General features: G+C 36.6%; 1 long non-coding RNA gene across 1 annotated transcript; it reads left to right on the top strand.

The window, feature by feature from the left end:
* The first annotated feature begins 56,246 nt into the window (after positions 1-56,246).
* Positions 56,247-112,866, top strand: LOC143268018 (uncharacterized). The gene is made up of 5 exons (XR_013043607.1): positions 56,247-56,357; positions 93,362-93,517; positions 102,231-102,338; positions 107,184-107,263; positions 112,835-112,866. It is a non-coding gene; the product is annotated as an uncharacterized LOC143268018 (long non-coding RNA).
* The last annotated feature ends 31,313 nt before the right edge of the window (positions 112,867-144,179 follow it).

Here is a 144,179-nt window from a genome sequence, read left to right as displayed (position 1 = left end):
TTCAACTGCTGTAAGGAAGGATTCATAAAGTAAATAATCATCTCTGGAATCTGCGAGCTCCTAAATCGCGAGTTCCTGGTCATATTTACAGTGCCAAGTGAGCTTTTTTTGTATGGCAGGCTTTCAATTTAGTCAGAATGTGGTTGCTTACCCCTCTAACACTGTACCACTAATGCAACCATGGGCCATGTTTGCTATGCCAGTTGTTACTGTCGTTCACAGGATTCCTATCTGAGTAAAACTGTCAATGACTATTTCATATGCTACTATGATGCCTGTTCATCTATTTGTCCTATTACAGTGTTAGCTCCACAAGAATATGGATGATTCCAACAGTTTTTTGAAACTTCACCAGTAGGATATCTCTATATTAATTTCTATCATTCTTATTAGAATAAAGAAGGTTTGTTTTATAAAGATAATGGAATTACTTATACTTTTTCCCCCCAGATTTTATAGTGAATATTGTTATACCAGAAAACCTGGTACTGGGTAATTTATATACAGCGAAATTTATTTCTCACAATTTCGGATATTGGGTATTCTCAGATACAAGGGCGACAGGATTGGCTTCTTATGAGTGTTTTTTTGTTTCAAAGATGGAATTTTGTTGCTACCTCTTTTGGAAGTGTGAGGCACACTGGACCTAATGTGGCAGATGGAACATAAGAAGAGAAATCTATGCCTTATGCTTTTTAAAATCATTATTACCAAATTACTAATTACACCTATGAAGAGTTTGCCACTGCTATTCAGTCACCTCCTTAATGTTACCACTTCTCAGTACTGTAGTCATCACTGTGTTTTAAGAAATGAATGTCGTAAGACACTTTAGCACACAACCCAGTAATTATTTCATTATTAGAATACAGTTTGACCAGTAAACTTCTCACGGAGTTCATGATAGGAATTACCCATCTTCATATTTACTTTTATGATTACACTAGTGAAAATACATGAAGAACACAAAAATCTAACATAAGACTTAAATGATGAACTACAACTATCATGGTTATTAACAAACCTACATGAAAGTAGAGTTCACAATAGCACCATAATTATTAAGTTGTGACTAGGAAACTGAATATCATAGGGAGATATTCTGAAAACAGTGTAAAATAGAACAATGCTTGGGGGTGGATGGTGACAGGAACTTTAGGGATCAGGTTGGGGGATGGGTGAAAGAGATGACTGGAAAGCAGGGGCTTTTCAGGGTCAGGCAGAAACTTGATGAAATGGAGTTCCATTTTCTACAAATCTACAAGAGTGACTCCTACAGCTAGGACTCCTAGCAATAGTGGAGAAGCAGCCTGAATTGGCCATCTCTTGTGATCGGATTGGTGACTACAGCAATTATCATCAGAAAGCCTTCATCCAGTAACTGATGGAAACAGATGAAAAGACCCACAGTCAAACATTAGGTCAAGCTCAGAGAATCATGCTGAAGAGAGGGGGGAAGAATTGTAGGAGCCAAGGACATAACAAGAAAACACAAAGAAACAACTAACCTGACTAAAAGGAACTCACAGTCTGAACCAACCACCAGGGAGCCTGCACGGGACTGACCTAAGACTTCTACATATATGTGACAGATGTGTAGTTGATCTATTTATGGGACTCCTAACAATGGTAACCTGTCCTGTCCCTACTGCTTTGGTTGGCTCTTGGGAACTTATTCTTCATACTTCATATTAGGCCCTGCCCAGCCTAAATATAAAGAGAGGTGCTTAGTCTTACTGCAACTTGATATGTCATGCTTTGTTGATACTCATGGGAGGCCTGTCATTTTCTGAACAGAAACAGAAAAAGAGAGGATGGGGGGATGAGAGGAATGGGAGGAGACGAGGGAGGGGAAACTGTGGTTGGGATGTAAAATAAATTAATTAATTAATAACATGGAAATCTGGAAATTTACTCAGCGTTGGGTAGGAAATTGAAGATGGCAACCAGGGATCCATTTGTTGTTTGGGAAGATTTCTGCCATTTGTCCATTTCTGTGTCATTTGGATAGCACAGCCAGTGTTCAATAAAGGCACCAGCTAAAATGACCATCATGGCTGGACAAACTGATTCCCTATGCAGGAATAACCTGCCCATGAGCTGACTGAGAGTCTGTTATCTTAGTTCCCATACTATTTCCCTGGAATCTGAAGTTCATAGTTATATATGTTTTCTTCTCAAGAATGACTGTATCATTTCTTCATTGATAGGCACATTACTAGAACTGATGAACCAAAATGACACTGGGAGGCTGATTACTGTCAAAATGAGGTTCTTTATTTAGAGAACACGAAGTACGGAACCGGGGTGGTGCCTCTGAGCCTGTACTGGAAGATTGATGACACAACTCATGTGATTGGGATGGACCAGCTCTTCATTTTGCCAAGCTCAGCTGATTATTCAGCTATAAGTCTTTATTTCCAAGTAAGACATGCTCTTACAGGCTTCTAGGGAATCAGGGAAGTCCTCAGAAGTGGATGGGAATGTCCTTCTGTAAATATCACTCAGCTGAAGAAGAAAATTTCTCTGCAAGTTTATTTTCACCTTGAAAACATTTAGCTCTATTATTTTTCAATACCAACCATGTTTGATTATAGGAAAGTAATTTATGACCATAAAATGTCGCAGTCCAGAAAATTATTAAATATGTTAAAGAAAATGTAAGAATTGTTCCTGGCTGATGTGTATCATAGCTCAAAGTAAAGTGTTTAGCCACTAATTTCTGAAGTGCCAATATAAAGATAACCTCGCCAAATATATTTAGTTTCACACATGAAGAGGAAAACTATAAATCAAGAAGTACTTGGTATGAATTAAGGATTGGTAAAGAAATGCAAAAATACCTTTTCCTTATGATATTAAGCTATATGTAGTGATAATTGGTCAGTCATTAGAAGTAATGATGACACACAAAGTAACTTTTCTATAAACATTTTGAGAAAAATCTTAGGATTTTAATTGGGATTGAAACCTCAGTAACTTACACAGCTGAAATTTATTCTCTTGAAATTCTGAAATTCAGGCTGGACATCAAAAATTAACATCACTAAAGCAGATATCATGGAATATGGCAGGTTGGGTGTTCTGGGAAGGCTTTTTTCCCTTTGTTTCTCTGATTCCTGATGAATGCTGATATTTTTGGCTTGTGGCCTCATCAGTCATCTCTGCCCCAGTGTTTTTATTCCATCTCCACTTTTGGATGTCTTTCTTCCTTCTCATATGGATACCTGTGATTGTCATGAAGGCCTGTCTAGATAGTCCTGGGTGATCTTCACCAAGAGGAAGAACATCAAGACATTAAATTTCATTGCATGTGCAGTGACTTTTATCTGTGTTTTTCCATATAAGGTGACATTCACAAGTTCATTGCATTTTTTGTTTTTAATCTACTTAACACTGATTAACTCATTTTTATATAGATTCACTTATACATTAAGCACATGTTCAATAGGCACCCACAACATGACAGGTGCTATTCTGAAACTGAGCTTCTAACAGAAAACTAAGGAGACAAAGACTTTACATTTTCTAACTTTATATTCTAATGCAGAAACTAGTATGCATTTTATTCTTTCAACTGCCAAATAATACGTATTTTATAAGTACTGAACTCAGCTTTTGTTGCATGAAGTCAGTCTTTACCCCACAAAGAACTGAAGTGAATGGTAGTGATTGTATTCCCACAAAAAAAAAAAAAACTAAATGAAAACAGGATTTAGGGTAGATACGGATCATGGGCTGCAATTGGTTGACCCTTGTTCTGGACAGAGGATACAGGGGGGATGTGAAAGGCAAATAGAGACCATGTCAGATGGTGATGGTTATGTGGGTATAAATGAAGCACATTTGCAATAGCAGTGGGCTGTCCTGCTGACTTCTATAACAGACAACCCACAATATTCTAGTGGCTTCAAAGATATCCTTCAGTGTTTGCAGGAAGTTCAAAAATGAAGTTCTGATCAATGAGAAGTCTTCCTGTGTTTGCTGGAGAACCCATCCTCTTGTTCTATTATCTGCTCTTATAGGCACTTGAGAGTCCTTTGTGTCCTGTTGGTGGGTGAGGAAAGGGATTGGAAAGCACATAGTTGTCAGTAGATCCACTTGGTAGGTTTGGTCAGTTCTACTGACTTCATATACTTCTTCATACCCATAACTCTGTTGCCTGACCTCATCTAGCAGAGAAAAATCATAGAATGTTGTTTATTTGGGTGTCCAGAAATATAAGGATTGTATTGGAGCCTAGTCAGTGATTTGATTCAGAGGGCCTGGTTGCAGAAAATCTGTATGTAGAGCATTGCTGGCTTTCCCAAGTTAAACTGGAGCTGATGCAGCAGGTTTGCCTGCACACACCTCAGGGTAGTTGTCAATAAACCTAAACACCAAATCAGAAACTTACAACACCAAGAGAGTCCTTAGTCCAATGTTTATACCTTCACTGTGTTCTTCTGGGGTATGGACTTTGTAGGTGATAATGTTCCAATGTCAAAAGGATGGACAGTCAGATTAATTTTTGGCCTGAGTTGTGGCCATGTAGGGAAGAGAGATACTTTGAAGCCAAAGGCTTAAAACAGATCACACAGGTTATGTTCAGTGTTATTTCAGTGCAGTATCATAGGTGGTGATATTTAAATCAAGCTTCTTACCCTTTTCCCTAACTTGCAATAATTCTGCATATTTACAGAGTCTCATGCAGTAATGTCACACCCACAAGCAATGTGTAATGATCAAATCAGTGTAAGAAATATCTCATTCCCATTATCATTTACTTGTGTTTGAAGCCTTTAAGCTCCTTTATCACAGTTCCTTGTGAAATATAAAGAAACCACCATGGACTATAACCATGCCACTATGCTCTGAGTGCTTGTCTTTAGGAAGTCTTGTTTTCTTCTCAATGAAAATTGCAGCCTAGAATTATATCAGATGATTACAATGACTCATTAAAGACACCTGGCTCAAAGGCCTCCAGGTAGACTCATTCACATCTATGCTGGTGGCTCAGGGGTGGGAGAAAGACACCAATGGGGCAGCCTGGGTCTTCATGGTCCAGCCTGTCTGAAGCATTCACAGGCTCTCAAGATGCCACGTGGCACAGTCAGGTGAAAGACAACTAAGGCACAGCCTGAGATCTCATTGTCCAGCCTGCCTTAAGCATCCAAGGCCCATCTAATGCCATGCAGCACAGGCAGGTGAAAGACACCCATGGGGCATCCTGAGTCCTCATGGTCCCACCCGTCTGAAGCATACAGAGACCCATCTGATGCCATGTGGCTAAAGAGGGTGAAAGGTACCATGGGGAAGCTTGAGTCCTTGTGGTCCAGCCTACCTGAAGAATACACAGGCCAATCTGATGCTATGAGGCTCAGGAGGGCAAAAGAGCCAGACACTGATGGCACACACCTTTAATCCCAGTACTTAGGAAGCACACATGCCTTTAATGGCTGGGTGGAGAAAGGTATATAAGGTATGAGGAGACAGGAACTAGAAGCCTTTTTCAGCTGAGGAAGCTCATTTGGCTAGAGGCCTATTGGCTATGGCTTTTCAGGCTGAGGAATCCTAGAGGTAAGACATGGCAGTAACTTGTTCCTTTGTCTCTCTGATCTTTCAGCATTTACCCAAATATCTGGTACGATATTTGTTTATTAAAAGACCCTTTTAGTATTCATACAACATGCATTCATTAATCCAATTCCAGCTTTTGCCACACCGGTTTTGAATATCTCTATAAAAAATATTGTTTAGGAACACCTTGACTACAATCCTTTTTCAGATGACCTTGCTTACCATAATTAAAACATCTGACACTTTGATTTCTCTTCAAATGTCTGGAAATCACTTCTCCTATCAAAGTAGCATAAAATATCAGATGTATTTCTGATCAACTCATCTGTTGGTGCTGATCTTGCCTTTAAAGGCCTAATCCCTTTTTTGCATTCTGAATTAGCATTTTCTAAAGCCAAAGTTTCAATTAATATTTGTCTGACTCTTGAATCTGATAGAATTCTATTTACAGCTGAAGTCAATCTTTGCAAAAGAAAGTCAGTGAAGGCTTCTTTTGGGCCTTGTATAATTTTAATAAATGACTCAGATCTCATTTCCAATTCTTAAACATCATCCCAAGCACTCAAAGCTGCTAAATGACATAAGGCCAAGGTATGACTGTGAAAATCAATCTGCCTTTGCAATTCAGCATAATGGTCCTCACCTAGAAACTGATCTTGGGAAATAACAATACCTCTAGCCCTATTTTGTTGTTTAATGGCCCTCACTTCTTCTTTCAACCATGTTCTCCATTGTAACTTAGGACCAGCTTCCAATACTGCTATTGCCAAATCTTTCCAGTTTGGGCAGGTAATTCTGAGGTACTCATGAATTTAATGCCTGCTTCACCTAGGGTATATGTATACCATATGACATGACCCCTTCCTCAAATCTAGTATTCCTATAGCATTCCATTTACCTTCTTTATAACCTTGGAGGTTATATGTAGTTCTTGTATAATAACTGGATAAACTAAGGTTGGTTTTATAACAACCTCGGCCTGCTCCTCTTCAGTTTTATTATGTGGTGGTGCAGTAGGATTTTGTCTAAATTCTTCTGTGTCTGAGCATTTTTCTTATTTTCATTTATAAGGCTTTCTAAATCTTGTGTCTTATCAGGACACTTTTCATATTTGGCACCAAAATGTACTATAGCTATTAAGGATAAAATATGAATTATCAGATTGATAGTACTTATAATCAGTATTATGTCAATCTCAATTAAGTCATTTATCTTTTCATTTTCTGCTCCTATTTTCAAGCCACTAAAGTAGCACTATATAGGGTGCTAACACCCTGTGTTATGATATTTCCCATCCTTAATGTGGGAAAGATTTTCCTTTTTAATATTATTCAACCCTCTCCTTGAGGACTTCCCAGGTGTCTTACTAAATCTGATGTCTTCTCAGTTTGACTGCTGCTGGCATGATTTCTCTGTCAATGTGGTTGTGCCATGTGTGGAGTGCCAACTGTATTTAACTAAGACTCTATTATTCTGTTTTTATCAATAAAGGCTAGCAAGCCATATGCTGGGGTGGAAGCCTGCTAGCTCAGAGAGGCAGAGAAAGCACCCAGATGCTTCCTCCTTCCCAGAAAGCAGGGCCTTACTGATCTGGGTGGCCTGTGCTACCAGCTGGGCTGTGGTGACATCTAGGCTTGAGCTGCTGCTGAGGGCATGTCTAGGTCCTTGTTCCTGCTGCAGTTGAGGTCTGTGATGATGTCCATGGCTCAAGTTATCATGGGGGGTAATAGGAACCATGCCTGTTGAAATCCAAGGGCCATGCTGAACCTCTCCCACCTTACTGGCCCTGGGATAGCTGGCCCTCTCCCTTGCTGGGGTCTATCATGAGAGCTGGCCCCAACCCGCCACGGGAGAGCTGACCCCCAACCCCTACACTTGGGAGAGATGGCCCCATCTGTCACCACAGATGTGGGAGTCCTTGCTCCAAAAGTATGGGCCTAGGAGAGCTGACTCTACCCCTTACCTGAGGGGGGCAGTCCCAGTGGCCTGGACCTACCAGCTCAGCTACCACCCAGACCCCTATCCTGAGCCTTGGATTTGCCCACCCTAACGTCTACCCCTTCTAGACCTACTGGAGTGTATGAAAGGACTGGTCCTACAGAACAATACCTGCAGGCTCTCCATGACTTCGGACAACAGTAGGATATCTAAGAGGAGTTTTGGTTATGGTGTGCCAGACATTGAACCCAACCAGTGACTCGTTGTAATGAACATTTTGTGAATAGTCTGACTGAACAAAAATGTATACTGCATGACACGCTGAAGCTTTTGATACTGCTAGGATGAATGAAGAGGTGTTGGAAAGACAGGGGAGTGAGGTGGGGTTTTGTGTTTGTTTCTTTGTTTTGTTTTTAATTAATTTTGGGGGGATGCTGCAGGAATGAGGGATGGATATGGATGGACTGAGAGATGAGTGGGATTGGGGTGAATTATAGATGTGGAATTCCCAAAGAATTAATAAAGAATTATGTTAAAAATTAAGATAAAATAAAAAGCATTTATGACTCTTCTCTGTCATTGTGGAGATAGGGATATCTGTTCATCTTAAGGCTCTGTTAAAGTTTATTTTTGCATAATATATGACTAATATTGTTATACATTATTATCAAGAGAGCACTTTTGTGACTATATTGAATGATACTTCTTTTATTGAGACAAACATAAATAGTCTTTCTAACAACTTCCAGAAACACCAGAACTTTATCATTACATAAAACTAAGGCTAAAAGAAAGCTACTCTTTAAAATTTCTAAGATGCTTCAACTTGTATTGGGATCCCTACCATTTCCCTTCTAAATGATGTATTTTGTCAAACTGACATCAAGCATATGAAGAGAGTTAACTGTGAAAGCTGACAATGCCCACCTGACTCAAATGGCTTAGACTCCCTGTAATGAATACACAGCCCCTAGTGAGATATGCAGCCTGACTGATGTTGTACAAATGCATGAGAGAGATGTATTCTTTACTGTGTCCTTCTCCCTTGCCACATCTCCCTCATTCACTTTAATTAAAGGATTAGTGGAGAGTTCTGGAAGCCATGGAGGAAGTTCCTTCTCCTCTGGGTTCAGGTAGCAGGATTACTGAAAGAACTACTTGGACAGAACACAGATGTCATCTTATCCTTTATGTGGATTTTTTCCTGACCTGTGCCATCTGAAGTGGTGAATTAGTAACATAATATTACGTGATGAGAGTGAACTCTTATCTAATGCTTTGTGATTGGTAAAATGTTAGTTGTTTTTGTTTGTGCTACTTTTTGTTATTTTTGCATTTAGTGTTAATTTCTTGATTGCAACTAAATTTATACTTTGGATTTTCTAAGTCAGAGAGGGCTAGAATTCTTCAATGAACTCCTAAGATATGTAATATTCTCCATCAATCCCTTGTTTCTGCAAACCAATCTACTAATGATTGAAAATTATTTTATAGGTTAAATGTTAATCTTAATTTACAACGTGATTGGATTAAGAAGTCCCTGTACCAATAAAACACAACTCTGGGGTATCTGCAAAGGCATTTAGAGACAATCACATCTGACCTCATGAAATGGGTTAATCTTTTGGTATGGTAATAATATAATAACATTTGGGACTAAGTGAGAGGTAGCATATGAAGCCTAGTTGGAGGAAGTAAAACTGGGTGAAAAGCCACACTGACCCAGACCTCTTCCTGTATTCCTTTCTGTGGTGTTCTTCTTTCCCGGATGTCTCTGCCTTACCACACTTCCCCTACTATGAGCAACTGAACCCTCTGAAGACTGTGAACTCAAATGAACTTTTCCTTTTTTTAAGTTCTGTATAGCAGTTTTTCTGTCACAGTAGAAAAAAAGTAATGTTAACAGTGGCTAGGATGGGGTGTTTTGAGAATATTGGCCTCTTACTAAAGAAATTGAAATAAACCTCCTACAGATTTATAAAAACTGTAGGGAACTCTATTTAAAACAAAACAACAGAAAAAAATCAAATACACTGAAAGTCTGCAGCAGTCCATATGTGTTAAAATACCCTAGAACCTTGATATTTATCAAGGAATTCCTTTTAGGGTTTGCTCTAGAGTTCAAGACAAGGAAGGCTTTGGTTACTGCAAGTGTACTCTGGATGTTTCTATATTTTTATTGGCAGGTTTATATCACACAACATTTTGCTTACCAAGAATGCCTAGTTCCATAATACATTTGAATTTAATTACATGCACACCCAATTATGATAGGCATGCAATGGAAAGTAGTGGATTCTTCCTAAAAATTCAATGGGGACAGTTTTTACTTTACCGTGCATGTGCCTAAAACTAGTTTGGGCTGTATCAGCTCTCCCATTCTTTGTACCAGTTACTTTGAGAATATACTTGGGCATAAAGTCAAATTTTGATTTGCTTTCAAAGGATATGAAACCTGTTCCATTGTTCAGAGCAAGATGTTTGTATCCAAACATCTTGAGGTTGTAAGGTTTCTAGGTGCCTTAATCAAAGACAGTATGTATGCATAATAAATTCAGGTAAAGGGACTGGTATACCAAATTCATTATTAGAATAGGGGGTAGGCATAATACAAATAAAATATGGTTACTAATATATTCCATATGCTTGTCTGTCTCAATAACTGATACTGAAAAATTTGTAACAAGAATGACATTGTTACTAGGAATAAATTTGGTCACATAGCTAATAAGTCATTGGAATTAATTTGTGGGAGGATTTGAAAAAGTTTGGATAAGGGGCTTGGAGAAAGTCTAGAATATTGTGCTATTATTAGAATCATCTATAACCATATGCATCACATACTTATCTTATGAGTCATATAACTCTAATCATATTTTATTTTGGACCTCTTCCTGGTCTTTGTAATGTAGCTCTTGCCTTGTCTAGCCTGAGTTTAATTGTCCTGGCTTATTTTCTGCCTGGTTTTCATGTGTCTAAATTGGAACTCTGCCTTATCTCCCCTAAGCCACTTCTAATGTCTCTGTGGTGATGTTCACTGGCCATCAGATACTCAAATGCAGGACTTTATTTTTACCCCACAAAGTTTTTTTAGCAGTGTTCTCTTTTCCTGTTGACATAAGTTTCTTCCTTGAAACTTGTTTACTAATAATGGATATTTTGTCTCTATTATTATTTTTAGATGTTTATCTTTTCCACTCAATTTTCCAACTCACAGCATTTCCCCCTAAAATGATAACCATGAAATCATTGCTTTTAAATCTGTCATTAAATCCTAGCTGAACCAATATATGAAAAGAAGTAAACATATGGCAAAAAATTGCATATAGCCTCTTGGTTATGTTTATTACTATATATCCAAGTGATCAAAGAGTCTATGAAAATGTATTGGAGAAATTATTTTGGCCACTCCACGTAGTTAGAAGGATATTTATTTAATGGCATAACTCACAAATTAAGTGAAAGGTAGGTTGCAGGGTCTGGGAAAGGTGTGTCGCAATCCATCGGTGTTCTCTGGAGCTCTGTTCAATCCACCTCCAACGTTCAGCGTCCTGGCACAGAGAGAGCGCACAGAGAGAGAGTATCTGACAGACCATTTTCAGAAGCAGGAATTCTGAAAGACCATCTTACTCTGTCTTGGCAGAGTACAGTGGTCACTTTCCTTGTGTCCCGCTTGTCCAGAAAGGACAGCATTGCATTTGTACTGTCAGCCATCAAGGCAAGGGCAGTTCTTTGCCCAGTAGGCCATTTTGTGCCAAGAAGACAGACTTCCAAATGGAAATGTCTTAGAAGCCTAACATTCTCTCAGATCAAATTGGTGCAGCCAGGAGCAATTGTGTCTCACGTCAAGAGAATTCTAAGTTATTTAAATGCCATATTCTCTAGGTATATGAAGTGTTTGAAGATTACCTATCTATCTGAAATATATCTATGTATACCTAGAAGACTTAACTAACATGGCTACAAATGATTATCATAGATGACTAATTATTAATCTATTTTTAATTATCCATTACAATTTTAAATGAGTTAAACATAATACCTCAAACAAGAATATATATATATATATAGAGAGAGAGAGAGAGTATAACAAAATTAACTTCAAGTTTGTATCAATAAACTAAAATTTATACCAATGTGAAACATTTTAAACATAAACTAAAATCTATACCAATGTTTTACATTTTAAAAAAGTTGTTTTTTAAAAGTAGGTTCATTAATCTACCCTTTTATCTTATCATCTCTATATCCTCCTATATATCTATATCATATCCCCTTTTGTTTTTTAGAAAGAGATCACATTTATAATAAGCTGTTTTAAATAAAAATATTGGTTTTTCTCTGTTCCACACCAGAGGGCTCTTCTGATTTGGGACACAAGAATCTCTTAACCATTTTTTTAAAGCAATATGTCTGGGTTTAGAGGGGGAGTGAGTCAATTCCACCTCTAAAGCCAGCTTGGTATATTTGGGAATTTGGGCATAGCATCTCTTACTACTTCCTGCTGGAGGGGGGCACTGTATCTTATGGGGATGCAAAGAAAATTTTAGGCCTATGGGGTAGTCTTTGAGGCTGTATTGTGGGAGCCAGTTGCCTTGAAACCGTTCTGGATGTTGGATCATCTGGGCCAAAGGTCATCAAAGACCTTTCAGGGGGTCTTGACTGGTCAAACCTGATGTATCTTAATCTGGAACAAATCCATAGCCTTTGGCTTTCTGTGGAAACAAAAGCAGAACCTCTTTTCCAAAGTAACATATCCTTATATCCAAATTTTGAAGTCAAGGTACCTTTAAAATTTACATTTTGGCATAACTGGTCAGCTTTTACAATCAAATGTTTTTCTTTAGTTAGGAATATCAAAGACAACATAATCCAGATTTTCTGTGTGATAGCCATCTTTATGTGGCTTATTACCTTTACTGTTTTTTTTTAAACAATTTATTTTTAGATACTATTTGTTTATATAATGGTATATTTTTTTGTCTTTTAAGCCTACATACATTTTTACATGTATTATAAACTATTTCATGTGAATCAGTCTTATTGACTGTAGCCTTCTAAGCCTGAAACAGTGCTATGGCTGCTGGCTCCACCCACTTCAGCTTTTCAACATGGCAGTGGTACGTTTTCTCCAGCTCTGGGAGTCATCAAGTCTCATAAATAGTAGGTCTACGCTTTTATCAAAGCAGCGTGTAGCCCAGAAACCTCTTTTTTTTTCTTTCTTTCTTTCTTTTTTTTTTTTTTTTTTAACACTAGTAAAGACTAAATCTATCACACAGCGTAATGTGCCACTGGCAGACACCTCATTACCGCCATACTGCTGGTCAAACGCACACGCCAGGAACCCGCCAGTGTTCAAACCCGCGTTTTGCGGTGTCTAGCTGCTCCTATGAGACAAGAAGCAGGAACCTGGTTTTGGCTATGTTTAGAATTGGTTATTAAACATTCTAAGGTTTAAGGTGGAAACTCGAGCCGTTGGGCGCCATTTAGGAAAACTCTAGCTACAAAAATGTATCATTATTATTGCTAGAAACTTGTGACTGGATACATTTTTGTCTGTTACGTTTCTTTATTTTTTGAAACTGAGTCAAAAGGATAAAATCAACGGGGCTTCTGTACTGATATTTCAGACAGGGGTTGTATGGAGGACTTGAGTGAAAGCAATAACTGCAGTTGGAAAATGGTATTCTACAATGTACTCCATTGCTTTCTTTTGTTAAAGTTCCATTCATTCCACTTTTTATCAATCCGTAAACTAGTCATGCTTATTTCATCTTCCTCTCACAAGACTCAAATGCCATGTCAACGAGCAACCAAACCACTTCTCCAGTAAAACAAACCACAGCCTGGGCTATGGAGAGCCTGTGTCTACCAGTGTAAGTCATGAGTCTTAGCCAGCTGTTGATGAAGACTGGGTAGGGACCTGATGATCCTGGATGCATTCAAGAACATTAGTTCAGAAACATTGAAGTTCTCTACTAGGATCCAAATCCAAACCCTGCATTACCTTTCCTTCTGAGGTTTGGTTGCTTCTAGGAAATAACACATCACCCCTCCCTCCTGCCAGACATTGTCCCAGGACCCTAAAAGATCAGTGTTCATTAGTATGTGGGTTTCATTTCTTATTCTTCAACATACCATAAAATGTTCAGATGAATGTGGCAAGGTCCTATACTCATCAGTAATATTGCTTCTACTACTATTTCCAGGGTCAAGGGCACCAGGATTTGCTTCCCAAAGATTCAAGAAAACTAATTTTTATTTTTGTTAGATGTATTTTTCCTGGAGAGTTTTAAAAATTTTATTTTTTTTGTGTGTATGTGCACACATATATGTGTATGTTTTATATGCATGAGGGCACACATGTGGAGGTCAGAGGACTGGAAAAGTCAGCTTTCTTCTTCTACCATTACACATGCTCAGGAGATCAAATTTGGGTCATCAGATGAATAAATAACAACAGAGCCGCATAAAGGAGCTCACTCACCTACTGTGCTCACTGAAGAGAAGAAGGCTTCAGTGGTTTTTTATTTTTCTTAAAGAAGAGTGGAGGCACCATAACATCCATGGGGAAATTGGACATCAGGAATTTATTAGCCTTTACCTGAGATTACAATCTGGCCTCTCGTTTAGAAAACATTCCCCTATTCCCTAATTCTAAGTATTTGCCTCTGAAATTCAAACTTTTAATTGCTTAGTAATAAAATACAATGTTACCTTCCAAATCTGCAAATTTGTAGTTCATCATTATATTCTTGAATTACTGATCCAATCAGACCCTGTAGTACTACTCATCAAGTTGTGTGAGGATAGACAGAGTTCCCCATCATGTGCAGAATAAGCATACTTCTTCATAGTCTGCCATTCTCTAAAATCCTGTACTGGGAAGGGTTCATTCTCTGTCAAGTTGCATGATAAAATACAATAATATTCATAGATATATTACCATAGTAATCATTTGAAATTATTTTGATTTATAAAATAGGATGTCCTTATGTGTTCCCAGGTGTGTTGGTTATTTTTGGGTATCAACTTGGCTAAGCTATGATAGCTTTGTTTTGGTTAAAGATTTAGACATGGCATAAAGATGAGTTTTAGATGAGATTAGATTTAAATCAAAGGACTTTGAGTGAAGCAGATGCCTGCCATTTCCAGCCATGTGAGTGAATCCCAGGCAACTTATTGGCAGCCTTAAGAGAAAAATAGTGGCTTTCCTTATGCAGAAGGTAATTTTCCAGCAGCTTGCTTTTATACTCAAACTATAGCACTGACTTTTGTGTTTCCAGTCCTTCACTTTGTCTTACTATTCCCTAAATGCATGTGAACTAATTTTCAGCTTCTCTCTCTCTCTCTCTCTCTCTCTCTCTCTCTCTCTCTCTCTCTCTCTCTCTCTCTCTCTCTCTCCTCCCTCCCTCCTCTTCTTTGCATATATATACTATAAAATTAATCTGTCTAATATATATTTACTCTTTTTATGAAGAATAACTCAGAGTAACATACTAGTCACTGTTATCAATCCTATAAATATTAAGGATATCGAAGAGTGCTTGAAGCCAAAATTATCCCTCTGTCTGTGTTAGTTCATTTCTCATTGGAGTACACAGCTTTATAAATTATGGGAGAGAAGGACATTCTAATCCCTTTCTACTCATTAACAGCTTAGCGTGAATTAATTTGTCATAACACTTTGGTTCAAGACATTGGCCAGGAAGAATGGCTTCGTTAGCTTCAGTGGCTGGAAAGTTGGGTATACCAGCACGGGGAGTGAAAAACAAGAGCTTATGAGTGAAGGATCCAGGTAGTTGGTGAGGGATGGGTAGAAAACAACGTAATTCCTTAAAATGGTCCAGGAATATGTATTAGGGAATGAGATGGGAAGTGGACTTGAGGAAAACTCACATGAGATTTTGCCTGAAGCATCCCATAGTATAGAACATATTATGATGCCTCTATTAAAGTTTGGCATTTGTTAGCTTGGGTTTAAACATATTTATTAGAATTTCTGTGTACAGCTGTATTTGTGTAATCCCTCCAAAAAAGGTTTGGGTCTTAAGTAAAATTTCCTTGTGATATCAGTATGAAAGTGTTAAAAGCAAAACTGAAGAGGATATTTACACTGTGGGTGACAGGGATAAAGTGATATCATTTTATTTGTTCTTAAGCAGTAGACAGATGTCTCTTTAAAGGGCATGTGTTTCAGAGATGGCGAAGAGGGAGACAGTACAGGCTAAATGATACCACAAGTTGTTCAATATTTTTCTTTATTGTTTGATTTTTTTTTTTTGTTTTTTGAGAAATAGCCTGTTGCATGGAATAGCCTTGAACTTGCGGCATTCTTCCTGCCTCAAACTCCAACTGATATCGCATTTATAAGCCATCATGGCTAGAAAACTTAATTGTTTTTCTTTAATAATGCATTTCTATAATATGCTTGTATTTTATGATGTGAAAGTGTCTCATTGACATAGTGTAAAAATTTTAGTTTCCTTGGTAAGTGAGTAACTGCTTGTAGTGCTCTTTAATAGATTCTTGAGAACTTATTCAGAAGAGATAAAACATTCTTTGGTGAATGAAAACTCCTAGATATGATATAGAAATAAATATTATTCATTCATTGTATTCATTCCCATCTCAACTAAGACCCATGTAGAAAAGATCAAAGTGAATCTAGTATACTAATTTCCTTACATTCTGTCTAGACAATCTGATACCAATATCAATTTATCTATTCACTATAAAATAAAAGCCCAGGTGACTTTGGTAGCCATGATATTTATAGCCAAATAAATTTAATGACTAAACCCTCCAAAGTTTGTATTTATGAATCCTGTTAAGATAAGAATTCACCTTGGACATTATATCATATAGATTATGAGTAATATTTATTAGGACCAATATTCACCTAATAAATATCTTTTCATCTAGGTATTTTCAGATATCAGTCTCATGCTGATTACTATATGGCTGTTGAACATCTCAGAAGTCAGAGTCTGCAGGGGAGTGGAAGATGATGGTTTGGGAAATGAAGGAAGCGGTTCTGGTTCTTCTGGGGGTGTTTGCTGAGTCCCCAGAGCAGTCTTGGAGGATGCAGACAAACTCTCTGAGCTTTGCCTCACTCTCTAGGCTCCAAGTCCTTACTGGACATTTATTTTTCATTGGAGTAAATCTGCAGAAGACATTTGCCCTTTAAACAAAAGTGACAAAATGAGATTGTTTTATTTCCTCAGAAAGGCTGAACCATGTTCTCTTTAGAGAACGTGTGCTATAGGGGCCTTGAAGTAAAGGACATTTTGGTCTAGCTGGTATCACAGAGTCTATTAACTTCTCAAAAATCACAGTGCTATCTATCCACGTCATAACTGCACAAATATATTTATTGATTTTTTTCTTAGCATTTATGTTTCCTACATGATCTCTGCTTATATCTAATCATTAGCAACAAGAATAGCAAAGAAACTCCTCCAGCGTATTAATATAAACTTCAATGGAAATTAGTGCAGCTCACAGTGGATTAATGTTGTTTACACAGAAAGATGTTGCCCTGACATGATTTATCCTCAACACTAATTTTGTAAAATGAATAGATCTAGCAAATGTGTAACATGTGCTAACTAAGTTACCATTTTAGGGCAATATTTGCACATGGCTAAACAAACAGATCTTTGCAGCACATAATGAGTGTTTGCCTTCCCCAGCACTTTCCTCTCAGATTTGGATCACTGTCCCATCATTAAGCAGGCTTCCTTCTCAAAGGGTAGAGAGGGTTGTTGGCTTAGAGCCACTTTGGCAGGCTCCCCCATGTTGTGGTCTGTTTGGTTCATCCACAGAGACATGGATTAAGATAGAATTATAGGAAATCCTATTGAGTAAAAGCCTACTGGATGGGAACAGGGAAAATTAATTTAAGCCTCTCTACTCCTTCAACACAGCCTTTTAAAATACTAGGTTACAGTGGTTCATTTCACTTGTGATTCTGATATAAGATACTAATGGACATGACATTTGGAAAGAGACTGACTTTTGTGTATAAGCTGTCACTAGCATGTCCTAAAAGTACCTTTCCATGTGGATCACTGGTATAATACCTTTGTCTAGGCTGGGAATGTAGATTAGAAATTATTAAATTCTCAGCCTAGAAGGGGAACCTTATTGAATTTCCATCTCACAGGGTCAATGATTTTGAAATGATTGACAGGATAAAAACGTTGACCAGGGCATAGTTACAGATATAATCATTCTTGGACTTCAATTTAATATGGGGGTGGAGGTTTTAAAAAAATCATGGCTTGACTTGGCTTTTAATAGACTGATTGTATATAGCCTTGGCATAATAAGCTGAAGTCTCTTTAGCTCACACACAATGTGCTTCTTTTGGATATGAAGTGTTTCTCAGATGGACTCCTGTAATAAATGTTATGTCTCCAGTTGGTGATGTTATTGAGAATCAATTTGATTCCATGGACTTTGACCTAATCAATAAATGACTCCCTGGATGGCTTCCTAATAAGCTATTATTGGGAAGTGGGTCTAGTTGGAAGAAGTAGGTCACTAAAGTGCTATAATGTAAAGATATGTCAGGTCTTGGCTTCCTACCTTCCACTCTCTGCTTCTTGGCTGCTATGAGGTGAGCAATCTGGATCTCTTATGCTCTCCTACTATGGTTTTCTGCCTTGTTCCAGTCAGGAACCAAAAAAAAAAAAAACAAAACAAAACAAAAAAAAACACCTAATAGACCATGTACCAAAAGCTCCTAAACCATCAGTAAAAATTAACAGCCATTCCTGTAAACTGTTTCTCTCAGGGATTTGTTACTGTGGCAAAGACATGAATGATACACATTTTAGTCAGTAGAATATGAAATGTGAGGGGCCACCTGATTGGCTAGTAATAGTGACAAATTGCAAGTGAAAAGGTGCACAATTTTAAATCTCTTCATTTGAATATATTTGTACAGGAACCATCAACAATGCAGTTCATAGATGAATGTGTAAATGCTGAGGTATTTAAGCAAATCCTGCAAAACAGTCAAGTCGTTGATTGAGCTGGGAGATGAACTACGAATATTCAAAGCTATTTCTGCTAATGTTCCTATTAGTGTTATCTAGAAGTATAAGCTGTCAAATATATTCAGCAATACCAATCTCGGGAATTAATAAGAAAATGTAAAGAAATAAAGGGAAAAGGACAGAAAAAAGAAATGTTCAGAGTTTTGAAAAGAAATACTTAGTGTTACATAATGAAGGTGAAATTCCAGATTGCAAGGACACAGATGTGTGACAATCAGTGAAGTGGTTGTCAACAGGCAACCAAATCCCGGTCCAGGGAATGCTCTGTCCTGGTCCTAGGGGAATGAAGTGGTGGAGGGGCATAAAGTCCACTCCATGCTCAACAACATGAAAAGGCCAAAAGGCTGATCCTCAGCTTGACTTACTATTTTAAATAAACTTTTGGAAGCCATAGCTGACAAAAGCATCTGAAAACAAGTCTTAATACTTACTGTTTGTCACATACTGGAAAATGAAAGTGGAAAGATAGCCAGAGAAAATGATACTGTGGGCTTGCATGTCCTTCACACAAGACTAACTACCCACAGGAGACTTCCAGAGAGTACGGGTGTTTCTCACTCAGAAGCAATTTATGGAACAGTTTTGCATGAATGCCTATATTTTGACAAGATGAACTATTTTCGGTATGGTTGAGGAAACAAACAATGACAGTTCAATATATAAACATTAAAATTAACATTTTAAGAACTAAATGTTTCCTCCACTGTACTACATACATTTAGGAAAACTGCACACACACACACACACACACACACACATACACACACACACACACACACACACACACACACACACACACACACATTCTTGGCCAATGCAGAATTTCATGCTTTTTTTCAGTAGGTGAGTGTTATGTATATTTGTAGTTTTTGAAAATGATGCTTCATTAAAATTTGACTTTGATCTAGATCTTGAGGCAGGCTCTGAAAGCCAGGATCAATGACATATTCACCATATAGAAGTTTCTGCATTATGGCAGCAAGAGAAAGTCACCTATTAATGAGAAAAATATTTTAAAAAAAGCCCAAGGAAAATTTTCAAGTTAAAAGAAGTGACAGTGAACAATATTACACCTACATGCTGATTCTGAACATTGTGAGACAATAAACTTTTCTACTTATACATATTAATTAAATACTAGGCTCCTATGACACAGTTTAATTAAAACTCTTTTATTAAGATATGCTGTAGGATTGGTTTTCTAATTTCCTGACTTATCTCTTTTTCTGTAATAAAAAAATTCAAAAACAAACCTTGATGTTTGATGTCAATGAGCTTAAATGCCATTTGAAAAAATTCAGGGAGCATTTTCTAATGTGATCGCTCTAGTGTGATCGCTCTAGTGATAGACACAGTTTTGCTTGTAAACAATTCATCTGGAGGTCAGAGTTCACTGGTGCTCTCAGCATACACTAGAAGAAATGTGTTTGCTTTGTCATATTCACCAGACTTTACATGCTAAAATTTATAATAAACAGTTACCTGCAAATATTCACATTTGAAATTAGTTAGACTTTCAGATCTCTTTACCTTTTCTCTTATAAAGAGAAAACTGACCTGCAAATAAACTTTGCTGCTTTACTGTTTGCATTTATGACAAATGATAAATTTAAACAAATTTCCTATCTATGCTGTGTCTAATTTTATTTGAAATATTCCCTAGCTAATAAACCTGCTATTTCTATTTTTCAAGTACAATGTTTAATACATTCATGATTTGATTATGACTACTTACTAATTTTGTAATCATCTCTCTTTGAACTGAATGAACCAAGGAGGTATGAATTTCAGATCAATTTTGGTAATTTTCATGACTAATATTGGAAGATAAAAGAAAAAAATCTTTAAAATATACATTTATAGTCTTGCCACTGTGCAGCACTTCATCCCCAGATGGCCAATCAGTAAATTAAGGGATAAAATTAAAGCAACTATATATACATTGAAACCAATGCCTGAAGCTCTGGCTTATATTTTCTTCATTAATCCAATATGTTGTTGAGTTGAAGCTCAATTATTCTCCAATTATTCCTATTTATGGGAAAGTATAGTATGAATTTGATTCTCACCTACTTTTTTCTGGTAAAGACACTTTTTGTTAAATTCTAACTGTATCACTTGAACCTTCTTACTGCCCTTAGCTTTGTTTGTAAAAATCAGGCATGAATGTTTTTAAACATCACTTGTATTTTATCATTCATGGAAGCACAGGCCAGTGAAACAGTTTTTGCAAGACTTCAACAAAAAGCAAAACTTTTTATGTTCCCCTGTGTATCTGGAAATTGTCCTTTCAAAATGCATTGAAGAATTGTGTTGGGATTTTGATGGATATTACATTTAATCTGTAGACTGCTTTTGGTAGGATGGTCATTTTTACTCTATTCATCCTACCAGTCCCTGAGCAAGGGAGATCCTTCCATCTTCTGATATCTTCTTCAATTTCTTCAGTGTCTTAATGTTTTATCAGACAAATCTTTCACTTGCTTGATTTGAATTACCCCAAGATATTATATATATTTTTGAGGCTGTTATAAAGGGTGTTACTTTCCTAATTTCTTTATCTGACCATTTGTCATCTATGTATAGGAAGGCTACTATTTTTTGTGAGTTAATTTTGTATCCTGCTACTTTGCTGTGTAGCTGGAAGTTTCTTGGGTCCCACCCAGCACCCGCGATCCAGACGAATCTCTCTCACCCGCAGTCTTGCAGCTGCTTATAACATAATCATTCCGAGGCTTATATTAATCACCAATTGTATGGCCTATGGCAGGCTTATTGCTAGCTAGCTCTTCTAACTTAATCCATTTGTATTAACCTATAAGTCGCCATGTGGCCTTGGCATTATTGGTCTAGTCGCATCTTGCTGCTCCTTTGGTAGCAGCTGGTGTCTCTCTTCTCTCTCCTTTCTCCTTTCCACCCCCATATTTCTGCTTGGATTTCCCACCTGCCTCTAAGCTGCTTTTCCATAGGCCAATGCAGCTTTATTTATCAACCAATCATAACAACCCATATTCACAGCATATAGGAAGACATTGCACAGCATTGCTGTAAGTGTTTATCAGCTGTAGGTGTTTCCTGGTGAAAATTTTAGGGTCAATTATGTGTACAATGATATCATCTGCAAATAAAGATTCTTAGACTCTTCCTAGCATGTATTCTCTTAATCTTCTTTAGTTCTCTTATTGATCTAGCTATGACTTCCAATACTATATTGAATACATATGGAGAGAGTAGACAACCTTGTCTTCTCCTTGATTTTAGTGAAATTGCTGTTAGTTTCTCTCCATTTAAGTTGATGTTGACAGTTTGTTTCTCCTATATGAGTGCCATGCTCGGCCATCATCAAAGCTTCCTTGTGAAGCAGATGGGAACAAATAAAGAGACCCACAGCCAGAAAATATGCGAAGAGTGGAAGATGTTTGAACACTCAACCCTAAACAGGATGACTTCACCAACAACTCCCTCCTTAGAGCTCAGGGAATCCTTAGAAAGAGGAGGCAGAAAGAATGTAAGAGCCAGAGAGCATGGAGGATGCAAAGGAAATGGGGCCTTTTAAAATACAATAGGACTGATAAACAATTGAACTCACAGAGACTGAGGAAGCATGAACAGAGCCTGTTCAGACTATAAGTGGTCCTAGAGCTGAGAGAAGAGGTGTACACACACCCTCATCCCTAAAGTAGAAGAAATCTCCATTTGATAACCACTTTCAAATGAAAATTTAGTTTTCTTCAAGGCAGTCTCATTGGGGGTAACAAACAATGTCTGCCTCCATATTTGTTCCTTGTGTCTTTTCTTCGGTTCTTTTCCTTCTGTTTGTTTGTTTTGGTTTATTCTAATTTGTTTTATCATCCTATATTTTATTTTATCATATTTTAGATGCTTTCTTTACTAATGAGATACACAAAGGGAATAGATCTGCATGGGAGTGGAGGTGGGGAGGAGTAGAGAGAAGAGAAACTGTAATCAGGATATTTTGTATGAAAAATCCCTTTTAAATACAAGAAGAAAGGAAATGCAAAAATAAATAAAATATGTATACCTACATACTTATAAATGTCATGGATGTAGAAGGGAGACTCTGGAAAGAAAAGGGGGTAGCAGGAGATTGGAATAGGACTGGATTGAGTAATGAGATGAATATGAGAAAAGTTCATGATATATATTTATAAAGTATAATGTAAACCATAATTTTCTACAATGAGATGTACATAAAAATAAATAACATCTAAAATTTTAAAAAAGCGACTCTATTCTTCTCAACTTGTCACTTGCAATCTATTCAGTCTTTTTTCTCCTCACTGTATATGAACATTATTTAGCAGTCTCCCCACTAGACAAGACAGCTAGCTGTACTTCAGGTACAAATGTTATCACAAAGCAACGGCTATAGACTGCATCTCCAGTAGCAGGTGACCACTACATGTGGGACTGACAGGCAGTGACTGGTTATTGCTGTTTTTGCAAAGCTAGCTGTCAGTTGTCATTCCTATCTGTTTGCCAGATGACAGGCCTATGGGAGACAGTGGTGTGAAATGGCCATTCTCATTCACACTCAGGACTGCCCTCAAGCAATGATATCAGCAGTGCTTCCAAGATAAAACCAGAAGAGCATGCACCAGCACACATTCAATCTAACCTACAGGGAGTCAGACATGTGTTCTTATTTCCTGGCAATGCATACTTATTTCTACTGCTTAGCTTAGGTGTTTTTGATGAGTTTCAGTCCAGTGTGTTGAGACCTGGATTAAAATTGTTATGTGGAATGTTAGGAGATGGATTTTAGCATTTCATTTTGCTGACTGTTCTATCAGGTAGTATTTTGTTTTAATAATATCTAGACATTCCAAGGACTATCCTTTCTGAGATGTCTTCATGCCTTTTTTTCTCTTTATTTCTGGAATAATTCTGTCCTTCTTGCTAGAGTCTAGATGTGAGTGCATTAAATGTCTACTGTAGGTAAAGACTATTACTTACAAGGGCTTTTACCTGAAGCTCTGATTCCAAATGATTAACTTGTAAAATCAACTATGGATAGATAAATGGTTTATGAATGTTTCATGAATTGGCTAGAAGGTAACTGAAGCCCTTCTATTATTGTAGTAAACAGAAATGGCAGATTAATATAATCTAAGATCATATATCAAAAGATCAAGAATTATACAGAAAGCTTAAACAAGATAAATGGATGGAAGCCACCTGGGGAATTTAATTCACATCTGGGCTTGAAGAATGATGTTTAACTGCAACATAAGAAAGTACTGGAACAATTCCATGATTGTAGTTTATTTTCTAAGCTGCAAGTGAGAATCAGTCTTCAACTTAGAATGACCTGTGTTTCACAGGAAAACAGAGTGACTTGCTCCAAAGTTCGTCTCTTCTCTCATTTAAACTCATGTTTCCCAGCATTGCCTTTATGGAATAATTCTGTTTCCTGTGATAACTATAAATAAATGTCACTCATCTAATCCATTTGAATAAAAGATGACATTAATATTTTAGTAGGATTAGAAACATAAAATACTTGGTCAACAAACTTATATGACAAAGAATTCATTTACACATATGTTTCTTCTTTCCAAGGTCTAGACTGTAGATTTTTGTTCCATGTGTTGATTCAAAAGCTATATCTGGCTTGAAAAATAGAAAAACCTATTTACATAGAGACATCTTACGTCACTGCTTTTTTCCACCTTTCCAGAAACATCCAAATCATAATGTTTACATTAACCTGCTCACTTACTTCAAAACATCCACAAAAAGAATATGAGAGAGTCCGAACAGAAATACTATTGTATAGGACTTTTTCATAAAACTCCAACTAGGTTATTTCTCCAAAAATTTTTTTCTAAAATAAAGCAGTATTTTTACCTTACTGTGGCAACTTGAAGATTTTTTGCAGAAGGTATTACATCCCATGTAGAATTTAGAAGTTGTATTATAGCATATTGCTCATCAAAAATCACCTTTAAAACTGTTTTGAAATTCCAGTGCTAACTTACATACGATGGCTTCATAAGCTCCCATAACTGTCTTATTATTCCCCTGTGATTCTGGACTGGAAAGAATTCAACAGTATAACAGGGGGGAGCTAAAATTCCATTTCTTAACTTTAGAATCCATAAACAGAAAATCACTAGTCAGCACAACTCTTTTATATTATTGAAGAAAATGGACTCAAAGTTCTTCTCACCAGTTGTCTTAGTTGGGTTTCTATTGCCGTGATAAAGAAGAACATGGCTAAAGTGAACTTGGAGTTAGAAGGTAAAACACCATTTGAGTGAATTACTTACGTTGTAAATTACCCACTTGTAATTCTGACATTAATGTGATCTAGATCAAATATAGCATATAGATTTCCAGGGTAAATATCACAGCTGTAGTTTAGTGAAAATAATTACAAGCTACAACACTCTCAATGGTCTCCATTCTAATCCGATTACTTACAAATCAATAGTAAACACATTGTTTTTCAAATTGCATTTCTTGCTCAATAACAAAGTAAGGGCAGGATTCATATCCATGATTTAAATTGTGAGAAACTTGCAAAAATTTGACTTATGTTTTCTTTTTCATCTTTCCTTTTCACTAAATTTAAGTAACTATGTGGTTGGGTTTATTTGCATTTTGTGTTGGTAACCATTTTGGGGGAAAAAAAGACCAAACATACATGTTTCTATATGCCTATAGATAAAAGATAGAGTTCTTGTCATGGGTGTGTGTCCTGTTCAAATCATCTCACAGATCATGCAAACCTCTTCTACGTCAGATGATAAATAATACTAAAAATGCAGTAAGTTTTTGTATTTGAAGAAATACAAAATAAAATTACGATAAAATACGTAATAAAAATAAAAATATGATTTTTAAAACATGTATTAATTTTATTTTATCTGTATATATGTATACCTGAGTGTGTATACACACATATGAATTACATGTGTTGTGTACATGTGCCCATGGAGTACAGACATCAGATATCCTCAAAAACTGGAGTTACAGATAACTGTGAGGCACCATGTGGGAGCTGGGAACTGACCCCAGGTTTTATGCAAGAACTGCTGATGCTTTCAATCACTGAGCTATTTCTCTAGGTGCCAAGTTCCACAATTTAATGTTAGTTTTGTGACTTGGTAGGATATTCAAATGTTTCCTTTTCTTTTTATGAGAAGAGGTTAATTTATTCCCATTGTGCACAGCTTATGCAAATTAGGTGAAATAAGCACTATGAAAGTCTGAATCTACAACTTAGGGTAGCAAATGATTAAATACTCATTAGTCTGTCTAGGGCTTAGCTAATTCTTTATTATTTGTATTTTAGCCTAATATGTTATCAGTATTCTATGTATGTTTAAGCAAAGAAAGTATATTGTGGTTGTTTTTTTTTTTTTTTTTTTTTTTTTCTCTATTGGCTCTTCTCTTTATTGGGTTTGCTACTCAGCTCCCAAATAAATTACATGGAGGCTTATTCTTTCGTATGGATGTGTAGCCTTAGCTTGGCTTGTTTCTAGCCAGCTTTTTTTTTAAACCTTAATTTATCCTGTTTATCTTTTGCTTCTGGGCTCTTATCATTCTCTATTTCTGTATACCTTTCTTTACCTCTTTTTCCACGTCTTGCTGTGTGGCTGGGTGGCTGGCCTCTGAAGTCTTCCTCTCCTCCTCTTTCAATCCTTGATCTTTTCTTCTCTCCTTTTCTCCCTCTATTTATTCTCTTTGCCTGCCAGCCCTAACTATCCTTTCTTCTGCCTTGCTATTGACTGTTAAGCTCTTTATTAGATCAGTCAGGTGTTTTAGATAGGGCAAAGTAACACAGCTTCACAGAGTTAAATAAATGTAACATAAATGCATGTAACACATTTTTGCATCATTAAACAAATGTTTCACAGCCTAAATAAATGTAACATATCTTTTAATAATATCCTACAACAGTATATGCTTTCTTGCCCTGAGTTATCATCCTCTAGCATTTTCTCAGATGAAGGTACATCAATGAAATGTCATTATTCTACAATTTACTACCATTATTACTATAAATACTATTATTCTTTAAGGGACATTTCTTTTACATCTGTTGAGATAATATTAAAAAATTCAAGCTTTAGGTTTTTATATTATGTGATGTAATCTTTAAATAATGCACAGAATTTTAGTATACACTTCCCTCTTCAGCCCTTAATCTTGATAAGATGTTCTATTGCCGGGTGGTGGTGGCGGCGCACACCTTTAGTCCCAGCACTCGGGGAGGCAGAGGCAGGCCGATCTCTGTGAGTTTGAGGCCAGCCTGGTCTACCAAGTGAGTTCCAGGAAAGGCACAAAACTGCACAGAGAAACCCTGTCTCGAAAAACAAAAACAAAACAAAACAAAACAAAAAGATGTTCTATCAAGATCCTGCTTCCAGAGGAATACTGGTAATTCTTGGGTCATTAACAAGCAAGTAAGATTCAGCCTGTTTCTGGCTCTTTGCCATTATTGCTGAAGGGATTTAAGGCAGGGAGCATAGTAGAATATAAGTGAAAATTGTGCTGCTATGACTGGTTTAATAAACAAGCTGACTGGTCAATAACTGAACAGGACAAAGTGAGGCAGGCAAGCCAAACTGAGAATGATGGGATGAGGAAGGGTGGTGGCAGCATTCCTGCTGAGCTCCTCCTGGCCTGACTCCAGAGAGTAACATCTATCCCTCATCTATCTTTTGTTTAACTGATACCTTTTGTTTCTCTTGTTGCCCTATGTGAATCTTGTCTCTGAGTCTCCCAAGGATACAAAGGCCTATGCAAATCTTGGTTCAGGAAACCCTGAAAAATATGGTTCCTGATGAATTGAGGAATTTGCATTTGGCATTGTATTTTTGGGAACTCCTTTCAGGTTGTTTTGAGCATATGGAAATCAACTGGCTAAATTGTAAATATTGAGAAAAATAAAAATGCCCTGGGTGAAGGAAAAATGCTTCAGTCCTTTGAGACTGGATCCTTCTGCAGCTGAGAAAGGCTAAATTCATTCTTAAGGTGCTTCTGAGTTTTCTTTCCATGGATCCATGTGAACCCACACACCATTGCTGAGACACTTCTTGACAAAAGGTGGAGTCAGAGGAGATGCTGGCCAGCTGCTGAGGAAGCAGGATGTATAGAAAATGAGGTGACAAGCCATGAGCTACATGGTGAAGCATGGATAAGAAATGTGGGTTAATTTAAGTGTAAGAGTTAGCTATTAAGAAGCCTGAATAATTGGCTGAGTATTTATAAATAATATTAAGCCTCTGAGTGGTTGTTTGGGAACTGGTAGGTGGGAGAGACATGTCTGACTACAGAAGTGTGTATGAAGAAACTGCATGGAGACTATAATGTTGCCACTCAAGTAATAAATATAATAAAGGGATAGTAGAATACATGGGATGTGAAAGAATACATAGTAGAATTCTGGAAACTGGAGAGGTTAAGAGGAGATAGTGTTTTAATCTCTGTCCTGTTGCTGTGAAGAGACACCATGAGCAAGGCAACTCTTATAAAAGAAAGCATTTAATTGGGGGCTTCCTTATAGTTTCAGACTTTTAGTCCGTCATCATCAAAATGGGGAGGATGGCTGCATGTAGGCAGCTTCTGGAGCAGTAGCTGAGAGCTACATATACATCCCGAGGCAGAGAGAACAATTCTGGTCATGGCATGGACTTTTTTAAACCTTAAACCTCACACCCCAGTGACACATATCCTCTATCAAGCCACACCTTCTAATCTTTTTAATTCTTTCAGATAGTTCCAGTCTCTGGTGACTAAGCATTCAAATTTATGAGCCTGTGGGAAATGTTCTTATTCAAAGCAGCACAGACAGGCACAAGACACTAGGGGAAAGGAGGTATAGGGACAGAGTAACCAAAAATAAGAATGTGTGAAGAAGAATTATAAAATTTTATTAATTTGTATGGTAATTTAAAATACATTTTAACCAAGAAAGAGTTTGAAGGTTGGGAGACCAGATGCATGAACAGTGCTACTCAAAGGAAACATGATAAATAGTTTTATCTAAAAACTCTCACTGTCATGCATGTGTTACCTAACTATGAATTACTGGTCAAAGAGGTATCAAGAGTACCCAAAAGGAGACATGCAATTATCAATGCCCTCAGTTGACCACCATACAATCTCATTATTGAAGACATCACACACTTTGGTTGTAGAACATAAAGAAATTAAATTTGACTGACTAGGAGTTTTCCTCTCTGCTGGACAGAATTCATAGTGCTGAGAGATGCTTCATAGTCTGCTGGACTCGGTATATCACAATGTGAACCTGTCAGGCGAAATGTGCCCACTGATGCAATAATAGCAAGAGAGTTTACTGGGCAAATGACCTCTCTCCTTGTTAGATATGAGTCCTACTCTACAGGAGAGGAATTCATGTCTGGAACTGTAAACTACATCAAAACCCAAGGCTGGCAAAGTCCCATGTCCAAGGGGAGAGCTGATTTTCGTTGTTTTGCTTAATGTTCAGGTTGTCAAATTGTCCATAGATTGGTATGGCTCTGCACCTTTGTCAAAGAAGCATCCTATAGCAGTGGATAGCAGTCATTGCAGAAACTCCTAGCTATTCAAGATACAGAGAAAAAAAGACTCTCTGCTCACCTGTTGATGGAGTGTTGTCTATATCAGTATCCTCCCAGAAGGCCCAGGATCCAGAAGATGGGGAGGAGTGTGGTGAAATGCAGTTTTCTGGACTGGATAAGGCTGTTGCACACACGAACTTAGAGCGTCTGTTCCTCTACAAGACTTATACATGGTCAAGCTAATGAATTATTCCAGTACAGACAGGAATTATCTCAGGAGGCCCTACCCCTAACTGAGGAACTGTTGGCATTTGGTGTCTGTTGGGGAAGAGAGAATAATTTTTCTTTGGGAGGTGGTTATTAGACTAGCAGTCCCATTAGATGATTCTACACACATGCTAATGATCATCACTCATTAGATCCAGTGAGTTATTTAAAGAAAAAGTACATGAAATTGGGAGAAAGATATGTGGAGGAGCCTCACTGGAGTTGGTGGGAGGGACTGGGGAATTGTATAGGACCAAAATACATTGTTTACATGTATGAAGCTTTTACAGAATAATGTTTTTAAAAATACAAAAAAAGATAAAATCTTTCTGGCTCAGTTATTACCACTGCCACTTTCTGTCTCCATCTTCCTCTAATAAATAGTGTCATATAGCTTAATATATTTTTATAAATATCCTATTTTATATGAATTTTGTAAGTAACTCTATAAGAGATAAATTTAATTTCAGAATAAAATAATAAATTTCAGAATGATAATTACCATTATTATTTTTATAAATAAACCAATTAGTATAGTTTTATCTAAAATTATGAAATAGTTGTACCCGTGAATGTAACTCATAAATATTCAAATTAAATTGGGTTTTCTTTGGTCAGATGCTATTCTGTTTGGCTTTGTAACTTTATACAAGTTCCAGGAGATGTATCAACTTTAAGTATTGTCGCTTTCTCTGTTTAATGTTTTTTATTTGCAAGTTCTTTATAATAAAGTTTTAATAAAAAATAATACAGAGAAGCTGATACTTTTTGAAAGATATGTGAGCATTCTTTTAGTTACTTGAATTTGACTGAAAATAGCTGTCCAAGATGGAAGACTAAATATAGAAAATTCAAAGATATAAGACTGTTGCTGGAGAGCTTCTCTCCAGGTTCCCCAAGCCCCGCAGTCCCACAATCCACATATAAAAATAATCACTCAGACGCTTATATCACTTATAAACTGTATGGCCATGGCAGGCTTCTTGCTAACTGTTCTTATATCTTAAATTAACCCATTTTTATAAATCTATACCTTGCCACGTGGCTGGTGGCTTACCAATGTCTTCACATGCTGCTTGTCCTGGCTGTGGCTGCAGTCTCTCTCCCTCTCAGACTTCCACTTCCCAGAATTCTCCTCTCTCCTTGTCCCACCTACTTCCTGCCTGGCCACTGGCCATCAGTGTTTTATTTATATAGAGTGATATCCACAGCATTTCCCCTTTTCTTCTTTTTTTAAAAAATAAGGCTTTAACTTTAACATGGTAAAATTACATATAACAAAACAATTATCGAGCAAGAATTACAGTTACAATATTAAAGAAGATGTCCTATCTATCTTATATTTGTGAGTTTAAGGTTTTATATCTAAATTATCTTTTATCATAACTGAGGAAATTACAACTATCTAGTTTTCAACCACATCAAAGACCTGAGAAGGAACATAATGGTACCTGAGAAATGGTAGATGGATGCAAGCAACTTTCGGGAATCTTGCAAGAGTAGACCAAGACAGCTGGCAGCCTGGACAGTAACCTAATGTTTCTCAGCATTGTTGGTGCATTCAAATTGGCTACAGGCCTAGAGTATCTGACAGACCATTTTTAGAAGCAGGAATTCTGAAAGACCATCTTACCCTGTCTTGGCAGAGTACAGTGGTCACTTTCCTTGAGTCCCGCTTGTCTAGAAAGGACAACATTATATTTGTACTGTCATCCATCAAGGCAAGGGCAGTTCTTTGCCCAGTAGGCCATTTTGTGCCAAGAAGACAAACTTCCAAATGGAAATGTCTTAGAAGCCCAACATTCTCTCGGGATCAATTGGTGCAGCCAGGAGCAATTGTGTCTCATATCAACAGAATTTTAAGTTATTTAAATGCCATATTCTCTAGGTCTATGAAGTGTTTGAAGATTACCTATCTATCTGAAATATATCTATGTATACCTAGAAGACTTAACTAACATGACTACAAATATGATTATCATAGATGACTAATTATTAATCTATTTTTAATTATCCATTACAATTTTAAATGAGTTACATAAACAATACCTCAAACAAGAATAGAAATATATATATATATATATATATATATATATATATATATATATATATATATATATATATAGTATAACAAAATTAACTTCAAGTATGTATCAATAAACTAAAATTTATACCAATGTAAAACATTTTAAACATAATCTAAAATCTATATCAATGTAAAACATTTTAAGCAAGTTGTTCTTTAAAAGTAGGTTCATTAATCTACCCTTTTATCTTATCATCTCCATATTCTCCTATATATCTATATCATATCCCCTTTTCTTTTTTAGAAAGAGATCACATTTATAATCAACCTGTTTTAAATAAAAATATTGGTTTTTCTCTGTCCCACACCAGAGGGCTCTTCTGATTTGGGACACAAGAATCTCTTAACCATTTTTTTTAAAGCAATATGTCTGGGTTTAGAGGGGGAGTGAGCCAATTCCACCTCTAAAGCCAGCTTGGTATATTTGGGAATTTGGGCGTAGCATCTCTTACTACTTCCTGCTGGAGGGGGGCGCTGTGTCTTATGGGGACGCAAAGAAAATTTTAGGCCTATGGGGTAGTCCTTGAGGCTGAATTGTGTGAACCAGTTGTCTTGAAACTGTTCTGGATGTTGGATCATCTGGGCCATGGTGTCATCGGAGATCTTTCAGGGGGTCTTGGCTGGTCAAACCTGATGTATCTTAATCTGGAACAAATCCATAGCCTCTGGCTTTCTGTGGAAACAAAAGCAGAATCTCTTTTCCAAAGCAACACATCCTTAAATCCAAATTTTTAAGTGAAGGTACCTTTAAAATATACATTTTGGCATAACTCAACAGCTTTTGTAATCAAATGTTTTTCTTCAGTTACGAATATCAAAGAGAACATAATCCAGATTTTTTGTGTGGTAGCCATCTTTACGTGGCTTATGTTTTATATTACCTCGAGCCTATTGCTTTAAGCTGCACCATTCTAAGACTGAAACAGCGCTGTGGCTGCTGGCTCCGCCCACTTCAGCTTCCCAACATGGTGGTGGTACATTTTCTGCCAGCTTGAGGAGCCATCAATTCTCAGAAATAGTAGGTCTAAGCTTTTGTCAAAGCAGCGTGTAGTCCAGAAACTTCTTCTTTTTTTTTTTTTTTTTTTTAATACTAGTAAAGACTAAATCTACCACACAGCTTAATGTGCCGCTGGCAGACGCCTCATTTCCGCCATACTGATGGTCAAACGCACACGCCAGGAACCCGCCAGTGTTCAAACCCGCATTTTGCGGTGTCTAGCTGCCGTATGAGACAAGAAGCAGGAACCTGGTTTTGGCTCTGTTTAGAATTGGTTATTAAATATTTTTAGGTTTAAGGTGGAAACTCAAGCCGTTGGGTGCCATTTGTTGCTGGAGAGCTTTTCTCCAGGTTCCCCAAGCCCCGCAGTCCCACAATCCACATATAAAATAATCACTCAGACGCTTATATCACTTATAAACTGTATGGCCATGGCAGGCTTCTTGCTAACTGTTCTTATATCTTAAATTAACCCATTTTTATAAATCTATACCTTGCCACGTGGCTGGTGGCTTACCAACGTCTTCACATGCTGCTTGTCCTGGCTGTGGCTGCAGTCTCTCTCCCTCTCAGACTTCTGCTTCCCAGAATTCTCCTCTCTCCTTGTCCCACCTACTTCCTGCCTGGCCACTGGCCATCAGTGTTTTATTTATATAGAGTGATATCCACAGCATAAGACAATGAAACTTTAAAAGTAATATTAGTAATGAGGTTGCTCCAAAAGGATATGAGCTTCCTGGTTTGAAAAAATGGTCATGATGAGGGAATATCCTGGGTGACTAGCGATTACCTGAAGTCTGAATTGCTCTTTAATGATGGGTACATTTACTCCGGACTATATGGTTTTACAGACCACAGAGTAAGCCAAGTTCCATGGAAAACATAGACTCCTCAGGAGTCCTGTGCCCAGGAATTGGCAGAGGCTTGTGCTGTTGTGCAACCTGGAACCTTTGCCATGCATGTGTCAGAGATGAATACTTCCTACTCTGGACAAGAAGAAACTTTCCCGATAGTGAGCTGTGTTCAGAGTTACAATGTCACATGAAAAACTTTAAATAGAATAACCTCCATGTTCAGTTGTTACCTTCTTTGGAAAGTAGAGTGAGAGATACTTGTTTTAATCTAGGTTTTAGATATAGACTATAACAGATCTATATTGAATGAGTTTTCTTAAATAATGCTTGTTTACAGAAGTAAAGGCAGACTAGATTTCACCATCTTGGTTTGAAACTATGCAATGTAGCTATTTTTAAAAATAAGTTATGGAGAAAAATATAGTTGCTCTAAACATATCTGGGCATGATTTTGAAAACTTACAGTTCTGCTCTAAGAAGAATATAGTAAATCTTTTGTTCCCAAATATTTTTAATAAATTGAAATGTAATATAGCCTATTTTGGGAATTAGAACATTTGACTTCTAAAAGCAATTTTATTTAGACTCTAATAAAATGTTTCTCTATAACAATCAAAGAAAGGCAGGCTATCAATTTGAGCATCAGGAAGCAAGGAGAACTGTAGACGAATTTCTAAATGGTTTTATTAAATAAGAAACATGGGGCCAAATATAGGGGTGAAAGCCTTAGAGATCAGGGAAATGGTGATAGTCACCCACCTTACCTCTCTAACCTTACCTCTTGAGCTACCAAAAGGGGCTACTTCCTGTCTAACCTGCACTTTTATTGCCTTGCTGTTCTGCCCTCCTATTGGCTCTTAGACCAGCTACCTCACTTCCTTGTCACTGCCTGTCTGTACAGACCTCCAGGTCTCTATGGTTGGTACTGGGATTAAAGGCATGTGTCACCATGGTTGGCTGTTCCCTAGTGTGTCCATGAACACACAGACACCCTGCCTGCCAAGTGATCAGATTAAGGGCATGTGCTACCACTGCCTGACTTTTGTGTTAATGGCTTGCTATTACCTCTGACCTCCAGGCAAAGTTTATTTATTAACATACAAATAAAATATCACCACATTTCAGCACAAATAAAATATCACCACAGAAAAATTTGAATGGGAGGACTTCGGAGGGGCTGGAGGAAGGAAAGGGAAGGAGGAAAATGATTTCATTGCATTTTAATTAAAAATGTATAAAGTATCTCTTTTCAAATATTCTGACAATTTAAAGGTACAGAATTAAGTAGTTGTTTCATCTCTCATGATGAAGCATTTTAATAGGTGTTAAGTTCAGTATCTTAAGATCATATGTGAACAGTTCACTGTACCAAGAATTTACAATTTACACTCATCTTAACACAGCACATGCATCAGGCCTAGGGGAAGAGGAAAGGGGCTGGCTAAAGAAAAGCACCCTGATGTTGAAGCCCAGAACTAGGGAAAGATGGTTCAGATCAGGGCAGAAAGACACACAGTTTGGCTCAGTCAGATCAGAACCATCTCTGCCCCTGGTCAACTGACCTGTGAAACCAACCAATCACAGAGTAGGACACTAGAACCCTGGCCCCAAGTCAACCCTGGTTGACTCCACCCCCAAGACATTCTGTGTAGACTGTCCTTCCTAGTCAGTTAGAAAATGGCTGTTCTCTCCACCCTGGTAGAGGAAGCTACTCTCCTGGTCTCCTCCTTCCCAAATAAATCTCTTTCTCAAAAGAGTTTTGGGTGTGAAGAACTTCATTCACTGGTATCAAGAAGATCCTTGCTGAGATATCCCTCAGTAGACAAAACAAGGGAAAGCTGAAAAAGCAGAGCAAGCAGGAGCTGAACAGAAGATCTTTGCTGAGAAGTCCCTCAGTCACAGAGCAAGAAAGAGCTGAAAAATAACACTTTTCTCCAGAGCCAGGAGATTGCTAGTTTCTGCAGTGGTTTCCCCTTTTGCAGAGTGAAGCAAAAGAAGCAACATCTTAGGCCCAAGAAGCAGAGCTCTGCTAGGAAGCCTTCTTAAGTGGGGGCTGCATAAAGCTCAGCTGTAGTGGCTCTCCAGGAGAGGAGAAGGATTGCTATATTCTGTGGCAAGACCATCCCCCATTACACCAGGTATACCTTGACTTTCAAAAACAGTCAGGATACCCTTCCTTGCTGAAGCAGTTCCAGGCCCGACTTTCCCGAGACGTCAGAAAAATTTCCCTTCCAGGGTTGGGCTGCTTCTTTGCAGTTCCAGCTGTCAGAGCTGTGCTAAACAGTTTCAGGTGTCCAGGACACCTTCAGGGCAGAGCTGTTGTTCTGAGCAGCTCGAGGTGTCCGGGATACCTCACTCTCCAGGGCTGAACTGTCTCCTTGCAGTTCCAGCCATCAGAGCTGTGCAAAACAGCTCAAGGTGTTGCCTGACTCCCTAGGTAGTCAGGACACCTTTCCCAGAGTTGCAAAACTCATGTTTTGGTGCCAAATTCTGGGACCAAACCCAGAGTTGTTGTAACCAATTTACTTACATTAGGCTTGTTGTCAACACAGGAAGTTAGCAGGAAGCATAGGAAAAAGGAAAAAGTCCATAAAAACAGGAGATAACACCATATAAGAGGCAAAAGAGAACAAGAAGATGGTAAAATTCAAAATGGAAACATCACAAAATCCTTCCTTTCCTTTTCTTACTCATAATCATAGACATGTAAATATTCATTAATCCCTAGGAAACTGTAGAGAAAAGCAAACTCTACCTACACCCTATCAATGAATGTGATCTTGTTTATTTAACATATACTATATATCAACAATTTAATGTATAGATGGCAAGCACATTCTCACCTGCATAAATATAAGCTGACTTCAGAAGTCAATTTTAATTCCCCCCAAATCTTCAAAAATAAATATTTATGTAAACAGTTATATTGAGGCAGTTTTCCTCCATTTATGATGAGTTTTCTCAGTGGTTATATAATATTCAAACAGCAATGCAAAGGATACAGGTTATTTTCAGTTGATTGGTGAGATGTTCTGTTGGATGACTGAAGTACAGATGGCATCTAATGCATAGTGTTCCCAATCCACAGAAAATTTCAACCATCCAAATAAATAATTAAATAAATAAAACCCCTCAATGCAAAGAAATGAACAAAACAAACAAACAAACAAACCCTCAAGGTGTTAGGAGATAGCTCCTCAAATAAAATGCAACACAAGCATAAAAACCTAAGACTAAGACCCCACATCCACAGAAAAGGGTGACTATGATGGAATATATCCACAGGCTCAGCACTGAGCTACCATAGACAGGAGGATCTCAGGGCATTGCCACCCAGCTAGCCTCCATGACTAGATGATGAGCTACAGGTTCAGTGAGAAGTCCTCTCTCAGAAAGCAAGTTGAACAGTGATAGGGAAAGATATCCATAGAGACCTCTGGGCCTGCATAGGTACTGGCATGGTTACACACATGTGCATATGACACACACACACACACACACACACACACACACACACACACACACACACAACATATGGAGGAAAGAGGGAAGGAAACACAAGGCAGTCTTGAATTGTATTAGAAAGACAAGTTAAGGACTCTGACTTTGCAAATACAATCATTAGAAATCCATCTATCTTTTTTCTTTATTAAGAGATTTTATATTCATTTTACATACCCATCACTGATCTCCCTCTTCCCTCCTCCTGTACCTCCAGCCTCCCCTCCCCAACCTACTCCCCCATTCCCTCATACAAGAAGGTAAGCCCTCCCATGTGGTGTCAGCAGAGCCTGGTACATTCACTAGAGGCAGATCAAAAAGAAAAAAAAAAAGAAATCTCTGTCATTTCTCACATCACTCTTTGTTCTGTGTAAAACCTTGGTAAGCACTTCATTTTCATGGAGACATAATTTCATTAACATAACCTAGGTGAATATTTTTATGCAAGTAAAATGAGTAAAGTACTATGCAGAAAGCAGCAATCTTTGGTGATGATAGCATGTCAGCATAGAAAATAGATAGAAAGGGATGTAGACATTTAGTCATTTAGGTTGACAGCTCTGGGACTTTATGTGTCACACTTAAGCTTAAAGATTGACTTGAAAATACATGGGAACTTTCAAAATGATTAGTTTCTCAAACATTAGAGTTAATTCTGTTTCATTAACAAAAATCACTGAGAAACACTGAGTATTTCCACTGTTCCTCATGACGTTCAGTTCATTGGAGTTTCTCCTGTTAGAGTCTATGGAACTGCAGACAAAGGGGTGGGCCCTAAAATATCTTCTTACTCCATGGATCTTCCAAAGCCTGGCTAGAGAAAACTATGTCTACACAACTTCCTTTTATTTCTGGCAACACCCCCCTTTTTTGTAATTATCCCCAGCTGTAGGGGATTCAGTAGTTTTTGTCTAACTTTACATGTCTCTAACTTTAACATTTTATGCCTCTTATATGATGTGTTGGGTCTCAAGATGGCAAAGCCCATCGAAAGGTAGATAAGAATTTGATCATCTAAAATAGAAATAAAACATTCTTCACAAGCCATTGCATTATTATTTGGTACAATACAAATAAAGCACCTAACACTAGATTTTGGAGACTTTGGCAATCATTTGATTTAAAAAATATTTTCCCTTTTGTTAATTTTCTTTCTTTCTAAGGAAGTCAAATTAAGAATTGTAATTTTAAATGCACCATTGTCTACAATTTACCATTGAAAGCCATTCAAAAGACTCTTCATGATTTGGTGAACAATGGTCCTCAATTGGAGTAAGTCTTGTAGCTCATTTATTTATACTGCTTATGTTATAATGAAGATAAAATCATACACAAGAAAAAGAGCTTAAACTGAAGAATTTGCCATATAATCAAGACCTTTCTATGTAGTTATGGAAATAGAACATTCATCTAGTCTCTGGGCATGTTTCCCTGATCAGGTTGTGTTTGGTCTGTTTGACATTATCTTTTCCTTTACTTTTGTGAAGATTTAAACTCAAGAAAGAATAAATGAGGAAAAAGCTAACAGCAATGACCTTGACTTACAGTTGGTACATTTCCTGGTAATTTTAAAAGCTTTAAACAATAGTTTGGGTGAATGTTAAAACACTATTTCCATAAGCTGCAATAGAACCTCTCTAAATGGCAATGACACATTTTCATTTTAATCAAAAAAACTTACTAATTTGAAAACCATGCGATGCAGACAGCATTGACTTCTCTGTGATGCTCGACATGCGCGGCAATAATAGAATTCATGTATTTGATATTTTACAGATGTTCTTAGACTAAAAATGACTTGTTTACACATGGTTACATATGGCCACTAGACAGATAAAATGCTTTACATCGATCCTAACCCCCCATGACTTCAAAACCTGTCCTAAAAATCTGCATTCAGGCTGGGCGGTGGTGGCACACACCTTTAATCCCAGCACTTGGGAGGCAGAGGTAGGTGGATCTCTGTGAGTTCGAGGCCAACCTGGGCTACCAAGTGAGTTTCAGGAAAGGCGCAAATCTACACAGAGAAACCCTGTCTCGAAAAACCAAAAAAAAAGTAAAAAAATCTGCATTCAAATTTTTGTCCTGAGCTCTGTTAGGGGTAGGAATGAATGCTGCATAATTTAATTTATAGTCCATGAGCAATAATTCAATCTTGTTAAAGCACACCTGTTATAAGTAGCTAGATCTCTTACAGCAGGCTAAAGGACCTGAGAAAGTTCTTTGGTTCACAGCACTGTCAGAGCTGTTCTGGTACTGAGTAGACTTACTTTTCATACTTAAATGTAGGGCCCTCACAATCTATGGTAATGAATATAATTAGCCCTATTTTGTGGATTGCATATGACCTGGGTGGAATGATAATGGAAGATCATATGACCTTCTCTTCTCATTATCAATGACTCCACTATGTTTGTAAACTCAACAATAAATCTGAGTCTCCATGGAAACACCAAGGGATTGCTTTCCTTTCATTTAGGGCTTTGATGCCAAGAGGAAGTGATGGTATTTGTTAGACCACTGCATTTTTATTTCTTCTGCAAAGAATCATGGTTGGCCATTAATTCATTTGTTCATCTTTGCGCTATACTCCACTCACATTCTAGTATGTTAGATGCAATTTGTGTATGTATGTTAGCAAAGCAGCTAGTAGTGTGGGAGAGATTTAATTCTGGGCTTTACTGTTTCCAATCAGTTTTAAGGTTTTTGAATTAATCCAAATTATATATCAATTATATCTTTACTTATATGGAAATATAAATTGCTCATACAACCTCATCTATGGAACAATGCTTTTTTCCTCATTGTAATACTATCCTCCAAGATTACATATATCAAGGAAAAAGCGAAAGAGGGACTTAATCAGTCTGTCTGTCATTCCGTCACTTGGTGCTTCATCTCTTCTCGTACCATGGCTATATCCTTTATAAAATACTAATCTTCAAGTATCTTTTCTTTCTCTTATTTTGCAGCAATTTTATGTGGATTTAAGTTTTGGTTTGAATTATTTAACATTTTTTTTCATTCATTAATTTTTGTCTTGGGGACTGAATATAGAGACTTATAAGAGCATAACATGTAAGTGACAAAATGACCCAGATTAAATGGCTTTAGATTGATTTGAAATTAATTTAAAAATTATTTTGTATTAATATCTTGCTATGCAGCCGTCAATCAGTAGAAAGTATAAAGTATTTTGTTTTTATATATTTACTTTCTCCTAATGATGCTCCATAATTTTAATGTTTTTAAAATTTCCATAGATGATTTTTACTATAGCCTTTTCTATTGTGAGTTATCTATTTTGCTATTATATATTCTACTTTTTTGTGACTAGATGTATACTCCCTATTTATTTTTATGAATTTTATTTTGAAATAGACCACAAATAAGAATGCTATATTTGTAAATGTCTATAAATTGACTGGAGTTCTATTTACATGAAATCATTTTTTACAAAACCATCACTTTTTATAAACCTTATTCTTATTTTTTCTTTATTAAAACTGCCATAATATATTGTATATTATAGAAGTTAATGGCTCATAAATATTTATTTTGTTTTATTTGGTGTCTATAATAAAAAATGCTTGTTATTGCTCTATATTGGCAGAATTTTATAGTGTTAATCAATTACACTTCCCAATTTATTACAATTTCCCCATATATTATTGGTAAAACTTAACTAAGCTGTATTTACTTTGAATAATGCACAAAATTTAACTTGTCTTCTAGTCTAGGTTTTGCAATTATATTACAGTTCATTAAAGAATTGATTTTCATATGCTATCACCCCTTTTTTAGCAGTACAGACATAAATGGCTTCACAACTATGAAAATGAAAAAATGTAATTTTAATAATTTTCTTATTGTTACTTTGGTGTTCTTTTAATTTTTATACATTTATTTTATATCAACACTGAAATATGGAATCTATGAATCCAGAAAACATTTATTTTTTCCAGTGGCCCTTTCTTTGTTTTTTAAGGATTTCATGTCTGTATACAATGAAATATGGTCATTATACCCTTACTGAAATGCTCTAACTGCCTTCCATATTGCCCCTCATACCTTTCCTTCTAGTACCATTTTTCTTCCCCTTCCTTTCTTCTTCTCTCCCTCCCTCTTCCGTTCTCCCTCCCTCCCCCCATCTCTTTTCTTTTGGATAATTTGCTAGATTTAATTAGTGCTACCCACAAGTTCATGGGTGCGGAGCCATCCAGTAGAGCATAGGAAGTCTATCATTAGCCATACCCTCTGTCCTAATAAGGGTTACTACAGCTGTGATGAAACACCATAACCAAAGCATCTTGGGGAGAGAAGGATTTATTTGGCTTACATTTTCCACATCATAGTCCCTCACTGAAGTAAGTCAGTATAGGAACTCAGGCAGCACAGGAGCTTGGAGGCAAGAGTTGATACAGGGGCCATGGAGGGGTGCTGCTTATTGGCTTGCTCTTTGTGGGTTGTTCAGCCTGCTTTCTTATAGCACCCAGGACCACCAGCCCAGAGATCAAACCACACACCTTGGGCTCGGCCCTCCCCCATCAATCACCAGTTAAGAAAATGCCTTATAGACTTGCCAAGAGATTGCTCTTAGAAAGGCATTTTTTTTCTTCCTTTAAAAAAAAAATTCTTTTTTTTTTATTCTTTGTGTGTTTCACACCTTGCCTCCCTGAATTCACCCATCTCCCTTCCCCATAGAAATAAACAAAATAAAATTTAAGGAAAAAAAGTAAAAGAAGAAGTAAGAAGGGGGAAATCTCACCATGGAAACGGCAGTGTCACACAGTGGGTCAGGCAGTAAACCCCTTTATCTATACATTTTTACATGCAGGCATTTATCACAAAGAATCACTGGTCTGGTTCAAGGCCCATGGTCTCTACTGCACCATCAATGCTGGGCCCTCACTGGGATTCTCCCTGGATATCCTGTTGCTGACCTGTGTCATGGAGATCCAGCAGCCCTGGGTCTGCAGGACTTTACCACCACCACCCTTTCATTAGATCACAAATAGGATGGATGTTGGGGTGGGCTAACACATAACTCTGGGTTTAGGCCTGGGTAGCTGCTGGGTTGGTCAGCTAGCCAGCTCTCCCCTGTCTTTGCCACCAGGGTGGCTCTCCATCATTGTCCTGGCTATTCCACCCCTTGAAGCTATGAGTAATGGGTAAGGCCATTTCTCTGGCTTTCACATCCTCAGGGTTAGTTCTCCTACACCTCTGTCTTCAAGGCAAGCTCTCCTGTGTTGCCCAGGTGAAATGTAGGGGCCATTCTCCCGAGTGCTGCAGCTGATGAGTGATAGTGACATGTTGTAGAATAATCCTTTTGTATATTGTGAAGATTTGTCACTTGGATTAGTTTAATTAGAAGTTCATTGGCCGGAAGCCAGGCAGGAATTATAGGTGGGACAACTAAAGTAGGTGAATGATGGGAAGAAGGGTGGAGTCAGAGGACATGCCAGCCAGGCACTAAGGAAGCAGGACATGTAGAAAATGAGGCAACAAGCCAGAAGCCACATGACAGAGCATAGATAAGAAATATGGGTTAATTTAAATGTAAGAATTAACTAGTTAAAAGCCTGAGCTATCAGCTGAACATTTACAATTAATATAAGCCTCTGTGTGGAAATTTGGAAGTGGCTACTGGCGTGGGAAACTCCACACACATGGACAGCTCTCTCCCACTCACATGACCTCAGGGCTAGTAATTCCACCTGCCTCAGCCATTGATGGGGGAAGGGGAGGGCATCTCTCTCATGCCCATGCCACCACACGACAGATGAATAATTGGGACCGCTCTCGCATGCTCACATCAGAGCTGGCTAACCCACACCTCCACCAACAGGGTCAGCTCTACTATACTTGGAGGCATTTCTTTAAATGAGTTTTCCTCCTTTCAGATGACTTTAGCTTGTGTCGTGTTGACATGAAACTGCCCAGCACAGCTGCAAAGAATGGTTATATCTTCCTAAGCAGCTATTTACTGCCAACTGCTCCTCAGTAAAGAGTGGTACCTAGTAATCACCTACCCCAATTATGCTAGAATTCGAACTGGTTGATCTTGTGCACCTCCCATACCTGTAATCACTTCTATGAGTTCATGTGTGACAGAGCCATGCCGTATCTAGAGTTAAGCGCTTTACTGCACTCCTCCCCAACTTTCAGCTCCTATGTTCATCCTTCCCCTCTTCTATAATGTTTCTTGAGCCTTGTGGGGAAAGGAGGTAGATATAGGTTTCCCATGTAAAGCTGAGTATTTACAAGCACTTATTCTCAGCATGGTGACCAGTTTTCATCATTAACCACCAGCCATTATTATAAAAAAGAGCTTCTCTGACCAACATTGAGAATAGAACTATTCTGTGAACATAAAGAAAAATATTGAGTAGGTGCTTTGACAACATGATCATTTATAAGAACAACAACATATTTCCTTGTAGGGTCAGTGACTTCCCTAACCATGAGCTTTGGCTATCCTTATATTGTAGTACTAGATATGAATTCTTTCATGTGTGGCAGGTCTCAAATACAATCAGAATGTGGTTGTTTACAGCAATAACCATCATGTCACTACTGTACCAGCAGGCACATCTTGTCTCACAGACTGGTACTGTAGAATGTGGCCCATTTAACAGATAAGACTATTGATGTTTCTTCCTCTGCATAACATTTTCTTGTACAATGAAAGCAACTCATCAGAGAACTTACTGATCAATTCAAGATTAATTTGTCTATGTCCTGCAACCAAAATGCGTTGTGTCTTCAATAGCAGGATCTCAACACCTAAAGATCATGGGTAAACCAGAGCAATGATGCTAGCTTAGACTATGGTAGTGAAGGCAGATTAGTCATTACTGCATAATAAGATATTCTCTCAAAGGGGTAAAAAAACCCTCCATAAAATAAAATATTGAAATACTATCATTATTTTGTACAATTAATATGTACTATCATATAATTTAAATTGAGATTATTGAGATATTTTACTACTATAACTGAAATCACAGTTAAAAATACATAGCAAGTACTTCTTGTATTTCTCTCTGCAGATTCCTTTTCCAGCATTGAGAGTAGAGCCCAATGCCTCTTACATATTGTGCAAGCAAGCCCTCTAACACAGAGATACAGCCCAAGTCCTGCGTCTTTGTTATAAAAAGTGACTTGAAAGTCTTAGTTAAATGTTATAAATATTTTTATACTTTACTCTGGGTAAGAAATATTAATCCATCTTCTTATGACATAAATCCATGTACATTCATTCCTATGTGTGTCTTTAATACAGCTATGTGTACAGAGGACTAAATTCTATACCAAGATAAAACCCTAGTCTAGAAGTAGGCACTAGACTCAGACATGCCTGGACAGGCCACTTGTTTCAGATGGTTGCCTTAGCCTCCACTTACCCCATTCTCCAAATATATCTCAAGGTCAGGTAATCCTCTCTTCATGAACTCCATGAAAGATTACTGCAAAGCTGTACAACTAAACAAGAATTCAAGTTAATTAGCTTGGAGTTCGTTCTACCCATTGTATGATGCTTTAGAAGCTTTGCTGCTTTAATTTAAAATCCCTTACAAAAGCAACTGGGACCATGCCATTTTTTTTTTAATATCCTCGAACATTCTGATCCTTTAAACTCTGTCCAACAGCTTTACACAGCACATGACTCTTGTTAATAGCTTTGCTGATGGCTGATGGCATTACTTTCACCACTGATTACATCAAAATAAATTAGTTGCTCTGTACATTTAAAAACACGTTAAAGTTTACAAATGTGGAGATTTTTGTCTCTCCATATCTTTTCTCTTGTATTATGATTTATTTTAATATGACAATGTGATTTGTTTGTGCACTTACTTATCACTGTTCATTATTTTTAAAGTGCTGTTTCTAAGATCCATTTTTACTTCACAGAAAGATCTGTCTAGACATTTACTCCTCAGAATTTCCCCCCACCCTGTGTACCACTCTGCACATGTGTGTATCAACATTCAAATTGCTTGTAACTCTTGTTTAATAATTTTTTCTAAGAATAGTATAGCATTGTGGAAAAAATGAAGTCTGAGCCATTCTTTGAGTTTTCCATTCTGCAATTCTAGTGAAATTATTTTGAACAGCTGTACCTTATTTATTATTATTTTTTACTTGTTATGCATGGGGGAGTTGATGATTTGCTTACATTTCATCATGGTTTTGCTATTCCATCAGATAGTTACATGTTCAGGAAGTTTGGTAGAGACAAACATATTCTTGAGGTTTCAAAATGAATCCAAAAAAATCCCCAAAATAATTGCTTATTTCTATCGACTAGACAATGACACACTTAGCATTTTGCTACAAATATCTGAAATCTTACCCTATTTTCAAGCTAAATTTCCATTCAGTGTATGCTCATTTCTTCAGGAATATGGTGCATTTTCTATCCTAATCCACCACCCTCAAATCCTAAATAAATACTGTCACATGAGAAAAGAACACTCTCTTGTAGCACTTTAAAATAATCTATGCCAGCCATTATTACTATCACTTGGTTTTCTGTAAGATCAATTTAGTGTTTGACACTAACAGTTAAACTCTGATGTTGCTCACCTTACCTGAATTTTTTTTCACTGTTCATGTTTTCCTTGTGCCTGACAGTGACTCATTTTACCACTTTGCATCCTTCAGTCAATAGTCCACATTACATTCAACATTGGAGAACTGTCCTTTACTGTCTTGGGAAAAGCCTTGGAAACTTCCTATAAGGCTCTCAGATATCTTGTACAAACATCCATTCTTGTAAGCAATTTTTAAAAAAAATACGTTATCTGATAAAAGACATCTCATTGTAAATTAAAGTCCTAGTTCCTGCATGAAGCTGAGACCCATGTATTTCAGAAAGGATAACCCTGCGTATGAGGTGTGATTCCTTGTCTAATGTGTTTTCTGGGTCACAAAGGAAAACAAAATAGAAAGCCTTCAGAACTAACAAGTACCACTTATGGGAGAGGGAAATGTCTTTACCACACAAAGTCCCATCTTGAGGTAGTCCTGCTTATTTGAACTCATCTTTTAAATTCGTTTTTTTAAGTTTAGTAGAGAAATATTATCAGTAAAAACTCAGGTAATGATGCTAAATTTCAGAAGAATTAACTTGTTCTTTTTCAAGGTCATATGTCTAAAAGAATATTAAATCATAATACAGAAAAATCTTGGATGTCCCAAGCTTAGCTTTATCATTCTATTCTTTTCTATACAGTATACAGAGTATATAGTATACAGTATACAGTATACAGTATACAGTATATAGTATATAGTACAGAAACCTGCTCTTTTTGTTTACAGTGTGAAATTGCATGTCAGTGGCCTAGGGAACAGATAATGCATCTACATAGAGGATTTTCTTGGAAGTCCCATATTTCTTTTCTGTTTAAAATTTTCATGTATTTGTTTGTTTATTATTGAAAATAAATTATTTTCTCATAAAATATATGCTGTATAATTTTCCCTACCTCTACTCCTCCTAGTTCCCTCCCACCTTCCCTCCCCTTCTGATCCAGTCCCTTTCTGCCTCTCATTAGAAATGAACAGGCTTCTAAGAGATATCAACCAAACATGACAAAATAAAATATAGAAGTTGGACATAGCAACCCAACAGAAGAAAAAGAGTCCCAAGAGCAGGCAAGAGGGTCAGAGACCCACTCATTCTCAGAGTCAGGATTACATAAAAATACTAGGCTAACAGCTGTAATATATAAACAGGAGACCTAGAATAGGCTCGCATAGGCCCCGTGTTTACTGCTTCAGTCTCTGTGCTCACATGCACCTTCTTTATTGATTCAGAGGGTCTTGTTCTCCTGGTGTCCTCCATCCCCTCTATCTGTTAAAATTGTTCTGCCTCCTCTTCCATGGGGTTCCCTGAGCTCTGAGAGAGTCTACATTGGAAATTCCCAGTAAATCGCTTCCTTCAGAACCCAGGGAAGTCTCACATTTCAGACATACTATATGTTGTATCTTAGTTGTGTACAGGTACTGATACAGATGAGTGAGTAAGGACAATGGCAGGTAAAGACATTATATTGGATAGTTTATTCATTATAAACCAGCAATGAGCATTCAAAAGCTTTCATTTACCCATATAAAAAATTAAAACTTTAGCTACCACTCAAATGTTCTCAAGAAACTACCAGTCTTAAATGTTTCAGTGCCATGATGAATGCAGAGAAAGCTACTGTGTAGAACTTAGAAAACTATAAATTGTATCCAATTACAAACATAAGAAAAACTCATGTTTTTATTTTATACATATTTTATGAATTTGATTGGAATTAATAAACTTTTTAGGTAGTTTTCAAATTATATTGTCTTGGAAAAGCAAAGACAAATTTAAAAAAAGTATAAATATTCCTGGATTAACTTAGTATTCCAATTAAATATAAATTTATTTGATTCTTTGGAAAAGACTATCATTACCTACAGTAATACACAACTTGATCATTTTGGTAGATAGGTTTTTGCAGTTTTCAAGTGAAAAGCAAGAAAAGTCAGTTGTTTCGGCATAATGATTCCCCTGACAGCTGTGCTAATACCTATGGCAATTTTAGTAAGCAATGCCATGTAATTGAAACCTTTCCCATCAAATTTAAAAACATTGATTGTACTTAACAAGTACAGATTATTCTTTATTTGTCATCAGGTACATTTTCCCCCTTCAGTAGTTGCAATGCTAAATGAACTGATGTATATGTAAAGTGTTCAGAAATGTAGCTTTGGCAGCCTTCCTCCAAAGGTTACCAGTTTAATAGCTAGCATATTAGTTAAAATGTGTTTGCCCATGCCAGCAAAAACCTCAGCTTATGCTTACACCTTTTTTTCCCTCATCTGTTTGTTTAAAAATCAAGACTCAACAATGCCCTATGATCCTTAACAAATTTTCATGTTTCCTTCCGTTGTCCTCAGGCTGTGTACCACTGTATATCACTTAAAATGGCAAGATTGCCTTACCGTTTCCTGTCATTGCATGCACATAGAATAGCTTTCAGCAACAAAGAATGTTTCCTTTGTGTAGCTTTTATTATTATTTTTTTCATTAGGGTGGAACATCTGAGCACTTTTTTTTTAACTAAAATATAATTGGAAAGGATTAGGTTCCTTGCCAAGATTTAAGCTAACCATTATCAATGAAAATACTGTTTATTTGATTGAATAAAAAACATGGTTTCACCAGTGGGATTTGTGGGGCTTAGAAGTTAGTAGCCTACGGACAATAACTTTGATAGTGTTGTATTTGTCCCTGAAAGATAGGACAACCAGAAGTGATGATGACCTGGTGGTGTGGTATTGGATTTGAAGGAGATAGGTGTCTGCCATAATATTATTCAAAAGTTTTTGTGTTTTGTACTTAAAATTCAGTTTTTCTCCTAGAGTGCATATCATTGTCCAAGATCCAGGATTCTCCTTCTGAAAAATGTCCATTCCTTGGAGCATGTTTGTGGCTAAAAAGTAGAAATGATAAATGTTAGAACTGAGATAAACTGTCCATGGATACTATGGGTCAGAGACAAGACTCATGAGCAATGAAGTATAACATCTTACAGGTAGAGTGTATCATTTGCATCCCCCACAGTTTAGCATTGGGTGGGGCCTAGGGTGGTATTTAACAGAAACCATTGCCTTGTTTGACCTCTTCTGTCACTTTATACAAACACAGACTACTTTCTCACTCACAAATTTTCATATCAAACCATTCAATTTTTATACAGAAATATTATTCATAACTTAATGAGTAGCCAACCACCAATTAACTCTAATGTTTATTGAAGTTGCTATTTAATATTAGAATAAAGGAGCTGAAGGAATTTTAAAATATAATTCTCTGGTCTCCAGGTTATGTTTGGTTTAAAACCTTTATAACCATTATTTTTATGGCATAGATTATGTCTTATCATACTTAAATACTTACCTTATTTGCTATTCTTCATTATGCACATATCTTAAATTAATTCCCATCTTTGCCCTTAGACACAGTACATTAATCCCAGTCATAAAGTGGTAAAGTAATGCTAGAAATGATAACATTAAAGCTACCTATATGTGCTCACATTTTAAAAGGAGCTTGAATAAATTATTTTACAGACATGCATAGATTTATGCAAGTGCCTGATTTTAATTTGGTAAAGCCTCACAGTGAATTGAATTGAAATGTTTTGAACCAAATGTTTTTTTACCTCAACAACTATGTTTCTTTTAACAGCTTAAATTTCTAAGACAGAGAAATCCTTCTAAATTAGACAATTCTCAGTCAATAAATTATTACTTCTGGAAATAATCAATCACAAAAGTAATTGAAATGTTATACTTGAATGGAGGACCTTTGCTCGGGATATGACTATAAACTTACATAATATATATGAGAACTGTGAAAGACTATGGGAAGTGATTTCTTCAGCAAACAACCGTTACATTCTTCAGACCAATAGGATCTAACATGGTCTGTAGTCAAACTCTCTAGAATTTCTAATGTCTACAGTTTCTCTTGAAATAAGACATTTCCTTTGGTGATGACCTCATTGAAAAGGTCAAGGACTAAATCGGAAATTCTTGAAGATTGAAATGGTGTTTCCCCAAGAGGGAAGGAAATTGCTTATTTCATTATGTTCAAAGGACTTTTTTGTTTGAAGGTCTGATTAAGGATTTCCATTCTCTGTTTTTTTCCCTCGTTAAGTCTTTCACAAGAACTGAATCAAGTTTCTTGCTTGTCCTCCCCTGTAATAGGGGAAATAGCTTTATAGCTTATTGTGCTTTTTTGTCAGAGAATTGATACTTTATATCAAAATAACTATTTATTTAAAGAACATGAAGCAAAGTCTCATTTAAGTTAAGGTCTAATTATTGCATACTTGATAAAAATATGACTTTGTTTTAAAATATTTTATTGTATACACAAAAACATGCATATAATTATTTCTATCCACTTTTCACTATTTTAGCAGCATCAAAAGCAACTTTATTGTAGAGTTATTTTCCAAGCTTTATATTGTATTTTACATTCTTTCATTAGTTCTAGAGGATCTAAAATACCTTTTGTATAGAGAATCATATATGCTAAACAGAGGTAGCTTGCAAACAGAGGTAGATTGTGGAAGAATGTTATAGTAACTACAGAGTTCATGAATGTGAATTATGTGAATTATAGGAAAGTTCTTTTAAACCTGGAAAGTACAGACACACACACACACACACACACACACACACACACACACACACACACACACTTTTGCTTATAGTTCCATCATGATTAACACAAAACAAGCCATTTCATCAATAGTTATAGATAATAAAATTAAAAGTTTGGACCAAATAATAAGGTAGCTTTCATGCCAACTTACACAGTGACCTTAATTCAGTAGGAGTAAGAAACTGATGTTCTGGACAAGCAGTTTATATCTCCAAAATGATTTCAGAAGGCTACAACTAACGGCCATAGTTGTACACATGCTAATTTAGAGGTGAACAATTTGAGGTACAATGCAAATTGAGATGCCGATTACAGTAGTGATGATAGGCTAAATCAGGATAATGAGATTGGTCAAAATCAGAATAATGAGATTGCTTCTGACATGTATTAGCAGAGAACTTGGTAGACTAGCACAGATAGCATGAAGGACTCCTTAAGTCTCAAAATAGTGACTAAAGGAAGTGTGGTAGTTAGGCATTTTGGGAGTATCTTATATGTTGTTATTAATATAGATCTCTCTCTGTATTAATCCCTCTCATTGCTACTAGATCTCTACTCTTAAATCCATCTTATGCTAAGAAAACCAAAGCAGAGAGTTTAAACACCTTTACATATCCAGTATGGCTTGGTCTCAGAATACTGACTGGGGTCAGAAGAGGAATAGAGAAGGAACTGACGCATACAGAGACATGCTGGGGTCATATGGACTCTGCACTCCCTGATGAATCGGTACCAACTACTACAAGAATCCAGAACCTCACTGCATTTATTGTGTCCACCACCAAGGAGAATAGCTAAGTTGTCTTTGTAGGAGCACTCTGTATGGGGCAGTCACAGGATATAAATATCTGGGAGGAAGAACCTTCAGTTAATGGGTTTTTTATACATGGCCAAACATTTGTAAACACACTATTAACATTCAGACCCAGACAAGGGGAAAAACTTTGCCAATTCCCAGTCTGACCCCCATGAAGAAGTTGTGACAGTTTCCTATGGGTCAGAGCCATTGGTCTTTGACATGGCAGTGTGTGTACTACCATGTGAACAACACACATTCACTCAGGACTTCATCTAATCTACACACATTTGCTCAAGGCTTCCTTGGCTCCCCACATGCTTTGTTATAAATCATAGTGAAATTAAATGAATTGGATCTAATATGTATCCTTATTGTTGAGTATCTTAATGTTATGCAAGGCATTGGGAAGAAATTAACAGGTTCTGCTCTGAACATTTAATATGGTTTGGCTTATACAGCACTTAGAAAGTCAAACCTCAGTTGTATATATCTACAGGGAAAAGCAAAGAATAGAAATTATAAGGAAATATTTGGCCAGAACTAAATAAATACTTTTTTACTCAGCTCCATGTGCTCTCATAAATGAATGGAAATTGAGTTGTATTCCTATTATATTATGAACAACATTGGAAGCCTAATAATTTAAGAACCCTTAAAATTTTAATTGTATGAAAGAATCATCTTTTAGCTGGGTGGTGGTGGTGCACGTCTTTAATCCCAGTACTGGGGAGGCAGAGCTAGGAGGATCTCTGTAAGTTCAAATCCAGCCTGGGCTACAGCGAGAGATCCAGGACAGGCTCCAAAGCTATACAGAGAATCCCTGTCTCAAAAGGAAAAAAAAAAAAAGAAAAAGAATCATTTTCTAAATGCCATATGCTATGTCAACATAAGGAAGAAAGTTGCTTCCAATACAAGACAAGATAGCAACATAGTAAACATTTGAAAGCATGTGAAATGCAGTAACAAGCACCCACTAGTTATAAAGGCTAAATATTATATGTCACATTTATTGGAATAGTGAGTTAGCGTTGTTTCACTTTTGCATGTCTGGAAGTTATTGTGGTGACTATTTTCACTTTAGGAAAAATATCATGAATGCCCTTCTTTAACATATAGGTAGGGAGACTGTATTAAACAGCTTTGATATGTTTATCAACCAGTGCTACACAGTTTTTAGTTTCTACACCTCTACAATCCTGGGAATCCTAACCTCATATTTCTATCTTGATATTCTATTCTAATTTTTCCATCTATGACTTCAACTATTTTAGTTTCTAAATTGTGAGAATGTGTCTTACTTAGAAAGACAACCTTCAGTTCTGTGTGTTATCATAAAAGTCAGGATTTTTGTTGTTACTGCTAAATAATATCTCATTGTTTCTATAACCCACATTTTTTTTTGTATTTTGATTCATGTGTTAGTATATACCTTCGTTCATTCTAAATTTTGCATGTTTGACTATTGCTGCAATAAACACGGATGTTGAGCTATCTCCCTAATATATTATTGTAGTTTCCTTTATATACACACCAATTAGTGTGACAGAGGGATCATATGATAGTACTGGTTTTATTCTTTGAAGAACCTCTGCGTTATTTCCCCATAGTGGTTTTGCTAAGTTATATTGCCTTTAACCTTGTGTGTGAGTTCTTCCTCTGTATCCTGACAGTGTTGGCTACTTTTGCCTTTTGGTTGTAATTCTGATGAATATGGTGAGTTGATATACAATACCCTTATGATCTTGACTTGCATTTCTCTGATGACTAGTGATGGTGTGCATATTTTGTGAATTTCTTGGCAGTTTGTGTGTAGATTTTTGAGAAATGCTTATTTAGTTGGTCACTTTTCTGTTGAATTTGTGTTATTTCTATAACTGACCATTGGTACTTTGCTGATTGAATGACTTGAAAATATTTTTTTTTCATCTTGCATACTGTCTTGTTACTTTCCTAAGTATTTCCTTTGCTGTAGGGAAGATTCATAATTTGTTGCAAGCTGATTGATTAATCTACTTTTCCTTTGTCCGTGTTTCATGGTTTTACTAAAAAAATCATTGCCTAGCCTGATGAATGATTTTGATAATTGGTGGCAAAATATATTTATATTGTTGAAAGAAGTTAAACTGTTCTATTATATGATAGAGTGACTGTATTTTAAAATTTATAATACATCTCATAAATCATTAGAAAAAAGGAGTTGTTTGGGTCCCAGGACAAAGAAATCACACATTAAAGGCAAAGAGAATTAAAATTTGATCACTATTGCTTGTACATGTGTGTGAAAATTATCACATTACACCCATAAAAATGAACAATTAAATGACAACTGGTAAAGAAAGCAGATAGCCTAGTGTACGTTTTGCACAGAATCTTTGTATTTGAATGATTATGAAGCTTCAGGTCAAGGTCATATAATGTAAGTATGTATCTGCATATCCTTACTTACATATGGAATCATCTGGAATTAATACAAAATAAATATTTAGTTTCCTACAATGATAAAGGCAGGAGACTTATGGAAAGCTTACAAATCTTTACTACATGTGACCATCTATCTCACTCACCATTGAGAAATCATAGGTTCTAGTATGAGTGGATCAGATACGTATTTTGCATCTTCTTGTGTATGAAAGCTTCAATGACATATTTTTGGAGGATTCACCAAGAAAGAGTTTTTCAACGCAACTTTAATGGGACCATTAGTGAGTACTTATGTGAGAAAACAGCCCCAGCACAGAAGGAGTATTGATTCAGGATTTTACCAGCTCTCTGGTTTGCCAGCTTTAAATCTTAAGTGGAGAGAAAAATGTGTTCAAAAGAGATTGTCTAACTTTCTTTCCTCAAATAGAGGTTGTAACTGGAAGATGTCAGGAAGTGATTTCATTGTGAATTTTATTTTCATCTGAACGGAAGCCCATTCCACTATTCCCAGTAGATTTCTGGCATGCAGAATTTCTCCCAGATGAGAAGCTGAAACGTGTCAACCAGTAACTTAGTTTTCTTTTTAATTATATATTAAATACAAATGAATGTGATATCTATTACTTATAGAAATATCTGTGTCTATGAAGGAAATACATACTAGAGAAGGTCAACTATAGACATGAAAATAATCTCTCTTAAGTTGACAGAATAACCACAAACACTTATAAAATCTATAAAAGTATGTCCCTACTTTCACAGTTCAGTTAGATTGTTTTCATTTAAACTAATTTTCTGAGTAAAAATTATTTGCTCCTGCATTAGGCAACTTGTCGCTGCTGGATTTCTTATGAATACTCATTATTAGTTCCACTTACCCTGCAAGACTTAGCTCTGAGAATCTGTTTCCTGCATGTCTACCGAGGAAGAGTCTACAACATCGGAAACTTCAGTATGCTTTCTACTGGAATTGCCTTAATGTTCTGTGACCAGTCCACAGCAATGCGATTAAAGCAAGAAGAAAAAAATAGATTTATTACAATAGAAAATATAAAAAAAAATGAAGAAACCCTTTCAGTGTCTAGAATCTATTCTCCCAGGTACCTGGGAATAGTCTTGCATACTCTAATGTCTCAGGTGCTCCTTTGGAGGTGACTGTCACTATTGCTTCCCCCCCTTGCTGTGGCAGTGAAATCCTTCATTAAGCACACTCTTCAGCTATCTTCTTCCCACAAGTGTTCTTCAGAATTTCTTCCCATCTGGTAGTTTCAAAGATGTCTTTCTTTTGGGCATTTTCTCCTCATTTTCTTCAACTTCACTTATTCACAAAAGCCTTTGTATCAGTTCTTGTTAATAGTTTATATAATTTTAAATGTTTTTTTAAAGTAAATTATTAAATCTATCCTGATTCCCCCCCACTATAATTCTTTCCCTAACCTACTCCCCATAGTGTTCCCTAACTTCATGTGCTCTCACATAATTAAAAATAATTCACCAAGTCCAGTATGTGCGTGGGTAGGCAGTCATCTATAGGAGCATGGGCACTCGCCTCTAGCTGGGCCATCTGTAGCATACCCCTTTTACCCAGTACTCAGCAATCATCTCAGAGGAGGGTTCAACAGGTTTTAAGAGTTAGCAGTAGTTTGATTTCAGCAAAACAGTGCTTTCTGGACTCGAAAGTGCTACTGCACACATGAACTGACAGTAGCTGTGATTGTATGAATGAGACCTGCACACGCTCTGTCCTCAGCTCTTCAAAGGTCTCATAGAAGTGTCTTCAGGTTTCTCCACCGTCAGGGTGCTATACAAGTCAGCCTGAAGCCCTCTCCCACTCTATTATTGACGTCATCATCTCCAAATGAATTAGAAACAAGAGGCTCTAGACCCACCCACACATGCACATTTCTTTCCTCTAGTTATCCATGCATCAACCTCATGTGCCTTCTAATCCATTGATAAGATATTATTTATTTATATACAGTTTCATGATGAAATAGATACTAATCATTTGTGTTTGCTTTATCCTTAGAGAAAAACTGCTTCATGCCTAAAGAGATCATCTTTGACATATTGATACATTTCAGGATGTAAGCATGTCCCTAAACATTGTATCTTCTCTTTATTTACCAAGCTGAGTTAGCTGAAGTTTAATAATCTTTTGTTTGTAAAACTAAATGAAGCTATGATTTAATTTGTTAATCATATTATTTTCCTTTGCCATATCAAATTATGTTATTGAAAGTTGTATCTAACAGTTTTTAAGGTGATTCAAATATTAAAAAAATATTAATATGTCTTTACCCTTACAATGGGTAAAATATCCAAGTTAACATATTTGTGGAAGTGTAGCATTACTGAATGCTGAAATGATGTATATATAATGAAGTATATCAAAGATACTTACACTCAGAAAGATAACTCAGCAAGACCAGTGTAGTAGCTTCATGGGATAAAGAAAATATCATTGATAGCAAAGACTATCATTGAAACTCTTTCCATATTCTACCATTTGGGTAGATGTGATAAAAAAAGCAAGAAAAATGACAAGCATAGTCATTTGTACTTGTCATGGGGGAAACAATTACCTTGTATATGTAATTTAATATGTATAGCAGCTGTACATTACATATGAGAGAAATTTTTACATTGAGGGTTGGAAGCACCCATGCTGACTCACACAAGGCCACCTGATACAGCCACAAGGAATGAAACCAGGCTGGGGTTGGAGTGGTCACAGCAATGCAAACTATGACAATTTTATTAAGAGCAATCAAACTTTTTATACCTTTGTCAGAAACAGAGTATAATGGCAATTTCTAGGCTCAATAGAGTTGCAGGATACAGTTAAGTGTGCAAGACATACAGGGTACACAAGATTAATGTCTGAGACCAGTTGTCCTGTCAAGCTTCCAAGCTTCCTTGACTACTAAGGAAACAAACAGAGAAACACAAAATGGCCTAACCTAAATGTTTCATCTCCTCGGGGAGTGTATCAGTCTCTCAGGAACTGGAAGGTACATGGTGCCCCAGGAGCTATGGACTCTAACCCAAAAATCCTATGACATATGCTTCTTAAGGCAGCTAGGCCAGGCCAGCTCCCTGGTTCCTGCAGGTAACAAAGTTTCATCATGAAATCATTGAATAATTCACTCTAGGTTCATGATTACATCCTAATTTATTAACATTTGAAACGGAATTAAGATTGGACTGAATATAAAGTATAATGGAATTGTAAATTCAGTTAGCCTGTGTGTGTATCTTTATACTTGCTTTTCAAACATGAAATTGTAATTTTATTGATTTTAATTGAGATATAATGCTTATGGTCATTTGTGAGCCAGTATTATTATTTAATAAATATTTACATTTGGAAATGTTAAAATTGGGGTAAACTTATCCATCTCCTCAAATATTTATCACTTTTGTGTTGAGAACAAATGAAATCTTTTCTTCTAAGTTTTTCAAATATTTTTATCATTATATATTGTTTTATATATTATATTATACTATATTATATAGTAGATACTCTACTATACAATATAGCATGAGATTTTAATATTACCTGTAATATAGTATGCATTGTCCAATCTTTTCTAATCCCCTTATCTAATTTCTACATACTGTTCATAACTATTCTATGCTGAATTTTTTTAAAATCAACTTTTTAAAATTCTACATGCATAATGATATGCAATACTTGTATTTCAATGTCTGGTTAATGTCACTAACACAGTGTTCTCAAATTTCATCCATGTTATCAGAAATCATAAAACTTCATTTTGTAAGTTTGAATAATATTCCGTTGTTTACACATGCCAAATTTTCTTTATCCATTTACCAGTTGATGGATACTTTTGTTGTTTCTATATTGTGGAAGTGCTGAAGTCTTTCAAGTGGACTGATTCCATTTCCTTTGTGTATGTAAACATTATGCTTGTTGGATAATATGATGCATGGAGAACCTGACATTTTGCACAGTACTTTTCACTACAGTAATTTTTATTTATCTCACTGCTGGGTAAAAATAGCCTTTTTTGATAATGTCCATTGTAACTGGATTGAAGTAATATCTATTGTTTTAATTTACATTTTCCTTCTGGTTTGTGATTGTGAACATGTACTCACATCCCTGTTGCCCATTTTTGTGTCTGTTTATTGCTAATGTCCATTTAAATATATGTTTCTTCTTGTGTTCACTGAGAACACTATATATTTGGGATTTTAGCTTCTTGTCAGAGGTGATTCTAAATATTTTCTCTAGTATTGTAGACTGTGCTACTGTACTTGTACTATTGTCTCTTTTGTTTCATAAAAATTTTGTCTGTTGATAAAATTCCGTGGTTTATTTTCAATTTGTTGTCTGTACTTGATTTCCAAATCACTTAAGTTCTTGCTAAGGTCTCGAGTCATGAAACATTCCTCCTATAATCTCTTATATAAGTTTTATAGCTTCAGCTTTATATTGGAGTTAATTATTTTTTGTAAGTAGTAATGGGGGATTATTCCATTCTAATGGTTTGTTGTTGTTGTTGTTGTTGTTCTAACCAAGTACTACCACTAGTGAGAAATGCCCACCTGAAAATATTTGAACAGGATTATGAAAAGAGAGATGACTGTTAAAAAAAACTCACCTTTTTAACAGGAAACTTTTTCAGTGAATTCCTGTAATAAACTTGCTGGCAACAGGTTAGAGGAAAATATATTTTGTTACATTTTTTATTATTGGTTGTGAAATGCTCTTACTTGTAATAATTATGAGTAAACTGTTGTTTAGTAGAATTTATTTTCTCATTGTCACTTGTACTTTCATGAACAAAATGAAAGAGTTGAGTTAAATAAGATACCATCGAATACCTGGAAATAATATCAGTATACAAGTGAGGTCTCTTCTCAGGTTTGATTTTCCTCAGTGAGAAAGAATTACAAACGCAGATACTTGCTCATGGCAGCAAAACTTCTCAGGATGATAGTTTTGGGAAAAGCCTAAGTATATGTTTAGAGCTCAAGATCAAGGATTTCAAACTGAATTTGAATTATTGTTCCTTTTAGACAATAGTAGGCTTCCAACTTCCCCCAGGGCTAGGTGTCTTTACTGTGGAAACAACATTGACATTCATTTTGTCTAGAGCATGTTGGTGCTATACACATGTCAAAAACCAAAACATTTGCAGCTTATGATGCAATCATTTTCTCTTGGGGAAAGCCAATTGTTCAGGTATTTCCTAACTTAATTCTCATGCCATATGGATGTTTAGAATATATTTTTCTATATCATACACTGCAGTCTCTTTTTAAGAAAATTGTTCATGTGATATCTTGTTAAGTCAATTTATTCAAACTGTGAAGTAGCAGCCGCTGGTCTAAAAGTTGGAAAAGAGAATAAGACATAAAGGAGGAGCAGATGAAAACTGTTCCAGATCAGTTCTCCAATTGTTGGACCCCAAAATCTGGGGGTCTCGAGTGGGCGCCCCAAGAACCCAGACTCCAGTCCAGTTGATGCAACAGCATGAGGATTTTATTAAGCTTCTATATAGAAGGGCAAACTCTGCTCCTAAGAGCAAGAGCCGCATCTTACTGCAGCCACATGGGGGTTTTTAAAGGAAAAACCCACAAACCCCACAAGATTACAATTCCCATACAATTTCGTTTCACAAGATCATGGTCTGATCACAGAGTGATCACAGAGGGGCTACAGTTACGTCAACAGGTACATTCTTCTTGAAACCTCAAGGGGGCGGGTATCAAGGCGGGAGTGGAGTTTACACATAGGTCATGGTGGTCCTTCCTGGAACACCTGCAACTATCCCAGTCACAGTTGAGCACATTTCTTAACAGAAATCTTTTTTACATTGTTATATGGTTGCAGGGGAGATTGAACAATGGCTAAGTCAGGTTGCCCTTGGAACTAGAGTTTTAGTTTCTCATTTCCTGGTGCTTGAAGTTTCTCTTTTCCTGAGGCTTGAGGGTGTAAGCCTGAAGGGCTAGGGTCTTTCACAATGTCACTTGCCCAGCCACTGACCCAGTGCTCTAAGATCCTCCATTTCATGCCAGACATTGTGATTGATAAAAATAAGTGAGATCCAATGTTTTTTGCACAGAGCTTTTTGAATGCCCAATTCATAAAGATTAATTCTAGTTTTAGTTAAAAAAAACCAAGGTCCACTTGCTCAATGTTGGGTTGTCATTCCATAATAGATACTGTTGAATAGACAAATGACAAAATATATATTCAGTTTGGGTAGGAATACTTTCTTTTCACTGTGAAATCTGCAGGTATCTGTACACCATGTGTGTGCCTGTATCTCAAGGGTGCTAGAAGAGGGTGTCAGATTCCTCAGAACTAGAGTTACTGATGGTTGTCAACTGCCATATTGGTGCTGGGATTCAAACCTGTATTCTCTGGAAGAACAGCCAGTGCTCTTAACTATTGAAGTATCTTGCCATCTATAAGATGTTGCTTTTTAAGGATAATCTTAAAATGATAATTATTTTTGAAACCAGTTTGGAATGGCTAGTTTATGATTACTTAACTATATCTTCCAGAATGTTATACTGTCTAACTTTTAGGAAGTATACGATGAAAATGTTGACCTCCAGATTCCATGTTATGGATGCCTAGTTCTACATTTATGATATTATACTTACTATTAACTTAACTCCCCCCCTAATGACTATTCAATCTCAAATCTCACTCCATATTTCCAAAGATTGATGACCCTTGCTTAGAAAGGCTAGGAGTGATTCCAAGAATTTATTTTCATTTGGGAAGGTGTCTGAATCTGTTTTGTGTTCTTGAAGTGACCTAGATTTATGATGTGGTTTACCATAACCATTCATTTTCTAATTTCTTTCTCCCAAGCTATCTTTATGAAATATCAACAGTAACAATAATTAACTGGATAGAGCTAATACAAAGATTCTTGGTCATTAACACATCCTAACCACGTACTTCACACTAGGAAAATCCTTTTTTTTTTACAGTATAGACATCTCTGAATATAAAGATTATTATTTCCTTAGGACTTTCCTGAACACTTTCTACTTCATTGCTCTGAAATGTGTTTTTGTAGCTTCTGGCAGGACACTCTGTCCCACTTGATTGTTTACATTCAAATTAATTTATTATCACTAATGCTATAGTGAAGACCATTTTGGTGAGTTTGCTCTCATGTGACAATATCCATCTGCCTCTTATTTTGTCAGGAAATAGGGAAATGAAATATATTTTTCTGGCTATAAGTTAACATTCATGTAATTAGTTACATTCAGGTTCTTGTTTGATATAAAATATTTCATGTCTTTCTTACTGCTGTACAGTTTTGGGGACTGTTGTTGTCTTCACAGCCTCTGTGTCTGTTAAACAGATGTCATGATATGGACTCCAGTTCTATCAAGAATATAAAGACATTAAAAAATACATACAACTGGCTAGTGTCCTGCATAGAAGTTATTATTACAGAAAATAAAGGATGGCTAAATAAAGCTTCCCCTTTGTTTGTTTGTGTGAGTATTCAGAAATATTTGCTGACACTGTTCCCTGTTAATTAGATGATCCCATATTGGAGTTTAATGCATTTTAGGAACAAGATACATACCATTATTTAATTAAACTAGTAAGGTTATGGTTGACTTAAAGCGATTTATTTCATAAACAAATTTATTTTATTCTCAAGCAAACAAGTTGCATGGGCTAAATATTGATAATTATGGACATGTTTTACTTGTTATTTTTCTCTTTTGGTTTGTTTTCTGTTTCTTTTTGTCTGGAAACCTTTTTCTTGTGAATTTTGTGGGTTTCGGGAACTGCTGCAGGATATTTTGTTCATACTTCCCCATCTGCTGAATCCACAGCATATGTGCAACATGTGTTTTCTCTCAAAGTTTTCACATGTGTGTCAAAGAAAATATAATCCGTATGTTTTTCATTTATTTACATTTACACTTTAACTCATCAGTACATGGTTATGCAAGACCTTGTTGACTGCCAAGACACATTATAGACCTCCAGATTTCCAAGAAAACAGCCTGGTGGATGAAGTATTTTACTATTAGAAGGTTAATTTATCTGTTTCAAACTATATTTGAACAAAAATAGGTTTCTGTTTTTTGGCTAGAATATCCTATAGTTAATAATTAACATCAATTTTAAATAGTAACTATAGACCACTATTATTTCTTGAGTCCTTCATTTCTGAGTATCTCAAGACAATGTCCTCATCACCTTGACTCTGATGACCTCATTGTTTTAATTACTAAAATTAAATTCATAAGACATGTTGTACCAGATAGTTATCTATGAAACCACCATATAACATTGAACCATCAAATAACAATGGAAAATCATCATTGTTATTTGAGAGAAAAGTTCTAACAGCAGATGTCAAGAACATAGGGTAAAAGAAGTGGAACAGAGATAGCTAGGGAGTTAGAAAAATAGGATGAAGCATCAGAGCAGCTGGAGCCATTTTCTGGAAAGAATCTCTCAAAGCATGTGTATGATCTGAGGTTAATATCCAAAAATCCAAAAGGAAATGAAACAACTCATTAGGGTACAAACAAAAACATTAAAAATGGTCAAAAGATCAGAATTGATATTTCTACAAAAAAGACATAAAATGACTGCTGAGAATACAAAAAGCATTTTACTAACACTCGAATTCATCAGATACTAAAAACAGTTAGTGAGGCAAAATGCCCCATTGCTCAGAATGATATGCCCAGTAAGGTTAGAAGCTACTGCTGAGGATGGGGTAATAAGGAGCACTATTCTTTACTGTATTATGTCACTCTCAACTCCTACTGAGAGGACCCCTAAGAGAGAACAGACATATTCTGGTCCTCAGCTTCAGTGAGGATCATGTCAGTTTATCATGTCAGGGAAAGCATGGTGGACAAGTGAGGTTCATACTATGACTGACCAGGAAGCAGAGACAGGTGAGTGCCAGAATCCAGATATTTTCTCCTCACCCCCTGGTCCATGTGATTGCACAACCCACTTTCAGGGATGGATCTTTTATATATGTTGACCACTTCTAGAAATGCTCTCCCATGCACCAGTACAAATGTGCCTCAATCTCCCAGGTCCTTATATATTCAGTCAAATTGACAGTGAAGAGAGACCTTTACATTTTTGGAAAACATTTATTGTAGGGATTCTTTGTGATTAAAAAAATAAAACTGTCATATGATCCAACAATTCTATTATTCTATGTCTGAAGGAAATGCAATCAGGATGATGTTTTTATTTTGCTTACTTTCTTACTTATTTACTAATTTACTTATTTATTTATTTATTTATTTATTTATTTATTTATTTATTTATTTATATTTGTTTACTTTTTTTTGGTTTTTCAGTTTTTTGAGACAGGGTTTCTCTGTGTAGCTTTGCGCCTTTCCTGGAACTCACTCTGTAACCCAGCCTGGCCTCGAACACAGAGATCTGCCTCCCAAGTGTTGGGATTAGAGGCGTGTGCCACCACCGCCCGGCCTATTTTTTTTTTTTTTTTTTTTTTGGTTTTTTGAGACAGGGTTTCTCTGTGTAGCTTTGCGCCTTTCCTGGAACTCACTCTGTAGCCCAGGCTGGCCTCGAATTCACAGAGATCCGCCTGGCTCTGCCTCCTGAGTGCTGGGATTAAAGGCGTGCGCCACCACAGTTTTTTTCATTTTACATACTGATCCTGGTTCTCACCCTTTTTCTGCCTCCTCCACCTCTCCCTATCCCACCCCCATACACTCCTCAGAGAGGGTAAAGCCTCCCTTGAGGAGTTAACAAAGTCTGGCATACTAAGTTGAAGCAGGACCCAGTCCCTCCTTGCTGTGCCAAGGCTGAGCAAGGTATCCCACCTTAGGGAATGTACTCCCAAAAGCCATTTCATGCACCTGGGGAAATTCAGAATGATGTTTGTTGCAGCACTATTTACAGTAGTCAAGCTGTGGACTCAAGTCTACTTCCTGTTAACAGTTAACATGATAAGTTTGAGCTTCTTATCCTATTGCTGTGATAAAATATCCTGAAAGGAGGAGTTTAAAGTAAATCTCTGCAGTTCAGTCCATCATAATGGGTGTGTTAAGGTGGCAGGAGCTTGAAGTAGCTGGTCATAACACATTCATAATCAGGAAAAGGAAGCAATGAATGCTTGCTGCTTACTGCCTGCTCTTCTCTACTTATATAGTCCAATATCCCAGAGAGGAAATGAAACCTCCCTTGCAGGGTAGATTTTACTACCTCAGTGCAATCAAGATACCCACTATGTGTGCCCAGAGCTCTGTCTCTCAGGTAATTCTTATATTCTGTTGAGTTGACATTAACTACCACAGAGACAACAAAATGCTTTTTAGTCTTATAAAATAAGACAACTTCACATATAATGAGCTAAGTTGTTGCTGTGGGGTGTCCTATATGTTGTAAATATATGTTGCTATGATTGATTGATAAATAAAACACTGTTTGGCCAGTAGCCAGGCAGGAAGTATAGGATAGGCGGGACAAACAAAGAGGAGAGGCTGGGAGGTGAAAGCTGGGGGAGATGCCAGCCTGCAGTCCAGGGAGCAACATATAAAGGCAGCAGGTAAAGCCACGGAACATGTGGTGACATATAGATTAACAGAAATGGGCTGAGTTAACTGTAAGAGCTAGTCAGTGGTAGGCCTGAGTTAATGGCCCAGCAGTTTAATTAATTTAAGTTTCTGAGTGATTATTTTATAAGTGGTTGCAGGGTCTGTGGTGCTGGGGAGAACTGAAGAAAACTCCAGCTACACATTGCTAGTAAAATAAGCAAGAATTAGGTACTAAATGATCTCACTTTTGTGTCAAATTAAAATTTAAATCACAGATACAGTAAGTAAAAGACTGGTCACCAGGGACTAGTGATAGATGGATTTTGATAGATTTTAGTAGATGCAATCAAATGTCAGTTGACATTATAAACAATGAACATTCTGTGCCTGAGACATGTGCATAGATTCTTTGACAACCTTCAGGTGGACAATTTAGATTGCATCTTCTCAACTTGAGTCTGACTGTTGCTGTGATTGTGGTAACCAACACAAGGCAAGTAAACAATATGATAGTTTCATATACTACTCAAAAGGATTTGCAGGCTCTTACTTGGTCCCAGGGTACATAAAATACAGTGTGGTCTTTCTATCAAGACAGGAAGGTTTAACTATCTTACTGAAAGATCCTCCTCAAAAGCCTCTGAGATTAAATGAAGGCAGAGGGTACTGAAAATCAGAAGCCAGCATTCAGGAGTCCCTATTAGTTTATCAGTATATAAGCAAATGAGTCCAACCACCAGCAGAGCATCACAGCATCAATTTAGTGATGCTGTTCGCCACAGTGGAATCCCTGGTGGGCTTTGTCTGAATCCCTGACCTGGGGAAGAATGTATCTGATGAAGTGAATGTTGATTCAGATCACTAAGCTCACAGGTGCTTTGTTATATAACAGTCATTACCAAAACATCCCCAGTACATCGTGAACAGGAACATTGCTCAGAGCATACCCAGCAGTGAACCTCCTGGATTAGAGACATGCATATTCTCAAAATGACAGGATCAGGCACAATGTTTTTCAAAATAGCTTTATGCCAAATTACGTTCCTCCAGCATCGTAGGATATTGATCAAGTTTCGTCACATGACATTTTCTTTTCATGCTTTAGCATATTTTCCCTACTGTGCTTTATATACACATCAACTCATCTTTTTGTTTCCTAACTTAGAGGTTAGTTTTAAGGTTTAAAAAGGCATCCTTTCCAAGTTTTATCTCTGTGTGTTTATTACTCTTTATTATGCTTTTAAGGATAGAATTTCTTACCTAGCATCTACTCAAATTAATAATCACATTCCTTCACATTCAACTTTTGGAATCTTAAGGATTTTTTTCTACATTTAGGTGAAGCACATTTGTCTGCTATTTCTTCCAAGAATATAATATTTTCTTCTGACATGCCTATAACATTCTAAGAAACTGATTACTGTGTGTGTCTGTGTTATATTCTTATTAGTGATAAATTCATGGTCCTAACAGTATTTCCTTTTGAATGCAATAATATCATTGTAACTTTGAGTCCTATCCCAAGCCCTGAAATGAGTTTAACATGACTTTCAGAAATCATACTCTTGATCCAAGAACCACATGCTTGTTAGAACTTAAATGCTCACTTAAATATATTATCCCCAGGTCTTATGGTCATTGTGCACATACTTTGTAATCTGTGATGACGTCATTTAATTCGCCTCAATCTGAGTAGTTTTAATCAGATCTCTCTGAAGAATTGTTTTCAACTAGAGGAAAGAATTCAAACATTCATTTAAAAAATATTTAAAACACATAAGATTCTAATTTTTTTTGGATTATAGAGTACACATATTAAAAATATTCTAATCTGGGACTTCCCTTCTGGACCAGAGGTGAGTATCCAGGCTCAGCCGGGACCCCATCTTTGGGCATCAGCCACTAGGGGAAGACATGCCCAACTTGGCCCCAGGTTCTGGCCATTGGGCAGGTTCTCTTCTAGCCCCACCGAGAAGGATCCCCTTCTCCAAGACGCCTGGCAGACCATGCATACTCCACATCCTGCCCCCACACCTATGGGGTCCCGAGACCCCAGCCACTTCCTGAGACTTAGAGACCGGCCCCCAGCTCCCATCCTGCCCCGGACTTTCCTTCTGGATCAGAGAGAGAGCTCCTATCCTGGCCCAGACTTCCTTTCTGGACAAAAGCTCCCAACTTGCCTGGACTTCCTGTCTGGACAAGAGCTTCCATCCTGCCCTGGAGTTCCCATTTGGACAAGAGAGCTCCCATCTGGACAAGAGAGAGAGACTTCCTGAATCTGTCAGCTCTGTCTGAACCACGTGTGCTGATAAGACCAAGAACAAACCACAAGGAGATGGGCAGACGTCAAGGCAGAAGTACATACAACAAAATGAAGAGCAATACAGCATCACCAGAACCTAGCCCTCCTCCAACATCTAGACCTCAACATCAAAAATTGGAAGAAGCAGAAGAAAACAGCCTTATGAATAACATCATGAAGAAGGTAGAGGCTTGTGTAGGGGAAAAGACAAAAAATGGGAAGAACACTATAAACTACTAGAGGAAAGGACAAATAAAGTAGAAAAAAACAATAAAGTCCTGGAAGAAAACAATAAAGTACTGAAAGAAAAATCATGAAAAAGCAATGAAACAAATGAAGGAAACAGTCCAAGACCTGAAAAGGGAAATAGAAAAAATGAAGAATAAACAAATAGAGGGAATGCTGGAAATAGAAAATCTGAGTAAATAATCGGGAACTTCAGGTGCAAGTATAACCAAGACAAAACCAGGTTTAAACAATACTTATCCACAAACACAGCCCTACAGAAAGCACTAGAAGAAAAATTCCAACCAAAGGAAGTCAGATACACCCTCGAAAACACAGGCAATAGATAAAGCCACAGCAGTAAACCCCAAAGAAGAGAAGTGCACACACACACTACCATCAAAAAATAACAGGGATGAGCAATCACTGGTAATTAATATCCCTTAATATCAATGGACTTAATTCACCTATAAAAAGACATAGGCTTACAGAATGGATACTAAAGCAGGACCCATCTTTCTGCTGCATACAAGAAACACATCTCAAATTTAAAGACAGACACTACCTAAGAATAAAAGTCTGGGAAAAGACTTTCCAATCAAATGGTCTTAAGAAACAAGCGGGTATAGCCATTCTGATATCCAGCAAAATAGACTTCAAACTAAAATCAATCAAAAGAGATCAAGAAGGTCATTACATACTCATTACAAGAAAGATCCACCAAGATGAAGTTTCAATTCTGAACATTTATGCCCCAAACACAAGGGTACCCACATATGTAAAAGAAACATTACTAAAGCTTAAACCATATATAAAACCCCACACATTAATAGTGGGAGATTTCAACACCCCACTTTCACCACTGGACAGATCTCCCAAATTGAAACTTAACAGAGAAATAAAGGACTTAACTGATGCCATGACCCAAATGGACCTAATAGATAACTACAGAACATTCCATCCTAACAAAAAAGAATATACCTTCTTCTCAGCACCCCATGGAACCTTCTCTAAAATCAACCACATACTTGGCCACAAAGCAAATCTCAATAGATACAAAACAAATGGAATAACCTCCTGTGTTCTATCAGACCACCACGGTTTAAAGTTAGATTTCAACAACAACAAAAACTACAGAAAACCTACAATCTCATGGAAACTGAATAATGCTCAACTGAATCACCAATGGGTTAAGGAAAAAATAAAGAAAGAAATTAAAGACTTCCTAGAGATCAATGAAAATGAAGACACTACATACCCAAACTTATGGGACACTATGAAAGCAGTGCTAAGAGGGAAATTCATAGCACTAAATGCCCACATAAAAAAGTTGGAGAAATCTTACACTAGTGACTTAACAGCACACCTGAAAGCCCTAGAACAAGAAGAAGCAAAGTCTCCCAGGAAGAATAGACACCAGGAAATTATCAAAGTGAGAGGTGAAATCAATAAAATAGAAACAAAGAGAACAATACAAAAAATTAATGAAACAAAGAGTTGCTTCTTTGAGAAAATCAACAGAAAGCCCTTATCCAAACTAACCAAAAGGCAGAGAGAGAGAGAGAGAGAATCCAAATCAACAAAATCAGAAATGAAAAGGGGGGCATAAAAACAGACATTGAGGAAATCCAGAGAATCATCAGGTCATATTTCAAAAACCTCTACTCCACAAAACTGGAAAACCTGAAAGAAATGGATAATTTTCTGGATAGATACCACATACCTAAGTTAAATCAAGACCAGATAAACAATTTAAATAGTTCAATAACCCCTAAGGAAATAGAAACAGTCATTAAAGGTCTCCCTACCAAAAAGAGCCCAGGACCAGATGGTTTCAGCACAGAATTCTACCAGATCTTCTAAGAAGAGTTAATACCAATACTCTCTAAATTGTTCCACACAATAGAAACAGAAGGAACATTACCAAACTCGTTCTATGAGGCTACAATTACTCTGGTTCCTAAACCAAACAAGGATACAACAAAGAAAGAGAAATACAGACTGATCTCCCTCATGAACATTGATGCAAAATTACTCAATAAAATACTGGCAAACAGACTCCAAGAACACATCAGAACAATTATCCACCATGATCAAGTAGGCTTCATCCCAGGGATGCAAGGGTGGTTCAACATATGAAAGTCCGTCAATGTAATACACCATATAAACAAACTCAAAGAAATAAACCACATGATCATCTCACTAGATGCAGAGATACAGAAAAGGCATTTGACAAAATCCAACACCCCTTCATGATAAAAGTCTTGGAGTGCTCAGGAATACAGGGAACATACCTAAACATAATAAAGGCAATTTACAGCAAGCCAACAGCTGACATCAAATTAAATGGAGAGAAACTCAGAGGAATTCCACTTAAATCAGGAATGAGGCAAGGCTGTCCACTCTCCCCATACTTATTCAATATAGTACTTGAAGTTCTAGCCAGAGCAATAAGAAAACATAAGGGATTAAGGGAATACAAATTGGAAAGGAAAAAGTCAAGCTTTCCCTGTTTGCAGATGACATGATAGTATACTTGAGTGACCCCAAAGATTCCACCAAGGAACTGATACAGCTTATAAACACCTTCAGCAACATAGCAGGATACAAGATTTACTCAAAAACAAAAAAACAAAAACAAAAACAAACAAACAAACAAAAAAACAGTAGCCCTCCTATATACAATGGACAAAGAAGCTGAGAAGGAAATCAGAGATACATCACCCTTTACAATAGTCACAAATGATATAAAATACCTTGGGGCAATACTAACAAAGCACATGAAGGACCTATATGACAAGAACTTTAAGTTCCTGAAAAAAGAAGTTGAAGAAGATGTCAGAAAATGGAAAGATCTCCCATGCTCATGGATAGGCAGGACCAACATAGTAAAAATGGCAATTTTACCAAAAGCAATCTACAGATTCAATGCAATCCCCATCAAAATACCAACACAATTCTTCACAGACCTGGAAAGAATAATACTCAACTTCATATGGAAAAACAAAAAACCCAGGATAGCCAAAAGAATCTTGTACAATAAAACAACCTCTGGAGGCATCACGATCCCTGACTTCAAGCTCTACTATAGAGCTACAGTAATAAAAACAGCTTGGTATTGGCATAAAAACTGACATGTGGACCAATGAAATCGAAATGAAGACCCTGACATTAACCCGCACACCTATGAACATATAATTTTCGACAAAGAAGCCAAAAGTGTACAATGGAAAAAAGAAAGCATCTTCAACAAATGGTGCTGGCATAACATGATATCAACATGTAGAAGGCTGCAAATAGATCCATATCTGTCACTGTGCACAAAACTTAAGTCCAAGTGGATCAAGGACCTCAACATAAATCCAGCTACTCTGAACCTGCTAGAAGAGAAAGTAGGAAGTAGTCTTGAACGCACTGGCATAGGAGATCACTTCCTAAATATAACCCCAGTAGCACAGACACTGAAAGAAACAATCAATGGACCTCTTGAAACTGAGAAGCTTTTGTAAAGCAAAGGATACAGTCAACAAGGCAACGTGACAGCCTACAGAATGGGAAAAGGTCTTCATCAACCCCACATCTGACAGAGGACTGATATCCAGAATATATAAGGAACTTAAGAAATTAGACATCAAAACAACCAACAATCCAATTAAGAAATGGGCTATAGAACTAAACAGAGAATTCTCAACAGAGGAAACTCAAATGGCTGAAAGACATTTAAGGAATTGCTCAACATCCATAATCATCAGGGAAATGCAAATCAAAACAACTCTGAGATACTACCTTACACCTGTCAGAATGGCTAAGATCAAAAACACTGAAGACACTTTATGCTGGAGAGGATGTGGAACTAGGGGAACTCCCCTCCACTGCGGGTGGGAATGCAAGCTTGTATAACCACTTTGGAAATCAATATACATTGCATGGTATATTGTGCTGGGAAGAGGCCTTCTGTGCTCCTCCAACAGTTGAGAAAGGTTGAAAACACCATCTGCACTCCACACCTGTGCCCCCTGACTACTGACAGGCCAGGGATTTGTGAAGAGGAAATTCAACCGCTTCACAGAATAGTGCTAGGCCAAACTGTTCGGTTCCCGAAAGCTGCAGAGCAATCGTCTGTGAGGAAACTTCTGTAATTTCCGAATTAACTGGAAATAATGTATACAGCTAGAATTCTCTTTTTTTCTGTCATAAGTTTTCTTGAGACAATGTGTTCCGAGCTTGAAATGACTCTTTTGAAATCTGTAAAAACCTTTGATCATCCCTTCCTTGTCTGTCTCTATATATGCACTCCTTATTTCCAGTTTGTAGGAAAATTAAATCTACATTAGATGCTGTTTTGTCTCTCTGGCCTTTGAGGGACACCTTCTGGCCAATCAATGTTAGTTTTCAACGTTGAGTCTTAAATTTTATATTTGGCCATGTTAAGTAGTTGAACAAGTATTATAAACAAATATTTATTAACAAAACAATGTATTTGTGCTTAGGTTGGTTGTATATCAATGAAGATTTTGACTACATATTGGTCACAAGGTTGATGTTCAGGAGTGATTCAACAAACCCAGTGACTATCATATGTGAGCAATATTCATTTACCACCCTACAAAGCATAAATTATTGTAAAGCATAAGAGTATATTTTCAGAACATATGACTCCATTTTATCTCTCAAAAGTAAATGTCACAAAATGGATTAAAATAGTTATTTATAGATGCTGTAATTAAAGTGATTACTCAAAAAAGTCAAAGACACTTTTCATTGTTTGCTAGACAAGGGATCTCTCAAAGAGGCTGTGTTACTTCTCAGAATTATTTTTGATGTTGTATAGCATGCCTAAAAAGGACTTTTTGCCATATGGGTATACATATGCTTCTACCCACCCAAATATTTCTGAAAGAAGACAGTAAGTTTTTAATGGTTTCAAGAACTTCTACTATATTGAAAAAATGTCTTTTAAAAAAAAACTATATCTCCTAGGACAATGGTGGTACATAACTTTATTCTCAGCACTTGGGAGGCAGAGGCACGTAAATTTCTGAGTTTGAAGTCAGCCTGGTCTACAGAGTGAGTTTCAGGACAGCAAAGGCTATACAGAGAAACCCTGTCTTAAAAAAGAGAGAGAGAGTATTCCTCTTGGGATTGTCTTTCCCTAAGAACTGCTTCTTGCCACAGTTATACAGATATTGGATTTGACATAAATTGCTGAGTGGATGAGATGATGATATCACATTTATGATGAGCAAACTCTGTAGTCATTAGTATTATAAATAAAATAACTTTTTATATTTATCTTCAGTCATAGTTACTTAGGTCAAAGATATATACTTATTAATGTAACTATTTCTAATCATGTAAATATTTTATTTTTATAAAATCTGTCTCTTACTGTCATATCATAAACTTATTCTTTTATGAAATAAAATGTAATATAACATGGAATCTATACTAATACTTTTATAATAGTAATGAAATTGTTCCATTGAATAATGCTCAGAATTACTTTATTCTTATAAATAGATTTAAACTGTATTCATTGGCTGCACGGTGGTGGTGGTGAACACCTTTAATCCCAGCGTTCGGAAGACAGAGGCAAGCAAATCTCTGTGAGTTCTAGGCCAGCCTGGTCTACAGAGCAAGTTCCACGATAGGCTCCAAAGCTTCATAGAGAAATACTCTCTTGGAAAAAAATGTGTTCATAAATACTCTATAGTTCTCAAGTTGATGAAAATATTTATAGAAGGCAACAAAGCCAAGATAATCGATTGTGAATGTGATGACTAGTCATTGTCAATTTGACTGGATTTGGAATATCATAAGAGATTTATCCCTGGGTAGTTCTGAGAGGGGCTCCAGAGAGGTTTCACTGAGGAAGATCTATACTGAATGTGGGTATCTCCACTGTAAGAACTGGAGGCCATGACTGAATGAAAAGTGTGTGAGGTATCCCCTGCCTTCTGCTTCTCTGTCTTCCCAGATGTGAATCTGTGTACACCTGCTGCTACCATGAGCTCCACCATGTTTTTATGCTATGATAGACTGAGCCCTTTTAAGTTATGAAACAAAATAAATCCTTCCTCCTTTAAATAGTTTTCTGTGGTGTGTTCTATTACAACAACTAGAAAAGTAGCTAATCCACAATGTTTGGGGTGTACTGACTTAAGTTCATCAAAAGTAAGTAGCAGAAGATATAATCCGGGCAACTCTTTCATTAGTAGTGATTTCATAGTAAAATATTGCTAACTTTTAAAGCTATTTAATTTTAATTATATCTAATTATGTAACAATGCACATTAACATCACATATAAATCAAAATTTGGGTTTCAGAATATTAGTTCTGATGTCATCAAAACTGAGTGCTCTAAGTATTCTGCTTTACATGCAATGGTACATAGTCACATGACAAATACTAGGTAAGAAGAACGGAAACCAGGATTATGTAACTCCAGTTTAAAGGATTTCAATGCTTTGTAAATTGATCTCTAGGAGGAAGTATTTAAATTGGTGCAATATTAACCCCAAAATGAGCAAACAAGTTCAGATCCTTTCCTTATATAGTTGAAGCTAGAGCTACCTACAAAATACATAGATATCAAGTGAAATAAATTATGTTAGATCTAATGAATATCCTATTCTCTTTAAAGCTATTTAAATGTTTAACACATTGATATGGTCATCTGCAATGAAATGATAACTCTCATTTCTTTGCGATTGATGGGGAAATGAGAAAGAACTAAGCCCCACAAGCTGTTAAGTCAAATTATAATTTCAAATATATCATATCTTAATACAAATTCTAAGTCCTTTCTAACACACCAGGAGGTACTCCTATAACATTCTTGAATACAGCTTGTGGTACAAAATTCAATACATCATTACTGTTCCATCTTTCAAGGGAATACCAGTGTTACCCTAAAGGAGATGCCTGATGGTAAGCTGGAGATTGCATCTTTGTTCTTAATTAACTCGTCATGTTACAGGAAGAAGCAAATGATTCTCTCAAACTAAGGTCATTTCAAGAAAGCTTATTGGCAAAAATATTAAGAAAAGATAGACTGTTTACAGTGGAATTGCAAGAAAAACTGGGCTAAGAGCACTGAAACAATTACCAGAACTCGTGTCAAGAGCAGCACTAAGGGAGCGTATTAGAATTTAGAAGAAGAAGGTATTGCCAATGAAAAAGTTCTTTAAGAGATGTGGGTATAACAACCAATCACAATGCAGAATTATAGAGCCTAGTCCCAGTGGATACATGTATAAAACACTTCCACAAGTAAGGATCAGAGGTCGTTGCTGAAGAGAGGGCATAAAGACTGCAAGAGCCGGAAGTCCAGGGAGGAGGGTTGAGGGTTGAGGAAGTTCAGGAATAATGTTTTCCTGGGAAAAAATGCTATTCTTTTTACATGAAACCAGCCTAATTTTTCTAAATCCAAACTAAATTTTGTCAAAAAAGAAATGCTGATCTGATGTCTTTGCCCAAATTTGTTCTGTTTTTGGTATTACATGGAACAGAACACAAGATCTTTTTATGGTGAAAGTGCTTATTCAAACATTGTACTGAAAGGAGAATTAGTTCTTTCAGTTTTATTAAACCATTTTTCTTATTGGGAAATGCATGAGAGTTGTGCTGTACTCGTGGCTGCTCCAATTCTCTGAGCACAGAACAGAATGATGAGTTTACAGAGACATAGAGAAGATTCTTCTTCCTCTGTGTGCTATGCCTACACCCTGATTTCCAACACCATATATGGTTTGTGCTTTCTACTGAATCATTCGCTGGTTCGTTGCAATATTGCACTAAATGCTCTTCTCCCACATGTTTAACTCTGGAGGATATTTGCAGAAATAGAAAGGAGAATTTTAAAATGTTCAGTGCAACAGCAAACAGAAAAAAAGCTATGTTCCCAAGTAGAATTTTTTTTTTTAAGGTTCACCAAAGTCATTTAATCTGTCAGTTTCTCATTCATTTTTATGTCTTAATAATATTCTATTGTATGAATAAGCCACATTTTATTTCTCTCCAGTATTTGATAGCTATTTGAGTTGTTTTAACTTTTTTACTATTAACAACACACTGCGGTAAACCTTCATGTACATGTTTCATAGGTGCACATTTTCCCAAGTAGAATTTTTAAACAGAGAAAAATCCTGTTTGTTCAACCATCAAAGTGGATATAGAAGCTTTTGGAGCTTATTTGAATTGTTTTTTAACTCAATATATGGATGCACTCCTAGTGACAAGTGGTTCTCCACAATTTCCTTTCAGACTTCAATATTTGTCAGTATATGAAACACCATAATTACCTGGTATAAGTCCTAGCTACCTGCACACACAGCTTCTTGAGAGAGCCCCTTGAAGGCAATGCTCATAATTATAGGAGTTGTCCTCTTTATGTATGCTCATATTGTTCTTTTGATCCATCTTTGCTTCCTTCTCTTGGCATGAGTTTAGGTGACCAGAAAAATGTGCTCCGTGCTTCCAGTATAGGCACAATTCCTGGGTTTGGCACAAGAACAGAGCAAGACTGCGCTTGGCCTTCTGAGTCACATAACCCAAGGTCATCCTTTTTCTGTGGAAGATAACTTGAATGGCACTCTGTTTCTTCATTAGTCTGAATGACTTGGTAATGAACTTTGTCAATATCATTCTGATTTTTTCCCCCTCTTGACAATTTCATTTTCATGCACGGTGTCAAGCTTATGCCATTATCTTCACCATTTGGGTTCTCTTTCTTTCAGTGACAAAAAAATCTGGTACACGATGAAAGCAAAAAGAACCCATGGGCCTTCTCTTTGTTCTGAGTGCTGGTTCCCTGCTAATGAAGCCTGAATTGGGATGGCTTAGCTGGCGTTGTACCATCTAATTTTCTTGCATGAATATGTGATCAAGTGAATTCCTAGTACTTTCAGGTGGATGATCAGAAGTATGGATGAGGATGAAGGTTAAGAATTAAAGCCTTCTAGTATCCTTTCCTGTGTTTTCTTCAAGGCACAGGGCCTTCATTTTGTCCTTTTTTTGATTTATAATTTTTTTTTCTGTTTTCAGCATTTTTTTTATTTATTTTACAATACTATTCAGTTCTACATAATAGTCACAGATTCCCCTGTTCTCTCCCTTCCTGCCCCCCTCCCCTTCCCCCAGCACACCCCCCATTCCCACCACCTCCAGATCAAGGTCTCCCCCGAGGACTGGATTGGACCTGATAGACTCAGTCCAGGCAGGTCCAGTCCCCTCCTCCCAGATTGAGCCAAGCGTCCCTGCATAAGTCCCAGGTTTCAAACAGCTAACTCATGCAACGAGCGCAGGACCTGGTACCACTGCCTAGATGCCTCCCAAACAGATCAAGCCAATCGACTGTCTCACCTATTCAGAGGGCCTGATCCAGTTGGGGGCCCCTCAGCCTTTGGTTCATAGTTCATGTGTTTCCATTCATTTGGCTATTTGTCCCTCCCTCCAAACCTACCCATATATCCCTCCCCACTCTCCCTCAAATTCACAGCCTCTTTTTTCACTAATTGTTAATGTGTGTGTGTTCCTAAATATAACCTGTTCAGTCCATATAATGATATCTGCAAGAATATTTTCAGGGATGACCATTTGGAAGTGGAAAGTCAGTAGGCGTGCTCTTCCTTAGGGAGAGCTACATCACCCAGTCCCAGATTTCTTAAGTCACCTATAATTCTTTTTGTAGGGTTGAGGCTAGTTAAGGATGAAATTGCAAGAACAACGTAGGGAGGTAGATAGCTGCTACATTTTTCTAGAATGGTATTGTTAAAGGCTAAGAGAAGAGTCAATCTTGACATTTCCCATACACTGGTTCTTGGAGCATTTCTTAAACCTAACTGCTAGGTAATCTGTAGAAATGGCTCAATCTTGAGAATTATTTTTAAGTTATAAAGCTATCTTAGGTTGTTGAAGCCAGTGAAATGGCTCAGGAAGTAAAGGTCCTTACACAACTTTAACAACCTGACCTTATTCCCAAGAACCAACACCTACAAGTTATACTCAGCCTTCACATACACCCAGTTGCACCCCTGCATACACATACAAATAAATAACTGTAAAAAGTCTTAGATTGTTATAAACATTTATAAATTAAACTACAATATAAATGGTTATGAGCAGATAGAAAACAATGTTTGTTTTCTAGACAAACATCCTTTAATAAGATGATTAGCTATTTGTGTCCTTCATTGTCTACTTGTCATAGATAAGGAAATGAAATCTGAAGTAGCTAAAAGTACATCAAAGTAGGTCTCAGAGAAAAGAAATATACTAGGAGCAGAGATATTATGTAGCAATCAAAGATTTAAGGAGCCAAAGGTATGACTATCTTAATTGTCTATAATAATATAATAATATATCTCACTTGAAAGAATAGCTCTGCCTTGTTTGTTTATTTACTTGTTACATGTAGGGTTATATAGAAAGGTTATATACTATTCTGTTCATACACACTAGGCTGTTTTCTTGGTCAGTGGTGATTTCATAATAGTTTTATAAACAGAAATTCTAATCCCAAGTCAAGTTTGACTTAAAAATTATGATAAGTGAAGAAAATGTTTGGAAAAACACAAAATCAAGAGCTTGAATAAATACACATGTGTATTAGGGTCAGTGACAGAAATGGTAAGAAGAAATACAAGTAATAATAGTCCATAAACTCTTCTAGAATTGCAGCTTTTCAGTGTCCACCAAATTCACAGTTATCATGCTGATTTTTAAATATATATGCTCTGTCCTCAGCCAAGCTGCACATTTGACCAATGAATGTAATATTTTCTTATGAGTTTCATTGTGTTCATATTCTCCAAATGGCTGGACATGATGGTACTATGGGTAAGTAGATGCAAGGATCGATACGCCACAATCTGTGTTCTAAATAACATGGAAAAAAATGGAGTAAGAAATCCTACCACCTGCCTACTACAACTTCAGACAGATATAGCTGGCTATTTTAAATTTCAAAAGTCATTTCGATGTTTTTATCATACAAACAATAAAAAAAAATTCAAGCTCCAAAATTGTTTGTACAGAAGGTTAGGGAGAAAATTTATTAGAACTTGGATGAATGATTACTTGACCACTAGATACACACTAGTTCTAAATGTAGGCGTGTGCCTGCACAGTCTCTAAAACAGGAGATGGTAGTTTAACAAAGTAATGAAAGACTGAACTGGAACAGAAATGTCACGGAGTAACTGTCTCTTGAGTTTCCCTGGTGCATAACAAACGGGTGTGCTGAATTTTTGCCTCACCTCTTCTCTGCCCGTGGTTAATTTTAGAATGTGAACGCTTCTCAGTCATGGTTTCTGTTCAGGAAAATAGAATTATTGTACATGGGAAAAATCTTGGAATCTTACCTAGGTATATATATCTTAGGAAATAGAAGCAACACTAAACACTATAAAGAAAGAGACATAATTTTATAGCACCCGTATATAGTTCGATTAAAAAGAAAAATTCTCTGAAGAAATCAAAATGAGGGAAGCACATAACCCCCACCCCACCATAACTAGTCAGTATGACAAAGCATGTCTCTCCATGGTTTATGAGAAGTTAGTCATTCCAAATCTTACTTTTTCCTAAGGAAATATAGCAGAGCTCAAAAATGAAAGTCTTCATCATCTTGAAACTACCGGCCCTTCATATGAAATCTTGCACAGAGAATACATGGTTTTAGTAATACACTTTCTATTTCAAAATAATAGTTGCTATTTCTAATCTCTAGCATTTGTAGTACAGAAAAACAAACAATAAAAATGATGCATAACCTCTATAATTTGATCCAAATGAAAAATCATTAATATTTTTTATATATGACACCCAGGTTTTACATAGTTTTTTTTTTTTTTCACAAATGTTTGTGCTTAACTCAGCAGGTTGAGTAAAGGATTATAATGAAAGTTTTTCTCTGGAAAAAGTGTCAGCAGCTTACAATACCCATGGGAAATGAAGGCAGTGGTGGAAGAATTACCAGTGTCGGAAGAAAAGTGACAGAAACTCAGGAGGAAAGGGTGTGCTGTAGTTTAGAGTGGAGAGAACCTTACACTGTTTTTCTAGAGAATGGAGCCCAGTGTTCTTCTCATGGCCTGCTTTCCACCAGAGTCTCCAACTGCACCTCCCATGGCAGGACTGCCTGTCCTCTGACTCCAGGGCACACTGGCCTGTCTTTTTGCTTCTAATTACAACAGAGACGCTCCTGATTAGAGATGAGGAAGCAGAGAGCTGTTTCCATTTCATTCCAAATAAGTTTGAGCTCACTCAAGATCAAAGGATGCCCAGAACTGAGAAAACAAACAGAGCGCAAACAAGTAACTTGTTGACCTGATGCTGTTTCCTAGAAGTGGAAAGACTGTGGCTCTTTGGACAGCTGACTCAGCAACCATTAGCTGGTCAAGGGAAATTCTAGCTGAGGAATATCCCACGCTTTTATTTCTGAAAGCACATTTCCAGAAGCAAATTTTAATAACACACAATCCAGTTAGGCCCACAGGCCTATGTATATTTATATACATGTTGAAATAAATACATTTATACTCTGGGCTCATATATATATATATAATAGAAATATATGTGAGTGTGCATACTTGCACATGTACACACACACACACACACACACACACACACACACACACACAGATATTTGTGAAGAAAGGTTTACTTGCTTGGGATTTTGTTTCAGTAACTACTAGTCCTCTACTCCTCCATCTCTCCTTACCCCCAGTCCTTCATGATGTTCTTAGTAGCAAAAATATTGGTTCGCAGACACTTTGAAGTGATTGATTGTTGCATCTGTGCTAAACTAATCCATCTTATCAAGATATTCTTTGGCGGAAAATCTAGGGTATGATTAGGTTGGTGCTTTCTGTTTACTGGATCTCTTGGCCATAGAGTCATGGGAATTGATTGAAGAATTATTATTATGAATTTAATGCTTTATTGGATACCAGTTCCTTAACAGGCTGGGAATATTCCTTGTGTAACTGAATTTTTACAGGTTAAAAATAAGATGTTAAACATATGTACTTTTTGAAACTTCTTTCAATGAATTTCCAAATTATCTCATTTGTCTTTATATCTTTTTCTTAATTATTTTTTCATTTAATTTTTTTATTCATATTACATACCAACCACAGATGGCCCCTCCTCCCTCCTCCCACTCCCCCAACCTCCTCTCCTCATCCCCTCCAAAAGGGTAAGGCACCCCATGGAGATTCGGCAAAGCCTGGTACATTCAGCTAAGGAAGGACCAAGCCCCTCTTCCTCTACATCAAGGCTGAGCAAGGCATCCCTCCATAGGTAATGGGCTCCAAAAAGTCAGCTCATGCACCAGGGATAGATCCCCATCCCACTCCTCGGGGTCCCTCAAAGAGACCAAGCTATACAACTGTCTACCTTATGTAAAGGGCCTAGTCTGGTCCCATGTAGGTTCCACAGTTGTCAGTCTAAAGTTGGTGAGTTCCCACAAGCTTGGTTCATGTGTCTCTGTAGATGTCTCCATCATGATCCTGACCCCCTCCCCTTGTTCATATAATCCATATTCCCCCTCTTTGATTGGAGTTCCAGAGTTAGGCCCGATGTTTGGTTGTGGAGCTCTGTATCTGCTTCCATCAGTTACTGGTTGAAAGCTCTATGTTAAAAGTTAAGGTGTTCACCAACCTGATTACCAGGGTAGGCCAGTTCAGGCACCCTCTCTACTATTGCTAGTAGTCTAGGTGGGGTCATCCTTGTGGATTCCTGGAAATTTCCATACCACCTCTTACCCCTTAATGCCCCCCTTTATCGAGATATCTCTTTCATTGCTATCCTGCTCCTTCCCTCTCCCAGCTCAACCGTCCCATTCCCTCATGTTCTCACCCCCCCATCCCATCCCCACTATCGTCCTCACACATCCCAATCCCAGTTTACTCATGGAGATCTCATCTGTTTCCCCTTCTCAAGGTGATACATGCATCCTTCCTAGGGTCCTCCTTGTTACTTGTTTCTCTGGAGCTGTGGGCTGTAGTCTGATTTTCCTTTGTCAGGTATAAAATGGCATCTCAGAGTCATTTTGATTTGCATTTCCCTGATAACTAAGGATGTTGAGCAATTCCTTAAATGTCTTTTGGCCATTTGAGATTCTTCTCCTGAAAATTCTGTTTAGATCTGTAGCCCATTTTTTAATTGGATTGTTTGGCATTTTGGTGCCTAGTTTCTTGAGTTCTTTATATATTTTGGAGATCAACCCTCTGTCAGAAGTGGGGTTAGTGAAGATCTTTTCCCATTCTGTATGCAGCCATTTTGTCTTATTTACCATGTCCTTTGCCTTACAGAAGCTTCTCAGTTTCAGGAGGTCCTTTTTATTAATTGTTGCTCTTAGCATCTGTGCTACTGGTGTTATATTTAGGAAGTAATCTCCAGTACCAATGCATTCACGGCTACTTCCCACTTTCTCTTCTGTCTGGTCCAGTTTAACTGGATTTATGTTGAGGCCTTTGATCCACTTGGACTTGAGTTTTGTACATGACGATAGATATGGATCTATTTGCAATCTTCTACATGTTGACATCCAGTTATGCCATCACCATTTGTTGAAGATGCTTTCTCTTTTCCATTGTACACTTTTGGCTTCTTTGTCAAAAATCAAGTGTTCATAGGTATTTGGATTAGTGTCAGGGTCTTCAATTCTATTTCATTGGTCTACATGTTGGTTCTTCCCTGGGACCTATAATTTCCTAGCCATGAATTTGGTCGTACTTACAGTACAGGTATGGAATTCTTCCCTTCTGTGGTGCAGGTCTCAAATCCAATCAATCCAATGGTTGGTTACCACCATAACCAGCCTCAACACAATTGCACAAGTGGACATCTTGCTTGGCAAGTTCATCTTTTAGCAATTAGGATCCAGTGCTTTAAAATACCGCTGATGCTTCCCTGAGGCCTATGTAGTGCTATGAAATCTAGCCAGCAGCAAAATTTCCTGATCAGCTCAAGGTTGCATTCTTTATGTCACTAACAAGGAACTCTCCTCCAGCCCATTCCAGATGGCCATCAGGAATTTCTATCCTTTACTTCTTAAAACCTTTGACTTTAGGTGGGATTTTAGGAAACTGCTGGGAAGTATGAAAACTCATTATTTGTTTGACCAGAATAGTTGCCCTCTTTCATTTTCCAATAATGCTCTCTGAACAGTTTCCTTAATACTTTTTAAAGATGTGTGGTGCTGCTGTAGAGTATAATGTAAGACAGGAATTATAGTTATCGTTTCAGATGAGGTGTGTTGAAAGAGGTCAGGATGACGCAGTTGGCAGCTTTAAGAACTTGCCTCCTCATTATTACCATCTGTGTCAACTTGGAGCCTCCATTACTCAGGAACAAGAAAAATGAGCTTGTTCTTGCTTTGGGGGGTATTGATTTCATTATGATTAACCCTGGTATGCACACTAGCTAGCTGAATGAAACTGAAATACTGGGCCAAGATTTTATTAGATATCGTTTTTGATTGCTGCATTTTCAATTAATATTTAAATCCCCATTCTTCCCATGATTTATTTATACATGGTTCTTGAGAGAAGATGTGATGATAAGGTTCTTAGCTGAATATAGTGAAATTTGCAGTATTACATTTATATTGAATCTATTATTACTGGCCAAAGAAAATCTGTGATTCATTTTTATGACAAAGTACATTGGCAGTAGACAAGGATATGAACAAGTCCACCTCAGTAGCCTATATGGAGTATTGAGGATGCCAAACTGTTTGGAAGGAACCTGACTCATTTCAGGGAAATTATTTAGGTCACAATCAACCACAAAATGAAGAGAGTAAAAATGTTGAAAGTAAGCTTTTAGGCTTCTCTTGTATTTATAAGCAAATGCCATCATATAAAGACTTTATAAAGTATACTCTAGAGCACACTGGAAAACATCAAATAGACATGTATATAATAGGGACACTATAGCTAAATTGAGTAGTTTCTTTTTTAAAATATACACTAAAGTGTTTTCTTTAAGCAAAACTAGAAGACTTTTTTTTCCCTAGATCTAGACTAAAGGAATCAAACTTGATAGGTGAGAAATATCTGAATGTTGTTTGGAAGTACTTATACATCTTGTATCTGGGAGAACTGCTCTTCAACTGAGGGTGCTTCTGAGATGTGATCATTACATCATTGCTGAATGTGTTATTAGAGGTGAGAGACATAGAGGAAGTAGGTTGGTGTGTGTAATGGGTAGCTGTTCCACCTTTGACTTGGAAGTACTACCCCTAGTGAGGCTTCTGGTAACTGCTATGCCTACCTATGACCTGCCCCTAGGGTGGCGCCAAGATGGGAGCCCCTAAGACCAGATATCCAGATGTGCCAAGACTCTTGGTTCCTCATGATTCTGGATGCTGGATAGAAGACCAAGTCAGAGTTCTCCAGACAACCCTGCTGGACTGTACCTCACCTCTCCCAAATCCTGTAACCAACCCATTTACTGGCTGTAAGTTACCCCCCCAAATAACCCTCCTTTTTAACTACATAGAGTTGCCTTATTAGGTGTGGTACTTTGAATGTAGTTGGCCTCCATAAGGTTATAGGAAGTGGCACTATTAGGAGGTGTGGCTGTGTTGGAGTAGGTGTGGTCTTGTTGGAGGAAGTGTGTCACTGTGGAGGTGGGCTTTGAGGTCTTTTTTGCACAAGATTCTGCCCAGAGTCATAGTCCACTTCCTGTTGCCTGCAAGATACAGAACTCTCAACTACCTTTCCAGCACCATATCTGCCTGAACACCACCATGTTCCACCATGATGATAATGGACTGGACCTCTGAAACTGTAAGCCTTAAGCTCAATTAAATATTTTCCTATGTAAGAATTGCCTCAGTCATAGTATCTTTTCACAGTAATAGAAAACCTAACTAAGACAGAACTTGGTCCCAGGGACTGGGGTATTCTGTGATAGGTCTGACCAAGGTTTTATTCAAAGGAATTTGGACTTTGTTACTTTGGTTTAGGAAAGCAGTGAAAAGCTTTAAGCACTGCTTAATGGACCATACTAGTAGAACTATGGAAGACAGTGGTGCTAAGAGTCATTTGAACCAGGAGTGGGGTCACTCAATATGTTTCAGAGGAGAAGAGTCTTAGTATGTTGCCTAGAGATCATTCTTGTGATGTTTTAGTGAAGAAAGTGACTGCCTTTTGACCTTGTCCAAGGAGTTTGTCTGAGGCTAAAGTGAAGAGTTTTGGATTACTTCTGTTACAGAGGAGATTCCAAAACAGCCTACCGTAGACTCTGTTATTAGTGGTAACTCTAATGAACATTTATAATGAAAAGGATAAGGCTGAAAAGGATAAATTACAAAATGTAAATTTTGAGGAGAAAAAAGCTTCAGGAAGTGAAATGGAGCTAAGTCCTGTGTTTAAGGAGATAAACAGATTAAAATATGGAATAAAGTGGGTGGTGACCTCAGGAAAAGATAAATTTCCAACTTGTGAAAAAGAACTAAAGAAAAACTTAAGAGTTGAGTGTGGTACTGCTCACCTTTAATCCCAGGAATGACAAGGCAGAGGCTGGTAGATCTCTGAGTTTGAAGCCAGCCTTGTCTAGAGATCCAGTTTCAGGACAGAGAAGCTTAGGCAATGAAGAAAAGAAAGCTGGTGAAGATGTGATTGAACAAGAGGACACTGTGAGAGCACCAGGAAGCAGCAGATCTTGGAAGCTTTGGCCATGTGGTTCTGAAGTTAAGAATAGAAGAAAGGGGGTATGGAATTCTCTCCAGAGACTAAGGAAAGTCATTGAGGCCAGGCATCTGTCAGGAGTGTCCCTAAACGGAGAGCTAGAGAGGCCATTGTGTGAAGCTGTGAAGTTGCAGCCTAGGTTGTCTTGGAGCCCCAAGATGTTAGAGATTCCAGAGCCATGGGACACCTGCTCAGGAGAGCTGCTAACAGGGAATGGAACCAGACCAAGAGAAAGAAGTATGTTGCAGTCATCAAAACTGAACAGAGTTGGAGATCTCAAGAGCATTTTGACATTAGACATGGAGATGCAGAGTTTACAGTTTGCCTAGCTGGTTTCCAATCTTGTTTTGATATGGTATTTCCTCACTATGCTCCCTTCCCTACGTTTTGGAACAGTAATGTATATCCTGTGCTGTTATATGTTAAAAGTATGTGATCTATTTTTTTTTTAAATTTTTATTTTACAGTTAAGAGAGTACATAAATCTCAGAAGAAACCTTGAACTTTGGACTTTAAAATATTGTTGAGACTATGATAGACTATGGGGACTTTTGAAGTTGGACTAAATATATTTTACAATATGATATTAATAAAAGCTCATAAGGACAAGGGAGTGGAATATAGTAGTTTGGATGTAATTGACCCCATGATCTCATGGCGTGGCACCATGAGGAGGTATGGCTTTGTTGGAATAGGTGACCTTGTTGTAGGCCACTGTGGGGGTGAGCTTTGACATCTCTTTTGCTCAAGATACTGCCAGTGTCACAGTTCACTACCTTTTGCCTGCCAGATGTAGAACTCTCAGCTACCTCTCCAGCACCATGTCTGCCAGCACACAGCCATGTCTTACCATGATGGCAATGGACTGTACCTCTGAAAGTGTAAGCCACCTAAATTAAATGTTTTTCTTCATAAGAGTTGCTGTTGTCATGGTGTCTCTTCACAGTGGTAGAAATCCTAACTAAGACAGTTGGTAAGGATAATGTCTTTGTCAAATCTAGCCTCAAGAGCAACTCTATCTTTCTGTCTAACATGAGGTTGGCAGCCTCTTCAATATGCTTCAGTTCTGCCTTGCTTCTGGCTAGTAGCTCAAATAAACCCTACTTGTCTTTTTTAATCAAATATTTTATTTGGTAGAACTGTATGCAGTTACTAAGCATAGAAAATTCTTATCAAGACTAGGAATACTGCTGTGACTAAATACAACTTGTGAACCCAGTGAATCATGAAGTTTTGAGCATGTGGTTGATTAGTCCCTTTTGCTTGTGGTTCTATGGACCTCTAATAATTCAACATTGATGGTTACTTTACTCAACTTTGCAAAACTACTGTTGTCATAAAGATATTGTATTGGTTAGTTTTATTGTCAACTTGACACAAATTAGGGTCCACTGGGAAGAAGGAATCTCAATAGAGAAATGTCTCCATCAGATTGTCTTGTAGGCAAGATTGATGATGTAATTTATTAATGATTAACGTGGAAGGAATACTCTCATTGTGAGGAAGGTCACCCCTGGATAGTTGGTCCCAATTTATACAAGAAAGCTTACTAAGTAAGCTATGGGAGCAAAGTGGTAAATGGCATTACTCCATGCTTTCTATTTTAGTTCCTGCATCTAGGTTCATGTCTTGGCTTGGAGAAATAATTGACATTGATTGAGATGTGAAAATGCTTTCTTCCCCATGTTGCTTAATGGATGTAGTGTTTATTATCATAGTACAAAGCTAACTAAAACAGAAAGTGGTACCAAGATCATTGTTTTGACAGATCACATCAGGAGGATTGCCAAAGCATTTGAATTTGGGGCTTGAAAAATTGTTGACTAGAGGTTATCTCTTCAATGTTGGGAGATAAGAATTCTGAGTGAATTATATGTGATGGAGGCCTGCCTTACGAAGTTTCAGAGGGCATCAAAGACTAATCAGGGTCATTTGTGTGATATTTTTAATTAAAGTATGTTGTCTGATCATCTGGACCTAAAATAACCCCTCTGATTAATGAGAGACCTAAACCACTGAAGTGAAACATTTGCTGTTGTAGGAAAATCGACCCTGGTTATCTGGGGCCAAAAAAATTAGAAAAGACCAGCATCATTAAATTGTAATCTTTTGGGAGGTATTTCCTCAGGGTCTGAATATAGAGCTCTGGTCCAAGAGAGCTAAGACTACATCTAAAGTTGGTAGCTAAGTTTAGTAATATGAAGAAGTCTCTCACATAGTAATGGTTTTGAAAACATGGAAACTTCAGGATTGAGGGGGTCATTGAGAACAACTGAGACTTGACATTATGAATGGCTAGAAGAGGCCATGGGCAAAAGTGCATCCTCAGTTACAGTGAAGACTCCAGCATATTGGAAATATGAGGAGAGTGTGATGACTACCAAGGACAAGAGAAAGTGTGGGGTGGTGTTGGCCTGAAAGGACTGAACAAGCTGTTTGCTCTATGGACGGCAAAGTCAAAGAAGTGGGGCTGCTTATTCTCTTCGGACCCCAGAAGATCAGGAATTCCAGATCTCAGATATTAGGGCCCTGGTTATTTTCTCTTGGAATAAACCATAAAAATACAAAACTTAATTTTTTTTTTATTGGAGGCCACAGGTGAGAAGACTTTGGACATCTAAGGAGGTGTCCGATGTTTAAACAGAACTTGGACTTTTAAAGTGTTAAGATGTTAAGATCAAAAACTTGATACTGTTTTATATTGTGATGTTAACCTAGAATCAGAGAGATAATCAGAAAGGAAAGTTTGTGGTTTAATGATGCTGTATTTATGTGCCATGTATACAAGAGGTAAATTGTACTAGTTATGTTTGTTGTTGTTGTCACCAGCTGGACGCAATCTAGTGTGACCTGGGAAGAGGGGATCTCAACTCACAAAATGCCTCAATCACACTGACCACTATGAAAGCCCATGGGACATTTTCTTGACTTATGAATGGTGTGTCATGGCACAGTCCACTGTGAGTAGTGTCACCCCTGGACAGGTAGCCCTGGGTTGTATAAGAAAACCAGGTGAGTAAGGCATGGGAATCAAGCCAACAAGCAATGTCTCTCCACTATCTCTCTGTCAGTTCCAGTCTCAAGATTGCTGCCTTGCTTTCCCTCGACAGTGGACTGTGATTGGAACATGTAAGCCAAATAATACCTCTTCTCAGCAAGTCGCTTAAGGTCAGGTCATTTATCACAGACTTAGAAAGCTGACTAAGGCTGCCATGGGTAGTTTCTGTGTCATCTCTAGATAAATGCCAATTAATAAGTAAAAATGTCATAAACACTTGGTGCGCCTTTTTTCCTTCCCACTCAGCTTCCATCCTCCCTTTACATTTTCACTTTAGCATACATCAATATTTAAAAGATCCTTTCTTTGCTCCATGAAGCCTCCTTATGAACCTTATGCACAAAATAAATATAAAGAAATAAAACTGGAGCAACAATTTAGAGAGAGATTCAGTTTATTTTTTATCATCCACAGCTTTAATCTCATTACTGTGAGTAATATAAAGAAACTATTTACAGGCCAGGATGAAGGAAGAATATGACATAAACTTCTCATTAACAAATGAGAATGTATGCACTCACATGCATACATTAACACAATGCATATGTGTATATGAATGCAAACATACCCATGGAAACATAAATCTTTCAACAGTCAAGCACGAGTATCTAGTTTTGAGACATTACATTTCAAGAAATGAAGTATGCTTTCTGCTTACTTTAGAATAGTTCTGTTTTTGCCCATGTGGTTGTGGGACCACGTGCTGAGAAGTCATTGAATCCACTGGCTACTATGAGATGTGCTTCTGGGGACCTGTGTGAATGCTCTCACACTGAAAGGACACAATCAGAATGTGCATGTTTGAATGATCTCCAGAAATTGTAATTAAACCCCATCTGGATGAAGATGAAATAAATACATTGCAAATTTCTCCACAGCATCTGAATTTGCCTCTTTGACTTAATTTTAATTGATTATCATTTAGTGAATTCTAAGTTTTACAATACAACTATTTGTCTCTGTATTGGATGTTACCATTTCTGTAACTTCTATCTCTGGTTCATTTCCTCTGACTCACTCTGGATTTTTATATCTTAGTCTCTTTCAATAGTTGTGTTTTTGGTTTAAATCCCTCTTTATTGCTTTATGTATTAGAGCTCTGGATAAAATCCATTTCTATCATTCTGGTAGATACCACTTGATTTGCTGTTATAGTACAGCTCTACTGTAACTCTTCTCTCATCTTTTAGTTCAATGATAAAAATGTTGATTAGCTTCCCTGTAATACAAATTGCTAAATGGTCTTATAATAAAAAACCCAGAGCCAAATATTGAGGTAAATGCTGAAAGACAAAGAAGCAGAGAAAGCCACAGCCACCACCTCTTACCTCCCCAACTCCTCAGCCCGAAATTGCTACAGTCAAAAGGGCTTCAACCAAAAAAAGCCTTTAGTTCCTGTCTCCTCATGCCTTATATGCCTTTCTGCACCCTGCCATATCACTTCCTGGGATTAAAGGTGTGTACCACCACTGCCTGGCTCTCTTTCTTTCCTAGACTGAGTCAATCTCATGTAGTCAAGGGTGGCTTTGAACTCACAGAGATACAAATGGATCTCTGCCTCATAAGTGCTAGGATTAAAGGTGTGTGCCACCACTGTCTGTCCTCAATGTTTAATCTAGTGGCTTGTTCTGTCTTCTGATCTTCAGGCAAAATTTATTAGGGTACACAGTATATTACCATACCTCCCTATATATATGGCCCTTAACTTATGCTGGGCTTTATCTATCTAAATAAACTATTTTTACTGAAAATAGCTTAAGCTTAAAACAAACAGTATACTTAACTTATAGAGAGTGTAGATTGTTGTACTTTAGACATGTTCACCATACTTATGTTAACTTCCTGCTTCGAAGCACTTTGTTTCTCATTGCTTCCAAGAAGCCAAGGTTATACCCTTCAATTACTAGATACTGTGGTGGAAAATGTTTATATAAATAGACAAACTAATATTCTTTTCTACACTATAAATATTGTTGGCTACAGCTAATGAGAGATGATTCTTACCAACATTTTATGTTTCTGATTAGAAAATAGCTTGTGTGTTAGGCAGACATACAAGCTTAGTATGGAGAAGAAAATTTTCATAACAACATGTTTGGAAGAGTTATTAATTCAAGAAGTTCAGAGTGAATAAAGTAGTGGTAAGATGATATGGGAGACATCATGAGGATAGCAGGTACCATAGATATGTTCCCTTGGGGAAGACAGGAAAAGACTAAGAAGGTTTAAAGAAAGTGCTTTTGTGTGCTGTAGAAGTAATTTCCTCACATGTCTTCCATAAATCTTTAAAATTTATCTTTCCAAGGCCTAAAGGTCTGGAAGTATGTATGTATGATTAAACATATATATGTGTTATGTGACAATTTTTACAGGACATTTTTAAAAGAATAATATTAAAATAAACCATATTTTGAGGAACTACAGGACATTAAAACATTTCTTAGAAGTGTAATTGGAATTAAAGAGAGGTGGAAGTATAATGAGAAAAGAAAATATTTTATGTAAGCATGATGAAGAAACTTCCAAAGTTAATAATAGCAAACAAACTGACGACTGAATTAACTCACAGCACTGTGAAAAATAAACACTTTACAAAACAAACACAAACATACTTTTAGAAATGTCATACTGTAAAGATAAAAATAAAACTCCCTAAACTACAAGATAATTTACTTAAAGAAAGTGGAGAAGGAGTGAATAACCTTATTCTAAGAGAAACTCAAAATGAAATTAGTATCAATATTTTATTACACACACCAAAGTACCCAAGAAAATCAATTTTAAAGTAAAAGATTTATTCAGGCTCACAGATCCAGAGAGATTAGTCCCTGAAAACACAGCTCTATTGTTATAGGTCTGTGGTGAGATAGAGCAGTAGTATATTAAACTTAACCAGCACGGTGAGGGAATTCAAATCTCCAATACATTTCCTGTCTGTGTAAATTTCTTCATTTGAGATACTTTATATTAGCGAGACCATTTAAGTTTAGCTTATTTCACTTTGCATAAGGTTTTCACATAGCATCCATATGAGCTTCATTTTTTTTTTTAAGTAATGTCTCAATGTATATAAGTAGCATATATTACTGATCCAGTCATTTCAGGGTTAAAACTTAGCATGCCTCCAGCATTTGGCTGTTATGAAGACCATGAGTCAGGTATGTACTTGAGCCTCATTGTTAATTATTTAAGTGTTAATCTAGAAAAGGGGTTAGTAGGATATGAACAAAACAGGATCATTCTATAATAAATATTTGTGATACCTGTAAGCTACTTTCTAGTGTACTTTTAGCATTTGGCATTTTCACCAGCTGTGTCTGGAGTTAATTTTTTGAACATTCAATTGCACTTTATTCTCACCAGTACTTGTTGTTTTCCTTATTTTTCCCTAATTCCTGTCATCTTGGTAGGAATGAGTTAGCATATCATTTACCCTTGATTTGTTTTTTAGTTTATAACTAATGGTGACGAATGTATTTTATGTTTAAGGATAATTCATTGTTCTTTGGAGAAGAATCCATTCAATTCTGTTGTCAGTATTTTAATAATGTTATTTGTGTTGATCTGTGGATATTCTTCATATTCACATATTTTGATTATTAAAATTATATGACATATTTGAATATATTTTTCATTCTGTGGGTATTTTATTATCTCAATAGTGTATTTGATGTACAAAATACTTTAATGTTGATAAACTTCACTTTGATTGTCTTTCATAGTCATGTTTTGTGTGTCATGTCAATCAATACCTAATCCCAAACCAGGAAGACTTACAATATATTTCTTGAGAGATTTGTGGACTTACTTCTTATATTTAAGACATCAACTCATTTTCAGGTAATGTGTAAGGTTGTGAAAAGCAATTGCTTGTGGAAATTCTCTTGTGTCTGCACCATTGCTGAAGAACTGTCACTTCTTCCAGTAAGTCTACTTGCTGCCCTAGTCTAGAGTGAATTCTTCTTGGACATACCATTCTTTTCTGAGACCCCAATTTTACTCCAGTTGTCTGTATTTCTTTCCTTTATTGCAACTCATTGGTTATTATTTTGTTGATTTACAAGACCACAAACTACCACAATATTCTATCCATATGCCAGGATTAGTTTTGGTTGAGTCTCTTTGTAGGAATTGAGAAGTATTCTTTTTCATGATTGTCTCATCTGTTTGGTGTACTTTGCAATTCCTTAGGAATATAAGTAATGTTATATTTTTCTGTTTTGTTCAAATACTGCAGAAATTTTGGGAGTAATTGCATTTAATCAATAGATATCCTTAGGCATCAATGGAATCAGCAATTCTGTCTTTCTGATTCATTTGTTTAGGCCTTTCCCTCTTTCAGGGATGTTTTATAGAATGCAGTGATTTCTATTATTTGGGTTAAATTTATTCATATGTCTCAATTTTTTTACATGGTATTCTAAAATGACTCAATTTATACCTTTTAATTTATGCTCATAAATAATACTTGTCTATTATTTAAATTTTTCATTATTGACTATTTCATAAATGTATATTATGTGTTCTGATCAAATCCACCCCTGAGCTTTCCCTTCCAGTTCTTTCTCTACTCTCCACATTTTCCTCTCAACTTTATGTGTTTCATTTAAAAACCTACTGAATCCATTTAATGCTTCCTATATGTGCATGAAAGTCAGACCATACATTAAGGATATATAACTTCTCCAGTATTTCATTCCTGAAGAAGATTGGATCTAAATCCTCTATCAGACATCAATTTCAGATAGCGTTTTGCCTAGGAGTGGTACTCTATGGGCCATCACTTCTTCCATGCTGGAATTTTTGCTGATATGTTCCTGTACATGTCATGAGCATATAGGCATAGTCTCTTTGAGTTCATGCCTGCAACAACACAGAAAATACCATTTCACTGCATATGTTTGGTACTTATGGCTCTCACATTCCTTTGTCCTACTTCCATGGTGACCTTCAAGTCTTGTGGTAGGGGTGTGACATATATACTCCATTTAGAGCTGAGCACTCTGATGTGTCTTATTCACTACATTTTAACTGATAGTGGCTCTCTATTTTAATCACCATCTATTACAAAGAGAAAATTTTCTGCATCAGAGTTGAAAGAAACCCTAAGAGCTTACAGTTTTATTCTCTGTGTCTGTATCTAGTTTGGGTGTAAGAATAATGCTGACATCACATTGTTACTTAAAGGGGATGCTCTTCTATTTTTGAAGGACACTGAGCAGGACCAGAAGAAATTCTCTTTTTCAAATATTCAGTAAAATTCTACTGCAAAGACATTTGTTTCTAGGGTTTTCTTTATGCAGGAGTTTGTTTTACTAGTTGAAATAATTTCCTTGTTAGAGGATAAGTAAATTTTTTTTATTAATTCCTCAATCACACTGTGGAATTTATATGTGACAGGAATCTGTCATTTTATCTAGATTATCTAATTTAAGGGTACATAAGTATTCAGTCTTTTCTTTTAAAAAAGGTTAATTTAAGCAAAGAAAGTATAAAATGTGGACTTAGTATCTAAAAAGAAAAAAAAGTATTACACTTGGTACTTATATTTATTCCTAACTCCATTTCAACTTTTCACTGAATCTTTTCCTTTCTTAGATGTCCTGGAGTGTCATAAACAATATCAAATTTCATAATCTAAGTTTTGAAGTTATTGTAAAAATTATGGCTGCTTAAAGACATGTGAAAGTTTTATTGCAAAATAAAACAATAAGCAAATTCTCATATTTCATGCTTATATAATTGGCATTCATAAACTGTATTTTATCTGCTGCCAAGTTTTTGGTGGACAAATGTGACATCTGCAGTTAAAGGCAATTTTTAATGTCATATTCTTTACATTAAGCCGTGTAGATCATACTTAAGCTGGAATTAATCTATTTAATAAAATTAATCTATTTAAAAAATTTCCCATTTGATTATATGTTACATCTCTCTTTATGTACATTCACAGAGTCAGAGTTCCAGTGTTTTATCATATTAGATACCCTTTATTTTGAAGGTCTATAATGAAATCCAACAAGCAAAACATCAACACCGTGAATATAGGAGCTTTTATTATAGAAAACAAATCATGATATATTTTCATGGTGTTAAAACAGTTAACTGCTGTAGAAATGGCAAAGCTACTTGATACAGGTTTGAAATAGTGGTGAAGGTTATAATGAAGTATGTATATCCATGCATGTGCTTCGTCAGAAATTGCCTGGCATGAGGGTCTGAGATTTAGATGTTAGACATACTGATATAATGATTCTTACCCAATTACAGGTTGTATTCAAATCCTGAAAGCTGTCACCTGGAGAAAACTGTGAGTCTCTACCCAGCCCATGGTCAAGGATTTCAGCAAGTTTTCCACTCACTGACAATCACTGAACTGGTTGATGACTCAGATTTTCTTTCCATCTCAAGTTTCTTTTATTGAAAGTAAGTCTAGGTGTCTGGAGTTGTGAGCTCAGATTGTGTGTCTTTGTTACTGGAAATCCCCAATTCAGAGCCCTCAGAACAAACCATTCAAACCCTGTACTGAGTGACCACACTTTACAGAAAAGCATGACTTCATTTTGGCATGATTCGTCTTCAAATCAGGTCAGTGGTTTAAATGTGAATGCTTGGATTGTTCATGGGCACTGGATCAAATTAGACTTCCATTTATTTTAGGAAATTCATTATACCAATTATGATAGCCACAAAGGGATGCCTCATGACCGGGAAGTGAGAATTATAAGGACAGTGATAGTCATTGTTCAGTGTTACATGAAAATTCTTGTTGAGTTTGCTCATTAAAACCTGATTAATTTTACAAAAAGTATTAATATGGTGTAGATTGAGGGTAAAAATAAAAGCACATTAAACCAAAACATAATCACTGAATACATAACCTACTGATAATTTAAAATTAGTTACAAAATGAAGTCAACTCAGAATATAAATGGGAGTGAAAATACTGTGTCCTCTGTCTGTCATGTTCTTGTTTGCAAAGATGCACCCACTGTGAATCAGAAATTTCAAACAGGGTTTAAAAATCTGGGCTTTTTAATACCTGTTTAGAAAATTCAAATACTATGTATCTAAGTTTTGGGGAAAAAGGCATCAAACTTAAGTTTTGATACTTTTATGTATGACTCTACTTCCTTTTGACTTTTGCCAACTCCCCTAGTTTCTGGGAAGGTTTACTCATAGATAAATATGGAAAGTATCCATCATTGTACTGATTCTATGCATACATTCTTTGTAGCTACCTTCCTGAGTCATCATACCCAAGAAAGACCACAGACAACATATAGTAGTTATCACGTTACCATTTTCTTTACAAATACTTAGTAATATAATGAACAAGTGGTGCATTTTTGCAAATATACCTTCCCTTTGTTATTGTTCACTATTTTTCAGTCACTTTTACCAGTCTGAATCTGCAAATGGCACAGAAAGTTAAAATATTTCTACAGAATATTGGCATGGGTGTCCTCTGGGTTTATAGTTGTGATAACTGGGATACTTTTTACTTTTACAGAGAAACTTTAACTACTTTGGGAGATAAAAACAAAGAAAAACCTGCCTACTCACAAATTCATAGCATTCAAGAGTGTATTTGGTGGCTAAAGATATTATTTCTCTCTCTTGTTTCAAAAAGATTTATTTAATAATTTGAGAGTCTTTTTGTTCAGCACATCAGTATCTGAGAACACTAGGAAGAAGAAAATTTTTCAAGAGTTACTCTCCTTTGGCTATTATGTCAGATTACAGAGGCCCTTGGTACTGGCTACTACAGTATTTAATTTAAGCAAGAGAAATTTATATGATGATATATATTTTTCCATTTTATTTCAGTGAATAAGGCTATGTAAATTGCTTTTATAATAGAAAAACATTATATATTGAAATTTTCTTATTAAAATCTATAGAATTTTTAATGATACTGTGAATGCAGCCTTTAAATATATTAATAGGATTTAAGGACAATCAACATCCATTTTCTGAAATTAAATGAAGTTAGAGTTTTGTTGAAGACAATGACATTAACAATGACAAAATTGTCAGCCCACAGACAACTGCTTGCTGTGTTTCTCTCATGGCTGAAGTTGACTGGTAAACTTCCTCTTCTGTAGTTTTATTTATGAGTAAGTCATTTAGAATAGTCACTGAGCTTCCCGAGGCCTTTACTTGTGGCAAATAACCTGTGTTTTTGAAACATTGATTGCACTTTTGAGTGATCCTAGAAAATAGAAATTTGTTGTAAAATATGGTATGATTAGCCCAGGGCATAACCAGAAAGCATGCTTACATGCAGATTTTCAACTGAAGTAAGTTTTTTTAAAAATAGAAAATAGATTCTTCTCTCATACAATGCATCCTGGTAGCAGTTTTAATGCTGGCAAGTGTACCGAATTTCACCAGTGAAACACAACTTTTACATTTCTGATTAGACAAAGTATTCATATGATTAGTTAAATGAATGTGAGTTAGGCTAATAGGGTCAACATCATTATACACTGGATCAGCATTAAAAAAAAAACAAAATATTGTGGCAACACCACTGTATTAGTTACTCCTCTTGTTACTGTGATGAAATGCATTTTTACAGGTAACTTGATGAAGGAAATGATGTGTTCTGGCTTGTAGTTTATGGCTATACCAGTCCCTTATGGTGAAAACAACATGGTGGCAGGAGTGAGAGGTCACTGTTCACATTACCCATCCTGGCCACTGACATTTCATTTATAAAATATTTATTGTGTTAGAGGTGATAGATACAATGTGACTCAGAAAATCTAAAATGTTCATTACCTAAACTTTTATAGACCTCATAAATTTATTTAAATTGTAAAAAATTCTCAAATATTTCTCATCAGCAAAGACATAGAATACAATGCAATATATGATGTCACAATTTTACCCTTGACATGAACTTACACCTTCTGCCTATGTCCTCCTTGGTAAGCTACTGACCAGACCAGGCCTGCATGGAAGAAGGTATTGTCCTGCCATAGTTAGTTACACCATCAGCCAACTGACATTTGTGAACAAATTACTTTCTTTCTGTGGCTTTTTACTCTGGGCAAATACTATTTCTTTTTGTATTGCTTTATATTCTGACTGTCTTAAGATTTCATTATTGCTTCTCTGGAATGCAAACTCTGTAAACTTAGGCATACAGTGCTAAGAACCCCATGTGGCTTAGAAATTTTCAGGCTCTACGCATGCTGCCACAATCTCCATGAGTTCATATACACATCAGTCCTGTTGTGTCCAGAAGGCATTTGTTTTCTTGATGTTTTCCATCCTCAGTGGCTCTTACAATCTTCCGACCTCCTCTTCTGCAGGGTTCCCTGAATGGGATGTCTCCGTTAAATCCCTCTTCTCAGGGATAAGTTGAATATTTTTGTTTGTGAATCAAAAGTACAGCAGTTGGTTGAGAAAAGGACCTTGCAAAAGTTTTCTTTATACCTTTCCAGTATCTTTGACTCTCTTCTGTAACTTCAAGCAAACAGATCTGTAGCATGAATTGTTAGAAGGTTTCATTAATAAAATCAAGCCTGGAGCCAGGTATTGCAGTGAATGCTGAAAGAACAGAGAAGAACAAGCCACAGCTACCTCACCTTGACAATTCCTTCCTGATATTTCTGGCTGTTTCCTCAGACTGGAAGCCTCTGTGTCCTCATCCGAATTGATCTCAGGTGAACTGCTGCTCAAAAGCCTAAAAGCTTAACCAGGCTCTAGTTCCTCATCCTCACACCTTAAATACCTTTCTGCTTCCTGCCATCACTTCCTGGGATTAAAGGCATGAATCACTATGCCTTGCTGTTTCCAGTGTGGCCTTGAACTAACAGAGATCCAGGTGGATCTCTGCTTCTGGAATGCTAGAATTTAAGGTGTGAGTGCCACCATTTTCTGGTCACTATGTCTGTCTAGTGGCTGTTCTGTTCTCTGACCCCAGATAAATTTATTAGGGTGCACAATATATTGGGGAACACATCATCACCACACAGATTATGCTTTCAAGGTGAAAGAGGTAGGACAATGTTCTTCAAACCACTATACATCCTAAATATCAAATCACCTAGAAGCATGTGGCATGAAGAAATGTTCCAATAACTTTTTAAATGTTGAAATTAAGTGTAGCTAGAGTTTTCCTGCCTTGCCCACAGTCAGGACAAATCTCTGTCACCCACCAGTCCCACAGCTCCTCAGACCCAACCAAGTAAACACAGAGACTTATATTGCTTACAAACTGTATGGCCATGGCAGGCTTCTTTCTAACTGTTCTTATAGGTTAAATTAATCCATTTCCATAAATCTATACCTTGCCATGTTGCTCATGGCTTACCGGCATCTTCACATGCTGCTTGTCATGCAGTGACTCCCTCTGCCTTCATGTTTTCTCTGTTCTCTGTTAGTCCCGCCTATACTTTCTGCCTGGCCACTGGCCAATCAGTGTTTTATTTATTGACCAATCAGAGAGCAATTTGACATACAGACCATCCCACAGCAACTAAGCAATTATGGAGCTGGCCAAACACTAGTTCTCAAATCTGTGATTTCCTGAGGTGCAGTCCCTTCATTGGGCAGCTGGATATTCAGTTGGATTACCCATTAAGGGAAGGAAACAATGGCCTGTCTTGAGGCAGAAGTGGATACCATTATTTTGGCTGGGAGGTTTTAACTGGAGAGCCCTGGCCTTCAATGCTGCTGTAACATTTCTCCATCTGATGAGGAAGTCCTAAAATCATTCCTTAAATGGACTGATGCTGGTAAGGGCAGTAAGCCAATTCCAGTATAAAAACCTAGAGATCCAGTTCCACAGCAGTTTTCCATAAGGAATGTGTGTTCGGACTGGAGTTTTATTTACATCCTCTGAAATGGCCCTAGGAAAGATGTTTATTCAGGAGCTCTCTTGATGGAGAAGCAATCTCCTCCCATAACTACTACTTTGGAGGTCCCTTACTTATGTCTGACTAGCCAGTTTCTCTTTCTTCATCACCAAGCTGGTGACTTCTTGGTTATTTGTCTCAATTACTCAAAGAATGGATTTGATACACAAAAGAGGGGTGATTTTAGAAAGTCTTATTACACAGAGACCATAAGAGAAAGGAAGCAAGCAAAATTCTGGTATAGCATGGGGGTGGGTTGAAAGGAAGCTCTGTGGTTGAAGGTCTCTATGCAAGGGTTAATAAATCTTTATTGAGGTTGAGATAAGGGGTGTTACAGTTGGAATGAGAATGGCCCCCGTAGGTCCCTGTGTTTGAATATTTTGTCCCCAGTTGATGGAACTTTTGGGGAAGGTTTAATATGTGTGGCCTTGATGAAGGAGATGTGTCACTGGGGATGGGTTTTGAAGATTCAGAAGTCTACACCATTCCAAGTTGCTGCTTTCTGTCTTCTGCTTAGGGATAAAGACATAAGCTCTCACCTATGGTTCCAGAAGCCATGACTGCCTGTCTGCTACCATGCTTCCTGCCATAATGGTCATGACTTACCCTCTGAAACTCAAAGTCCAAAATAAGCTATTTCTTGTATAAGTTGCCTTGGACATGATGTCTTTCTCACAGCAACGAAAAAGTCACTAAGATGGGGAAATGAGTTGTTTGTTCCATTTGGCCCACCTTCAAGGTGTCTTTGCAACTTTACATTGAATTGGTTTGACTGGACTTTGCAGCCTGCCTTGAAACCAAAGTACTGGATCATATTTAGCTTCCAGGCAGATATGCTTATTCAGTTGCTAAGCAAAAGGAGAAGAAAGATTAAACAAGAAACAAGAGAAGGAATCAATGCCCTTAAACACATCCAGCATTCCAGCCTGTGTCCAACAGATAATTAATCAGCAAGGACATGGAACAGACATGGTCCTTTCATGTTACCAGTCCTGCACTGTCTGGCAGGGTTCTCTCTCCTGTTATCATTGAAAGTATTGTTGATTCAGTTAAGTCAAATTAACAAAACAGAGTAATAACTTGCTGGGCAGTGGTGGTGCACACCTTTAATCTCAGCACCCAGGAGGCAGAGGCAGATGGATCTCTGTGAATTGGAAGCCAGTCTGTTATGCAAAGTGAATTCCAGGGCAGCCAGGACTACACTGAGCAACACTGTATCAAGAAACAAACAAACACTCCTAAAACAGAGTAATTTCCTTTCCTTTGTGTAACTTCAGATAACTAAATGATGAGGTAGAAAATGCAATTTAAGTAAAATAGACCTGTATTAAATTTGTCTACTATGACCCAAAGTGCCTGTTGTTTGATGGTTTTAAATAACTTAGGAAAATTATTATTCTTTACATCCTGATGTAGAATTGAATATATGAACCATGTGGATAGTTATTTGATTTTATACTGGCAGGGAAAAACAGTTATTTTTATGGCAATGTATTTGAATATTTTCTATTTAGGACTCATAATGCTTATTTGATTTCAATTTTAACATGACAGATTAATATGTAATTTACAAGAACCAGTCCCTATTATATTAAAAGTTGTTGCTAACAGATATCTTTGCTTTCAAGTGCTAGAAATAGATTTCAATAATGTAGTGCCAAGTAGTTAAAAATTCTCTCTACCTGTTCACTATAATTGGTTGATTTAGTTTTTTTCTTGGCTCTCTATGCATGTGTTATTGTTTGTTTTTGTTTTTCCATTTTGTGTTGGAGTCCATCTCCAACCTGGTGAAAGGTTTTTTTGGGGGAAGAAAAGAGGAATGAGGAAGCATTAGATAGAAATATAGGGCAAAGACAGGAAAAGAAAGAGACACAGGATACCTTTTGGAGGGCTCTGGGTTAATATCCAGCCACCTCGAGGTTTATTCCTAAAGGCTTTTTATATAATGCCAAAGGGAAAGGCAAAAGACCTCCCACTTTCAAAATCAAGGCACAACATATATCCAAGTGAAGAATCTTTAAAATACCTGGTAGCCATGCCTGTAGCAGAATCATCCCATTATGCAGCCCTCCAGAGTAAAGCAAGCTCAGATTCTCTGACCTTGAGTAAAGTCTTACCAGGGAGCCTCTGTGGGTCCCCACAATTTTGCTAAGAATACATGTATTTCTCTGCATAAACACAAAGCCACAAGTTTCCTGTACATAAGGGGAAGGTCTGCTTCTGAACAACAACGAATTTTAACATACAGAGGATTTACTTACTTGTACTTTATTTTTCAATGACTGTGTCTATGTACAAAAATAAGATCTCACAGATGTATACAACTGGGCCCAGGTTTGCATGGATGGAAGTCAGTAATTTGGAAAGGACATTTCCAAATGAAATTTGGAAGTTTCAATATTTCAGTTTTAAAAAATCACATAAATGTCCATATTTTATTCAATCCCTATCTCTCCTTCCTTCCTTCCTTCTCTTTTTTCTTTTTGTTGTTTTCTCTCATCTTCTCACTTTATCTTTAACTTCTGTCCTCTTTCTTCATCCCTATTTCTTCCCTTTATTCCATCCCTCTCTCTCTTCCTTCTAATACTTAATCCATCTTCAGAGTTCTAAAAGTTGTGTTTAGACATGCCAATACAGTTTATCATATTATGAAGTTGCTCTGGGGTTATTAAATGATCAATACTACAAATTTGCAAATAATATGCTTCTTAAATTTTGGATTTTACATCATTGTGACAGAGTACCTTAAGTAATTTACAGAGAAAAACGTTTGACTTTGGTTTCCACTCACTATCATGGTGAGGCAAGGCAGAGGGATTTACTCACCCCAGGGGCACTGGGCAGTAGAAGGAGTGAGAGAAGAAAGACTAAGGAAGCATATAAACCCTTCAAAGACAAGTACCCTGTGACATACTTTGTGTAATTAGGCACCACCTCCTGTTGCCCTGTTTATCTATCATTAGCATGAATGAATTACCCCTGCATAGCTTCACCAGTTTGGCCCAACACTTCAGAAAATAACCTTTTGGGAACAGGTGCTTTCTATACAAACTATAAAGAATCATGGATTGAAATTTCTTAATTCTTGTATTTTTTTTTGCATATCTTTGGACAAAAATATCACAGTAGGAAATGACTCATTTATTGGACAGTCTTTAATCAAGCCTCTGAGTCTTCTTCTGGTCCCATTTGTATACTTTTTTTTTTTTTTTTTTTTTTTTTTTTTTTTTTTTTTTTTTTTTACAATATCTAGCTTTAGTTAAGGGACCCCATTGAGTTAATTTAGCCCAAAATTCTCTTTCTCAGTATCTGATAACCCTTGATATCCAAGCAGATTTTCAACCATCTTAATTTCTCTGTCTGATCATCTTGGCTTCTTCACTTACACTCTTGGTAGATGCATTCAGAAAAAAATTTCATTAACTTAATGTTTCCTCATCTATTTGCTGACTGACCCAATCTTCTTTCAGGGGACAAATTCTAATATGCTCATTTTGCTTTTACTGAGAGTTCAGTCTCTCGAACTACAAATCACACTGCACTCCTACCCAGTGTTATAATGTTTGCCTTGAAGAACAGCATCTGCACAACATTTAGGTGAAAAGACTAGAGAGAGAGAGAGAGAGAGAGAGAGAGAGAGAGAGAGAGAGAGAGAGAGAGAGAGAGAGAATTTCCATGGAATGTGAAAATGAACATTCTTCTACCTTAGAAAACCTTGTAATATTTATCTGTTGAGGCCTCACTCCAAAGCAAAAACAAAAAACAAAACAAAACAAAAAACAGTGATTTTGTTTCTTATTATCAATCAGTAATCTGTGTATGATAAATTGCATAGTAACCAGGACCAATTTTACTGCTTTTATATGGATGGAGTCAAAGATTCACTTGATTTAATAATATATATCATTCTATACCAAGTACTGAAGCAACCAACAAATATAAACACAAGCTAATCAACTTTGTGTTTATTTTTTTCAGTTTTTCTTAATTATTTAGAGCCTACATGAAAATACACACTAATTCACCTTTTGTTCCGTGATTCTCATAAATTCCACTCCAAGGAAAGATGTCGTGACTCATTTTATTTTATTTTCAAGATACATTCCAAAGCACTATTATTCAAATCTGCAACTAAAAAAAATTAGGGATGTGGAAGGTAATATTGACATAAAGCCAGTGTGAATTAAAACACAAAAATAAAAGTAATGTAATTTTACTTCAAATGTAATCATATATTATACTAATTAATTGCAAACATATCTTTCAAGTTTAGAAGACCATATCACTGTCTTACACACCAAAGAATTTTGACGGTTTTGGTTACCAAAAGAAAACTGGATGAGACTACAGAGGCAGCCAGTAAGACTTCTGGCAAGGTACAGTTAACAAATAATTATAGTTTGCTCTATTAGAAGTTTACTACTTGTTTATTTGAATAGAGAAAGTTTCAAAAATATGTGCTTGGCAATAACTAATATTTAGTTGAATTTGTTAGGGTTTCCATGGAAGCAGAATTTTAATTTCAATACTCAGTTATCTTAGGTACACTTTTTATTGCAATTCTGTTTCTCTTTGCCTCTCTCTGTCTCTCTCTGTCTCTGTCTCTCTCTCACACGCACACACACACACACACACACACACACACACACATACACACTAGAAATTCAAGTATGTTCAAGAATAAAAGGGGCCTTACATATTGACTATGACAGTTTTAATATTAACTTGACATAGGCTAGAGTCATTTGGGAAGGAATCTCAATTGAGAAAAATATCCCTACCAGATTGACCTGTGGGCAAACCTGTGGGGCATTTTCTTGACTGATGATTGAAGATGTGGGTGGAACATAGCTCACTGTAGGTACTGCCAGCACTGTGTTTGTGGCCTTGGGTACTGTACAAAAACTTTATTTTCTATCCTCCAGAGTTAAGAGATATTTTTTTCTCTTGTTTTGCGTCCCCTTCTCCTAGACCCCCACCAGCTCATTTTCCTTTCTCATTTACATATGTATGTATATATACATGTATATATATGTGAATTAATAAGGATAATAATTTAGTTGAAACCCATTAGAAGGACTTAATAGACATGGGCAGGCTAATGATCAGCCAATTTGATGATAAATCAATGAGATCATACAATCTAAGAAAGATGAAAAGTAAATGAAGAAAAATGATCAGACTGAAGAGTGTCATAGAGTGTGCCAAAATATATATATTGCAAGTTTCTAAAGAAATGGAGAGAAAGACAGTAGAAGAGAAACACACACACACACACAGAGAGAGAGAGAAGAGAGAGAGAGAGAGAGAGAGAGAGAGAGAGAGAGAGAGAGAGAGAGAGAGAGAGAGAATTTGGAGAAACATCAGTTGAAAAATAGCTGAAAACTTGCACAATTTGATGAAGAGCATCAATCAAAACCCACATCATACAGAGAACTAGGATTCTGTGGTGATATTTTATTTGTGTACCCCCAATAAAGCTTTTCTGGAGATTAGATGAAATAGCCAGCCACCATATTAAACGAAGAAGTCAGACAGTGGTAGCACACACCTTTAACCCTAGCATTTGAGAGGCAGAGATTCATCTGGATCTCTGTGAGTTCAGAGCCACACTGACAACAGAACCAGCCTTGGTGGCACTGGCCTTTAATCCCAGCAGTAGTTAACCGTAGAGGTCTGGAGGTCTGTACAGACAGATAGGAAGTGATAAAGCTGGGCATAAAGGGGAAAGTGATGTTGCTGGGCCGAGAGAGGAAGTGAGATGGCAGGGCACAGAAAGAATATAGGCACGAGTATACAGGAAGCAGCTCGTTTTGGAGGCTGAGGAGTTGGTAAAGTGAGGTTGTCTATGACTTGTCCTATTCCTCTGATCTTTTACCCCAATATCTGGCTCCAGGTTTTTCATTAATAAGACTGTTTAGCAATTTGTCTTATAGGATTCAGTTCCCAGCACCTAATAGCAGCTCAAAACCATCTATAATTCTACTTCCAGGAGACCCAGTGCAGGCAAAATACCTATGCTCACAAAATGAAAATAAAGAGAAGCAAGCACCAAGTTCCTCCTAATATCTATAATGGATTTAAAAGTTAAGGAGAATACCTCACTTTCATCTTGGAAATTCTAATAAAGTTGGGAAATTCACTTCCTTTTAAAAGCTCACTACAAGTATGACATGGGACTGATTTATAACTGAATAAATATTGTAGAATCTAGAATCTTGAAATTAATTTGCATTTTTGTAAATAAATACATTGTATTGTGTGGAAGTGAAAGTCTACAAATAATTAAGGGGAAGATGTGTCAAGACAATCCAATAGAAAAGAAAATCTTTTCAATACATGTGCTGGTACAAGCATATAGATTTCCATATGAAAACGAAGGTGATTAGACAATAGACAAGCTTTACACATTATATAAGAATACATAAAATTAACCTGCCAAGAGCCTAAATTTAAGAACTGAAAGTATGAAATTCTTTATAAAATTATGAAGACAATTTATTATATTGACTTGCAAAATGTGGTCCCTAAAACAAAGGCAATGCAAGACAACATTAGGTAAAAGAAGCTTCTTCCAACATTAAAAAAAGAATTGAATTTATGTAGTATATCATTAAGAAATTGAAAAAAATCTATGATATGAAAGACAGTATTTCCATTTATATATAATAAGAACATTTGGAAAGTAAAGGATTCTTATAATTGAATTAAAAAGACTACACAATTAAAATATAGCAAAGAACATCATAGGCACTACTCCAAAGAAAATATATAAATAGAAAGAAACACAGGAAAGATACTGAGCAAAACTAACATTAGGGATATGTAAATCATCAATGTAATTAGATACAACTTCACACATACAGTTATGAGTCTCCTGGTGGGACTATATTTTAAGAAATATATTGATGTTGTAATTTGAGCATGATAGATTATAATTATAAAAAGCTGACTACTCTATTACTAGGCAATATAATCTTAGGAAACCACCATCATATTAAAAGGCAGTTTGCTAATATGTTTAGTTAGTAGGATAATAGTAAGTTCACCCATGGAGCCCATGACCTTCTCAACTCTGAGTTCCTGGTCACATTAACAGTGCAGACATATGTTTTCTCCCATGAAACTTGTCTTATATCAATCAGAAAGAGGATGTTTACCCTTGCAACATGTGTTCCATTATGGCATCCAATTGGCATATCTCACCACTATTGTAGTGTACAGAGTTCACAGTCGTGTGGAACTGTTGATGATTTTTAATTTTCTGTTGCAGCCTATATAATGCTTGCCAGTACTCTGAAAAGACAGATGGTGGGGAGGGAGCTTCATGGTTAGTACCAACTTGATTTCTCCAAGTTCTATGACTAATATATATGATGTCTTCAGCAATACAGTCTTATCATCAAGTTCAGGTGGGCAAGCAAGAGCGATAAAAATGCCCTGTATTTTGCTCAGTCTAGGAGACACCACTGACCAACAAATCTCTAGGAATTATAGCACACCTGGGACCCCTGGATTTTTCTTTGACATCCTATGACTTTGGAGTTGAGCATAACTCAATTTGTGGATTAATTCAAATTAAGTTAATTAATATGAATATCTGGACATTCTGCAATCCTAGGATTCATATTGCAAGATGGGTAACAGAGACAGAAGATTCCCTGGAAACTCACTCATCATCTAGTCTGTCAGAGGAGCAGCTGACAACAAACATCCTTAGTGTTATTAATCCTTCTCTTCCCCCTTCTCTACTCTCCCATCTTTCACTTTGCTTAAACCTCATTCCTTTTATCCCTCCTCTTCCCTTCTTTATCATCATAGTCTACATTTCCCCTCCCTTAAAATTTTTCTTCCCTCTCCCATCAAATGGCACTTTTATAGTTTTTAAGATTCTACAGTACATAATTTTTTCAATGTTATAAACATATTCTGTGATTAGGATGTTGATTGTAGCATAAACTTGAGAATAAACTACAAACAAAGTATACATTTTGTGGTATATGAATTATGTCTCAGTAAAAATAATGGGATATAATAGTGATAGTTGGTTCAGTGCACACCTTAAAAATACCAGAATTATACAAGAGGAAGTCAACAACAGGGAATAGAGAGATGGTTCAATGGTTTGGTTTTCAATAGCAGTTATACAAAAGACAATGTTACAGGACGAGGCCACTTGCATACAGGGAGAGACTGAACTTAGGCTTTCACAAGCCAAACAATTTCTAGAATGATTCAGACTTTAAGAGACAAGAGAAGATAACTTTTCAACTGAAATGATCCTCTAACACCTTGATTTTGGGATATTGTGGCCTATACAACTATAAGAGACTAAATGTTGGGTTTCAAATTAATTTAATAATGTATATTCATTGTAATAATCATGAGGCTGACAAAGAAATGTTCATTTAAGTATTACTAGTAGTTTAACCATATTCACCACAGCTCCCTCCTTTTCTAATCATGCTCATTAATTTTTCCATCTTTATAGTTTGTATTGATAGATGATAAACAAGAAGGAAATGTGATATTGTCTTCTGGCTTTGACTTATATCATTATTTCAAGTTGCAACCATTTTCTTGCTAACAATAATTTCATTATTTTGTCAAAGAATAAATCTCTATTGTCTATATGCATTATATTGTCTTTATACATTTATCTGTTGATGGACTTTTAGGCTTATTTCATAACTTGACTAGTATAAATATTATCAAAGTATACATAGATATGCAAGTATTTCACAGATATTATTTACTTAGAGTCCTCTAGACCTTATCAAAGTTGTATCTGTGCCATGTGATAGTTCTATTTTTAGTTTTTTGAGGAACTGTCATACTGATTTACTTAGTATTTAGACTAAATTGCATTTCTACCTATGTTTGACAGAGGACTAGTATCCAGAGTGTGTAAATAACTCAAAATAGTAAATATCAATGCTAAAAATCCAGATAATAAATGGGCTAGTGAAAGGAACAGGCAGTCATCAAAATACAATGTATAAATAGCCAATATATGTGCTAAGGCACTCAGAATCCAATTTTATTTCCATTTTCATGGCAGCCCAGGAAAACAAAAATACTATATATGTGATCGTATCATTAAACCAAACACCAAGTCATAAACACAAGTTAAAACTTTCATTTATCTTTGATAGTCCTCAAGTGGAATGAATAGATCATAGAAGAACCATCCTGAATGAATTTACTCTCTGTCTGTTCAGATTTAAGGTGAACTACCCCTATATTTGCAAAGGAAGGCAATCCTCCATCTATGGCATCTCTACTTAGAATGGACCTACTCGTAAGTATCATTTTATCTTTTTCTACACCAAACTGAAATTGACCTGAATCATCCTTCCCTTTGTCTATATATTGTAGGAAGAACACATGAACCACTCCAAATGTGGGAAGCTCTGCTTTGTATGTATACATGAACTTCCTCTCTTGTGAGATAGTGAAGACTATCCCTATTATTACAGCTACCTCTTTTCATGTTGGGGTGTATGTTAAGATTTCAGCATTTTGCCGGGCGGTGGTGGCGCACGCCTTTAATCCCAGCACTCGGGAGGCAGAGGCAGGCGGATCTCTGTGAGTTCGAGGCCAGCCTGGGCTACCAAGTGAGTTCCAGGAAAGGCGCAAAGCTACACAGAGAAACCCTGTCTCGGAAAAACCAAAAAAAAAAAAAAAAAAAAGATTTCAGCATTTTGCATTTGAGCCAAAGAATAAAGCCATGTGGACTTGAACATTCTCTCCCAAGGTAGCCATCAAGACTTTGATATATGAGATCTAGAAGAAACTCACAGGAGCAAGACAGAAACAGAAAGAAATATACTGTGTGAGATCTTTCTAAAGTCTTTGAAAGCAAGGTTTCTCAAAGAACAAATAAATAAATACCTTCAAAAAAACCAATAGAAAATTGTTTTGTTATACTCCTAATTAGAGGCAATATTAGAGTTCCTCATAGGTAGGCTCATGATAAAAAAAATTCTTTAAAAAGCAATACAAAAAAAATTAGCCTGGACCAGAAAAAGGACCACAGCTGCCCCGGTGAAGACCACAGAAGCTGAAGAAGTTGTTCTGTACCTTGCTCGGCATCTGTTCCTCTGCTTTCATGCCAGAGTACACAGCTGCCTTGGTACTCTGCCCACTGCAGACGAGGTCCTGGCAAGCTGGGTGCACAGGGTGTCTTATCCCTTCTTGTATACATAAAATCTCATGAAAGGAGATTCTGTATATTTTGTAGATTGAAAGACTATAGCTTTACCATTAATATCCATGATGATGAAGGTAGTTTTTGGCTAGTTGATGACGAACAACAAAACTCAGCAATGTGGATTAAAGGGCAACAAACTGTGGTACATGGAGAGGTGTGGATTGACAGAACACATTCACCATGCCCATGTTGCCATGGAAATTATACACAAATGGAAGAAAAAATAAACTAAACATTAGAACTGGGAGGAATAGCCTGACATGATTTAATTCTGGTAACAATATCAGAGTGATATTAAGACAAGACTCTCTAATGTATGAAGATGTGAAACAGAAGAGTTGAGTTAGATGACTAAGTAAGTAAAAAAAAATCCATCATTAAATGGGTTGGCATCTTCCCCAGTCTCCTGATGATATTTCTTGGCACAGTGTTTTGTCTCAAGGTCTGAAAACTCACTTGGAGTCCTAATGACTAAGCAAATTTCATTGGGTTGGTTAAAAGGATGATTTCTAATGTTGTTTTATAGCAGGGTTTTTGCTGAAGCCTGGCTCTTAGGGTTTAATCTCTTATCCTAATTAGAATCATACACTCCATAATTTTCTGGTATCCAAACAAATTCAGTGGGCAGACATGAACAAAATTTGGCCAGAAACACTAGTAATCAGAATTTTCTCCCAAGCTTTAACAAAATAATGATGGCTCTGTCATTTACCAATGGACAAGAGGTCTGCTATCAACCTTGTCATGAATTTGATTTATTTAAAAAAGGAAGACTAGCAGGCATGTGAACACAATTGTCTGACAGTGGCATGAACTTTAATCAGTTTTTTGGAGCCTGGATCTCTGAACAAGGGAGAAAATAGAATAATATCAAAGAGAATTGGGGCATTAAACTGAGGCTGAACCGTGTACTATGATGTAGGTTTTGTTTTTTACCTGTGATTAATTTGTTCTTTTTTGTGGGCTAGAATATCTCTCAATCTGTATTGAGGGGAAAATTAGTCTTATTTAATAATAACATTAATACTAATGATGGTAACTGTTCACAACTGAGACATTGTATCCCAACAGCTGCCAATGGTGAGTAAGGTATGAATTCATCTAATTTTCAGAACACAAATTCTACAAGTGTATAATGGCCATAACCATTCCATGTCAATAAAGGATACAGTCTAAAAAATCAAGAAGATTAAGCCCCTAAATTCATTCTTTTAAACTCCATGCTCCACCATGTGAACACTCACCAAGCAAATGGTAATGACATTTATTTTGGAAAAGTACAGCATGAACTTTTGTTTACATGAAACAAACGTAACATTAATAAATGAATTACTATCTTATTGGTACCAAAATATTTCCACTCTCTACTACAAATCTTAAAAAGCCGAATACGAGGAACAAAAAATATTATTCAACATCAGTCAGATGCCAGACAGTATTCTGTTCCTCTCAATGCAATTTACTGGATGCTTCAGTGAGTATAACTTTCTACTCAAATGTGAAAGAGTGTATTTCTAATTATACAGATACTGTCATGTCTCAAATTTGTTTAAGGATCAGCCAAATATATTAGATTGAGGCTTCATAATCTCAATATTGTTCTTTGATATATATTATCTTTATGATTTAATATTAGCTAATTTAAATTAAAATTCAGTAACTATATTTATGATACAAATTAAAAAATATAGGAATATCATCTTATTGTACATATTTTTGGGCCAATCTCAGAAGAAAATGAGTTGTCTTTTAGCTTTGTTAGCTTCCAACTTCCAGAATATCTAGTTATTATTTCTTGTCATGGAGACAGAGACAGAGAGAGAGAGAGGGAGAGAGAGAGACAGAGAGAGAGAGAGAGAGAGAGAGAGAGAGAGAGAGAGAGAGAGAGAGAGAGAGAGAGAGAGAGAGAGATTAGTTTTGCAAACTTGGAGATACTGATTAGGCCTGAATGTAACAGCTATAAGTTATAACTGGAAGCATTCATCTTCACAACTACATAATATCTACAGTCCATCATCAAAACTTTTACTAATCTGGAATAAGTCCTGGGCCCACTGTTCCCCAAACAAATATAGCCACATAACTGTCATAAACATTCAGAGAGATTGGTTTGGTCCCATGCATGTTCCCCAGTTGGCAGACCAGAGTCCTTGAGCTCTCACTATCTCGTGTCAGCTGTCTCTGTGGTTTTCCCCATCATGATCTTGACCTCACTGGCTCCTGTGATCCCTCCTCCCTCTCTTCAACTGAAGTCTGGGAGTTTGGAACACATTCCCTAGAGTGGGTTACCTTGCTCAGCCTTGACACGGGGGGAGGGGCTTGGTCCTGACTCAACTTAGTATGCCAGACTTTGTTGACTCCACAAGGGAGGCCTTACCCTCTCTAAGGAGTGGATGGAAGGTAGGACTGGAGGATGTGGAGGGTAGTGGGTGGAAGACGGGCAGGGAGGGGGAACTGGGATTAGTATGTAAAATGAAAAAAAAAACTTAAAGAAATAAATAAGCATTTACTGATCATTTTTAAATACAGGCTGTTTAAAACCATTTTAAAATTTCTTTCTATACCTCTAAGAGAAGCTAAGACTGCTTTACAGTCATAGAGTGCTTGACTTGTTAAGGAAGGTCTTTGGTTCTGGCCCTAGAACTACCAAAAAGTGATCCATGAGAAGCTAAAACAGAACTAAAATAAGAGACTACACATGTCACAGTCTGGCAGCTAAGAGAATGAGATTTGATACAAATCTGTATCAAACTCAGGATGAAATCTTGCTTGCTTTGAGTTCCTCCTCACCTAGGTATGCTCCAAGGTGCACTGTAGTAACAAGGGTATAAAGAATAAGGAAGATCAGGAGTCAGATTACAACACCAAGCACAGTAATGTGAAATACGTAAATTCCCAAGGTACACTCATTTCTGCATTCACTTCCTATTTTCATAAAATTTTAGTTCAATGTTGCTTATTCTCTAACTTAGAAGTGATACAGTTGCATTATGGATAGACCTGTGGAAGTTTCTCAAAACTTCCTTCATATAAAATTTTGACATCCTTTGTTCCATCCCAATATCCTATACAATGACAAAAGAGTTACTGAATAATGACACTCAAATGTCTTTCAGTCATTACTACTAGGATTGCATTATTCCCATTTGCTGTAAATATTGTATAATAACAAATAATTGGGCCAATCTACTCCAGTGTATAACTTTGGGGAACATAGGAATATATATATAATCTTCTTCTTAGAATAACTCAATGCATCAAAAATACTTGCATGTACAATGCTTTTTTTCATTCTGGCTTCCTGATATGTATTCTTTGCAATAATACTAAGAAGAGACACATACCTGTCATCTAATTGTAATAATTGTATACATACAAGATATCAGGACATAAAAGCATCTGTCCCTGTGACAAGAAACTTTATGCCAAAATTTAGTTTCTTTTTCTGTTGTTCATTAAAACTAGATCCCACAAATTTCAGGTAAAGTGAATTGTTTTCAGCTTCAGTATATAAAGGGTCACATGTTAGTTTTTTGCTTCTGTGAAGATGAGGCTCTTAAAGATTACTCAATGGATTGGGGCAGTCACCCAGTTAAAGAATTGTTATGTTTCCTCAGCATATGGATGGATATAAAGATTGATGATGATGGTGGTGGTAATGATAATGATGATTATGGGTGGATAGATAAATAGTAGATAGATAGATAGATAGATAGATAGATAAATAGATAGATAGACAGATAATAAAACTAGAACTATGTGCTGCTCTTCAATATAAGAAACTAGAACTTTTCCTTAACAATCCAGACCCTAAAATACTTGATGTTCAATCAGTAATTAAACTGTTACTGTTCTTCTTTAGAAAGGGACCTTATACCACAAAATGATAAAAACATACAAAAATGAAAAACAAAGTTGTATAGTCCATATTAAGGCTTTCAAATGTAAATAAGCTTAAAATTTGAGCCCTTTCACCCAGTCTAACATTCTCTAATGAAAAATGGATGTATCTGAGTTCAAAGCAGAGATGTTTAACACATCATATTGTGACAGTGAACTTTATTCTCTGAAAAACTGACTTTTAGAAATATGTCAGGCCATGCCAAACATCTAAACACCATGTTATTATTATTACTATTTTTTTTCCGCTCACCAGAGTGGGCATCTTATAAGAAAGAAATTGGGTTTACTGAAAAGGAAGTGTTGATGAAGTGCTACTGAAGTATAATACTGTATGAAATCCCATGTTACAACAGAAGAGGCTCAGTGACAACTGCTGAGTCCTTACCACACAGAGATAATGCTGCATTTGATGTTCTGCCCTTAATAGCAGGGCACTGGCTATTTTGGTGGTTTCCTTTTTGTTTTTGCAATATGTAATTAATATTACTCAACTTTTAGGTCCAGGTCCTTGCCCTGCAACTTCCTGAGATGCAGATTTACTACAAAAGGTTCTTTGTTGTTCTGTAGCTTCTGAACAATGATAGAATTTAAAATTAACAGCAAGCATGCAGTCATCTTAAGGAAATCAATCCTTCCTTCCTCCTTCATCCTTCCTTCCTTTATTCCATTCTTTCTTCTTCCCCTTCTTTTTCTAACTTTCTCTCTTGCTTTCTCCCCCATCTCTTTTGTTCAATGGTTATGCATATGTGCACTGAGGATTGAAACTAGATTTTCTACATGCAAGATAAGAACTTAACCACTAAATACATCTTCAGTTAAAACTTTCATATCTTCTCCTTTTATCTCATCTTGTTTGTAAAAACTTACATCAAAGTTATATCCCTACCACCTCACAGTTTGTGTAACTGTGATCATAAGATTATCAGAAGTTCTTAGCATGGTTTCATTGGTCCTTCACTGATTGTATTATCGGAAAGACGAAAATGATGCATGATTAAAAGGACTATGAATTAAAACACTCTCTTTCTTGTTGTAAAGCTTTGGTATTCATCTTAATACTTAGACTTTACTCTGTTTTTCATAAAAACTGAATTCATTTGGGGAATATTTTTGAAATTGCTAACCCTTTTAAAATTTTTCTTAAAATCTTTTTGCAGATTACAATGGAATAGGCTTAAATAATGGAGGGAATCATACTATGTAGACCAGATGTTTGGTTTTACAATATTGCAGTGTGGAAGTCTCCTGATTGTCTTCATTTTTTGTTGAAAATGTAGATTTACATGTCATTTCTGGGTACAAACATTCTGACATGTTGATGGAAGACAAAAGATGATAGAATCTACTTTTCTAAAAGAAATCCAAAGTGTATCTTCAACTAAGTTAGATGTAAATGGTGTTTTCCTTACTTTGGGATGCCATTTGAGGAATTTTACCATCTCATGAACCAATTGTATGCTTATTTGACACATTGGGGGAAATCTAAAAATAAAATGTGTTTGCTTTTTTTGTTGTTGTTTGTTTGTTTTGTTTTTCGAGACAGGGTTTCTCTGCGTAGCTTTGTGCCTTTCCTGGAGCTCACTTGGTAGCCCACGCTGGCCTCAAACTCACAGAGATCCGCCTGGCTCTGCCTCCCGAGTGCTGAGATTAAAGGCGTGCGCCACCACCACCCAGTATTAATATGCTCTTGTTTCTGGTTTTTCTTTTTCTTTTTTTTCCAGAGCTGAGGACCGAACCCAGAGCCTTGTGCTTGCTAGGCAAGCGCTCTACCACTGAGCTAAATCCCCAACCCGTGTTTGGTTTTTATTCAGGCAAACTTTTCTTTGTTTTTTCTTCTTCCATCCTCTTTTGTCTAGCTTTATTAATCTGTGCTTCTTCACAGAACAGTTTGAAAGTTCCAGCCATTATCATGAAGGCGTGAAATTTGTACCTTGCAGGATATTTTATAAATCCCTTCTTCTGATAGCCCTGGGTGGATTAATGAGGCTAGTACCCTTTTTGTATGCAGTTTATTTTAAAACAGTCATGGTGCTCAGTTTATAGTTCATGGAAAAATTACTTATTTTAGATTTTTACCTCCTATTCTTTAGATATTACAATATTGTGTCATCATAAATTCACATACTGCAGTTCAGAACCCACTTAATCTGATGGTATTAGGGCCTTAAATAGATTAGTGTCCAACTCCTAATGAGATGAGGGATCCTATGAAGTCTGACCTTTCTTGTGCCATGTGAATTTTTAAGATGAAAGTGTATATATCAGAAGGGGTTCTCCTGGAAACTGGGGAAGCTAGAATACTGATCTCTGGAAGTGAGCCTCCACAAGTATGAAAAATGTGTTTCTGTTTAAATACATTTCTGTTATTTGTGAACCACAAAGAATATCACACTTTTTTATGGCAATCTAAGAAGAGCCAACTTTTCTAGAAACAATAACAACAACAAAAAGAGACATGGATGGATATATACACAAAGCTCCAAGTCTTCAGCATGGGTTTTGAAATAATTTTTACTTTAAAACTATGAATATTTATAAGAATGGTATGGAACCAAAAATAATAATCTCAAAAATAAGAGAAAAAACTACTGGATAAGTGCTCATTTACTTTGCCAAAACTTAAGACTATGCTTTTAATTTTAAACAAATTAAAAACCCCAGATTTCAAAATCATTAGTTATCACAGAAAAGGGGTTTTATGCCACACATTTAAAAATTACATACTCACTGATTTATTTCCATGAAGTTAGGACAGGAGGAGGAATTGGATTGGAAGGTACAATTATAGTAATAGAAACATCGCCAAATGACTTTTAAATTTATGTTTGTTCAGAACTTTTATATTACATTGTCACATATTCAAAGCACAAGGGCACAGAACATAGAGAATGAGTCATGTGAAGTAGGAATTATGTTGTCTACTTAAGAACATCTTAGTTCTTTTTCATCTGTTACATCTCACTGAGGAAAAAAAAAAGAAAAAAGAGATGATAAACATCTTCACAGTCAAAAGGCACAATGTCCAACCATAAACCCCGCAGCAAATGCCCAAGTCCTACAGCATCTGAACTAAAACATGGAAGCCAATGTGTTCTTATATATACAGATGATGTTCAGAAAGTAGCATGGCTTTTATCTTGTGAAATGTACACTGAAAATTTTTTTCTCTTAAAACTATAGGCACTTATGGTGAACATGGTGGACAGAGGATGCCAGGGTCATACAACAATGAAATATGGCTAGAGGCATTAATATTTCCCAAGATCACCTTCTAGGTAAAGGCCAATATGCTGAGTTGTAAAGACAGTTTGAATTTGATGACCATACTTTGGCCTCATGTTGTTTAGCAGCCTTAAATGCTTGGGACAAGGCTGGAAAATAAGGAAAGAGGTCTGAGTAAATTATGAAGATTATTCAAGGTCCAAAAGAAGCATTCACTGATTTTTTTTTTTTACACAGATTGAACTCAGGTCTAAATAGAATACTACTAGATCCAGAAGTCAGAGAAATATTAATTGCATCTTTGGCTTTTTAAAATGCTAAATCAGAATATAAAAGGGTGATTAGGCCTTTAAAGAGAATATTAGTACCAATAGATGAATTGATTAGAAATATGGCTGATATTGAATATCATGCTTACAATGATTTGATGGAAGAAGCAGTTTCTAGAAATTTTAAGAAAAATCAAGATGTCAGATGTTTTAGTTGTGGTAAGCAGGGTCATTTGAAAAGGGACTTGGTCAATCTGGGAGGAGGGGACTGGACCTGCCTGGACTGAGACTATCAGGTCGATCTCAGTTCTCGGGAGTGGCCTTGATCTGGAAGTGGTGGGAATGGGGGGTGGGCTGGGGGGAAGGGGAGGGGGACAGGAAGAGGGAGAACAAGGGAATCTGTGGCTGTTATGTAGAACTGAATAGTATTATAAAATAAAATAAAATTTTATATATATATATATATATATATATATATATATATATATATATATATATATATATAAAGGGATTCTAGGTAAGGTATTTCTAGAAACAATGTTTTTGTTTTTGTTTTTGTTTTTCCTAAAGATAATCCAAACAGAAAGCACCAGCCTTCTGGAATATGCAGAAGGTATGGTGAAGGCCAGCACTGGACTAATGAATGCAGATCAACAGGGACAGACAAGGTAACTCTTTGCCATTAGAAAATGCCTTAGGGGGTCTCCTGCAGGCCCCAGTATCAAACTTGATTCAATCATTCCCTGCCAGCATCAGAGAAACTCATCCACAGAGCAATTAAAATCATTAATGTCTGTTGTTAAAAACCACAGTGCCCTGGCTCTGGATGTGATCAAGAATAGAACAGCTTCAGAAGATAAAAGAAAAAGTTTACAACAGACTAGAAAACAAGTATTTCAAAAAATTGCTATACATGATCAGAGACCAAAGCTAAAAATACAAATAAATGGCACTGAAATTGAAGGTTTAGTAGACCTAGGAACAGATGTAGCAATAATTTCACTAAAATCCAAGTTAGCCTTTTTAGAAAGTAAGTGTACCACGTATAGGGAGTGTAACTTTATCTCAGGGAAAATTATGTGTATAGGGCCAGAAGCAGAGATAGGAAAATTAAAGTCATATGTGGTTAACATAGCTATGAATTTATGGGGATGTGATTTGTTGCAGCAATGGAATGCACAGATTAACATTCTTCCAATCTCAGAAACAAATGAGAAATTAAAGAATACTTCTGAGAAAAATATTAAAAGTATTATCAAAAACCACAGAAAATACAGAAGAGACCAATTGTGAACTCTTAATCATTTTCAAAAAAAGTTGGGAGATATTATCTGACTATGGCCCAAAATTTGATTAGCTTCTCAAGAGCTATGTAATTTATTTTAACCCTTACAGGTGATAAGGACTTAAATAATCCAAGAAAATTTTCAGATGAGGCTGAGAGTGAACTGGCTCTAGTAGAAAAGAAATTACAGGGAGCACATGTGGGAAACTTGTATCCAGAGTTTGATTGTATCCTAGTCATTCTCCTTTGTACTTATTTTGCTATGGGAATTCTTGTGTAGAGAATAGATAACATTTTAGAATAGTTATTTGTAGTGCACAAACAGAGTGAAAAGTTAAGCACCTATGTAGAAAGGGTTTCTGAACTGATTCTGAATGGAAAATTGTGACTTTATCAATTAGTCAGAATAGACCCAGCAGAAATTATCATATCTTCTAGTAATGCTGAAATTTCCTTATTATAGGCAGAAAATTAACATTGGCATAAAGCGTGTAGTAATGTTTTGAGAGAGATTAGCAATGAATATCTCAAAAGCAAGAAACTTGAGTTTATAAAATGAACTAGTTGGATTCTCCCTCATATAGTAAAAGGGACACGAATTTCTGAGGTTTCTACATTTTATGATGATGCAAATAAATCAGGAAACATAAGTAAAGTTGATTACTACTTTGTGATTTAAGTTAAAAAGTCAGAATTATATGTTATTTTCATGGTATTACTAGATTTTTCAGAAACTCTTATTATAGTTACTAACTTTCAAAATGCAGAAAGAGTTGTTTTACATATTGAGACTGCTGAACTTATTCAAGGTGATTCAGAATTTTTATTTATTCAATTATAAAAAGTAATCAAAAGTAGAAACCATCTATTGTATATAATACATATCAGATCTCATACATGTCTACCATGCCCCTCTGCCACAAGGTAATGATGACATTTATCAGCTATTAATAGGAAATGTTATAGAAGCCTTGTAATTTTGTAAGAAACACCATGTGAATAGCAAAGGTTTGAAGAAAAATATTTTTATCACATAGCAACAAGAAAAGGCAATTATAAGGAAGTGTTCTACTTGTTCTTTGGATAATCAAACTCCATAACCTAGAGGTAGTAATGTAAAGGGTACTCAAATAAATGAAATTTAGTAAATAGATGTGTTTAATTTTGCAGAGTTTAGAAAATTAAAACATATGCACCATTATATACATATATATTTATAATTTCAATGAATAACTTCTTTACATTCTCAAAAGGTTGGTTCTGTAATTACACACTTATTAGAAGTCATGGCCATTATGGGGATATCTGTACAAATTAAGACTGATGGTGCTCCAGCATACATCTCTAGTAAAATGAAACAGTTTTTTTGCATTTTACAACATAAAGCATATTACAGGTATACCACACAATCCTATAGGGCGAGCAGTAACAGAGAGAGCTAATTGAACTCTAAAAGGTATGCTTAATACACAGAAAGGGTTAATAAAGACCCCCTGAGATAAATTACACAGTATTTATCAACTTTCCAATTTTAAATTTCCAAATTTAAATTTCCATGAAAATGGAACAATGGATGTGGAGAGACACTGAACAGTAGAAACTTATGAATAGAGTCAGCCTGTATATTTTAAAGATATGTTGACCTCAGAATTGAAATCAAAATGTGTCACATTGGAGAAGATTTGCTCTTGTTTCCAAAGGAGAAGAAATGGTATGGATACCATCAAGTTTAATAAAGATTAGATTAAAACATGAGAGGCCTCTTGATCAGGAGAGGTGATAGTACATTAAACAGCTTGGTCATTCAATCCAAACTAATTTATAAGACTAAGAAATGCCTTTCATTTGATAAGATCTAAAAATATAATATATTTTAAAGATGATTTAAAAAGGTATAATTGCCTTTCTGGCATGAAAAGAAAAAATGAGGTTTTGTATACCATGTGTCTTAATTATATAATTGATTGTTAGACTGTAGATTGGTATATGGCTCATACTATCTTGGACATAAACTTTTGGGTTTTCTTGTCAAATAAGAAGGATATTTTTGTTGTTTGGTATTAAAAATTCTATTAAGAGATTCAAAGGGTTTTAAATAAATTCAAGGGGTTGCTACAATTCAAGCCTGTTTTCTAAATATCTAACAGTTAGAATGATTTGGAGCTGAGATTAAAAAATTGAGCAGAAGAATGATAGCCCATGCATTTAATCACAGTAAAGAAGGATATCTATAAGTCAGTTGTTTTTTTTAAATTACAGAGTTATAGTAAACAAGGTGGTGGTGGCATATTCCTTTTATCACACCACCCTGAGACAAAATCCAGATACAGATTCTAATTGCTATGTTTTCATTTTAAAAAATAACAAACTATATTTACAGATTACTATAAAAATCCTCAAGATCAGACCAAAAGCATCTCCCTTAGACAGATATCTCTTTAACCTGTTGGAGAGAAAGATGAATAAATAAATTCCTTAAAGAAAGCCAAGAAAAAGCAGGTGAAGGAAACAGTTCAAGACCTGAAAACTGAAATAGAAGCAATGAAGAAGACACAAACCAAGGGAATATTGGAAATGGAGAATCTGAGTAAATGAACAGGAACTACAGGTGCAAGCATAACCAACAGAATACAAGAGATGGGAAGAGAGAATCTCTGGTGTAGAGAATACAATAGAGGAAATAGACTCATCAATCAAAAAGAAATACTAAATCCAACAAAGTCATAACACAAAATGTCCAGGAAGTCCAGGATGCCAAGAAAAGGCCAAACCTAAGAATAATAGGAATAGAAGAAGGAGAAGAATACCAACTGAAAGGCACAGAAAATATACTCAAAATATCATAGAAGAAAATTTTCCCAACTTACAGAAGAAAATACCTATGAACATACAAGAAGCTTGCAGAACACCAAATAAACTAGATTCTCCCCTACAAAAAGTCCTCTCACAATATAATAATTAAACCACTAAACATACAGAATGAAGAAAGAATATGAAGAGCAGCAAAGGAAAAAGTCCAAGTGACTTATAAAGGCAGGCCTATCAGAAAAACACCCTACTTCTCAATGGAGACTCTGAAAGCCAGAAGGTCCTGGGCAGACATTTTGCAGACACTAAGAGACCATGTATGCTAGCCTAGACTACTCTACCCAGCAAAACTTTCAAACATCCTAGAGTACACAAGATATTCCAAGAAAAAAACAGATTTAAACAATACCTATCCACAAATCCATCTCAAAAGATCGCAATAGAAGGAAAACTCCAACCTAAGGAAGTTAGATGTCCTCACAAAAACACAAGCAATAGATAACCCCACAGCAGCAAATACCAAAGAAGGGAAACACACACACACATACACACACACACACACACACACACACACACACACACACACACACAGTACCATAAAAATATCAGGAATTAACAATCACTAGTTATTAATATCCCTTAATATTAATGGACACAATCCACCTATTAAAAGACACATGCTAACAATGGATACAAAAGCTTGATCCATCCTTCTGCTGTATACCAGAAATACACCTTAACTTCAAAGATAAACACTACCTCAGAGCAAAAGGTTGGGAAAAGACTTTCCCATCAAATGGACTTAAGAAGCAAGTTGTTCTAGATATTCTAATATTTAACAAAAAAGACTTCAAACTAAAATCAATCAAAAGAGATCTGGAAATACATTACATATTCATCACAAGAAAAATCCATCAAGATGAAGTCTCAATTCTCAACATTTATGACCCCAATACAAAGGCATTCACATACATAAAATAAAAAATACTGAAGCTTAAATTGCACATCAAACCCCACACACTAGTAGTGGGAGACTTCAACACCCACTCTCACTAATGGACAGGTCTGCCAGACAGAAACTTAACCGACAAATAAGGGATCTAACAGATGTTATGACTCAAATGGACTTGAGTATCTGTAGAACATTCCACCCTAACACAAAAGAATATACCTTCATCTCAGGACACCATGGAACCTTCTCTAAAATTGACCACATACTTGGTTAAAAAGCAAATCTCAACAGTTACAAAAATTTGAAATAACCTCCTGTATTTTATTGGACCACCATGGCTTAAAGTTAGATTTCAACAGCAACAAAAATTACAGAAAGTCTACAATCTTATGCAAACTGAATAATGCTCAACTGAATCAGCAATGGGTCAAGGAAGAAATGAAAGAAATCAGAGACTTTCTAGAATCCAATGAAAATGAATGTACGACATATTCAAATTTATGGGACACTATGAAAGCAGTACTAAGAGGAAAATTCATAGCACTAAATGCCCACATAAGGAAGTTGGAGAAATCTCACAGTAGCAACTTAACAGCACACCTGAAAGCTCTGAACAAAAGGAAGAAAACTCACCCAGGAGGAATAGATTCCAGGAATAGATTATTCATCAACTGAGGGCTGAAATCAATAAAATAGAGATGAAGACAATAATACAAAGAATCAATGAAACAAAGAGGTGGTTCTTTGAGAAAATCAACAAGATAGACAAACCCTTATCCAATATAACAAAAAGGCAGAGAGAGAGCGCATCCAAATTAACAAAATCCGAAATAAAAAGGGGGACATAACAATAGACAATGCAGAAATACAGAGAATAATCAGGTCATATTTCAAAAACCTGTACTCCATAAAACTGGAAAATTTTAAAGAAATTGACTTTTCTGGAGAGGTACCACATACCAAAGTTCAATCATGACCAGATAAACAATTTAAATAGGTCTATAATCCCTAAGGAAATAGAAACAGTCATTAAAAGACTCCCAACTAAAAAGCTCAGGACTGAATGGTTTCAGTGCAGAATTCTATGAAAATTTCAATGAAAAGCTAATACTAATACTCTTCAATTTATTCCACACAATTGAAACAGAAGGAACATTGCCAAACTTTTTATGAGGCTGCAGTTACCCTGATACTCAAACCACACAAGGATGCAATAAAGAAAGAGAATTACATATCAATCTACCTCATGAACATTGATGCAAAAATGCTCAATAAAATACTGGCAAATCAAATCCAAGAACACATCAAAAAATTATCCACCAGGATCAAGTAGGCTTCATCCTAGGCAAGCAAGGATGGTTCAACATATAAAAATCTGTCAATGTAATACATCATATAAACAAAATGAAAGAAGAAAACCACATGACCATTTCATTAGATGCTGAAAAAGCCTTCACCAAATCCAACAGCTCTTCATGATAAAGGTCTTGGAGAGATCGAGAATACAAGGAACACACCTAAAAATAATAAAGGCAATTTACAGCAAGCTGACAGCCAACATCAAATTAAATGGAGAGAAACTCAAAGCGATTTCACTAAAATCAGGAACAAGACAAGACTGTCCACTCTCCTCATATCTGTTCAATATAGTACTCAAAGTTCTAGCTAGAGCAACAAGACGATAAAAGGAGATCAAGGGGATACAAACTGGGAAGAAAGAAGCCAAACTTTTGCTATTTGTAGACAATAAGATACAGTAAATAAGTGAACCTAAAAATTCTACTGGGGAACTCTTACGGCTGATAAATACCTTAAGTAATGTAGCGGGATACAAGATTAGCTTAAAAAAAAAAAAAGTAGCTCTCCTATATACACATGATATAGTACTTGAAGTTCCAGCTAGAGTCTTCTAAAGTGAACCATGACCATTCCTAACAGCAACATTTAAGTTCTCCAAAAGGATGATGGGGGCCCACAATGACAAGTTCTCCTGTATTGTGGTATTGCCATTAAGCTGACAAAAACAACCCAAAGATCAGTTTCATACTAAAAATTGATCAGGACAACTTTAAAGCTGCTACGTGAGTTGCTCCAACATCACGGACTACTCTAGCAAGGGGTGTGAGTTAAGCCCTGCAGTTTCCCATCACTCAGAGACTAGACAACAAATGACACAGCTAGCTCTCCCAGGATTTGACCATAATCCCAATTTTCTCAGGGTACCCTAAAGATAGTGTCACCCCCAGACAACAGGCAGTAATTTTAAGAATATGGAGTCTACATTCCCAAGAGGTGATGTTGATGATTTTTGGTCTTTCAGTTGGTTATGGATGTTTGTCATAATTTAGAAGGGTTAGTTGCAAGTTGTTATTGGCAATGGTCAGGGAGGAAACTAAACAAAGAAGGCTGGATTAAGGGATTTCTTTTGTTTTCATTCCTCTATCCTTTCTCTTTTATCTAGTAAATAAAAAGGAGGGAGTATAGGAATAACAGGACAAAAGGATAAGTTTTTGAATCTACTTTTAAATTAAAAAGCACTACCAGTCTCCTATATTTTTACATTGGTACAGATTTTTGTATCTTGATACAAATTTAAGGTTATTTTTCGTACTGCATATTTGTTTCTACTCTTGTTTAAGGCATTGTACCTATGCAGCTCATTAAAAAATGTAATGTAAATTTTTAGTACTTGAAAGATACTATTACAAACTATTTAGGATAATTAAGAAATATAAGTTAGTAGTTAGTCATCTGTAACAACCAAACTTGTAGACATGTTAGGTATATTTTCAAGGTCAATTGGAGATACATTTTAGATAGGTGGTCTTCAAAGACTTCAGAAATCTGCATAATATGGCATGTAATATGTTTTAATAACATAAGGATTTTCATGACAGTGAGATATACCTGCTCCTGGCAGCACCAATATACTTCAGAGAAAATGATGGGAATCAAAAAGCCTCCATATGGAGTTAGCTTTAAATGTGGTAGAACTAGCCACTGCACAAGAAACCACCCTTGCTTCAATTGCTGACAGTGTACTGTCCAAATTGGATAAGCAGGATTCAAAGGAAGTCAACTGCTGAACTTTACCAAGACTAGATAGTACATCCTTCAAAATTTGCTGTGTCATAGAAAAGTCTATCAGATATTCTGGGCCTGTAGGCCAAAGATGGAAACCCAATATTGCAGAGGAAACTTGGGTGACTGTCCTGGTGGCCAGCTACATCTCTCATTTCTATAGTTCTGGAAATTGCTTGCTCTGCCATTTCTGTTTACTTAGGAAATATTTTGTCCTTTTCAGGTCTCTGATGGGGCTAAAAACTAGATCGTTTATAGTTTCACAGGTGTTTTTTTCACCAAATTAAAAAAATAAATCAACAAAAGAGATGTAAAGTTTATAAAGGTTGAGAAACATTAAAGATTAAGTTGTTTATGTATGAAAAGATTTTAAGTTCTAAAAAGATATTTTTACGTTGGTAGTACAATTTATGATAGAAAGTGATTTAAGTACAAAATTTTGGACTTACCCAGATAGGATACATAATAGAACATTTTCTCCAAAGTTATAAAATACAGATGGACTAGACATTGTTAATGTAATTCTTAATTGATAATTGTTCTTATTGTATATAGTTTTACTGTTATAACTAAATGGTTTAGAGTTAAAACCTTTCCTTTGTATTTAAACAAATAGGGGGAAATGTTGTGGGATATATGATAACACTGTGAAATCTGAGTTTGCGTTTGCATTAATTAAATAAAATCAATGTTGGATTAGGAGGCAGATCTAGCAACTAACTGACAGAAAGTAACCAGAGAGAGTCAGAGGGCATCTGGAGGACAGAGAGATATTCAAGAAGTAGTAGGGAGAGACTTTGACTTTGGTGGGGTTTTTTGTTTGTTTGTTTTTTTGTTTGGTGGAGGGGAAGGAAGCTCTCTTTGGAGCTCCTCTACCTCTCAGGGCTAGCAGGTTTTGCCCCATCCTCTGACTCCTGAGTCTTATTGATAAACAGAATGATAGAGATTTAGTTAAATCTACATTTGTTGGCAAGGGCAGGAGGTGGATCTGGCAAGATGTAAAGACCTGCTGGACCACTACCAGAGATGTGGGCCACTAACTGTGGAGCCACAATCATTGGTGAAACAGCGGTAGATTCAGGTGCAGCCACTGTGCCAAAGATAAAACAATAATTGTGGCCAATTTTTTTTATTGGGGATCCACCTTTTATAATTGGAGCTCCTTTGACTCACCTGAGCTACTCAGTATTCAATCTTGCTGTGGTCTAACAGAGGACAAATTGTTACAGTATGACACAGACCTAGACTTAAACATTGTTGTCACAGTAAAACATGTATGTTGTGAACATCGTATGTTTGTAATCCACCCAACAAATTCATATGTATGAAAGCAGACTATCCCTAGGAACTATAGGCTATCTCTTTCAGGAACTGATCAAAATCCACTGTAAAATTAGCTCTTCATTGAATGTCCTCTAGTAGTGAACAGTTGATTTGGGATAGCTTTGCTTTTCTTCAGCATCATGGGCTCTGAGTGTTAATCTCAGTATTTACACTCAGAAGCATAAAAACCCACCTTTATTTATTTATCCATACTACCTTAGTGATAGAAAACAATAATTTAGACATTTAATTTAATTTATATTTAGATGTTTAACTGTGCCATCCATTTCTGAATTTGCATTTAATATTGTATATATAACATCAGTTGATATAAACACAACATTTAGAGACAAGTGGCTGAAAAAAATTGTAATCCCTACATGTATGATGCTGAAGACAAGAATTGCCAGGAATTTGAAGCTAACTGTAGCTACACAATGACTTTCAGGCCAACATGGGCTACAAAGCATTACTTTGTCTAAACAATAACAACATCACTAACAACTCCCACAAAACTAAAAAAAAAAGATGAATTAAATTACAGCCTCCAAAAAGTAATATGAATCAAAAAACGAATGAAAGTCAAGGATATAGGAAAAGAATATAAAGAAAGGATAACATTAAATATAATAACTATCAAGACTAAGAAATTAATCTCACAAAATATACTCAGCATATTTCTAATTTAGTAACACATATTAATGGAAAGATTTTTCCCCTGAAAACTTACAAGTAAAGAATCCCACCCTCCAAAGTAAAGTCATTTAATATTAGTTTTTAAATTTGTAAAAATTTTAATATAGGTTATTCTCTTGTTATTTTTTGTAAAAATGTTTATATAAATGTACATTTACAAAAAGTTGAATTAAAAACTTGGGTTTGGTTGACAGAAAAAAAACTTGAATTACTAATATACTATGTTTGCTCATTATAACACATACCCTTAAGTGGGCTGAGGCTGACCACACAAAAGCCAAGATTCTGCCGGCATTGGCTTGGAAATTTATTGTAAAACTTCTTTGAGCCAAGGACATTTAGAAGAGCTTTGCCAAGTGACTATGAAGGTGCCAATGTGGAGTAATCTTTAAAAGATGGATGCTCCATTGCTGAATTAACTGTCAGTACAATTCATGTCATGTCAAATTAACTCAAGACATTTGCTTCCAAGACACAGAAGCCGATCTGTCTATTAATTTCTAAGTAGAACTATTCAGCATGTACTCATTCTCTTAGTTTTAATAAATATGCTGTAAAATCTCCCTTTCAACTGCTGCTTTATATGAAGCCAACTTTCTTTCTGTGCTATTTTTGGTCATTACATCAGTTTTGAAGTACAGGTAGAGAAGAAATGTACAAACAAAATTCTAACCATTTTTGGGATTCTGTCATTTCTCAAAAGATTTCCTTCTCTATTGCAGTGTCACTGTGGGATTGTGTTATTAGCCAAGGGCTGTGCATTGTCTTTAATTTTCTATTTCATCCACTGAGGACTTCTTCCAATTGCTGAATATACTATAGATTGCTAACCAATGCTCATTTAATGTCCATTAGTTAAATTTTCAGACTTTCTGTGACAGTAAATATGATGTTAGAAATGGCAAGGATTATTTCTGAAATAAAAGACCCCCTAAGTAAGAAAAAGGATTGATTTAGAAAGAAAGAGTAACCTGTCAGAAGAAACAAATTTACTGTCTGAGTAGATCAATAGTAGAGATATGCCATCTATCAGAGATAATATAAGCAGGCTATAAAGAATTCCTATTTAATTTGGTTAATTTGGCCAACCAATACATGATGGTCATCCTTGAAAATACACATAAAAGTAACATTATAGTGACCCAGAAGTTTATATTTATTTACTTACAGATATAAGTGTAAATTCATATACATATGTAACAATGGTTAATGAAACAGAGGCCATGAATTAGCAAAGGAGAAAGGAGGCATATTTGTGAAAATTTTGAGGGAAGAATTAGAGAATATGTAATTACATAATTATTTATGTGTAATTACATATTATATTATAATTGCATAAATATAATTTAAAAATCTAAAAATAAAAGAATTATTAAAAATGTTTACACTGCTGGGGGTTTTGATAGTTAATTTATCATTAAATTGATTTGTTACATAATAGACTCTTTCACTACATAATCCATAATTTGATGGGCTCTCAAACTGCAGATCAAGTAGCAAGTCTCATTGATTATTATGAGACATAATAGCCTATCCTAAAAATACAAATTATAGCACTTACATAAGAACTCCCCAGTGTTCCACATGGCTCAAATAAATTGTGATTTTTTTGTCACTAAGTGCTATAGGAAAATTCCATAGCAAAGGCACCAATAATAAAACTGATGCTTTATAATATAGTCAATAATATAAGCTTACAACTTAGCTTACTGAACCCTTGTGTCTGTCATCATTTTCACTTAAAATTGTCAGTGTATGTGCTGTGTCCAAGTGTGTTTAAGTTCTTTGATGTATACCAGTCTTACTTCTGAGAGCACTGTTGGCCCTCCATAGATCCAAATTCAAAGAGATGATTTTCAAGTTTATGCTAAGTGTAGACAAAGTATAAAAGGAATGTGGGCTATCCTTTTACTCTAGAGCTGACCTTTTAGATCCTAATATTCCAGTTAAGTATAGTTACTTTAAAGTATAAATCAGGGAATTAAATGATCATAATCTACTTATTAACAATTTGGATTTCATATGTTTACCAATTAATATGGGAATTTTCAACTAAATGCAGATTACTGCATTAAATAACTCTCAAAATCCATTTTTTTTCCCAAGCAAACAGATTACTGGACATTGATTGAATGATGTTAAATATAAAACTGCTTTTATTTTTTTCTAGCTCTAAATTATGTGTGGGGAAATTTGTTCCAAATGTTAATATTTAGTGTTCGGTGACTGAGAACGCTCCTGTATATTTAGGCATTAAAAGTCAAATACTGGTTAATGCATTAAATTTAGTTTGTTGAACTGAGGAGTGACCTCATATTAAAAAAAAAAAATGGACCCTTGCAAGTACTTCTGCAAACTGTTGTTGTGCGGCCAAAGACAAGAAACAGAGCAAAGCATGATTTTTACATTGCAGTAGCGTTCATCAGTTTCTGAGCCAAAATAAGCTTTTATCCTTAAGCATATTTTGGTTTTAATCTTAAAATTAAATAAAAGAATTTGACACAATATTTATCAACACTACCATGAGTTAATTTAATTTTCTTCTCATACTTTTTAGAATCAATTTTTTCAACACTGAAAATACCTGGTTACCTATGACAAGAAGGCACCTTTCTCAAATTGCATCAAGTTCCTTCCAACATCTTTGGGAAAGAACGCAGCTAAATACTTCTAGTCATGTATGGAATCACACAGAGAAATCTTCAGGAAAAATAAAACAATATAAAGAATAAAGATAATCTTGGCTTTAGGTTCACTGCGTTCCTGATAGGTGGGTAGTTTTAATGTGAAAATATTTAAATGTAAACAGGATATTTTTAATTTGTGACCTTAACTGTGCAATGATTCCTTAAACTCTGAGTGCCTGATGCAGGCTCAGCTGTTGTTCAGGCACTCAGGACTTGGGGCACAGAAGCATATCCTTAGGTGTTATATGGTGTACAGAGGTAGAATAAGAATTGCTTAGTCTTCAAGAATGGCAGACATCATGTGCCATGGTAGGAAATGATTTACAGAAAACCAAGTTCTTAATCAACTTCTCATAAATATATAGGTAGAGATAGCAATTAATAACATTATTAGTTTTGGGGATGAAGAGAGGCAGTAGAAAGGAAAAGAAATCATAAAACATTATGCTTGTGTTCCAAGAAATATTTTATTTTGTGTGAGCGTGTTGTGTGTGTGCGCATGTGTGTGTGTGTGCATGTGTGTGTATGTGCGCATGTGTGTGTGTGTGTGCATGTGTGCGTGTGTGTGTGTGTGTGTGTGTGTGTGTGTGTGTGTGTGTGTGTGTACATGCTGTTCCCAGAGTGTCTCCTTTCCCACTAGTCAGATGAAGTTCTTTTTTCAGACTACCGGTAACTAGCACTGAAGTCAGTGAAACATGTTGAATTTATTATTATAGTATTTGTGCATGATTATAAAATTCTGGAGACAATTTAAAGTGAGGTATCAGTTATTTTTAAATAGAAGGAGAGAATGTCAGAGTGATCCAGGGCAAGATAATGACCACAGAGACATCCCAATTCCCCATAATATCATCAGAATATGGATCCATCAAGCAATAAATCCATCAATCAGGGTAGAGGACTTGGGATTTAGTCACTTCCCCAAATCTATCAGCTGGCCACTCACATGTATACAACAGGAACGTAAAGGGACTCCTGTAAAACAACTTGTTGTTGCATAAGTGTCATAAATAAAAACAATCCGGGGACCAGTGTGAAATGGCTCAGCAGATAACAGCATTTGCTATTATACCTGATAATGTGAGTTTTATTCCCAAGAACTACATGGTGGAAAGAGAGAAATGATTTGTGGTGGTATTCTAATTGTCCTGAAATGTGATTTTAATTGTATGTTAATAAATAAAGTTGCCCCGGGGGTCAGAGCTATTAGAGCCATAGACAGAGCATGGTGGTGGCGACGGCGGTGCATGCCTTTAATCCCATAGATCTCTGTGTGTTCAGGGATACAGCCTGCTGTGGGACGGTCTGTATGTCAAATTGCTCTGATTGGTCAATAAATAAAACACTGATTGGCCAGTGGCCAGGCAGGAAGTAGGTGGGACAAGGAGAGAGGAGAAGTCTGGGAAGCGGAAGGCTGAGGCAGAGAGACACTGCAGCCGCCGCCATGACCAGCAGCATGTGAAGACGCCGGTAAGCCACCAGCCACGTGGCAAGGTATAGATTTATGGAAATGGTTAATTTAAGATAAAAGAAGAGTTAGCAAGAAGCCTGCCACGGCCATACAGTTTGTAAGCAATATAAGTCTCTGTGTTTACTTGGTTGGGCCTGAGCGGCTGTGGGACTGGCGGGTGACAAAGATTTGTCCTGACTGTGGGCAAGGCTGGAAAACTCTAGCTACAACAGCCAGCATTGGAGACATATGCCTTTAAGACCTAGAGGGCTGAGCCGGGCGGTGGTGGCGCACGCCTTTAATCCCAGCACTCGGGAGGCAGAGGCAGGCGGATCTCTGTGAGTTCGAGGCCAGCCTGGGCTACCAAGTGAGTTCCAGGAAAGGCGCAAAGCTACACAGAGAAACCCTGTCTCGAAAAAACAAAAACAAAAACAAAAAAAAAAAAAAAAAAAAAAAAAAGACCTAGAGGGCTGTACATACAGACAGTGATGAGGCAGTCACGTGTTTGGGTTTAAAACCAATGAGAAGGCAGAACAAAATACTATGAAAAGACAGACACACAGGAAATAGCTCTCTTTCGGGAAGCTAGGACCACCGTAGGAGGAAGGGTGAGATTTTAGCTCTGAGCTCTGATCTCTTGGCTTTCTCTTTTACATTGGTTCTGTGTTTCTTATTTAATAAGACGGTTGGTTACATCTACAATGATTCCCAAAAGTTATCCTCTCAACTCTACACATTAACCATGGTACACATGTACATACACATAAGCAGAGTACACACACATACACACACACACACACACACACACACACACACACACACACACACTCACACACAGAGACAACCACAAAATAAATAAATGTAGTAAGACATTTTAAACAAAAATTAAATAGTAGCTAAAGAATGCTTCTTTCTAATGTTAATTTTTTAGTGACAGAAATGTATTTAGTATCTAAATTCATTAGAATAAATAACAGAAATGAAAAGAATTTTAATTGTCTTTCCCATGGAAAATGGAAATTATTGTATACTGCATGATTTAAATCATTTATCAAATCTAGCATGTATAGGTATGGAAATATATGAGTCTATTGATATATCATCTGAACTTATTTTGAGCTTTAAAAGAAGTTGGAAAGTAAGATGTTGTGTCTAACATTTTATTAGAATTAAAAACTTTGTATATATTTATTTACATCAATATTAAAAGTAAATTTTCTAAATGATAACAAAAAATACACATAGAGAATTTAATCTAACAAAATGCTAATATTTAAAATTCATTAAAACATGGACTATGTGGTGATCCACATATTTTTTAATTTTATTTTTGAGATTATAATTTAATTACATTTATTCCTTCCCTTTCCTCCATTTAAAGCATTCCATACATATCTCTCTGCTCTCTTTCAAATTTATAGCCTCTTCTTTTACTAATGAACACATGTATGTATACTGAAATGTGTGTATATTCCTAAATTTAACCTGTTCAGCCCACATATTGCTATTCACATGTATGTTTTCAGGGCTGATATTTTGGCATGAGAACACTTATTGGGGTGCTTCTCCCTGGGGAACACCACTTCCATTTCCTATTCTCAGTTTTCCTCAAATTTATTTTTCCACATACTTAATCTCAAAAAAAGAATTTTGTTTTGGGCATCCTGGAAAATCTAAGTTCTGTCTTTATATAAAAATACCCCATGCTTTGAGCATAAGATGTCACTGTCCACCCTAATAAACTATTTCATTCAAACAAAGTGATTAACTTCAGCTAAAGAGGAGCTTTGGATAAAAAAAAAAATGAAAAATGTACTGTGAGTCTATGTATGTCTTTCTAAAGTCCATTTGGCTCAGGGTCTGGGTAAAGACCAATGTCAAGGTTTTCCTGCTCGAAATTGGTTTTATGAAATGATTTATGCCACCAAATGAGAATTCGCTTGTAATTCTTATTACTGTTCACTATGACACACTAAAAACACTTCAAAACCCTACAATTGTATTAATGATGAATGACATCATTTTGCTTGCCTCATATATGTATATATAATTTAGGCTTCCTATAATGTCATTTTAAACTTGGGAGTAGAAGAGGAGAGCTGTTTTGTTTATTAATATTCACAATGTAGTGACTATTTTTTATCACATTAAATTAACAAGTATCAAATTTACTCATTACTTATTTCTTTTGATGTCAGAGTTTATATGCATCTCTATTGATGAGTCATCTGAGAAAATCATTCTTATTCATTTTCTTTACATGCATGAATAGAAACAATCCAGTGAATACCATTAACCTGTATGATTAAGATGTTTTAACAAAAACATGCTTCAAACACTATACACTAAGTCTCTTGCTTCAGATGGTCAGGATCCAAGAATTCTGGCACATGTAAAGAGAGTCCTTTCTGTAGGAAACTAATGACTCTATAAATAAATGTAATTTGTAGCCTAGATTACCATTCATACCTTGCGACAACTTCTCTTAGTCCATCAGATTCCATGATGCTCATGGGGCAATTTGCATGAGATTTCATGGGTTCTGTCTCTACATTGTATCAGCTTGATAGTCCAGATGTCTCTGCCTCCAAGTCTTCTGTTGATGTTGTCTGTAGTACTGGGAACTGAATATAGTGCTTCTTCTTTCTTTCTTTCTTTTTTGTGTGTGTGTGTGTGTGTGTGTGTGTGTGTGATAAAGTGCTTCTTAAAGAAGAGGTTTTACCACTGAACTATAGTAATAGCCCTCTTTATACTCTTTTTTTTTTCCAGAGCTGAGGACCGAAACCAGGGCCTTGTGCTTGCTAGGCTCTACCACTGAGCTAAATCTCCAACCCCTATTTATCCTTTTGTTTTGTAAAATTAAATTGAAAAGCTTGACTTAAAGTCATTTTGTAGCCCAGGCATGTCTAGAACTTGAGATGATGATCTTTATCTAACTCTGAGTGCTAGGATTACTGGTCTAGTTGCTCAGCTTCCCTCATGTTTTCTCTGAAGCGTGTGTGTGTGTGTGTGTGTGTGTGTGTGTGTGTGTAGTGTGTGGATATCATTGTGTTAGTTTGTGCATCCTTTTGTATACATTTGGAGGTCAGAGCAAAACATTTTGTTCCTATTCTTGCTTTCTGTTTTTTTGCACTGAAGCATGATCTCTCATGAAACTCATAATTTCAGACAAGGTTGCTGATCAGAGAGCTAACTGTATCTATCTTTCTCTGTTTTGAGGTGCTGGAGTTATAGGCAGGCAGAATAACTGCTAAGGATTCGAATTCAGAGCTTTGTGCTAGCAAAGTAACGCTTTTACTCACTTAGCTTATCCCAAATTCCTAGCTAGAGCTTTTTGGAGAAAAACTCCACTAATATGGGCCTTCAAACTTAGAAGAAAGTCCTCCACTCTTCAGTTGCATAATTCTGAGGTATATCGTGTAGAATTTCTCAAAGATATAATCCCAGATAGGCCCCATTTATCCACAATAGTATCCAGCTCAGCCATCTAAGTTTTATTGAATTCTTGCTTCCCTTTCTTACTATATTGAATCAGTTCATTTCTATTTGATTTCAAGATTAACCAAATAAAGGATCCATGAATCATTCCTTCTCTAGATATAGAGACCCTAAATTAAGATAACGAAGAGTCTCATGCCCTTCATAACTATATGTCTAGAAAACACATCTCACAGTTGACACATTTGATAATTGAAAACTCTCTGTTATACAGCTAACCTTTGAGAAGTATTGATGAATACTGCTTTGCCAATAATATTAAGTGATAACCATGGCTTCATCCCTGCAAGTCTCTCAATGTGTCTAAAAAAATCATAGTTATTAATAGTAAATTCACTCCCACAAAATGCTCTATATGTTCTACAAATGCATTGCAAATCCTGTGTTACTTGAAGGTGTACTTTAGTAGAGCTGGTTCACAAAAATTTGGGACATAATAGTCATTGTGAAATGTTTTCAGTGGAACAACACATTTAGTCATCTTCTTGTGTCTTGGTAAGTTGTTGAAATACTGGCATATGCAGGTGAAAGTGATTAAGTAAAACATTAGAGAATTCACAGACAATGACAGCAGAATGATGGTCTTAGAGGCATAGAAAACTAAGGAACATAATTTTTAGGCAAAAATGGTTGACAAACCTGTGTTTTCTGTATCATCACACAGTTTTGTTCTAACTTTGTTTTGTTTGTGGAAAAAAGAGTCTTGTGTAGCACAGGCTTGCTTCTGTCTCTCTGTCTAGTGGGGATGACCTTGAACTCATGATCTTCCTACATCCACTCAAGTATTAGGTCTATGGCTGTACATCACTATTCACATCTCTGCATTAACATCTTTTTAACATGTATAGGGAGACATATAAAGTACCTGTCTCACATGACTATACTCTCTGTCTCATCAAATGGTGGTGTTAATTGGCAACACATTTCAATTTTCAATAACCTAAATTCTACCCTTCTTCATGTGTCCTGAAAGAAATGCATGGAATTAAATTCAAATTCCCAAGTCTTTTAAGTAAACAACTAAATACTCAGTTTTAAACTACCAATTTATTCCTTTCATATATATTCAAGGCAATTTATCACTAAAATAAGAACATTAGAATAAAATGAGTATATATTTTAGTCATCATAAGCTTCTCACATGTGGCTGAATAAAAACAGTCAAAATCTTGACTAAGTAGACTTTATAGCATCAGTTTGTAAGGAATTTAGTCATGAGGTAGACACTAGCCCCACAGCATCAACTTGACCTAATTCCTATGAGTAAGAAGACAGTCTGACATTCAAGAAACTGGAACATTTATGTTTATTCCCTAAGTGGTTCAGATTATATGACCATGTAAACATCTTTCTTGACCCATTTTATGGCTTCATTTTACTTTTTCTTGCAACATCAGTGACATACACTTGTGAAAACATTTCAGTTAATAGGCTAGTTTTATGAGAATTGGTATTATTAATACTGTTAATATATGTTAATTTGTTAGTCATCATTCCATTGTGACAAATAACTAAGGAAGACAGCAAAGGGAAAGATTTATTTTGCCACCAGGTTTCAGACTATGGTCTACTGGCTGTGATATTTTTGGATCTGTAATGCAACTGAACACCATGGCAAAGTGTATATAAAAACAAAACAAAACAAACCAAAAAACTGGGCCAAGCTCCTTTGTAAGGATACAACTCTAATGACCTAGGTTCTTTTTATTAGGGGGTCACTTTCCAAAGGTACTACCACTTCGCAGCTGTATCACAGACAAGCAAACCTTCCCTTAGGATAGGACCTTTCTGAGATATGTAAGATCTGGGTAATACTTGTGTTATATTAATATGTGATAGTGTAAAATATATTAAGCCACCTAAATATTGTATTCTATCATTATCTTTCAGTGTACAAAATAAAACCAAAGTAAAGCCAACTGATGGTTAATCTAATAAATTATTTTATGTCAATTTATTATATTGCCACTGAATTTACAGTCTGTAAAGAAATGGACATGGCGTTGTGACAGGTTAGAGGTGAAAGAAGGATTCACTGATGAATGATCTAGGCAAGTCAACCTTTGTGAGGAGGCTTAAGAAAATCTGCACATAAAAAAAGATTGATGCTTGCCATCTGAGGCTTCATGAACACTTGCCAGAGTGAATATCAAATAAGAAATAGGACACTGGAGAATTAGGTTAAGGGTACAAAGTTATTTTTTCCTGAAATTTGGCAGTGACTGAAGAAGATGGAAAAGTTGGAGTATTGATTGAATGGGTTAATGAAGTATATTTATTTTCAGGTTAAAAGTTAATAGAACATGTTGACATAAAGAGGTATGAAAATCAGGGAATTGAGAATAGTTCACATGTATGGTAGAATCAGAAGTAGAGTTTGACTATAGCAGAGGATGCAATGCTTACAGAGTCCTAGAGATAGTTCCCTGGAGGAACAGAACTGATAGATTGAATAAATTTAAAGGGGATCTATTAGTGTGGCTTATAGGCTGTGGTCTGGCCAATACAACAGCTTATATCTCTTGATGGATAGGTAAAAAATCTGATAGTTTTTCAGTCCATAAGACTGAATATCTCAGTTGCTCTCCAGTTGGAATCCAGAAGTAGATTCTAATACCAGTGAAGGACACCCTCAGCAGCAGGACAGATGAACTTGCCAGTGAGAATGAGGGCAAGCAAGCAAAAAACAGAAGCTTCCCTCCTCCCGTGTACTTTGTATGTAGGCTGCCACCAAAGGGCATGGGCCAGATTTACCCTGGTTCTTCCCACTTCAAATGATCCAATGAAGGAAAGCCCTTCCAGACTTGCCCAGTTGCTTCAGTTTGGTTGAGTCCAGATGGAGTTAAGTTGACAACCAAGATTAGCCATCACCAATGACCAAGAGAGTAGAGGTGTTGACGCCAGAAATAAGAAACTTGGTAAGGGAAACAGTCATTTAGAAAATTGGGATGTTTTGTTTTTCTTTCTTTCTTTCTTTTTTTATTTAAAAAATATTTTTATTCATTTAACATACCAACCAGAGGTTTCCTCCCCACCCCTAACCCACTCTCTATCCCTCCTCTAAAAGGGTAAGGCCTGCCATAGAGAGTCATCAAAGCCTGACAGTGGGATCAGGATTTTTCCCTGGTGCATGAGCTGCTTTTCTGGAGCCCATTATCTTTCCTTATTTCCTTTCTTCCTTTCCTTCCTTCCTTCCTTCCTTCCTTCCTTCCTTCCTTCCTTCCTTCCTTCCTTTCCTTCTTCCTTCTTCCTTCTTGCCTTTCTTTCTCTTTCTTTTCAATATACACTTCACACTTATTTTTGAAATTAAATTCATGTGTTTATTTTACATCCTCACCACAGTTTCCCCTTCCTCCTCTCCTCCCACTCCCTCTCTCACCTCTCTTCTGCCCCCTCAATCCATTCCTCCTCTGTTTCTGTTCAGAAAGGGGCCAGGCCTCCCATAGGTATCAACAAAGCATGCCACATCATGCTATAGTACCACTAAGCACTGTCTCCTGTATTAAGGCGAAGGAAGAAAAAAAAAAAACAGCAGCATTTATCTTTCAGCAGTTCAGTGTTGGAATGTAATGACCTAAAGGAAAGGTGAATTTTCTTTTTAAATGTAAAGAGATTGCTTTTTTTTTCAATAGAGATAAAATTCCCAATCACACTCAAAATACTTCTTAATATATTATTTTACAAGTAATTAAATAGCATAAAACTGGGCTAGTTTCCTTAGAAACAGTTAGTAATTCACTGGCTGTGTGCAGCATTCTGGATATTTTAAGGAAAGTTATTTTATATAGCTATTGAGTTAGAACAGTGGCAGAGGGGCTGATAAAGCAAACAACTGGTAAGTCTTTCACTTGGGGCTAGAAAGAAGGTTCAGTGGTAAACAGCGTTTACTGTTCTTGCAGAAGACCCAGATTTGGTTTCCAGCATCTACGGGTTCACAATTACAGTTAGCACATGTCCATGGATTGTACCCTCTTTTCATGTTTCCATAGTCTCCTCGATACATATGATGCACATGCAAACAGATAAGCAGGCACACCCCCTCATACACATAAATAAATAAAAAAAATTTTTTATGGTGATTAGGGAGTTGTTCTCCATCACTGCAGTTAGGCCCTTTGCCTCTGAGCTAAGTGTGCCACCACTGAAGTTTCTGTCAGCATCCTCATGGCTGCCAGATTGGAATGACCTGTAACTACTACTGAACCTAACAATGATTCCAGCACCACAATTCCCAACTCTTGTCCTGCCAGAGAGAAATACAACCATAATATCATAGTCCTTACTTACATGTGGAATTTCTAGCAATTGTCTTCAAGAAGACCATTTAACCATCCTTTGCGGGGCAGTGTACTGAATATAGTTTTCAAGCTTCCAAATCCTTATGAACATAAAGACACAGAAAGGCCAGGATGTGACTTCATGACAATGAATTTGGCTAAGGCATCAAATCCCCTGAATGAGAAGGGTTGAGACTGTCAAAAGCATGTGTGGACAACTTCAGTAATAGAAAGCCTACTAGGAGAAGATGGTGCTGTAGAAAACTGGCTGCCTACTGCTTATATTTTAAGATATAAATGTATATGTCCCTCACTTTTTTCTTTCTTGTTCTATTCATATGTGTGTGCACAGCAAGTGGGCACGTGTGTGTGTGTGTGTGTGTGTGTGTGTGTGTGTGTGTGTGTGTGTGTCTATGTGTCTGTGTATGTCTGTGTACATGCATGTAAAGGTGTGACTGATATTGGCAATCCTATTCACTTTCTCTTCCCCTCCATTCTTTTAAGGGAGGCTTACATAATTGAGCCTAGAGCTAGTCTGCTGCTCCCAGGTAGCCCTTTGTCTGTTCTCCAAGACTAGAATACAGTTGACCTACCAGCCCACCCAGCATTTACATGGATTCTGGAGATCTGGACTCACATCCTCTTATTGGTAAGTACTTTAACCATTGAACTATCTCTCCAGTCCCATTTCTGTCCCTTTTTCTTTCCTATGGCCTGATCTAGAGGGTTTCTTATGACTAAGGTAAACTATACATTCCTACACACACACACACACACACACACACACACACTAATCTGCATATAATTTTTTCTTTACCTAAAGCTTTATATTTGTTAGACACCTTTTTAAAAATTTTTAACAATGTACATTCTTGATAGAGTCTTAGCTTAAATATGACAACTCACTGAGTTATTTCAGAACTAACTAGGGGTCAGTCACTTGGTATATGTACTAGGTCTTCTAGATAACAAATCAATCTTAACATCAAACCACATTTGCTGATTCTACTATTGCAGCCTTTCTTACAAAGTTCCTAATGTAGCATTTCATAGCAGCCTTTCTGGTAACCACAGAGCAGGTCTCCAGGACAGTGTGTGAATATGGAAATAATGAAGAAACAGCAGCAAGAAAATAAGTGCAGGGAGCCTAAGCAACTTCCTCGGGGGTGTAGTTCAGAAATGGTACATTGGTTAAGGTAACAGCAAAATTTTAGTATTTTAAGGAAAATAAAATGCATCAAGTACTTTCACAGCTTTTCCACACTAAGAATTGTATGGGTTGAACTGAGAAAGACCTTACATAGAATTAGCACCCATGCCCTGCCAGAATGAATGTCAGTTGCTCTCATGCAATTATCACTTTCTATTTAAGTATATTTTGTAATATGCTTGTGTTAAAGTGTATAAAACACAGAAATGTGTGTAGTTGTCAAACTACAAATAACTAACTGGACAGTTTTTTTCTGGGGTGCTTAGAAGTGGTTGGAAACTTTCAATCTGCTTCTGGGAGGATAATGACATCATGCTTCATACCAAGACTAATATAGATTTTCTAAATTTAGAAAAATAAATGTTTTGTGCACATTAGGCTGTGCTGAAGTCATGACATCATGCTGCCCAGAGAACAGCCAGAGTAAATCATACTACTCTGCCCCTTTAGAAGTCATACTATCCTCCTCAATGCTTTCTTACTTTTGACCTTTGGATGCAAACCAGGTTCTCTATGCCAATATAAAGTAACAGCTAGTTGGTTGATTTAATAATTCCTGACAATTTAAGCAATCATCAAGTCATGACCCCTGAGACAAATTAACCAAGTGGAGCTCATCACTGATATTCTATAGGTTGTGAGGCTGAGGCAGTTGTGTCTTTCCCAACTTCTAATATGTCAGGTTTTTTGTTGTTGTGTGTTTGTTTCACTTTTAAAATAACAGCTCTCAATGTCATCCATGTTTGCACACCAAGCAAGGCTGACAAATGTTTCTGGTGATGTGGGAGGTTTGTTTGTTTGCTTGTTTGTTTGTTTGTTTTGTGTGTGTGTGTGTGTGTATGTGTGTGTGTGTGTGTGTGTGTGTGTTTGTATTTCTTTAACGCTAAAAGATTTCATTAAAAGCTAAAAGATTTAGCTTTTAAAAACAAAAGCTGAAACAACTACTTGGACACAGGAGACTGGCAGTGCCAATAAAAGTTGTTTAACAATGAAAATGACAGCAGTATGTGTACAAGTTGGCAGAAGAGAGAAAAATCAAAGAGGAAGGAATGATCTTTCAAGGAGAAGAAGAATATGAGGTTGCAGCTGTTGATCTGGGCATTAAGAGAACGTTGAAGGAAACATTCCTCTCTCTCTCTCTCTCTCTCTCTCTCTCTCTCTCTCTCTCTCTCTCTCTCTCTCTCTCTCTCTCTCTTTCTGTGTGTGTGTGTGTGTGTGTGAAGAATAAAAACAAATGTACATGAAACTGATAGAGAAAAGTTCAAATTTCCCCTTAGGTGTTGGTAAAATGTAACTGGTGTTTGGTTTTTCTATTATCTCTGATGGTAGGTTACATCTCAGGTACAAAACCTTAGAATGAGTCACTTATTTGGAAAGTTTTAGCCTTCAGAGAAAGAACTTCTTCCTTTCAAAGCATGTCTGAGGAGCTTTTGACCCGTTCAAAGGCCAAGGAGAATTAGTATTAATATCTGCACTATTTTATATATTACCCTGGGGAAGCTAACATCTGTTTTCCTCTTTTATCCTCACAGTGACTGAGTTAGGAAAGGCAAATATTCAACCCTTCACTTTATAGATGAGGATTTGGAATCCCATCAAGTCAGGTGGTGGGGGTGAAAGGTAACAAGATTAGAACTCAGATCTCATAAAGACTTATCTAGAACTTACTGCACCCACACTGCTGCCCATGACTTAGAGAGTTCAGCAGCAGATTTGAAACACAAGGGTAAGATGGATTTTCCTCCTTTGAGTAAGTTTTCCTTATTTACTTTATTTTTCTGAATTGGGATCTTTGAGAGGGCCAACACCTTAGTGTATGTACAATGGATTTTTCCTATTAGGTAACTGCTGTCCTTTGCTTCACCCAGCAAGCAGCTGGGCTAAGTCACTCTTGAAGAATGTTTTATGCCAGAGACTCATGCAAAAGGAGCTTTAGTGAAAATCAAATTATTAAAATAAATCCAGGCTTTTTTCATCAATTTACTTTTAAGAGTCCCTTGGTTAAACATTAAGGTGTTCTTACCACAGAAATAAATAATAATTTTATGTGTTTGGATATATAGTGTAAAAGTAAAAGTTATTATGCTCTCTGAAAATGGGACTGTTTACAAAGCCGTAGAATGTGTACTTTCAAAAAGCTTAGAAACCAAGCTCATAAAACACAAACAACAGTGCTTTGACATATGAAAGTATTAGACTTCAGTAGAGCAAGTTATTTTGACTATTACATAACAGCACAGTACTTTTTTCACTTAATGACTAATTTGGTTGATTTGTTTGGGAATTTCTGTAAAATAATTCATGGAGATTCATGGATTTATTTCATGTTTTAACTTAAAAGGAGAGAAAGAGAAATACTCATCAAACAAAGATCGAGGTCTAGCTTTGTTTGCCTCTGCCCTAGAACTTGGCTTGTTTGTCTTCATATGAGATGAGACTCATGTGACTCTCTGCCTGCAATAGAATCTGTCAGCATTCACAGTAGTAGGTTCTGAAAGATCTGTTGCTTTCAACTGTCTGCTCCCTTTAAATAGAATTGCCACGAAATGACAGTGGGGCTTGTATTTCACTCGGGGCAGATAAGCATCAATATCTGAATCGAACTAGGTTTTCTTAGATGTTTCCCTGAAGTTTCAATACAGTGAGAACTGAAACCTTCCAAGGGTAGAATTGTCTGATGCTCCAAATGAGAGTTGAGAAAACAACACCAGTCCCGTTCTTTGTCTGAAGCCCAGCAGGAGCATGTAACAATTTCTAAAAATATAATGTGACTCCAGCAGAGGATCGACTCCTAGATTGTATTCCAGAGCTAGCTTTTAGGAAGCTGGGTCAGTATAATGGAGAAATCAACCCAGCTGAAGAACAGACAGACTCTCAGAGGAGACTGGAGGCAAAGCAGTAACTTAGATACTGGTCAGTGCTGTGTTAATTTATGTTTTAGTTTGTCTCATTTGCCAAATAATTTTTATTCTTTGGGAAATAAATATATAAATAAATTGAAGAAACATAGTTATCATCCTAATTTTTAATAGAGAAAAAGTAAATGGTGACTTAGAAAAAAATCATGCATGATAATGTGCTTGGACACATAACAGATCACCCTTGGAATCACATGCCACCCTGAAAAACAAAATCAAAACAGCCTGCTCAACATGTAGAGAATAAATTTCTATTAAAAACATTACTAGGTGTAGAGATGGCTGCGTGATTAAAAGCACTTCCTTATCTTCCAGCATATCCAAGTTCAGTTCTAGACAGTCATCTCAGTCAGTTCAGAAACAATTGTAACTTTAGGTTCAGGATTTCTGACATCTTCAGGACTCTGTGGGTGCCCACTTACATTTATCATACACATACACACACACACACAAAAAAATAGCTAGCTAGATACAAAATGTAAATCTTAAAAAAAAGAAAAAAGTCCAGGGTCATGGCTCAGTAGATAAAGTGCTAGTCACACAAGAGGATCAGATTTCAGATTTCCAATGTATGTAAATGTCACTTATGTAAAAGTTGTACCTTTGTAGTGGCCACAGTTTTTAGGAAGCAGAGAGAAGGCAGTACTAGGTAAGCTAGACTAGCAGGATCTACTTTGCTTTGGGCTCAGCAAGAGACCTTGCCACAAAGAATAAAGTGGAGTGCTATAGGAAGAAAGCCGGCATCAGGCTTCCACATCATGTGCACACACACACACACACACACACACACACACACACACACACACACACAGAAAGAAACACACACATATTCTCAACTCTCTGCCCTGGGCTGGAAGGAGACAACAGGAGCCTTTCCAGTGCCTTGTGGTGTCAGACTGTCGAGCTCTGTTGTGGTGAGCAAATATAGGTATGCAAGAGACAACATGGTCTGTGTCTTGTGGAGAGAAGCGGATCCAAAAAGGTGGAGGTGGTGAGGAGGGGGCTCAGGTGGGTGGCCTGCTTGTCCTCTCAGGTCACTGTGATATCTGGGCCCAGGTTACTGCCAAGAGTCGTGTCTGTGTTCATGGCCCTGCCGCAGTCATGGTCTGTTTTGATGTCCATGGCTCCTGTTACCACTGGAGGCCAAGAGGATAGGGCTGTACAGAGGTGGCCCCTCCCCTCACTGACTCCAAAACCTGGCACAGCACTCAAGGTAACACCCCTGGTCTGAGCAGTATGACAGAGCTGATCCTGTTGTTGTGAGGGGGTAAGGGTGAGTTGGCCCTGAGGGCATGAGAGTGGGGGAGTTGATCTAGCTCCCTCCTATGCCACGTGGTGGTGTGGGTGTGGGTGAAGGAAAGATGCCTTCCCTCCCTCACCTCTTGCCATCTGCAGCAGACAGGAGAGCTGACTGTGCCCTTGACCATCTCCGGCACTAGGGAGATCAGGCCCTGCAACTCGGCTGGGCAGCATAGTGGTGCTGACCTTGTTGTCAGGGTCAAGGATGAGCTCGCCCCAAGAATGTGAGCATGGGAGATCAGGTCCCGCCTCTCATCTAACATATGGTGGCATGTGTGAGGGGGACATGTGATCCACCCCCACCACCCCACCACCCCACCACCCCTCACCACCTGTGGCAGTGGGAGCGCTGGCACTGCCCCTCATCCAGCTACAGCACTCAGAAGAGCAGGCCCTGCACCTCACCAGGGCAGCACAGTAGAGTGGACCCTCTTTGGTGAAGGTGTGGGTGAACTGGCCCTGAAATATGAGCATGAGAGTTCTGCCCCAGCCCTCCTCTGCCGTGTGGTGGTGTGAGCGATGGGTGATGTTCTTCCCCCCGACCTGCTCCTCACCACCTGTGTTAAGTGGGGGAGTTGGCCCTGCCTAGCCCCTTTGCCTCTCCTTGGAAACTCAGTAGACCTGACTCTCATGGTGTAGGTATATGTGAGCTGGCTCCAAGAGCTTGAAAGCAAGAAAACTGGCCCCACCCCTTGTTGCTTACGGCATAGGGTGAACTAGCTGGGGTGATGAGGGAGCGCCCACCCTGGTAGTGAGGATGAGGGAGAGCTGGTAGACTGACCAACCCAGCTACCACCCAGGACCAGAACCAAGACTATAAGTTGGCCCATTGCAACATCCACCACATCTATGATCTGCTAGAGCACATGAAAGGGTTGATCCTGCAGACCAAAAGTTGCAGGATCTTTATGATATAAGACAACAACAGGTTATCCAAGAGGAGTCCCAGTGAGGGCCCAGTATTGATAGTGTAGCTCTAACCAGAACAATGACTCATTGCAATGAACACTTTTAGTCAGGACATATGGACCTAAGGGATTACTGTGTGACTCAGTGTGTCACACTACAGCTTCCATGACAAGATTTTTATTTTCTTGTTTTTTCTTTTCTTTTAAATTATTTTTGT

This window comes from Peromyscus maniculatus, chromosome 12 (genome assembly GCF_049852395.1).
Source record: "Peromyscus maniculatus bairdii isolate BWxNUB_F1_BW_parent chromosome 12, HU_Pman_BW_mat_3.1, whole genome shotgun sequence".
In the NCBI taxonomy this organism is placed as follows: domain Eukaryota; kingdom Metazoa; phylum Chordata; class Mammalia; order Rodentia; family Cricetidae; genus Peromyscus; species Peromyscus maniculatus.
Note: the sequence above shows the minus strand (reverse complement) of the source record. Positions and strands in the feature narration are given on the sequence as shown.